At 37.2% G+C, this 113,258-nt stretch overlaps 3 protein-coding genes and 1 long non-coding RNA gene across 4 annotated transcripts; 2 read left to right on the top strand and 2 right to left on the bottom strand.

The window, feature by feature from the left end:
• Positions 1–19,399: 19,399 nt before the first annotated feature.
• ZFC3H1 (zinc finger C3H1-type containing) lies at positions 19,400–70,977 on the bottom strand. The gene is made up of 35 exons (XM_027593063.2): positions 70,262–70,977; positions 65,238–65,654; positions 57,649–57,713; positions 54,461–54,659; positions 53,992–54,215; positions 52,530–52,653; positions 50,540–50,637; positions 48,972–49,181; positions 48,618–48,782; positions 47,357–47,494; positions 46,638–46,759; positions 45,910–46,059; positions 42,680–42,854; positions 42,297–42,428; positions 41,383–41,925; positions 41,188–41,297; positions 39,844–39,975; positions 39,616–39,737; positions 38,528–38,629; positions 37,889–38,008; positions 36,886–37,069; positions 35,150–35,336; positions 33,526–33,714; positions 32,661–32,898; positions 30,343–30,448; positions 30,060–30,258; positions 29,209–29,303; positions 25,276–25,386; positions 24,887–24,991; positions 24,590–24,755; positions 23,415–23,515; positions 21,478–21,579; positions 20,812–20,851; positions 20,503–20,565; positions 19,400–20,373 (listed from the first exon to the last, which is right to left on the bottom strand). The coding sequence occupies exons 1-35, from the start codon at positions 70,857–70,859 to the stop codon at positions 20,236–20,238; spliced, it is 5,970 nt and encodes a 1,989-aa protein (XP_027448864.1). The 5' UTR covers positions 70,860–70,977; the 3' UTR covers positions 19,400–20,235.
• Positions 70,978–71,674: 697 nt separating this feature from the next.
• THAP2 (THAP domain containing 2) lies at positions 71,675–81,916 on the top strand. Its single transcript, XM_027593066.2, has 3 exons — positions 71,675–71,811; positions 77,583–77,778; positions 79,469–81,916. The coding sequence occupies exons 1-3, from the start codon at positions 71,741–71,743 to the stop codon at positions 79,856–79,858; spliced, it is 657 nt and encodes a 218-aa protein (XP_027448867.1). The 5' UTR covers positions 71,675–71,740; the 3' UTR covers positions 79,859–81,916.
• Positions 74,770–86,302, bottom strand: LOC113921809. Its single transcript, XR_003519821.2, has 4 exons — positions 86,141–86,302; positions 79,671–79,726; positions 76,134–76,244; positions 74,770–75,765 (listed from the first exon to the last, which is right to left on the bottom strand). It is a non-coding gene; the product is annotated as an uncharacterized LOC113921809 (long non-coding RNA).
• A 94-nt stretch (positions 86,303–86,396) lies between these two features.
• Positions 86,397–110,200, top strand: TMEM19 (transmembrane protein 19). Its single transcript, XM_027593065.2, has 6 exons — positions 86,397–87,101; positions 88,760–88,873; positions 103,262–103,399; positions 103,762–104,016; positions 105,209–105,418; positions 106,925–110,200. The coding sequence occupies exons 1-6, from the start codon at positions 86,972–86,974 to the stop codon at positions 107,086–107,088; spliced, it is 1,011 nt and encodes a 336-aa protein (XP_027448866.1). The 5' UTR covers positions 86,397–86,971; the 3' UTR covers positions 107,089–110,200.
• Positions 110,201–113,258: the final 3,058 nt, after the last annotated feature.

Raw genomic sequence — 113,258 nt, 5'->3', positions numbered from 1 at the left:
TTGTGCCAAACTCTCCCAGCTGCAGTAGTGATTCCTGCTGTCCCTATACAGGTCGCAAAACGAAACTGTCAAGTCTGGCTGGAGGCCCAGCATTATTGCTAAGATGACCCATGTTTACTGAGCACCCTCAGGGTAGCTGGCACTGAGTTCGCCACCCATCCATCAGCTAGAACCATATGCTTCAACCTAACTGAGTTAACAGGCATCCAATGGTGTCTACTGTGCGGCCCATACTTGGTTTGTCTTCAGCTGAAACAAAGGCGCCAACATGATCTCACTCCTCCGACCCCAAACAGCGGATACAAAAGTTGCTTCTAGAAAAATGGATCTCAGTCCTCCTCAACAGACTTGTTTTTGGGTACCTAAAGTTAGGAACAAGTCCTGGCAGCCCACCTCTTTCTGTCCCACTCAAGAAAACACAAATCAGTGATGTAACTTTTTTAAAAGGGGAAAAAAATCCACTCTAACGCATTTTTAAAAATCCACAAACTCTATCACTGTATTAGCAAAACCTGGTTATAATACACCTCCCACCAAACACTGCTCTATTAAGTGTCTGATAAATGCTCTCCACTGTATTACAGTAAATCGGATTGGCTGGAATTACATCCACAAATAAATAGACCTACAGGGAGAAGAAGAAAAGATATAATAAACTCGACAGACAGAACAACAGCAAAAACAAAAACCAAAAGATGGTAAACCGGTGGCTAGCCTGGAGTAAGTGGTTAACTTGACGTTTTCAAAATGGATTTATTCATTCAAAAACACTTGTGTGCCTAATATAGGCAGTGTTCTATATTTGGGGGTTTCTATGCAGAACACAGCCTGGAATTTGTACTTCAGAGGAGGAGAGATAGACAACAAGCAAATACAAACTAGGAAATACGTGATAGAAACATGAATGAAGGAAAGGAAGCTTGAAGAGCGTGGCAAGAGTGACCAGCATGTTACTTCAGAGGCAGAGCTTAAGAAAGGTCTCTCTGGAAAGGCAACTTTTAAACTAAGATATTATTCAAAGAGGAGCTACCTTTGCTTTAGCATTCAACCACTTACATCAGTAAAACTCATTGTTTTTAGTCTCCCCATTCCTATGTCACCCACAACCAATCATTTTAGATGACATTTTAATATAGAAATATATTAGGTGGCTGTTATTGCACGTAATTTGTTCTTACAACTGTTACTAGAGAAAATCATTCTTGTACAAAATAGGAAACATCTTTTCATTTCGTTTTGGCCAAAAGTGGAAAAACAAGGTAGAAAAAGGTAATAAAATTAGCAACATCATGCTTATTTAGAAGCTGAAAAGCGTCAACATCTGAAAAAATAACAGTGTTTTGCTCTTTTTCTTAATCTTATCACTACATTAGCTCAGAGGCCCATTAGCCAACATGAGACTAAGTCCCGGATAAATAGATGGGGCTCACTGCGATCACAGTAGCCCCATTCATGCTCTTCAGCATTTGGAAATTTTATTTTACAATTCAACTATGTAGATAAAAGAGACTATCCCCCTCCATGCCACTAAACACAGACTATCTTCTTTCTTAGGCCTCAGAGGCCCTAAAATAGTTAGGTTTGGGTAGTTTTCCTTGCAAGTGAAGTGGTCACACTTCTGTAACTGTACCCCCACTTCAATGACCTCCTTAGGAACATTTCTAAAGATGCTGGAATCAGATTCAACACTGACTCATTCATTTCAAACCCAAGTTTCAGCATGTCTGACCCTTGAAGCTTATTGGGTAGGATGATAACAAAGCTTTAGCTTGTCTGGATGAAGAAACTAGAAGAAAATGAATGTGATATGCTGGAGAAGCATTGTGCAACCTGGGTTTTCCAACTCTAGCCACAGTAAGACATGACTTCCCATTCTGGTTACTACATTTTAAATGGACCGTTAAAAACATGCTTTCTTACGTCCATGCTGATTAGGTAGGTCCCTGGCAGTCAGTACTGCCTCTTGTTCTCAAACAAACAAACAACAACAACAACAACAACAAAACACATGCTAATCCATGAGGATAGGGAATCTAATGATATGGGATAGGAAAACGATAGCTCATCAAATTAAAAACAGGGGTTCCTGGCTGGTTCAGTAGGTAGACCATGCATGCAACTCTTGATCTTGGGGTTGTAAATTCGAGCCCTACATTGTGTATACAGATCACTTAAAAATAAAATCTTTAAAAAGAAAAGATTGAGAATGTCTCCCTCAGAGAATAGAAAGCTGAAGAAGAACACTTGAAATATTTGAATAATTGAAATTTATTAAGTGCTTTCTTAAGTACCAGCTCACAGCAGGCCAAATGGTAAAATGATTAAACCCAGGGATTTGCCACCAGTCAAACCTGCATTCAAATCCTGGTTCTGTTACTACCTGTGTAGTAATTGGGCAAAATACTTAATTTTTCTTAGCCTCAACTTCGTCCTCGCTCAAATGGGCAAATACCACCAGCCTTATAGGACTGGGAGTATTATTAGCTCAGTGTGTATAAAGCTGGAATGGAGCAGATGTTTAATAAATGATTGCTGTCTTTTTCCCCTTTCCTAATAGCCCTATGACATAAGCAAAGCAGGACTTGCCACTTTGTAGATAAAGAAACTGAGAATCAGAGTGAGAAGTGACTCCCTAAGACCAAAAATGAGAAGCTATTATTAAAACTTGGGTTTTACTTAATAGCACTTGAAAGGCAATCACAGGATGAGCCAAATTACTCTTTTAGAGAACAAAAACCAACTGGTGGATAATTCAGGGAGACAGAGTTGGGCTTAACCTAAGCAAGATTCACTTCATTACATGTCTTGGATCCCAAAGAAAGTCTATTATATTGAATGAGAAGCTAGATCAAATAATGGTTAACTTCTTAATTCTCCGTGTTTTAGATGAATTCTTGGGAAGTGTGGTATTGTGATTTATAATAAGAAATATGTATTTAGTCTTGTTCCCCATTCCTGGCACAGAGTTCCTAAAACCCTTGGAATTTTCTAAGTGATGAAAACCACGAAGGTGTATTTTGTTATGTTAATGAATGACTTTGGGAAGATCCCTAGGTCACCTAAGGATGGAAGCTGGTTGCCAGGGGAGCCAATCCTGTGATTAGAGGGTTGGAACTTTCTGCCCCCCAACCCCCCAAGCCCTGACCCTGCCCTTGATCTCCTGGGTGGGGAGGGGACTGGAGATTGAGTTCAGTCACCAATGGCCAATGATTTAATCAATCATGCCTATGTAATGAAGCCTCCATAAAAATCCAAAAGGATGGGGTTCAGAGAGCTTCCAGGTTGGTGAACACGTGGAGATTTGGGGAGAGTGGCTCCCTTGGAGAAGGCATGGAAGAAGCACCTTTCCCCATACTTTGCTGTATGCGTCTCTTCTATCTGGCTGTTACCATGTTATATCCTTTTATAATAAATTGGCAATCTAGTAGGTAAAATGTTTCTCTATGTTCCATGCCCTGCTCTCGCAAATTAATTGAACTCTAGGAACGCGTCTTCATCCCATCGCAGGTCTTTGAAACATCCCATCTGTAGACAGTTTGTCAGAAGCACAGATAACAACCTGGGATTTGCAACTGGCATCTGAACCAAGGGGGCAGTGGGTGGGGGGAAGGTTGAATTGTGGTTGTGGGAAGGAAACCCACACATGGGACTTGGTGTCAGGACTATAGAGGAAATTTTAGAGATTTAGGAATTTGCTGGGGAAGGCCATGAGATCTTAAATCAACAACCTGAAAGCTAGAGTACATAGCCATATGTCATGAGTGCTGGATATTCAGACCGTTCATTTAGTGATGATGAAGAGTAAAGACTTGGGATTTAAACCCCCTTCTTAGAAACCTGCTGTGGAATCCTGGGCAAGTCTCTTAATTTCTCCAGCTCTTCACTGTCTCTCATTCTTCCTCAAACTACTGATGAAACAACATAAACTCTCTAAGGTTATAGTAGGTTTGAAGCCTGGTCTTTCTGCTGCTGGCTCTCCACAGGTAGTGAGAAGGGTAGGTTAAAAGCCAAGTAAGCTGAGAGTCATAGCACAAAGTCCCAGAATGTACCAGCACAAACATCATGGGTAGCCAAGTTGATGCATCACATACCAAATTCTCTCTTTAGTTGTTTCAAATCCTTATACTCCTCTTTTTGTCTTTCTTCTTCCTTCCCTGTATTTTTAACCCTAAGCTGTATATTAAAGTACTGAGGTGACATAGTGATTGTGGTTAATTAGGCTCTTTTGATCATAAGTAATGAGGGAGAGTAGAGAGTCGTTGAGAGGACACCCATGACAGTAAGAAAAACAGGAGTCTCAGGGCACATGAGTGGCTCAGTCAGTTGAGTGTCTGACTCTCGATTTCAGCTTGGGTCATAATCTCAGGATTGTGGAATCTGAGGCTTGCATTGGGCTCCACGCTCAGCAGGGAGTCTGCTTGAAGTCTAGAAGTCTTCAACCCAGCTCTAGGAATGGAAATTCTTGTTACTCCTTAAATTTATGGATCTCTCACCTTTAAAGTGACCCAGTCTTTGTGCTTCAACTACTTCTATTGCTACCAATTGACCATCTCTATTCTGTAACTTCTCTTTAACTCGCAGTTTTGGTTATTTATAACTTGGGATCATTCATGACTTTAGCCTAGTATCTCCCAAGAGGACCCCACCATCCCCCCCAGGTCTCACTTTAGAACTCACTTTGAGAGCGACTCTCACTTGCTATCCTTGCCTTGGCTCACTCTGTGTTTTCCACTCCAATTCTAGAAGGGAAGGAAGTTGATTGATCACTATTGTCCCTGTGCAGCAGAGCTTTGGAGGCTAGTCAATCTCAGAGATCACTACCCAGATGATGGACAGGCTGCCTCTGGGTCGTATAACCCTTTCTGATCCAATTAATCGTGGTAGGGATAAGGAGAAGTCAGGGTCACATGTTCAAAACCCTGACCATCAGTGCTTAAGGAACCAGCCAGAGTTACCTCCCTCTCAGGCAGTCATGGGCATGGATCTTTTAGAAGAGTCTGGGGGCTCTTGATTGGCCTGTTCTGTAGATGTGACTAATTTTGATTTTCCTTAGTAAGGGAGACAGATTGGAGGTACTTGTCCAGCTCATGCCTGCGTCGTGTTTGTAATTGCTTCCCAGCCACCACCCCTATCACATTCTCCTTGACTCAAAGACAGATCAATCAGATGCTCTTTCCAAAGGATTTGGAATTAGGACATTAAGACAGTCTAAGTCAGATGATGATGGGATGGGTGCTTGAACTGAAAGAGCAAACAGAATTTTGGGGGCACCTGCGTGGCTCAGTCAGTTAAGCATCTGCCTTCGGCTCAGGTCATGATCCCAGGGTCCTGGGATAGAGCACCGCACAGGGCTCCCTGCTCAGTGGGGAGTCTGCTTCTCCTTCTGCATGTTACTCTCCCTACTTGGGCTCTCTGTCAAATAAATAAAATCTTAAAAAAAAAACCAAAACAGAATTTTGGCTAGCATTGACACCCCAAGAAGCCAAAACGATGTGTAAGGTTAAAATTTTGGAAAGCAGAAAGGACTAGAGTGGCCCGCAGCCCCATGAAAGATTGACTTTCTAGAAAGTTCCATTCCCTGGGTGGCCTGGCTGTGCTTTTTGTCCTGTTATTAGATGTCCATGAAGTTGTAGTATCCTCTCAATTAACCTTCTTTTTCATTGAGCTAGTCTGAAGGGTTTTTTTTTATTGATACTGTCCCTCACAAACAAGCTCTCCCCAACTAAACCCCAGCCCCAGCCCCAGCCTTCACCATTTCTCTTCTTTTAACTCAGTACTTTCAGCTTCACCAGTAGGGCTGTGATCCACAAGCCTGTGTGTGGCTGTCCCCTCAGGAGAGGGTATCAGCTGCGTATCTGGGCAGTTTTGTTCCACCTTCGCGAAGCACAGCTTCTGGAAATACTGCCTGGGCCGCTGGGAACCGGATACAAGATCTCCAGAAGGCTCTGCGACGCCATGATCTCCGAAAAGCCCCGTCTTTTCTCAGCCTTCAAATGCCCCACACTTGCTTAACATCCGTGGAGCCTGCGTAAAAAACATGTACTCGTCTGTCGACGCAGACTCGATGAACCTCAGTAATCTGCCGAGGTCAAAACACTACGTAGCTAAAGCCTCAGCCCTCATACTGCATTCGAAGAGCTCCAAGGAGTGGCATCCTTTCTCTCGCCTGAGTTCTAAGGAAGTGAGAAATAAGAAAAAAATAAAGCAGATATGGATCAATCTGTCACTTTTTTTTTAATAATAAACTTAACATTGCAGAATGTGTCTTAAAAATCTCAGCAAGTGAGCTTTCTAGAATTAGCCGTATTCTTTTCCCAGACACGGGCAGCGCTGCGCGACCACCCTCTCCCCACAGGGAGATCAGGTTTTCTGTTGTTACTTCACGGAGCAGCAGAACTGATAGTTCCTGTGGACAGGCTAGTTCCGAATTTTAAAGAAGAGAGGAAGAAGATTACACAAGCCGGCCCGATGCCTCTCCTGGACTTTCCAGTAAGATTTCTCTCTCCTAGCCCCCTGAGAAAAGTAAGCTGGGAGGCCAGGATCATGACAGAAGAAAAAACTTCCCTACTGAGAAGTAATTATCAAGAAATACCTTTTTTAAAAATTTCTAATAGCTATTATTTGAGTATTAAATGTATTTTAAGGGTAAGTATGTCTGGAAAAGCCAGCTTGTAATAATAGTTAACTGTTTTTGGAGGCTTGATTATGCCAGGCAGTGTTAGGTACTTTTTTTTTTTTCACATTGGGAGATTTTTATTAACTTAAAATGACCTTGTTAATTGTGTCTGCCCAGTCCTTAGTGAATATGCCTTTATTTGATACAAACCTACCGGTTCTTATCAATACCACAACAGGATCAAGAAGACTTATAGTAATCAGTGTTTTATAATGATTAAAACAATGTTCAAATAACAAGTTACTTCACTGACATACTTAAAAGAATATTCTGGGGAGTGTTTGAAAGCTCTTTTTATAAATAGTAATTGATATATTTAGATAGGTATTTAGTGTTGAAGATAATAAAACATTGTTTTAATACATTGTTTTACTAATGAGGCTAGTTGTTAGATATATTCCTAACACTAAAGAATAAAGCTTTATTCTTTAGTGTTAGGTAAAGTGTTACATACTTTTACGTACCTCATTTAATTAGGAGATAAGCCTATGAGATGGGCCTTGTCATCCCCATTTTATAGATGAGGAAGCTGTAGTACAAAATTGTTGGTTTTGTTTTTTTTAATTTTATAAGTAATCAACACTCAATGTGGGGCTTGAACCTACAACCCTGAGATCCAGAGTCACATGCTTCTACCGGCTGAGCCAGCCAGGCGCCCCACAAAGTTTTAACCAAACAAAGGTTTGATCACTTGCCTAATAAATAGTAAAGGTGGGTCTCAGAGGTATTTCTTTGAATAGCTGCACTAGTAATTTTCAAAGTGTGGTCGCTAGGAACTTAGAAATTAGTATTCTCAGGCCTCACTCCAGACCTAGGGAACGAGAAACTCTGGAGTCCATCAATCTGTGTTTTAACTGGCTTTCCAGGTGATTCTGATGCAGGCGCACAGGCTCACGTGTGAGAACCACCACACTCTGCTGCCCACAGGAGCTAGGTCTTTAGCGGGAATTGAACTATCACTGCTAGGGCAATGGAGAACAGGAGACAAAAGGGAAAGAAACGTAGCTACCCCAAGTGTAGAGAAAGGGGGAGTATAGAGGCAGACAGGAGAAAATTTATTTCAAATTAAAGAAAAATGAGTGAAAATGTTGGCTAAAGCACTAAGAGAAATATTTATAAAACTCTATAAACATCTTCATCCTTTGTTTAACATTTGTCTACAAAGAATTTGTATAGTACACATGAACTTAAGTTAATTATTTAGTAAACATGCACTGAGTGGTCACGTAGAGGAGTAATATAACAAAGTGAGCATTCAGATTCTGAAGCCAGGTGGCCTGGGTACAAATCCCAGCTCTAATGCTTAAGAGTGGGCAAGTTTCTTCACTTCCCTTTTCAGACTACTCACTATATAATGGGGTTAATAAAATACCCACAGTATACTGCATCTGTCAATAAAGTTTATTTTCTAATTAACCGTAAAAATCGAGTAAAATGGGGCACAAAGCTATATTAATTATTGGAAAAGTTGTTTTCATTGGAGGGATTTGCAGTTCATGTTTATCTGATACCTGATTAAGTCCTCAAAGTTTAAATCTCCATTCCACAGTAGAAAAAGATCTTGCTTGACATTTTGGTCAAAACTTGCTAACCATTGAGAGGTTTATTGGAAGCCACAATAAGGAAATGGTCCACAAAGAAGAAGAAAAAAAATACTCTCATTTTTTTTTTTTTTTACTCAATGCTTTTGTCTTAACAAGAGCAGAATTGGCCCTCTGGGGTTTGGAGGGGACTTTGATCTAAAGTAGACCAAATGTCATTGTTTCTGATTAACATAACTTTTATTTTCCAATGGAAAAATGAGAATTCTTGATGTGTTGCTTTGTTTAATAATTAGAAAAAGATTGTGTAGCTGATTTTGCCTGCTACAATCTCTGGAATATCCCATTTTTCTTCTGAATACCTTTGTAATGAGAAATAAAGTTTAAATATTTGTCTCGTGTGGCTAGAGGCATGTATCCTCGCCAAAATTTACTGGAGATGGACAATAGCTCCTCTATACAATTTTTTTTTCAATTTTAATAGTTTGTGGACGATGGGATGTAAAGTAAGTTGGGTTGATCATAAGCTTGGTCCAATGTAGATTGCAGAAAGATGCACAGATCTGATTAACACACAGGTGGCATCACCTGAAGCAAAAGGATGCAGTCTCATTTTAAGGGAAATGATACCAAAGTGATAGAATTTTTTTTCTTATCTGCTGGCCTGCTGATAAGAGGAGTTGTAGAAGTTTCTCCATTTGGTTATACTCATCGTTCACTGCTTCTTTGGCTCTAGATCAAAAAGGCCAACCTTCGATGTGGGAAGGTCATTATGCATGATGAGTATGGCCTCTTTGGAGCAATCAGTTTGACTATTTTCAGATAAAACATCCCTCCCCAGTTTTTGATACAATTATGAATTAAAGAACTGCTGGGACCACTCTGCGTCCAGATTTTTTGGAATGTGAAGGCTGTCTCGACTGAATAGGTGTTCTTTGCTTCCATATTCCCATTTTCCCCATCCATTTGGGACTAAAATCCATTTGTGCTTGGATCAGTAGCTCTTGAAGTAGTTCAAACATGGGTGTGAGAGCTGTAAGTCATCTATCATCTGGGCTGCCTCCTCTCCATGAAGACTGAAGAGGATGTACAAGCCATACCTGGAGCTAGTGATGGGTTTCACTGCTCATCGGGAAGAACTTCCTCCACCACTGTAGTAGCCAGGCTCCAAGATGGCCCCTCAATGATCTTCACCTACTGATATTCACACCCTTGGGTAATCCCCTCCCGTACTGTACCAAGGTTGGTCTGTGGGACCAATAGCATATGGCAGAAGTGATGGCATGTCATCTCCAATGTTAGGTTATAAAAGACTGCATCTTCCATGTTTTGGTGCCGTCTCTCTGTGTCTCTGTCTCTGTGCATCTCTCTCTCTCCCCTGGCTCACTCACGCTGGGGAAGCCAGCTGCCATGCCATGAAGCCACTCATGCAGTCTGTGGAGACTTTCAAGTGGTGAGAAACCTAGGCTCACAAACAACTATGTGAACAAGCTTGGAAGTAGATCCTTCAGCTCTAGTTAGGCCTCAGATGACTGACTGAAGCCCTAGCCAACAGCTCGATTCAACTTCTTACGAGACCCTGAGCCAAACCACCTAACCACCCAGCTAAGCCCTGATGGATTCCTGACCCAGAGACACCATGATACAAAAGTTTGTTGTTATAAACTGCTTAGTTTGGGGGTAGTTTGTTCCACAGCAACACATCACGAGTACAATGTTCCTGTGAATAAACTAGGAATTATCTAACATTCACTTAAACTTCCAGAGCACTTAAAGATTTAAAATTTGAGGAGCCATAATTATTCCTTAGCACGTTTTAGAAAAGAGTAATGATGATGATCCGCATCCGTGGTTAGTACTGTTTTCTGAAACCTGGTAGGTACACACCTCATAATGAGACAGAGCCTGAAGGAAACTATGCAACTCGTGGCCACTATATTCCAGATATTTAAATAGATTCTCCAATGATTTTGGACTACATTTCTTATTCTTTTGTATTTCAAAAAATAAAAACCCATGAATTTCTCTCTACCCTAGAGCAGTGCTTCTCAAATGTTAATGTACATAAAATCACCCTGGGATCTTATTAAAATACAGATTCTAGTTCAGTATCTCTGGGGTGGGGCCTGAGATCCTGCATTTCTAACAAGTTCCCAGATGTTCCTGATGCTGAAGATCTAGAAGCACACTAAGGATTATTGTAATCTCTTTAGTACATTCCCCATGCTAGGGAATCCTCAACTGAAAAAAGCCATGCTTTCTTTTCATCCCTTTGCAAGTGGCATCCCCATCCATCAGCACCATTTTGTTTCCAAGCCTTCATTAGAACTTCATTTTGCCAAATAAATATAGGTCCAAACTAACTTGACAATAATAATATAGATAATAGTAATTTACTTGGTTATTCCCCTTTCTTTGTCCCAATTTTGTTCTTCACGTCTTCCTTACTCTCGGGAAGTTTTATCAAGTAATTAGGACCCCCCCCCCCGACACACACACAATCCTTCTCATTATGCTGAACCGCTGCCCTACCCCGCATTGCTGAAACTTCTTCCTCAAACTGCCTCTGTAACCTCATATCTGCCCTGGCTAGCAAATACTATTGAGTATTTCGTGTTCTAGGCACTGTTCTAAGCTCTTAACCTGTATGATCTTATTATGTATGATCTTATTATCCTTATGAGCCAAGTAAGATCAATACTAGTATTAATCTCATCTCACAAATGAAGAAATGTCAGCCTAGAGGAGTTAAGTGAACTTTCCCAAGGTCACATAGCCCGGTGTTGAATTCAGAGTACCGAGATTTTAAGCACTAAGCCATACTTTTCTCTCTGAAGAGTCTCTCTTCTCAGCCTTAGTCCCTACATATCTATGCAACTCTCTGGCTATCCATTCTTCCAGACCCCTCAACTTCAACATAAAGTTACTACTTAAGTTGCTTTATTCATGTGGCTGTGAACTTATTCTATTTTCTGTGTTCAGTGTCTTAGTGATGCTACTTATGTTCTTCAGGCACAGGTCCACAGGTGCTCAGCTGAATTCGGTTAACCTACTGTGTTGTCAGAGGACAAGAACTTCTACTGAATCTCAGAAGCTCATTTTAAAAAGGTGTGGGGAATGGGGGGAAGGAAGTTTGGTGGTTGATGAGAATGAATATTTTAAAATAACTGAAAAATCCAGGGGTATCTGGTTTCAGGCACAGTGAATCCTGAAGCCACCACGAATAGCTCTTTCCACCCTCAGCTCTGACTTCCTCTTGGGCCTCACTCCCAGTGGGCCTTCAAAGTGCTGTGGTGAGGTAGCTATCATAGCTCCGGGCTTACATTCTACTAGCTTGGTAAAAAAAGAAAGATCTTCTCAATAATTCCCTCAAAGGCTCCAAGACTGCTTCTCAGTGGACCAACTAAATTCACATTACACTTTCAGTTGCCAGTTAAGGGCATGCACTCAGGAGCTAACTTCCTGGGTTTGTCATTTACTGTGTTGGTGACTTACTTAGCTTCTCTTGACTCTATCATCTGCAAAATGGGGATTATAACAATATTTCATAGGGTTGTTGTGAGAATTTAAATAAGTTCATAAACCTCAAGCACTTAACAGAGTAAGGCCTCAGTTAAGCGTTAGTGCTTATTGAATGCCCATCCCTGAACCTACATTGACCAGCCAACTTGGGGAGATGCATTTTCTGCTTTTCTATACCAAACTATAGAGATTTATAGAGTAGGACTATAGAACTGGAAGGGATTTTAGTGGTTTGCCACTAGACAGTTTTTGCCATTAGAAAGTCACTAACCTCATCCTATAGTCTGTTTACTCTTTCATGGTGGTGTGGCAGAGATGCTCAGCTGTCCCCAAATATGTATCCCAGCCTCCCTTGAAGTGGCCAAGAGTCTATGTTCTAAACAATGAGACAGAAGCAGATGTGGTTACGTTCAGCTTCTGGGAAGTACTCTTAAGAGAGGAAGTTTGTTTTCCTTATTCTTCTTCCCTGCTAAATGTAATGTGAACAAAAGGGCTGGGACTGGAAAAGCCATCTTGATGAAGACCACCACCCAGAGTGCTGCTGCAGAGTTTAGAAAAAGGACCACCTTGACATAGAACTTGGGGTCCAGCTGGTCCCTTTGTGTGAATTAGAAGAAGGTCCTCCTTCCTCCAGGCTCACTCTGCCAGTGCCCTAGGATGCTTGGTAAGCTGATCATGGGCTTAACTCCAACGCTTAGTATTTCAGCCTTTTGGCCACGTGCAGGAAATGAACAGCAGAATTATATGCGGCAGCCCTCTTGAGAACGGAAGTCACACAGGACAGAGCAACAAGACGGAAGGTGCCTAAGACTCTATAGCCATGGAGTGCCATACCAGTCAGCCTGTCTCCTTACTTGGATTTTTACTTAAGAAACTTCTACCTTGTTTAAGCCACTGCTATTTTCATTTTTGTCAGTCCTGACATAAAAGACTCGTTTGCAACATAGTGAAAGCCTGGATTTTATTCTTGGCTACTTTGACTCATACTTTTTATTCCCCCCTTACTACATCACACTGCTTTTATTTAGTACCACATTAACCAATAGCCAGAAGTGAATGCTACCAATTACCCTCTGTTATACAGTCTCTGATTTTTTTCTCTTTCTACCACTGGGACCAGAGCTTCCACCAGGATTGGGTTCAGTACAGTAGAGAGTAAAATTATGGTTAAAGAAAAAAAACAATTCCCTTCTCTTTAAAGTATGTTCCTGGAGGGCTGTCTTCCAACTTGGGGATCATGCAGACTCTTGCCTGATTAGATCATTTTATCACTCCTGGCCTGCAAGTAAGCTGAAATTGGTCACTAGTGCCATGCCCTTCATAGGTAACTCCAATAAAAAGTGGAAGGTGGCTAGGATTATCGGCTAACTCTCTATACTTAAATTAGCAAAGAATAGTCTTTCTACGCCCATCAAGAAGTGAAAACAGGATCCTGAATTAAGTAGTCTATCTTCCATTACACCACCAAAAAAAGCCAACCTAGCATGCTGAGAAACCTCAGAACGGATAACAGACAGGATCTTTATATTGATCTCTTCTGACTTAACCTGAAGACTATCTGCTAATGGATAGTTTTACCTGTTATTTCGGGCAGTAACACCACTGAATTTAAATGGTAGTGCTTTCTATTGTGTTTCTTAGAGATAGCAGCTAACTCATGCTTGAATATTTGTATGGTCATTGCTCCAACGGACAGTAATGAAATTATTCCCCCCCAAAAGCAAATTTATTTTGTAGTATCTCTTTGCCTTCAAAATTTTGGATAATGATCCCAAACTCAAAATACTACTTATTTTTAAAAGATAAGCTCTACTATATGATCTCTCAACACTCCTGAGGTAAATGCACATATTTCCATATTTTGTATATGTGGAAACAGACAAGAAGCAATGAAATAAGCTGTCATGATTACACAGCTAGTTAATGGTGGAGCTAAATCACATCCAGATCTTTTAGATACATGCTTTTTTCATTATTCACATTGGTTCATACTCCTGAAACTATTTCTTTGTAGCTCCATTTCGACCAGCATGAAATGCCAAATCTATCCACAGGCAGTCTCATAATTTTGAGTGTATGATGTGCTAAGTTGAGTGTTTGTTTTGGCCTTGGCAACAGATGTCCTGATTACCTCCATTAACACAGACAGCTCACCAGTCCTCTATCACTCTTCCTAATTGGTTCAGCTCCCTTAGGCTACTGGCTATCATTCTCTTTCGTAATACTTACATCACTAGGTAGGAACATTTGCAAGATTTAATTTGCTTGACTGACTAAACAATATTGTAAACCCACCTTTGATTTTGGCTAAAGTTGATAATCTTGAAGTTTTTAAATTACCAAGTTAAGGGCAAGTGCAGTATTTTCTTTTAGAACAGATGTGCAATTTTCTTGTTCGATTTAGGCTTTTACTTAATTCATAGAAGATGGCCCTTTGAAGAGTCCCATTCATTTCTATTTTGGGTGGCCCCCCAAATTTATTAACATCTTCCATAAAATATTTCTTATTCTATGGTGTTTGTGATACAACTGACTCACACATTCTTAATATTCTATTTGCTGTCTTCTATGCAGTAAGTTGTACTTTTAAACTGAGGAAAAAATTCCGGCCCACCAGCACTCACAGCAAAGTCACATCACTTAAGATCAAATTTGCCTCAGATATCGCGGATCTTCTGCTTTCTTGATGAAAACCTGGAAGCACATATTCCTTCTAAGCTCATGTAAAATTTTTTGCTCCCCAGCTGAACTATTTCGTTCCTGGCATTACTGAGTTCCACATTGACGGAAACATTTGTCGGGCTAAAATGTGTCATTTGGAAAAATCAGTTTAAAATATTGAAAGCTTGGCTATCTCCAGGTAGTTATTAGCCGTAAGTCTTAAAGAGAGTCACGGAACAGAACTTTGTAGCCTTGACTGGGATTGAAACAGGGCTCTGCAGCATCTACAGATAATAGTAAATGTTCAGAGTGGCATTTCATTCATGCATTACCGAAGGAGTTAGGGGAAAAAAAAGAAAAAAGGAAACCAGTTGCAGCAGTTCTAATTCCAATCAGACTCTCCGCATCAAGCCTGTTTAGATTGGGCCTGATAAAACTGACTTCTATTCAGCATGTTCACGTGGATTTGGAAGCACAACACGCCCCAAGATGGACAGATGCGGCTGGTATGCAGTTTTACACGTCCTACCTGTTGTCATGTCTAAAAGCCAGTTGTGAATAAATTAGTACAAAGTCAAAGCAGCTTTTTAGGAAGTTTTAAAAAAATGCACAGGTTTTGGGGCACCTGGGTGGCTCAGTTAAGCATCTGCCTTTGGCTCAGGTCACGATCCCAGGGTCCTGGGATGGAGCCCCACATCGGGCTCCTTGCTCAGCAGGGAGTCGGCTTCTCCCTCTCCCTCTGCTGCTCCCCCTGCTAGTACTCTTCAAATAAATAAATAAAATCTTTAAAAAATGCACGTTTCTAAACGTGCAAACCCTTCTAGAATACTCAGGTATAAGTAGCATGTAATTTTCAAAAAATATTGGCCTTAACTTTTCCTATTTTATGACTTTGACGATAATTCACTTCCATCCAGGAAGACTTTCCCAAACTTTCCCAGCCCAAACTTGGTGCCCTTTTGAAATACTTCCTTGGGCAGGGGGGCACCTGGGTGGCTCAGTCGGTCTCAGGTCATGATCTCAGGGTCCTGGGACTGAGTCCCATGTCGGGCTCCCTGCTCAGGGGGAGCCTGCTTCTCCCTCTGCTCCGCCTCCTCCACCATGCTCTCATGTTAAAATCTTAAAAAAAAAAAAGTCCCCTTGGCATACTCTTCTGTTAGGTTCAGTGGCCTTTTTTCATCTTTGTATATCTAGCACAAAGCTCAAATTGATTTTAAGATTTTATTTATTTTGGGGGGGGCAGGAGGAGAATACAGAGGTAGAGTGAGAGGGAGAAGCAAACTCGCCGCTGAGCAAAGAGCCCGATGTGAGGCTCGATCCCAGGACACTGAGATCATGGCCTGAGCAGAAGGCAGACACTTAACCAACTGAGCCACCCAGGGGCCCCTCAAATTGATTCTGAAACGAAAAAAAATGTGATTCTGTTCTGTGGGGTCTCTGAAAACTTGTGTGGTCCCTCTTGTGAAGATCAAATGAAGAGAGGTCGAGACAAATTCTACATCCATTTTACTATCATGAAGGACAGACACAGCTTCCTATTATTTACCTCAAAGATGTCAGAGAAAAAAAAATGAAAAACTCTTTTCACATTTATTGCAGACACCTCAATCAAGTAGTACTTACAATGTATAGCATAACTATTAGAGAAGGCTATGTGAATGGGGGTGGGCCATGGTAATGAAGGCAGGCCAGCATGTCCTTACATGGCTGTCCACTGGCCCCCAAAATAATAAATGCACAACTGAAGAATACCTGCAGAAAGTGAGGGGGCTTTTTGGTGGTAAATGGAATACAGCCCTAAAAAAAAAAACCTCTTTTCCAGCTCAGCTCTACCACCTACGTTAAGTACCACAGCTCGGAAAGACAAAGATATAGACCCAACTGTGAAACTGTGAGGTGGACAAAAAAAGAAACAATGTCAAGAATGTTCCTTGGAAGTCTGCCTTTACTTGAACACTTCTTATTCCAAAATGCTCTGTATAATTACTGTTAATTTGTACTGAGGGGCAATGATACTTTTGCAGGCATAATACCCAAACCTAAAAGGTTACTAAAATTGTATTTCCCCATTCTTCCCTCACACTAATGTTAAGGCACAGATCTGAAAACAGACTAAGGAAATTATGACTTATCTGCGAACACATGACAGCTGTAAGCAAGAATATTGGCCCTGCTTTGTATTACAGCCACATGTTCCTACTTTTTCAACCTTGAAAAATAAATATTTGAACTACAATCTTCAATAAAGTCTCTCCACATTTGTTGTCAGTCTTAATCACCTTTTGCTTGTCTGCTTAGAGCCTTTAGCTCTTAGATGTTGCACCTGGAGATTCTTGCTTGCTTTATGATGTAGGTTTATATGCCCTTTAATTGAAAGCAAACCGCCTTAGATAATCCAGTGACAACAATGTTACAAGGTCCATTTTCCGTTAAAAGGCAAATAGAAATATTAGGCTGTTCTCTAAAATGAAGGAAAACACATAAAAATACACCGCAATCTGCCACACCACTTCCTTTATCAGAGATAAAACCCCAAAGCCTAAAAATGCCTCTTTTGTATTCCACCCCCTGGTGGGAGTAAAGGAGTACAAAGAACTGCAGTTCCCAATGACTGACCTTGCCTCGCTATGTGCCACTTCTCTGCCCAAAGACTTTAAGTCATACAGCATGTGAAATAGCGTATTTACCCTACCACAGTAACTTTATCAACTTTAACCCCAAGTTTTAATATTCTAATTATTTTATGCTGAAAGCACCTAATTAAAAAAACAGGTAAAAATGAATATGGAAGGGTGACCAAAACATATACCTCACCTGTAAGCAGTGCTTACTTTTTATTTTTTGAGGTTAAATTTGTAAAGTGACAGGAAGGGTGACTAAAAGGGTATCTTAAAAGCAATAAAATTTCTGGGGCACCTGAGTGGCTCAGTGGTTAAGCGTCTGCCTTTGGCTCAGGTCATGATCCCAGGGTCCTGGGATCGAGCCCTGCATTGGGCTCCCTGCTTGGCGGGAAGCCTTCTTCTCCCTCTCCCACTCCCCCTGCTTGTGTTCCCTCTCTCGCTGTGTCTCCATCAAAAAAATAAAATCTTAAAAAAAAATAAAAGCAATAAAATTTCTATAAAATAGCTTCTTGATTTTATTTAAAATACTTTATTTTTTTATTTTTAAGTAAACTCCACCCCCAATGTGGGGCTTGAACTCACAAACCTGCGATCAAGAGTCACATGCTCTACTGACAGCCAGTCAGGCGCCCCAAGTTTCTTGATTTTAAATAGCAGTATGACAACTGATCAAAAAGGAAACAGCTACATATGCTAGGTCCTCTGCCTGCATGACTAACTAAGCACAATATATGATGGTGACCCCTGGAGTTGTTATAGTGTATAGCCTGCACGGCTGGACCTTGGAGCTGATGCATCAAAACATTTTCCCCCCCCTCAGGGAGAGAGAGTTAGGGGGAGAGGGGCAAAGGGAGAGGGAGAGAAAATAGTAAGCAGGCTCTTAGCCCAGTGCAGAGCCTGACACTGGGGGAGTTTGATCTCATGACCTTGAGATCATGACCCGAGCCAAAATCAAGAGTCTTGGTCACTCAACTGACTGAGCCACCCAGGCACCCCAAAGTATACTTTTCTTTTTCTTTTTTAGAGAGAGAGAGACAGAGAGAGAGACCACAAGCAGGGGGTAGGAACAGAGGGAGAGGGAGAAGCAGACTCCCCATTAAGCAGGGAGCCCAACACAAGGCTCAATCCCAGGACCCTGGGATCATGACCTGAGCTGAAGGCAGACGCTTAACCGACTAAGCCACCCAGGTGCCCAAAGTATTCTTTTTTAAAAAAGATGTAAAAGTTACTGCCGATCAATTGTTAATACAACAAATGGTAAGTTTAAGAATATACAGAAGTTCAGGGCATCTGGGTGGCTCAGTCGTTAAGCGTCTGCCTTCGGCTCAGGTCATGATTCCAGGGTCCTGGGATGGAGCCCCGCCTCGGGCTCCCTGCTCCGTGGGAAGCCTGCTTCTCCCTCTCCCACTCCCCCTGCTTGTGCTCCCTCTCTGTGTCTGTCAAATAAATAAATAAAATCTTAAAAAAAGAAAGAATATACAGAAGTTCAAAACTTAGCACTGTCTCAAAAAACACTATTGAGACACTTAAGCTATTAACATCGAAACTGTTACACTATGAGGTAACAGACTGGAAAAATTTTTCTAAGCACCTAACAATGGTTTTCAAATAATAGAGCAAGAAAAGCTTTCAAGGTTAAATAGCTAAATGCATAAAAATGGAAGAATATGATCTTCTACCCAAATTTCTTTGGTTTTAGAGAAAAATCAATCAGCCTCTTTTTGATTTAATGAAAAACACTACACAAGTGGGTTTCATTCCTGACCTCACCCAACAGCACCTACTAGCCAAATATGCATCATCTGGTAGGCCCATAGTGGGGCCTCAAAACATGGTTTTGAGTAAGCATTATATAAGCTTTGTATACTAAGCTTTATACAAATGTACAGATGTACAAATTTGCCTACTATTTCATGGGGGCTACTGCTCTGTCTCCAACAGTTAGACTGAATTGTGCCTATAAAACCAGATTTGTGAAAGTGTGTGGTGTGTGTGTGTGTGTGTGTGTCATTAACCAATTTTCTACCAGGTGCAAACCACCGACTATAGACTGGAAAAAAAAAAATGCAAGGTCTTCTTTATATTTGGTCATACTGATATTCAACATAAGACAGCCTGTCACTAAGCAAATCATTCAAACTACAGTTGGGAGATACTTTCTAAACACTGGGTCTTGAGAATCAGGAATTTAATGGTAATGCAAACCTATGTGTTCACTGTCCTCAAAACAGAAGGGGAACCTATTTTGTGAATCAAAAAGTCACTAAACTGTTTTTATAGGAAAGCAGGTTAGGATATAGTTACGGGGAAAATCCGTATCTCCTACTTCAACCCTTTCCCACCACAGTGTGAAAAGTGAATAAAGACAGCAACATTTTTTAAAAAGTTAACTTATATTAAAAATATTTTGTTTATAAACAATTTTAATACTACAAAGTAGTATTTCAATACAAAGCAGTTCGAATATTAACTGTTCTTTAAACTGTTAAACTTTATTATAAATTAAAATTTCTTTACAAAAAAATTGCACATAATATTTGACCACTCTTAGGTTCTGATGCACTGGCATTTGCAATAGTTTCTTTAATCTTCAAGTTAAACAGTCTCGGCAAGGAGTCCAGAACGTAGAAAGGGCAATAAACAACCCTGTTAGAGCATTCAAGTGCAACTAGCAGACTTGTGGCCATGGCAGTTACACTTTCCTTAAGATGGACTGCTTAAGTTTTAAATCCTGAAATGAAGAATCTCAAAAGGTTTAAAGAAGAAGAACTAAAAGGGACTGCCTGCATTTTACTTGTAAACACAGCCCTGGAAATTAAATCCCAAACAAGAATCTCTCAGGCATCAGAGAGTGTCAAGTGAATCAGGAATAGCACAACGTAAAGAAAGGGGGAAAAGTAAAAAATAAAAACAAAAACAAAGCAAAATTAAAATAAATGTCAGTCACTTTGAGGAACTATACTTACGTACATGATGTTATGAGTATCTGGCAGGGCCCAGAAGTAGGCCAAACAGGAAGTTCATTTATCCAACCGAAGAGGGTCATGTTCATTGCTTCCGGTTTTGAGGATAGGATATTGTAGGGGACTTGATATGATCAGTAATGCTTGTCTGCCTTACGCAGACCTTAGCCAGGGATCAGCCTAATCTTGAAGGATCATTCAAATAATTTTGGCAATTATTATAAGGACTTAGAACTGACTGCACCCAGTGTTCAGTGATTCTTGCTTTCTGTTTTGTAACTGTTTAAATTTAAGAGCTCATTTAGGCTGACTCCAATCTCTTGGCACTTGGAAACTAGTTTTCTCAGGTTATCAGTTTTACCTCCTTCTGATGCTTCAAACAAGAGTTGCTGTAAAAGACAGGGAAGCACAGAAGTAAGACTTAGCTAGATTTTGAGCATCACCACATCAATGGATATGGCACATGCAGAAAATTTATAGGAAAACTTCAAGATGAAATAAAAGATAAAAAGCATTACATCTTTCCACAGTGATGCACAAAGAGGTAACTTCTGTAAGGCTCTCTGATATAAACGGTGGACCTATAAGATAGATATACACACAATTCCATCAGGAAACATGATGAAAAACACATTTATAATCCTAATTATTTCACTGGGACCTCATAATATACAAAATGGTTACACTGGGTTTTCAAGTTTCCAAACATTCAGAGCTCTTAGCACGTAAACATTTATGTTTTAATCCTTTTAAACTGAGAAGTCAACAAAAGGGGCTGAACAGCTTAAAAACAAAGTGACCCAACTGATAAATCAATCATAACTTACCTCTCTTTGTCCCTTTAGAACAATCTCAGCAGCAATGGCTCTAAGGAAAAAAAAAGGAATATAGAAAAGGGAGAAGAAAAATTTATATATCTTTGAACGAAATGAGATACTACCACTGGCAGAATACTGACTGTGGGAATCTGAGTACAAAACTTCCTGAAAGTAACAGGCTAAACTTCCAAGGAGGGTAACCTATAGTGAAAAGAAAAATTCAACAATTTTTATCAACTTTACAAGAATTAAACAGACCAGTGTTTTGAACACAAATAACGTTCGTGAAAAATACTCATAATTACTAGTAAAAACACCTGGCACTAATAATACCTTTAAAAGAAAGAAGACATAAGACTCTAAGAGGGGGAAAACCCCACATTAAAAAAAAATGGGCTTAAAATGTGTATAACAGATTTGTTTGATAACAGTACTATTATCTAAATGTGCTGCTTCAAAAAAAATTAAAACTCCATCCATTCTAGTTTTAGAAGCAATTGTTAATGAGCACGCCCTTACTCTCAGTAGAAAAGCTCAGCAAGTGCCAAAAATAAATCTAAATTAGAGCTCTGTCCAAGAAAAAAAAAAAGATGTCATTTCAGATTTACCTGTCTGGAGCAAACCTTACAAATAAAAGCAATAGCTATAAAAACATGTACATGATTGCTGCATTACATTTTCCAGGTGGCCAGGCATGTTGGAATATTATATGTAAACATCTTGGCTTGAAGTTTCAGAATCTGAACATTGCTTTCTTCCCATTCATGTTGAAGTAGCCTGCAAAGTACATTCAGGAAAATGAACAAAGCACTGCAAGTGTAGGGAACACCAAATGTGCTCTATGAGCAGAATGTTTGATGAGGTATAATTTTTGATCAGTTAAATTCCCTCAAGGCTATTCAGCAAGTGATTGTAAATGCCTCTTACAAAAACTGCCCTGGGACAGGAATAGGCAAACTAGTAAGATGCCCCCCAGTCAAGGCCCATGCCACATTCAACAGACTAAAATAGGTCTACGTATTCTTATTAAAGCACTCACTCCATGAGCTCCCTCTCCCAAATTTTAGAAAATAACTTGATATATTAATATAATTTCCTTGTATTTTTCTTTATTAAACAGAGTAGATGAAATATGAATGTTTCTTGGGTTAAAATGTAAGTACAGTCACTAATTATTAAGTTCTCTATTCTGGAAAAAAAAAAAAAGAATGACCACAAGGAAATAACTATCAAAACACAGAAGTGGAACTCTACCATCAAAACCAACAATCAAACTACCTGTATTCCTAAATGCCTAGCCTAACAGATACTAGTCAAAATATGACATTTTCTGTTTTTCATGTTTTACCAAAGGTGATGCTTTATTTTTTTTAAAAGATTTTATTTATTTGAGAGAGAGAGAGAGAGCACGTGAGAGCACGAGCCGGGGGAAGGGCAGAGGGAGAGGGAGAAGCAGACTCCCTGCTGAGCAGGGAGCCCCCGACATAGGGTTCAATCCCAGGACCCTAGGATCATGACCTGAGCCAAAGGTAGATGCTTAACTGACTGAGCCACTCAGGCTCCCCAAAGGTGATGCTTTATAATAGAAATTTCTGTATTAGCTTCTGCAGACTGGAATGCTTACTAAGAATTTTTATTATGAAACATGATTTTTATCATAACCTTAAGCCTTTAAGTTTTTTTCAATCTCATACCATTTTCCCACATACATGCTAAATGGAATGGAAATAATTTAAAACACAAGGAAGTATTTGATAAATATTTTAGGTACCTTATGATCCACAAAACAAACTTAGAAACCTAAGACACAACTGATGCAGTGGGAGTGACTGCACAAGCAGAAGCCAAAGCATTAGCATGGAGGGTACCATTTTGAATTAAAATGCACAATTCTTGAGGGTGAGAATAAGTTTACTCTGTCAGAGCAGAGAAACTACAAAGAAATGCTCAAAAGTCTCCCTCTAATTCAATGTATGAAATCCCTAGATAAGTGTTTCTCAAATGTATTTGAGGGCTCAAGCTCAGGAATCTATATTTTATTTAGTTAACTGATTTTTAAAGGAGGCTCCACGCCCAATGTAGGGCCTGAACTCTTGACCTCTGAGGATCAAGAGTCACAAGCTCTACCAACTGAGCCAACCAGATGCCCCCAGGAATCTGTTATTTTAAATGAGCATCCCAGGAGACTCTGATGCATGATAATACTTGAGAATGACTGACCTACATGAAAACAAATCATAGTAACCAAAATATAGTTAGCTGCTATCTCCATTAACACTTTACAAACCTTTTAAGTAATAGTCCTTTGCTATGTAAAACATGCTTACTGCTTATAATGCATGTGCTAAGGACAGATGGTGTGTGCTTAGGGAATGCAGATAACTTTACTTGAATCATAGGCCCCTTATAACCTGTAGTTTTCTGAAGTAACCAGATTTTTATACTGACTTTTACATGAATTAGCTGTATATTGCTTAACAACTCTGAAACTGAAGTAGTATGTATCAATGAGAAAATGCTAAAGAACAGACAACTCTTATCAAGTTTTTAAAGAATAATTTTATATGAAGAGCTATTGGGCTGAGACCAAAAATAATTTTATTTTTTCTTACCTCAGTGCAAGTCCAGAATTAGTTGGCATAATTGAGCAAAACCGTTCCAAGGTTTTGGAATGCTGAGTCTTTGGAACACAGCTCAAATAAAAGAAAATAACCTGTAAAGGTTGAGGGGGGGAAAATGAATGCAACAAAATGTGAAATCCAATTACCTATGTGTTTTAATGAGAAAACCAAAATGGTCTTTAAGACATGAATGTATAAATTATAATAATGTATGATGCTGTGAGTTACAGTTCCTACCATTAATTATATTAGTGATTTTCCAAATATGAATTAGGAAATATGATCTAGTGATGACAGCCATGGACTGAGAACACTGACAAGGAGCCAGGAGTCCGGGTTTACATTCCTGAGTCTACCTTTACTTGCTGTATAGCTGGGCAAGTCATAGGACTAATAATACCTGCCACATCTTGCTCATGGAATGCCCGTGTGTAAATGACTTAATGTCCATAAAGTGGTTTGAGATCCTGGGATAAAGAATGGCATAGAAGTACAAAGCATAGTAATTGGTTATCCTGATTAGCAACAAAACCATCCCACCAAAAAATAAAATAAAATACATATATGTTTTAGTCTACATGGAGCTTTAACAGGAGCTTTTAGCCTACATTGCACTAAACGAAAGGGGTCTCTGAAAATAAACTAAACCAAACCTGTGCTTCCTTTCCTGTAAGAAAATAACCTTATAAATATATCATTAGTCATATTCTACTATTAAAATTCTAAACAGCATGTAATTTCAGCTTTCTTATGCCCTATGTATAGCTAATATTCACTTGACAAAATAGTAACCAAAAAAAGTATCTACAATGTACATTATGGAATTTTTCATTGAGTAAAATTTCCAACTTATCATGCAAAGCATTACAGATATTATAATTACTTTTTTCGATCGTTCTTCTTTAATATGTCTTAAACCATAACATCACTTCAATTGTACTTCAATGCTAAATTTTCTTAAATATATCAATATGCACATTTTACTTTAACTTAAAAGGGCTCTGTTCCTAGATTTAAGTCATAGTAGGAAACATGGTGAGGAACAGTAAATGCTACAAAAGTGGACCTAAGAAAAGCTCTCTTGATATAAAACAAGAGTTTTGCTGTCATTTTTTAAGTCCCCTTCTTTTGCAAATATCTAAAGAAGAAAAGTTTTAAGTTCTTACCCTATTATGGAATTCATAGTTGGACCAGTAATCAGCACTGCTAAAAGGAATGGGGTATCGGGCAGGGACTGTAACCAAACATCTATTCACTAAATCAGTAAAAAATTTGAATTCTTGGACTTTGTTTCTGGATCCAGCAGCTCTATTATTGGCAAAGACAAGATAACTGCCAAAAGAAAAATATTATAATTTAGAATAATTAAGGCAGTGTTTTTCTCACTCAGAAAGGTGATCACCCCTTTCCCCACCATATCCCTTTATTCAAATCCCATTCTTATTAAGAGGAACTAAACTTACTCCATCCAAATCTTCTGCACTATATCAGATCTCATGGCCACCCCTAATGCTGCCTCATATGCCTCCACTGTCTCTTTAATACTTGATTGAAGAGGATGACAAAGGCTGTTTAAAAAATGAAGGAAAACATTGTATGTCTACAGCTCAATTCAATTAGGTAAAGGAATGACAAAGTATTATTTTAAACATTACGGATATTATTACAATGGAATCCTTCTTTTGAGGTTTCTTCTATAATAATGTATTCTTCTATAATAACCTTAGCATCCCTTCAATTTTGCTTCAATGACTTTAACATCAAATTAGTTTTAATACAGTATAATTCAGTAACAAGTAACAAATGCAAGTCTAATATGCAGTACTTCTTTCCACAGTACATAATGTCTCACCAGTAAATCAGCCACAAATAAGGAACTTGGTAGTTAAACATCTCATCATCAAAATTCCCTTTACATAAACGGGCTGGAATGTCAAGTGGTCCTGGTATATTTAAAAGATACCTGAAACAAAACAAAACCTCTGTTTGAAATTATGCCTATGCACACATGGATTACTAATACTTAAGAAAAACAAAAACAAAACAAAACAAAAACACCTCTGCTTCAACTTAAATGTCTTTGAAATACTTTGAGTCTTGAGACTGTGTTCACATGTATAACCATACTGCTTTGGTCACGTCTCTAGCATCACACAGTCTATTCTTTTATACCTACACAAGTAACTCCTCTTCAAAAATGAATTTATTCTATCTCCCAAATTAAACAAACCCCATAATCTAATTAAATCTAATTAAAAACAGAGAACAACAAATGGAATTACCATGTCTCTAAAAGACATTTTCCCACAAAATCTATACTTTCTTGTAAAAAAAAGTTCTTTAAGAGTTATAAAACTTGACATCTGAAAACAATCTCTTTCTCATATACATACATACACATACATAGAATTATAGGTTTCATTTTAGATATGATATCAAAATATATTCTGTAACATACTGGTCCATAAGGCACTTGTCAAAAGAGGTCCATGATCAAATAAGATTGGGAAATACTGAAAATTACAGCCCTCTCTTAAAAAGCCACAGTAGGATATTTAATAGGATATTAAAGACTCTATAAAACTCAACCAGTAAAGAAATCTATTTGACTAATTTAGGTTTCTCCCCAATATATCTGAATGTTTGTACAACATTTACCAACATCTGCAAGAGTAATGTTTTTATTTTTTTTAAGATTTTATTTATTTGACAGAGACACAGCAAGAGAGGGAACACAAGCAGGGGGAGAGGAAGAGGGAGAAGCAGGCTCCCCGCTGAGCAGGGAGCCCGATGTGGGGCTTGATCCCAGGACCCCAGGATCATGACCTGAGCTGAAGGCAAACTCTCAACGACTCAGCCACCCAGGCGCCCCAAGAGTAATGTTTTTGAAGGAAATACAGTGATCTCTTGGATTTAAAAATTATTTCAAGGAAGTAGGTTTTAATGGATTAGAGAAGTTGTATGGTGGCAGAGGACAAGAGGAACCATAAGCAAAGAAGAAGTGGGACATCTAGAAGTCAGGTTATTATCATCTTGTGAACTTGGCCATAACTAGCTATATTACCATGAGTTAATCACTTAACTTCTAGATACTAGATTTGTCAACTGAAAACTGACGTAAGAGATGACTTCAAATCTAATCTATGTAAGACTCCATCCCTAGGCTAACTTCAGTAAAATGAATAAAGTCCCCAAGTTAACTTTTGTGGCTATCTACTAATCTTCACATTGACTTGAAATGCATGAAAATTACCTTATCTAGTTCTTTCTTTCTTTCTTTATTTGAGAAAGAGAGAGAGAGAATGCGGGGGGGGGAGGCAGGCAGGGAGGAGGAGCAGAGGGAGAGGAAGAGAAGCAGACTCTTCGCTGAGAGTGGAGCCTGACACAGGGCTCAATCTCACGACCCTGAGATTTTGACCTAAGCCAAAATCAAGAGTCAGACGCTCTACCGACTGAGCCACCCACACGCCCTCCCTCTGTCTTTGCAGTAAGTGTCACATGGGAAATGACAGAACCCAACTCTAGGTAAATATTAAAATACATACTACATTCTAAGTATTTTGCTTTACAGTTTCTAACTCATGAAGTAAGAAAAAAATATTTTGAACCCAGTAAGAGCACTGACTTACCCCATTAATAAACTTTGGCTATATTTGTAAATTTAAAAAATTTATATCAATATCAATAAGAAGTATGACAATGCTAAAAAATACTCTCACCTATTGCCATTCTTCTAATAACTGATACAAAAAATATTTCCTAAATTAACAGAAAACGCACACTCTGTGTAAATAAGGTCTTCAGTATTGTCTAAATAAACTAAGCACAAGATACTCTTTTCTTGTCAACTCTTAGTGTACTGTGAATTATGACTTTTCCCATGAAAAATTTAATAAAGCAAGGTGACTTAGTAAACAATGAGAAGATTATCTGGAGGCAACCCATTTCCAAATTTTTATTGACAGTTATTTAGTCTGCTTCATTAAACTGACATCAAGAAGATCTTCAGATCTTTGATTAGTTACCACAGTAGAAACTGGCAGCATCTTCTTTTAAGCTAAACCAATTACCTCCATGCCCAAGGGAAGATCAGAACCAGCAAGTCTGTAAAAAGGTGAGCTTTGGATCTGTCCTGTGCCTAAGTTTGAGACATTAAAGCACTCTAATTTAAACAGGGACAAAGTCAGCATGGGGAAGCTGAACAATCTCTAAGTTTCTTATAAAATAGTTGAATTCTCCATTAATTTGTATTTTAAATTATTCTTTTATAATTAACTGTAAGGTACTAATCTAGATGTAACAGCAGAAAGAATTTCAGAAACAGTACTAAAATCACCATGTCAATAAACTGGCTATCAGAAAGGACAGACATAAAGACTCAAGTCTAGGAAAGAATAGTGACACCAACTTTTGCCAAATCTCAACTAAAACTGGAATGTTCACAAAATATTCTAGGGTAGATGGATCACCAAATTAACAAAACACTGAGCTACTTTTTTAAAATATGTTTTTATAGAACACTGCTACACTGTGGGGTAGGCAGAGGGAGCACCTAAATAAAGAAAAATATTTCTAAGCATTAGACTTGCCTATATAAAACCAAAATGTTATCTGTACTATTTTCTACAATAAAAATTTTTAGGAGATAGTCAGTTTAGGCCTTCCTCTTTAATTTTTTAGAAAATATTTTACTTATTTGAGAGAACGAGCAAGCGAGAGAGAGAGAGAGAGAGAGAAAACAAGCACAAGCTGGGGGAGGAGCAGAGGGAGAGGGAGAGGCAGGCAGTCCACTGAGCAGGGAACCTGATGTGGGGCTTGATCCTGAGAACCTCAACCAAAGGCAGACACTTAACTGACTGAGCCACCCAGGTGCCTCAGGGCCTTCCTTCTCTCAGTTCTTCCTAACATAAAATAGAGTATGTGATGATAAAGTATTTTCCTTTTGATGCTGTTTTACTTGGAATCAGCAGGCTATGCCTATTTTTGTAAATAAGGTTTTATTAGAATATAGCCATGCTCATTCATTTATACGTTGTCTCTGCCTACTTTCTTCCTAGAACAGCATAGGTGATGAGTAGTGGTAGACTATATGGCTTGCAAGCCTAAAAGATTTACTATCTGGCCCTTAAGTGAAAAAGTTTGCTGATGCCTACAGACAGATGGGGAGAAAGAAGGGAAGAAAAGCCTTCCCCCCAAATAATTCTTTACGATTTCCTGTGGCCTCTTAATTGTTGTTCTCTTGTTAGAGTAAGAACTCACAACCAAGCAAGCAAAGGCAATAAATAAACAGCTTTACATAAGTTACTGAGAAAATGATGCTTGAGAAAAGACTGCTCAAAAACTTCTCACTCTGTATTTCAGAGGCTAGAGTGGGATCTCTTTAGACTTAAAAAAAGTAAAAGGTGTATTACATCCATTTGAGATCACCAATCAAATAAATTAAAATTCATTTTTTCAAAACTCCCTTGAGATTGTCTCAGATAATTCACTGCTATGGTATTAAGTGCTAAAATTAACAATAACAATGAATTAAAAGCAGAATGAGTCACCATGATGTTAATATAAGCCTTCCTTTCTTAGTGTCTTTAATCCAAAGAATGCAAAGCATATTACATCTTTTCTGTTTTTATTCAGTTCTACTGCCCTCATAATAGTTCTGTAAGAGCGTTCAAGTATTTTTTTTTACATCAGTCTAAAATGTAATCAACCCACAAAAAAATCTGTAATCTTTCTACTAAACTATATTGTCCCTTTCTTTATAAAATCAAGAGTTCAACAAACTTACCGAAATAGATCCAAGTTACTATACTTCTCAAACCCAGGTTTAAAGAAGGATGCAATAAATTTCCGCAAAAATGGAAGAAGATTATCTCCTTGATTCTATTTCAAAAAGAAGAGAGGAAGGATACACATTACACTTACAATGTTTAATTAAATCTTTCAAGGGAGGAAAAAGCCCTTAATCACCCCCTATTGATAAGATTAAGTTTTTTGACTAGATGGGGGTAGAGATAACTCTATATTCTGATCGCCAATTAAATCCAACCAACCATTAAACAGCTTAACACCCAATATACCACATCCACCAACTGTCTAATAAGCTTTTTTTTTTGTTTTTTAAGATTTTACTTATTTGACAGAGAAAGACACAGCGAGAGAGGGAACACAAGCAGGGGAAGTGGGAGAGGGAGAAGCAGGCTGCCTACCAAGCAGGGAGCCTGATGTGGGATTTGATCCCAGGACCCTGGGACCATGACCTGAGCTGAAGGCAGATGCTTTATGACTGAGCCATCCAGGCGCCCCTGTCTAATAAGCTTCTACTGCATGTTTAGCACTGGTGCTAGGTGTGTTGGAGGCTCTAAATCTGATTAAGACATGGTCCTTGCCCTTATAAAGTTCTTAGTATAGTATATAAAGCAGCTAGAAACAAAACTACAAAGCAACATAAGTGCAATGATAGAACTACACACAGAGTATTTTTAGCAAAGAGAGAAGGAATACCTAACACAATTTGCAAAGGGAAAAATACTAGGAAAAGCTTCCTAAAGAGATTGATGCCTGAAACATCGTAAAGAATGAATAAGGAAACGTGAAACACAAAAAAATATTTAAGAATTATGAGGTTTTTTTTTTTACCTGTAAGATGAAGAATTTGCATGTATGATAAAAAACCTCTGCATTCTGAGGATTTTTTTCAAATGCAGTAAGCCACACTGCCCTGGCTTTGTCGTGCTGATTTGTTTGCAAATATAAAGCAACAAGGGCTTCCAACAATTGGCAGTTCATGGGACACGTTTCCAATAAACATTTACAAAGCTCCACTGCAGCCTCATACCTTAATAAGAAAAAAACATGTCTAAACACATGAAAAAAAATCAATTTTTAACACAAGGTTAACTGCTTGTCAATTAAGTTTTACCTCTCTAGAAGCTGGTGCAGAGCAATCATGTTTGTGTAAAGTGGAACACAGACCTCTACTCTTTCCTCAACAGTAAGGCTCTCATCTGTGCAAGCTTTCACCGCATCTATCCAAAAAGATCACAGTAACACAAATCAAACATGAAATGAATTATTTGACTGTTATTTAAACTCTGAGACACCAATGAAACATGCTGGCCTAGCCTTTTGCTTGACCATCATCGTACCATCTTTACTGAACTCCTTCCTGGCTTATTACCCAAAGGAGGTATTTTCAGGTATCTCCAAACTCCCTAAAACTCAATCTCTTACCTTCACATTCTTGGTAATAAAACCATTCTATATGAGCTCTCGCACATACCAACATTTTCACTTAGAAAGTGTCTCTGCATTTACCTAAATGCCTTAAAATTGATCTTGGGAAAAAAAAAAATCAGAGAATGAATTCTCTTTTCATCTTTCTTTGACCCAATTCAAGAGGCCCTGTTCTCTGTTCTATAGCCATTTAAATGTCTCCCCCTAAACTAGATCCTTTTACTCCTTCAAAACACTCTTTTCCCCTTGTAGAGTCCCCACTCTGCATCTCAGAGTGGGTCACTGTTGCACTTTGCACAGCTGTCGTCACCATTTCCTCCTTGCTCAGTGGTAGCAAGATTTCCCAGATTTACAGAGTTTAAAAGTGAATCTCATTCTGAAATTGCACTTCTGAAGTTCACTTATAAAAATCATCTAAATAAACCTAAAAGCCAATCTCTCCATTTGTTTTATTTGATTAGCATTTGATAATGTTCTTCTTATTTACATGTCCTCTTGGTCTCATTCATTGACTCTTCTCTCACTCCTTACTGCTATTCTCTTAAATCTCCATTTCCTCAGAGAAAATATCTCACTGCTTCAACTATGGGATAATTTATTGCAAAAGCACATTAAAAACTATAAAGCACTTTATAGTATCGTAACTCCTATGTTAATAACTTTCAAATCATTTCTCTGTCCATAATCGTCCACTTAAGTTCACTTATTTCCTTCTGCCAACAAGCACTTCCACTTGAATGACCAATTATCTACCATTCACAAATACTACTCCTACTACCAAAATCAGTCTTCCCAAATTTACCTGTTTTCTATCCGTACACTTTCTTTTTCCCAGTCTCAAAACCCTGAAATTATTTTGACTATTTCTTCTCTTCTTCCCTGACACTTAATCAGTCCCCCACATCTCAAATGTCTCCAATAAATATTCCCTCTTTCCCAGGTTACTTTTTTTTGTGATTCACTTTTGGCCATCAGATTCTGGTTGTTTTCATACCTTTGGGATCATTCCTCTTCAGCACATTTTTCCTTTCTTCAAGAACCACTGTCATCAAGTCTACCACACTTACAAAGTTCTTGAAAATCTGGTATCATTCTACTTATCAAGCTTAATTCCTACTATTCTACAGCATAAACTCTCGCTTTGATACGGACTCTCCCTTCTCCTAATCTCCCTTCAAATCCATAGCACCAACTCCTATGTTGCTTTTTGTTTACTTAGCTTCCCTAACAGGATTATCCTTCTTTTCCTTCCTTTCTTTGCTGGTTTATTCAATAAATATTTACTAAGCACTTAGTATGCTGCCAGACAGAGTAAGTCCTTGGGAAATATAGAGAAAAGACAAGGATCCCATCTTTGAGCAAGCCAACTATGTCACATCAGAGTCAAGATTCAAAGTCCAGCTCCAAGTCTTAATTCTTCTATGAAGAATTCCCTCATCATCCCAACCTACAATAATCTCTTTCCTTTGGGTTTATGACCTGTACAATGTAATTTTATAAATCACAGATCTTTGTCTCTTCTGTAAGCACAGAATTTAGACTATATATCAAATGTACAGATTTTATCTTCTGACTAAGCTATATACTTCCTACTAGGAGGAAATAGGCTTTATACCTTACTGTTTTCCAATTTCTTAAGAGATAAGTTATAATCTTTTAACTTTTACCTTGACAAACTGCTTTAAAAAAATTACCTGGTTCTCTACTTCAATCAACTCATTAAACCTACATAATCTCTATTATCTACATATTTAGCTGATATCTTTTGCCATAATCAGAAAAACTATGTAATGTAGTACAGTTCCTGGCTTTCATATATGCCAAATGTCTATCTTATGTGATTCAATCCCTAATCATCTTTTTTCAATCCTTAATCTTCTAAGCATTTGTATAATAAAGTGTGAAACAACTTGCAATATATACATACATATTTGTTCCAATTAATTATGAAGACTCAAAATAAGGGATAAGTGGATGTTCTAAATAACTTATAAACATACTTACCTTCAAAGACTGCTAACAACATGTCAGGATTAGTCTTTACATCTTGAACCGCTTGCCATGGCATTACAAATGATTCTGTGTTAACAATTCTTGAAGGATTGGCATTAGATGGATCATAAAATTTTGAAGGGAGAACATTGAATTCAATAAGATGTATGTAGGCCAGCCATGCCAAACATCGATCACTTGTTTTAAGGTACTCAGCTACTATTCCACTATTAGCTGATTTCAAAGCATTCTAGGTAAAATAAAAAAATAATCTTTGTTTTTAAAAAATAATGACTCCTATTCCTCACAAGATTCAAATGTAAAGGCAAAGAAGAACCCAAATGTCATATTTCTTTGGAGTGGTTCTTAAATACCTAAGTCAAAATATTGATAGTCAACAACTTTTTTAATGAAAAAAACTTGAGATGTCAGTATCACGTTAATTTTTACTCTGCTAAGGTTTATGATATAATTTATGAAAAAAGATTCAACTTATTTGTACATTTTAAGTGTCCTGACATTCAAAATCTAGTAAGATAAAAAGAAAACAGTAAAACAAACAAAAAAACCCACCAAACCCATAGAGGAGATTCTCAGTTTGGATTAGTTTTTTTCCCTTATTGTCTAAATATTGAAGTTTATTCTGGTGGGTACTTAACATACATTATTTTCATTTGAACCTCACAAACACTCTTAAAAACGCATTATCCCCACTAAGCAAATGAAAAAAGTCATAAACTGATTCAACTTACTAAGTGGCAAAACAAGGATTCAAATCTAAAGTCTGTGTTCTTATTAAACAATGCTAACCTATAATATTTTAGACCTTTAAAAAACTCTCTATAAAGTGTAATTAAATGCTATAATAGTTGTTTACCTGTAAAACTGCAAGTGCACTCTGGCATCTTCCAGTAAAGATGTGGAGCTGAACTCTAAACAAGAGAGCCTCTAAGAGCTGAAAGGACAGAATATCTGATGCTTCCCGCTTAGCTGCTCCCATCAGAAACTCCACCATTCTTTCACATACGTAATCCTTTTCTTCAAAGGTGCTTTCTAGGTGCAGAAACTGCCCAAAAAGGTTTCATATAATTATATTTCATAAAAATAAACTGTAAAGCTACGATTTTCCACATTTCATTATTTTATTAAATCTTCAATTTTTGCAAAAAGGATAATTATAAATATATGTATAAACCCATCTTCCTGGGGCACCTGGCTGGCTCAGTCAGTACAGCATGTGACTCTTGATCTTGGGGTCATGAGTTCAAACCCCACGTTGGGTGCAGAGCTCACTTAAAACAACAAAAACAAAAATAACCCATCTTCCAGTACTATATCCTATATTTCCCTTTCTACAAGTTGGAAAGTGGACTCAAATGAAAACTAAAATAATACAGGTATACTCTTAGAATAACCCTGAAGCAATTTCATCTCTCCTTTCCTTGAATCAACAGATAAATGGCAGTAAGATCACAGTAGATTTTCGAAAGTTTGGGTTTATGGTCACGTACAATTTGCATTGCTTAAGCGTATGACCATATACAATTTTTGAGAGTAGCATTCATATTAGATATATGTGGCAAAACAAAAGGGCCTAAGAAATTAAGAGGTCCTTTAAAGACCAAACTACTTTAAGGAAAAACATTAAACCCTATAAAGTCTTATGATGATCAATAGCATTAACTTTGGCACAAGGCTCCAGGTCAAAAATCAAACATCTTTCACTTCGGTACCTGAGTTGGGAGAATAAGAGAGTGGCAAGTTCATTCAACAAGGGATACCATGTTATACAAATCTATCTGTTCTGAATTTCAGTTAGCAAGTAAATGACAGATCTGACAGCAACAGATAAGCTAAATCTTATGGTTGTTGAGTTCAGCTAGCAAAAGTTCAGATATTAATGAATATTTATTTTACAAGTGGATTAATTATAATTTTAAGTTTAAGCATGGGTAGGAAACATCCCATTGTCTCAGAAAATAAAAAGAAACCATTCTTTCACCAAATCTTTGTATCTTGGCAAAGTTCAATATTAGTATGAATTATAGATTAAGATTATTTTCCTAAGTAACGAGGACAGATAATAAAAATAGCAAAATGCTTCTTGACATTCATGAAAATGTTACATAAACATAAGAAATTAAAAAAAAGTTTTTTTCATGTGCTTTGCAAAAAAAAAAAAATTCATTTAACTTTTGTCCAAACTAAAACTGCCTATGAGTAGGTAAGCGTAAAATGTTTTAGAATGTTCATATTTTTTCCTTACCAATAGTTAACAACAACAAGAAAATTTACTTTTTCACTAAATATTTTCTTCTCGTTTATTTTAAATTTAACCCTGACCCAGAAGTGGTTTTGAGGTTACGGGACAATGAAAAGTTATTTTATCTATGTGCAGATAAAGTATATAACTTAAGCTACATACCAATAATTAAGATGATCCAAAGAATTTTAAACATACACATACACACACACAGAACTATGTTATCTTTTCTACTCACAGTCCAAAAACTTTGATAATCAGGAGCATATTCAACAGCTGTTTCACACATTTCCTGCACTTCTTCCTTGGTTCCTCTTTTTGAGAACAATCTGAGGTAATGGCACCAAATTTCTGGATTGTCTTTGTTGTTTTCCAAAGCTCGAGCCAGAACATTTAAAGCAGAATCCAAGGACTCTGAACATAGCCTACATGTTTAAAACAAGAAACAAGAATTTTTTTTTTTAATGCTTCAAAATACTCTTAAATCAGGCTGATCTAATGAGTCCATTTTGAAGTTCCATTTTCTACTGGAACCTACTGAGAAGCTAGAATCACCCATGACAAAGAGAAGTAGATTAGGATTTTGAGTCACATCAGTCCAAAAAAGGTCCTGATTTCCCACAGACCTAACAATTCCTTTTTAAGTTGATATTTAGTGAGCATTTACCAGATAAAAACATAATGTTATAAAACCCCTAGATTATCAACTTCAAATGTACTTTATGTATGTCCATATTCAGCAATACTTTTTATGAGTTACACTCGTCTGGGAATGGGAAAAGTTAAACAATTCCTCCTCAAGGCCAGCTACTGCCAGCACAAAATATCAAAGCTTTCAATGTAACAGTTCTTTTCAACGGTCAAAAGCTTGCTATCTCTTGAAGAAGATAATTGTCTCTCATGATCCTATTCATAAAATAATACAGTTCTTTTGGCCTTCACTCAGTAAATGAGTCAGAAAAGAAAACACTGTTAACTTATCCCATTAACATGGAAATGACACATAAGACAAGTTAAATAAGCACTGTATTCAGGTATGTGTGATATATTAGCATTCTGTAATGCTGCCTTACGATAAAAAAGCCTTTATACCAAGTTTTAAGACAGACATTAAGATTTTTTTAAAAGATTAAATCATTTTAAATACAGTAATAAAAGGCTATTCCTAGTAATAAAAGATTATTCCTGCTAATACTATCAAAAAATAGGAGTTAGAAAATGCAATAGGTGAGAAAAATTACTATTTACCTTATTTGAAGACACATAATATAACACCACCCACAGAAAAAAGTCAGTTCATCAGAATTTAATGTTCTTACACAAGCTTTAAATCTCTAAATAAAAATTAACATAATATTTAATAAGTTGTTCTATTGTGATTTTATCATTATTTTAAGAGACTATCACTACTGGGGGTGCCTGGGTGGCACAGTCGGTTGAGTGGCTGACTCCTGGTTTCAGCTCAGGTTGTGATCTTGGGGTCATGAGATCAAGCCCTGTGTGGGGCTCTGTGCTCAGCTCAGAGTCTGCCTGGGATTCTCTGTCTCTCCCTCTGCTCCTCTCCCAAGTGCGCTCACACACATGCGCGCGCGCTCTCTCTCTCTCTCCAAGAATAAATCTTAAAAAAAAAAAAGATACTATCACTACCTGCCTTTTAAAAAGAAAAACCAATATTCAATCCTTATACTACTCAGAATTTACTGTTTTAACTAATCCTACTTTGAAATTAAGAGCCTACTAGAGTTAAAAACTGGGGCTAATTTATTACCCACACACTGAGCCACACACACAAGCCAAGAACTAATCTTAAAGTTTTTCTAATAGCTTTTAAACAATAAAGTGCTTTTGGCTTTGGTCAAAAACAAAGGCTTCATTGATACCATGATGGAAACATGATTACCATAGACGAAACAAACTTCAAACATAAAAACATAAATGTGCAACAGATGACTCAAAGATTAGAAGTGGACCTACCCCTCATTTTGATTCAAGTACTTGTACGCAAGCTTGAGCCAAAGTTGTACATGAGAAGGATTTTCAAGCACACTTGCTTCTAAATTAGCAATGTCATCAGTCTCATTTGTAAAGTATCTGACATCATCTGGAGTGACAACTGTATCTAAAGCTGGAACATTTATTCGGTTCTCTGGCTGGAAGGCTAGAAGAAAAAGTATCATTAGCTTTATACTTTCTCTTATCCACAGACCAAGAAAAAAAACAATTGGCCTCATCTTTAAAATATTCTAAAAATCTAAAGATTCAAAATATACACAGTTCATAGCTTTAAGGTAGAGTGTCACATAATTTACAAACCAGGACACTTCTAAAAGTGAAAGGAGCATTATTAAAAAACTACACCAGGATAACAGGTATAAACTAGGATTCTGCTGGGCAAACCAGAAGTATGGTCTCTCTACTTTAAAGGTAAGTAGTATCACTTAATAATTCACATTCACTAAATAGGTAAAAAAAAAAAAAAAAGAAAAAAGTTATTTATTCTCCTACATTTAGAGAAAAAGTACTACATTAATGTAAATAAACACATGGGAGCATGTATCTATTAGATATCTAATCCACAAATAGTAAACAAATTATTCAAACTTTAATAAATAATGCAAACTTACAATAACGTGTTCGACAATACAGCACTCATTCATATTTACTTTGTTCATTCATTTATTTATTCATTCTGTGAGCCTACTGCATGTCAGAAAGCAGACTCAAAAACAAAATAAACTACTACACCTGCCCTCAAGGACACAAGCCAGGCAATGGGCAATCCTCCACAATGAGGAACAGCATTAAATGCCAAAAGGCATCACTGTTCTAAAAAAAAAAAAAAAAAAAAATAGAAAAACACAAAACAAAAAAAAACCCCAAAAGCCCAAGCTAGTAGATACACTAAAAAATTAGTAAAGTGTAAGACAAAGATAGAACACCACAATTTAATGATTCAGGGTCTAAAATTACTTCTTACCATACTTAATTGGTCCCGTAGACTGTTCCTCATCACTACTGAAACTATTCTCTGAAATAGGTTTCCTCCAAAATTTTGGCTTCCACTTTCTTTTATCTTTGTAGGTTGTAAATGGAGGTGCTAAAGTAGACAGGAGAAGATTAGTATCTGATATAACTAGTTTTTTTAAATTTTTTATTGTTATGTTCATCACCATACATTACATCATTAGTTTTTGATGTAGTGTTCCATGATTCATTGTTTGTGCATAACACCCAGTGCTCCACGCAGAACGTGCCCTCTTTAATACCCATCACCAGGCTAACCCATTCCCCCTCCCCCCTCCCCTATAACTAGTTTTTATAGTTTTAAAGGCTACCCAAACAATACTCAAAAAGAGCTAAAATGATTCTGTTAGTCAGAAATGACATACATATATATTTTCTGCCCTAGAGAAAGAGATGTTTATTCTACCCTGTCAGCATGTTACATACATATATACATACATACATATATACATACATATATATCTTGGAGAACATAACGCCAGAAACTTTGCTATCATAAAGAAACTACAATGTCCTTTTGTGTGTGTGTGTGTGTGTGTGTGTGTGTGTGTGTGTGTGTGTTTGAGAGAGAGAGAGGGAAAGAGATACTCACTATGGCCTTTACTTTCGTTGATATTGCTAACAAGGAGAACAGCCATCTGGTCCATTGACATTCGATCTTTATTTACTCCAAAAAGTTTCTCAACATATTTTTCTGTAATTAGAAGAATGTTATCTTCATTTATAAAAAGCATAAAAAACATGGATTACAGATACAAGGCTAAAGAGTACAAAGCGAAGAGTAATTTAAAAATTAAAAGGAAGTGTATGTTACTAGTCATAAGCACATATGCCTCCTAGAAGGCAAGGCCTCCATTACCTTACCTACTATGGCAAATCTTACATCATGCACACAAATTGGGCTCAAAAAAATAAAAAAAAAAAAAATTTCCTGAAACTAAACAAGTTAAGTGAAAATTAAAGTCCCAAACTAAGAATGATCACATAGATTCAGTGACTTTACAACCACTCTGGGTTATGGTTAACACTAAATTTAATACACACCAATTCCTTTACTTCCAAAATACTTGCAGTTTAAGATTTATTATTTGGCAATAGATCTGGAGAAAACTTTAACAGTATTTACTCACAATGTCACAGAAATCTATGCTTTCCATAATATCAAAGTGTATAAAGTCCTTTTTATTTCTTTGTAGAATTTGAAACCACATTCATCTTAATTTCCAATCCTTCTCTATTTTTTAAAACAATAATAAATAAAAATAGGGGTCTGTTTAAAAATCATTAATAAAATTGCCATACAAATATGTTAAAATATTCTTCTAAATAAACTGAACTATTTAGATGAGCTTTGTCCAAAGAACTTCCCACAATGATGGAATGTCATATCTGCACTATCCTATTGGTAAGCACTTACCACTAATAAGCTATTGAGCTCAAAAGCAGCTACCAAGCACCTGAAATATGGCTAATGCAACTAAGAAGAAATTTTAATTAATTTATATTTGAATAGCAAGATATGGCTAGTGACTACTATATTAGAGCAAATGTGGATAAAATGCCATAAGGAATGTACTGAATTATTACAACTACTTAAATACATCAACAACTTAACATAAAAATTTTTAATTGCCTACATTCAAATTTTCACCTGGAGAACAATAAGAGGTCTTTAAATACCTGCTGCAGCAGCAATTTCTTCATCCGTGCTTGTCTCTGAACAACCAATCAGAGACAGATTATATGACAGAATGTCCTGGAATAGCTGTTTTCGGCTAAGTGTATAGTCTTGTGTATGCTGCCTAAAATAAAATGACAACACAGAAAAGATAATCATGTACATACCAAAGTTAAATAACCAAGACTGCCTTTTAGATTATAAAATATTCACAAATAAAAACTACTCACCACTGACAATCATCATCATTACATGTTCCTGTTAAATCAAAACGGCAGAAACACTGATCCGGTTCTATCATATTACTATATGATACCGAGCTTAAGGGAAGTTTTTCCTTGGTTCGATAGTATGGACTAAACCTAAAGAGAAGAAAGGTGGACAGGCACATTATGCACCATAAACATTCCCCAGAAAATTACGAAATTTTTCATTTTTCTTAATTAGAATTTCTATGCCTTGAGCTTACTATTTATCTAAAAACTTAATCAAAATGAACTCTAAAAAAATAATTATCAACTCTAAAGAAACAGTTATCAATGACAGGGACAACTTTTTTATATCTAGAACACAAAAGATCTAAAACAGAAAACAACAAAAAACCCTGTATTTTAAAAGTAGTGTTTTCTGGGTGCCTGGGTGGCTCAGTTGGTTAAGCATTTGACTCTTGATTTCAGCTTAGGTCATGATCTCACGGTTGTGGGATCGAGCCCTGCAGCAGGCTCCCTGCTCGGTAGGGAGTCTGCTTAAGATTCTCTCCCTCTCCCTTTGCCCTCCCCCTCCTCGTGCTCTCTTTCTCTCTTTAATAAAATCCTTGAAAGTAGTGTTTTCTTATCACACAATAAAATGTTATATAACATTGGTATTTCTTTTTAAGATTTTACTTATTCACTTGACAGAGAGAAAGAGCACAAGCAGGGGGAGCAACAGGAGAGGGAGAAGCATGCTTCCTGCCGAGCAGGGAGCCCGATGCGGGGCTCGATCCCAGGACGCTGAGATCACAACCTGAGCTGAAGGCAGACGCTCAACCGAGCCACCCAGGTGCCCCAACATTGGTATTTCTTGCACATGTTACCAGCCAACAAAAAAAACTAGGGGAAAAGCCTATACTACCTGATAGGTGCTTTACAATTTTATGATTAAATCCTACCCACTTAAGTCTCAGAACTTCCAGAAGTGACAACCTCCACAGTTAATCATCTGAGAATGTCTAAATCAATTTCATGAAAGCTGGCCAATGCATTACTTAAAAATTAAAACTTAAAAATTCTCATTTGACTCTAATTATGTTTCCTAAAATCCCTAACAGACCATAATCCAGAATTCTCCACAATTCCCCCAGTGACCAGAAATTAGGATTTGGTAAGAATAAACCCAGTATTAGCTAAACCTTACTTCCTGATATGGTTCAAATCTGACAAGACAATTTTATTTTCCCTAAAAGGACAAGTTCATTTCTTAGTCACCATGACACAATTATTTTTTTTCATTATCATGAAATATCCAAGGTTATACTGTCATTACGATCAAGGAGCAGTCCTGAAATTCAAGCTTATTGAATCTTTCTTTTATACCTGTAGGACTTAAAAACTAGAAGAGGACTATGGTAGGGTTTAAAAGGACACGGCTTCACTTCTGTTGTTTTACTCTGTGCTGTCACAAAATCCACATCCACAGAAATCTCCTGCAAAAGAAAACAATAATTACATAAAACAAATAAGGCTAGGGTGAATCCCAGATTTTATAAAGCATATGAAATGTTCAGTTACCTGACCATGCAAAGCCTTTTCTGTAATGCCTGTGGTGGTTTTCAAAATCAACTGTTTTAAGCTGTCAGCTTTTGAATATAATTTTTGTAATTCACCGATTTTTAACCCTAGGAAAAGTTCTGGTTTTTCCACCGTATTCTTAGTAGGTTTGTTGATACATTCTTTGTTAGGTGTATCAGTGTGCTTAAGGTTAGGTTTAGTAAAAGAATTAGACTCTAAAAATGATCTTCTTCGTTCTCTGTTTGAACCAGACAAAATCTCATCATCAACATCATTTTCCTCAGTGTCCAGACTTAATTTATCTTGGGTCAGATCATGAAGTGATGGTTGAGGTAAAGAAAATTCGGGTTCCTCTTCCACAACTGGAGCAATATTTAGTTGTTCCTTTGCTTTAAGGGCCCGGGCTTCTTTTAGTTTCTGAATTTTCAGGGCATATTCATATTCTAGCTTTTGTAATCGTCTTTTTTCCATAGCAATCAGTTCTGCTGAATGCTTCCTGGGACTTGATATTGGAGAATTGTCTAGTCTCATCATCTTGTTTGGCTGGGGGAAAAAATGATATACAAATTTTACATCACTATGATTTCAGAAATAATTTTTGGTAAGATAAATGTTATCTCTACAATACAATGCCAACATTATGAAACTAAATCACTGATGAGAATAAAATAGTTTTACAGAAGCCCCCAACAGTTATGCCAGTTAATCTATAATCTATAAAAAACAAAAGCCAAAGCCAAAACAATAACTATAAAATAAAGCTTCCAAAATTGTGGATGTCATTTAAAAACAAAGCTTTAATCTTTCTGAATATGCAGGAAAAAACTTGAGTTGTTTTACACATCTCTTGCTCTCAAAAGTATCATGAAAACTTTCTCCTTTCCAAAAATGAAATATTCCTACAAACAACTTACTCCAAGGCGATCCTGTTCCAGTTTACGTTTTCCTATTTCTTTACTAGCCACTGCCTTTGCCCGAGCAAGCTCTTCCCCATACTTTAGAGTCAAAGCTTTCTTAATGGTAACACGTTGTTGAACTTTGTGAATCTGAAAATACAGGATAATTCTGGAAATGTAAATGTAACCCTTAGGAGAGGAAATACTTTCTTAAACACAGCAGCTTTAGGGTATTCACCTGAAAATAAAAATATTCCAATATTATGTCACAATGGAAAACAGTACAAAGGTTATACATTTTGATGGCTTTGGTTTATGGTTTTGTTTTACAAAAATGTGGACCATAAAAATGTGCAGTAAACATGAGACTACAATATCTTAATGTAAAAAAAGAACATTACTTGTTCCTGAAGCTTTTTTAAAAACATTCTGTTGACACTGAGAATTTTCTCTGTTGCCTGAAGCTGTTCTGTAAGTTTTGTAATCTTTGTTTCAGCATTTCGAACAGATTCTTTCTTCTTAGCTTCTTGCTGTACGAGATTCTTTAAAACAGATTCATCTTTCATCAAGAGAATCCTAATTGAGAAATAACAAAAATTCTTATGTTTTTCTAAACTAGCAGACTAACACCATCAGAATAAAAAATTTACAAAGCAGTAGCTTGTTTTACAAAATATACTGACAGGGTGCCTGGGTGGACGGACTCTGCTCAGCAGGAAGTCTGCTTAAGACTTTCTCTTCCTCTCTCCCTCTGCCTCTACCCCACTGCATGCGTGCACTCTCTCAAATAAATAATCTTAAAAATACATATACTGATAACATACAGATAAGAATTTAAAAGGATGACTATTTTCATATTCACTAATCATACAGGTATTCAAATAGACATTATTACATTTTGCAAAAGCAACTATGGGTCTGACTGTTTTCTTAAAAAATCATTGAAGTCTGAGTAATGTGAATTACGGTTGAAAAACCACTACTAGATATGACTGACTCTGACCATAAGGACTCCTGAAAGATGAGGACTCAGGACGGAAAACTGCTATGTTTAACATCATTTATAATGCTCTTAATATACACACAAATAAACATCTGATAACATAATCAAGCACACTTACAAAACTCTAACTCATTTTATCTAAAGCAAGTCAAGCAAGGGGAAAAGGAAGTCTAAATTTTTAAACAATATACAGAAGTAAAGTTTGGAAATGAGAATAAAAACAGGACAAAAACATAAATTTATGGGCAGAGATTTTCATTTTCTCAACTACTGAATATTATGGTTAAAAAAAATGAAGGCTCTTTCCCAGAAGCTATCATATTTCAACAGTCACAACAACTGACATCTAGAAGGAATCATAAAGACAGAATATGTGACGGAATGAGGAAGAGAAAGACAAAGAATTTTTAAAACCTTTTCATTTTTTATTGAAGCTACTAAATAAATGGAACCTAAATGAATTTATTTTAATCTCTTTTAAAACATATACCATACCATTTCTTATTGATAATTCTGGAGATTCACGGTCACCATAGCATTTCATTTATAAAGCACATTTTTCAAATCTTTAATATCAGTAATGTCTTAACATTACTGTGTATCATATAGTTTGGATAGCAGCAGGTTTTCTTTCTTAGTGCATAAAATAATGGCATACTTTAGAAATAATAAAATGCTGAAGACATTTATAAAGACTATTTAAAAAAAATTTTTTTTTTAATTTTATTTATTTCAGAGAGAGAGAGAATGAGAGATAGAAAGCACGAGAGGGAAGCGGGTCAGAGGGAGGAGACTCCCCGCCAAGCAGGGAGCCCGATGTGGGACTCGATCCCGGGACTCCAGGATCATGACCTGAGCCGAAGGCAGTCACTTAACCAACTGAGCCACCCAGGCGCCCTATAAAGACTATTTTTAAAGGTATTTTATTTTGTTCAGAATACTTAATATCTCCAACGTCTTGTTCAGAAATGGAGAGAACATACTTCTGTTTACTTATAAAAAATTTACATAATCGCTAAGTCCTTGAGCTATCTATGGTGCCTTACCAAAACACTCCAAATTACATTGTTTTTCATAATTAAAAAAAATAAAGAGTACCAAGGTGGTTGTAAATTTCTACCTTTTTCCCTTCGTTAATTAACTATGGGTGGATGAACTTTTGAAGCCTGTTTTAAAAACCATTAAATTATTTATATATTGCTAATGATTTTTAACATTAAGAGTTAATTCATCATTGCAATCAATTTTCACAATCAAGCTTTGAGGTTTAAGAATTAGACAGTTAGTTATTAAAAACAGAATAAGGAAAGTCTTACCATCCTTGAACAGAACCTCCCCCTTACACATGTAAAATCACAGGGGGACTATCAGAACAAAACTCACAAGTGTTGATGTTAACCAAAGCTATTTTGTTCTTCATTAATGATTTCAAGGTGTGTGGAGTGGAAAAGATGTATAGCCATAATCAAATATAACCATTTCTATCAAATATATGCTAATGGTCCTCACCACAAGAAAAAAATCTATAACTATATAGGTGGACAGATGTTACTAAACTTACTGTGGCAGTCATTTCATAATATACATAAATACCATATCATTATGTTATACACCTGAAACTAATATATGTCAATTATACCTCAATAAAATAACTTCCCCAAATATGCTAATGAATTCTATGATGTTCATTTTGAAGTTATATATTTTCAAAATTTTAAAGCACCACTCAAAAACAACACAGTAATTTCACAGAACATGTAAGTTTAGAATTGTAACTTTAATATTCACACATTCATAAAGCACCATATTTGACTATGTGTCTTATTGAACAGACTGGGTAATGACTATTTCCAACAATCAGGCCCACCTTTTTTTTTTTTAAGATGTTATTTATTTATTTGATAGAGAGAGACACAGCGAGAAAGGGAACACAAGCAGGGGGAGTGGGAGAGGGAGAAGCAGGCTTCCCGCGGGGCAGGGAGCTCGATGTGGGGCTCGATCCCAGGACCCTGGGATCATGACCTGAGCCAAAGGCAGACACTTAACGACTGAGCCACCCAGGCACCCCAATCAAGCCCACCTTTAACAACAACAATATGCTTTCAATAAAGGTATTTCAAAAAGATGTCCAAGTTTTAAAGAAAATTCCAAAACAAGGAGTTTCATAAATGTTTTTAGCAATGAATAAGCCATGTATATATCTGAAGGGAAACAAATCTCCTCTGAAGTCTTGATATATTTATTTAAGATTTTTATTTATTTATTTGAGAGAGAGAGACACAGCAAGAGAGGGAACAAGCAGGGGGAGTGGGAGAGGGAGAAGCAGGCTTCCCACTGAGCAGGGAGCCTGATGTGGATGGAGCTTCGTCCCACATGACCTGAGCCAAAGGCAGACACCTAACGACTGAGCCACCTAGGCGCCCTTGATATTTTTATTTAAACATTAATACTATTACTTTATGTAAATGTGCAATTCAATAAAATGATAGCCTTCTATAGTTTTACCAAGTATGAAAGATCTGTAATCATACAGTATACCTGCTATTGACATACAACCACAAAAATATATCATTCTAATATAGGAACATTTAAACACGTATCAGTATTTAATCAGAAAAAAAGGCTCACCTATGTTTTTTAAGTTTTGCTTCTGCATCTGTAACCTGCTTAGTAACCATTGCTATTCTGCCAATCCCATCAATTTCCACATCAGAGTTTGCTGGGGATGATGAACTGGTCTTCAGCTGATCTGATTTAATCAAACGCTGTTTCTCTCGACTAAAATAATCAATAAAAGTAGATGAATTATACCAAAGAATAAACTAAAATTATTTATCTTTAAAGATCTATCCTATTTCATAAAATAAAAATATTAATTATACTAATAATGATGACCAATATGCATGACCAAGCTGGCATTCAAAGTTGATGGTCTGCACAGACTAAGTATAGAGTTGTCAAATCACTGTTTTACACCTGAAACTAGTGCAACATTGTGTGTCAACTACACTTTAATTTAAAAAAAGAATACTGCTGATTCTACGAAGTATTTTTTCAGCTTTAGAAGTATAGTTGACAAAATTATATGTTTAAAAGTGTAAAAAAGTTGACAGTGTAGTTCTCCTTTATAACAGCTTTCATCTTTTTCCAAGCTGTTTATATCTCAGTGCATCACTGTATTCAAGTCTATACATGATCATTTGGCTCCCCCTACTGTGAGTTATAAAAACATGAACTCTGCATCTTGGGTAAAATCAGCACCACTCATTTCCCAATGCCAATAAACTGTATAAAGACTAAGTTAAGTATTGAAATAGCACATACCTTTAAAGTTAGTTACAAAAAATGCCACTTACTTGGCTATCTCTTCCTTTAACAATCTATATTCAATCTTCTTTTCTTCAGGCAAAGCTTCAGGTGTTCGCATGGGATCATTTTCTTTTTCAGATTTTGGAGGTACTTTCGGTTTTGAAGCTTGCTAGAAAACAGTTGAAGTCAACCAGATCAACAGCTTCCAATAGTCCCACACCGAGATTTACACTTTACTTCGCAACCCAGTGCACATTTATGTATTTAGAAATAACTTCATAATTATTTTCTATTTCTTTTCTTAAAACAATGCAGCCTGTTAACCACAACTTAACTGTACGATCCACTAAGCTCTACAGTTTTAAAATAATCAAACTAAATCATATGTAACCAACATTATGTACAGTAAAAATAGCGGTAAAAGTTGTATTTAGGTTATGTAGTTTAATAAAAACTGTTTTCTAATAATGATAGAATTTTCAAAGCAATAAATTTCCTTAGTACAGAGGACAATTATCCACTCAATTTTTACTATTTTGAAAAAAGGACTAGTCAATTGGAAAAAAACAGATTTTTAATGGTTAAATCTAATTAAATTTATACATTCTTCATTATGTAAAGTAATAAATAACACAAATACTTAAAATATTTCCACAATTCAATATGTTAAAAATCTAGACCTCTAAGGTCTAATTTTCAGGAAGAAAAAAAAAGCTTTAATGACTATCAATAAATCTTTCTTTTCATTTTTCATTATTGCACTTACCTCAGCAGTTCGTCTTGCTTCTTTAATCATGGACTCCAATCCACCGAAAACACTATTTGTTGACTTGGAAGCCTCTCCATCAGACTCACTGTCATCTGAATCATTCAGTGTTACAACCACTGACTTATGCTTTGGGAGCTGAAAAGATAATATATGTTACTTTTGATGACAAAAGCAACTATTCTTTTCTTGGCTCTACCTCAATTAGACTTGTGTGGCCTTGGATAAGTCATTTTAACCTCTTGAATTTCAATTCCTAAAAATAATGGACTCCAAGTAGATAGTCTATGCTTTCTTATGGTTATGCTGCATAACTAACTTTGTCCCACTTCACCAATACTGGTTATTTGCCCACCACATAAAATATTCTACGTTTTCAGTCTTTGTAGACACTACTATGATCACCTTTCTCATTGTTTTATTTTCTCCAACTTTCTTTTTTTTCTTTATTTTAGAGAGGAGGGGAGGGCAGAGGGAGAGGGAGAAAGACTCTTAAGCAGGCGCTCTATCCCACAACCCCGAGACTACAACCTGACCCGACACCAGGAGTCGGATGCCTAATCGACTGAGCCACCCAGGCACCCCATTTTCTCCAACCTTCTGTAAGAACCATAATGTCACCTAAATTAGCTATCTTACAACCAAACAAAAAATTAATAATTCTACATAGTTATTGACAAAACATTTTGGCTTTTGTGGTTAATATACAGAGGGTAAGTGGCCAAAATGGGTTCACCTAACAGAGGCAAGATTTCAACTTGGCTTTCCTCCAGTTACTTTACTTCAAAGCCATTGGAAAACAAGGTAAAAAGAAATTGTCATTGCAATCTCTTTAATGGACATCAGTAAACATCATAAATAAATTCTGCCATTACAGTATAGTCAATAACTGGAAAAATATGAGCAAAACATAAATAATGATGGGAGAAATAAAAAATATACATACAATTTGCTAAAAGTAACTCTAGAACAAGGAAAATCTGAATGGACCAATTTATATAGAAAAAAACTGAAAAAAAAAATGGCAAAGGAAATAATGAAAATATTGCTTCTCCAAAAACATTATCACTGAACTCTACTAGTTTTCAAGTGTAGAAACTGCTCCCATTTTGCTATAATAAAAAGTAATAAATTTTTACTTATATATGAATATATGTATATATATAAATAAACCAGGAGTTAGGGAATAAGACAGCAAAATTTCATAAAAATTTCTCACAAACTGTTTAACAGTAGGATTAAATATATTGCTTATTTTTACCGAGATCACAGTTCGTGGAAGACGAGGTCCTCTGTGAAACTTTGGGTTCTGTATCCTAGGCTGAGATACTGTATTAATACTGACTATCGACAGATTGCTTCTTGGCACAGGCTGTGAATTGTTCAGAACTGGAGGTGAAGGTGGGTCACTATTACTGGACGTTTCCTAAATAAGGAAAAGAGAAATATGAAACATTTTTAAATAAAAAGAAATTTCTGTCATCTTGAAAAATCTGGGGTAAATTAACTTCAGACTTAATCACAACTTTACTGAAAAGCCCAATGAGTCCCAGAGAAAAGCAAAGCTAAAACTAGGGTCAAGAGCACCACCTAGAGGTTCAGGCACCTAAATTACCTCTGGCTTAAAAGCTCTTTTATTTGCAAGGGATTTAAGTAGCTCTTCTCGAAGCAGCATTTCTTCCTCCTCTTCCTCATCTGCAAAAGGTGGTTTTGGAGGCTGTTCTGGATCTTCAGGTGGGAGAGGCGGTAAAGGTGGTAGAGGAGGTAGAGGTTCAAGAGAAACACACAAGCCTTCCACATAAGGCTGGCTCAAAGGTGGTAAAGACTAGTTATTTTTAAAAGAGAAGAAATAATTACAGCACAAATTTTACAAATTTCAAATTATCTCTGGAGCAACATTAAATTTAAAAAGGTAAACTTTAGGTTATTACTTTAGTTGTAAGCATAAGTGAACTAAGTGTCCTGTACATCTTAAAACTAAACCAAATATTCAACCATGAAAAAAATATAATTTTTGCAATTAAAAAAATCAACAATATTTGAAACATCTAATTTGTGAACTTTAAGGTAATTATATAAACTTCTCCATTCCCTTTCTTATTTTCATTCAGTATTCCAAAAGACAGAAATCAAAGTTTACGGGGTCCCTCCTCTAGATGACTACCTGAAAACAAGTGAAGATATTGAAAACCAAGAACATATGATAGATATTTAAAAACAAAAATTAGGCACTAAAGGGATTCTGGAAATAGTCCAGAGTATCTCAAGAACTATCAAGAAGAATCTCTTAAATGCTTGTGTGATGGCTTCTTAGAGATTATTTATAAAGAAAACTAAATTTATATAAATCTCTGAGTTTGGATATATTTTTGTTTCGAAGAACTGCCAGAATTTCCCTTGGCATTTAGTTCATCCATTCTCCATTTCCCAAAAGGAAACATTTCAAGGAAGAAGAAGAAAAAAAAAGTTTCCTCTCACTCTGTGCCCTAATATTTCCCTCACCTTACTTAAGCTTCCAAGGAGGACATCAGATGTCCACCTAGGAAGTGTGAAATGGCTGAGATCCAACGTGGTCTGTAGGTTCTTTCACAATCTAGAAATAACTTCAGAACTTTTACTTTATGATTCCCCCACTTCCTTTTTCTTTTTCTTTTTTTTTTTTTAAATGAGGGCCTGGCAGTTCTTTTAAAAGGAAGCTGGAAAAAAAGAAACTAAATTCTACATACAACGTTCTCTAGCTGAAATTTCAAATTAAAAATAACTGTATTCATCAAAAGAGGAGAAAGGAAAGAATTCATTTCTGGAAGTATCGTAATACACTTAAATCCCAACTGCCAAAGAAGATAATGCAAAACAGTAGATAATCTTATTCTGCTTTGGAATAAATTCTTGGAGTAGCTACTAGCTGAGAAGGAAAAAGGAAACATGCTAAGTATTGAAAGAAAGTACACATGAGATTAAAAATTAGCTATGAAAAAAATCTCCCAAATGGACACCCTACCAGTACATAATTAACCATTTGTTCTACAGGTTTCATAGCTATCGATTTTGGTAAACAATTCTAATTTAAGCTCTCTTCAAACATTAACTACTTTTAGTTACATGCTAGTTTTTCAAAACAAATTAGAAAAGACACAAAACAACAGAGTAATTTTCTTAAAAATCACATCAAATCTCACTTACAGAAACCTGAGGTGGCGGAGGCAAAGAAATAGATGGTGCTGGAGAAAAATACCCCAGTGAACATTCAGAGAAGAATGGTGGTTGCACCGGTGAAGGGGCTGTAAAAAATTTTTTTGTTAAGAGTTTACAAATGAATATACTTTGAAAGGAATAAATTAAGATTATGATATGGTTGAAGAAATACAAATACATCTAAGCAGAGTACAAATATAGTTAACCTCCATAAGACCTCCCCACCTATTCAATATTGTCCTTATTCATCGTAAAGTCAGCCTTCCAACTTCAGTTGACAATTAGTGCCTTAAAACTCTTTGTTCACTCTTCACTCATCTAACAGGAAACAGAGCAGGAAAGACAAGAAACACACTTTTTTTTTTTTTTACAAACATATTTTTTAAGGAATAATAAAACAAAAAATTCCCCTGAATCTGCTAACGTGTCCTAACCAAAAGACAAACAAAAAACAAACCAGTAATGTAGTAATTCCATTCCTCCCTTTATGTGGAATGAAAAAATGAACTACTTAAGTTGTATAGAAAGCGAACAGTAGGAATGAAAAGAACTACCTACTGCCGTATTTAATCAATTAAATGTACACTTTGTCACATTTAATAATTCTGAAATAGTTACAATCAATGCATCGGAATTAAATTGTTAGCATTTTTTTCTTTCCTGGTAGCAGATAAAAATAATTGTGCATTTTACCTTCAGTGGTTTCTTACGAGTCAGTGAAGTATGGCAGATTCAAAGACTACTCTTGCTACCCAGTAACTATATAACCTCAGGGAAAAACTAATGCTTCTTCTTTATCCCAGCTGTCTCACAAGTCAATATGGCTCTTACCCACATGATTTATACGGTTGACTTGTGCCCAAGTGATACCATTTGAAAATACATTGCCTTTAGAACATTTTACTTCTTAAAAATAAATACCTGTAGTAAATATAGCAAAAAGATACAATTTGACAAAGCTGAATAAAGAGTACATTCTCCATTAATTTTTTACAAAATTCTTCTGAAAGCATAGTTCATAAAATTATTTTTTAGAAATAAAAAGTATTAATACTGTCAGTAGTTGGAAATGGCAATGAGTTATCTTGAAGAACCTGGAAGTAAGAAAACTTAATACTGACCAAAGAGAGTTAAATTTTGAAATCAAAACATAATATGAAATTATCAAACATAAGCCTAAAAACAGTAATTAAAAAATAAGCACTTTTGGTAAACATTACCCAAATCATATAGATTTTTCTTTGTTTCTGTCTAGACACACTAAAGTTAAGATTCTCATTTTTATCTGTTCTGACAATATGACCATAGGGAGAAAAACATTGATGATACGATCTTTCAAGTAAGTGTTCCAGTTCCTAGAATGCTAAATGCATTCAATTATCTGCCTCAGTTATAATTAAAACTTATGTTTTAATTAGTGAGAAAATAGGTTTCCCACAAAATCACCCCTGAATATCAACTAAAGCAAGGCTCTAGCCCTCAAGAAGAGTCACATCCTAGAGTATGCAATCTAACTGAAGTACTGCCCTGACCAGTTGAGCCTCTACTGAATGCCACTAGTAGTACCACTTACCATCTCCAAATTCCTACAGAGTAACATCACCGGAAGGAGAAAGAAAGCCCAAAAACAAGAAAGATTTTTTTTTAACTAAAGCATAAGATATCAAAAGTTTATTTTTTAATTTAAAAGCAGTGTTCTCACCTTCCCCACAATCATTTTTTAGATCAGTTAATAGCAGAGTTTAAACACTGCCTTTTTATTTAAATGTTATCTAGAAAGAAAGACCTGAAAGAAAGGTTAATATTATATATTTGAGGTTTGCTGTCAAAGTACTCCATTAAATGTCTATGGTTACACAATTTACCAGCAAACATCACTTTCATTACACATTTCTTTCAAGCTTTTGGGTCGCTTTACGATCATTTTCCATTTACGAAAATTTGTGAATATGTGAATGTTTCAAGTTTTGGCTCATACCTGGAGAATTGGTTTCACTATCTGTATCCATAGCAACTTCTTCATAGTTATCATATTGATAAATGCCTCCTCCACTATCAGTAGGTTGCTTATCTAAGGATCGTCTTAGGTCAGGATCTGAAGACTAATAACACAAGATATTTTTCAGTTTCAAAGCATTTTCTGTCTTAGTCTATCTTAGACTAGAAATTACGAAACAATTGATAGTTATCCTCTAAGGAGTATCAAAAATCATATTCCTCTGTAAAGTAAGATGACACCAAATTCAAGTTTTATGTCATCAAGATTATATTTTAGGGGCACCTGGGTGCCTCAGCTGGCTGAGTATCTGACTCTTGGTTTCAGCTCAAGTCATGATTTCCTGGTTGTGGGATCGAGCCCCGCGTTGGGCTCTGTGCTCAGTGCAGAGTCTGCTTCATATTCTCTCTCCCTCTCCCTTTCCCTTACTCACTCTCTCTCTCAAATGAATAAAAATCTTTAAAAAAAAGACAATATTTTAGAGCATTTTGAAAAAATCCAGTAACATCTTAGTTATGAATATACTGATGACAGCTGAAAACTAGAAATTCTTAGGTGATATGTTTGTGTGTAGTTTTTTTGTATTTCTTACAATGCTTCACTCACGGACAGTTCACAGCTAATAAAACCTATCCAGATTGATGAGTAATGTGCAAATTCAATACTTTTCTCTTAAAAAAGATTCTAACAAAGTACTTTTTAGAAGTTCAAAGTATATTTATAAATTCCTTGCTTAAGCAAACCTAGTTCCTGACTCCCTACAATTAATGAGCTCTTACTCTTTAACATCCCTCTCTTCTTCGATAGTTTATTCACAAGTATAATTTCAAATCTCAAAATTCTGAAATTTGTCACTGATAATATATCACTAGATCAATATTAAATCTCCAGTTTACTGCCTGACACCACCCATAAAAAACAATTGACAATCATTATCAAGACTTCACTTAGTAAAGGTTCACAAATGCTAAATAACTAACCAAAAGAGCCACAAGCACTAAGGCTATAATGATTTAATTTTCTTTAAAATAGTCCAGGCCAATTAGTCATGACACACTTTTAATTCTACAACACTAAACAAATGTTAAAAAAAAAAAAACTAATGAAATTCTGCCCTTATACTTAGGGTATGGCCATTTTTACAGTAAGTCCTCACTATAATTTAGTAATTCTACTTTTTTCTAAATAGATAAAGATGAAAAAGCCATAAGCAGACTTTGCTAACCATAACTTTTATCTTTCATTTTTTCTATTTCTAATATCTACAATAGAAAACTCATTTTCAATTATAACCAACCTTCCCTTCTCCCCCAAAACGTTACAACAAGTTCTATCAAACACAAGCACTCTGTACTTTTTCTTAGCGGACTATATTTATGAAATAAGACAATAAGGACACTTAAATTTGAATAATGTTTTGATTTTATATTTTTACACTCTTTACCTTACTTCTTGATCTCCTCTTTCCACCAACCAGTTTCATGAATCGATTGTACTGCTCTTCCTGATTTGAGAGATCTCGAATTTTTCTAATTTCTTCTTCTCTTTTCCTTCTCTCTTCTTCTTCAGCTTGTTTCCGCTGATCCTCTTCTTTCTGTCTTTCCTGTTCTTTTTGTTGTTGTAGTTTCTTCCATGCTTTTGTTTGCTGCTTCCTTAATGCCTGCTTAGCTTTAAATAAAAATACAGAAACATCAGTAACTATTAGCTAGAATTTTCTAGATAAAAGAAAACAAGAGCTTTACAATTTATTTTCATTATCATTAAATCAAACATACAGCTGCTCTTCCAAGTTTTGTTTATATAGGGCTGTCCCCCATTCAGGGCCCTATAATTCCCAAACTCAAACCTTTCTGAATTAAAATCTTAAAACTATATTGATATAGGAGATAAAAAAATTTAACAGAAATGATCACCTGTAGTGCTAACTTTTTTGGCTGAATGTGTTTTTGTACTGGTTTTAGCTTTTTGCTGTACAGTTTTTGTCTTAGTCAACTTTTCTTTGCTTTCTTTCATCACCTGCTGTTCTTTTTGTTGCCATTTTTTACTAGCTGACTGAAGAGCCAAAAGACGAAGCTGTAGTTCAGACAGTTCCTCTTCATCTTCACCAAGTTTCTTTAAAAAAAGAAATAGTTGTAACTTTTTAGTTCTGTTATTTGACCTTAAACATTTCACCAAGTCAAACCCTTCCAGGGATCAGAATTGAGAGTTAGTTCTAATGCAAATATTTAAATGGCAATATAAGTAAAATAAGGAAACTAAACTACTTACCACAGCCCTACACCCTAATCCAACCCCTATGATATAGACAGAAGATCAACCTGTGGAGGGTGTGTGTGCATATGTAAATTGAAGGGTTAGAGGGGATGAGTGTAACTGATGGAACAGGATGATCCAAAAGGGAAGCTAAGGGTCAGAGATCAGCATTTAACTGAGCTTCCCGAACAAGAAAGTAAAAATCTGATGACAGCAAATGCAAGAAAAATTCGACCCAGGAGATCAAAAATGAAGAATGAAGCGGTTCCATAAACATGTGATTTACTAGTTTTACAAGTAACACAGAGAACAGGTACACTGAATGTCAAGACTGAAATTTGCAAACTTTAAAAAAAAATACACATTTTATAATTCTTTAGATTTACTTATATTTAAATGAACATTACATGACCTAAAACTACAGATACTTATCTGAATATTTAAAATATTTTGAACACCCAAGATTTTTCTTCAGGGAAGCTAAGACAGGAAAATAGGTTAAGAGTGAATGTTTGAGGGGCGCCTGGGTGGCTCAGTCGGTTAAGCATCTGCCTTCAGCTCAGGTCATGATCTCAGGGTCGTGGGATTGAGCCCCCACCCCCACATCGGGCTCCCTGCTGAGCAGGGAGTCTGCTTCTCCCTCTCCTTCTGCCATTCCCCCTGCTTGTGCTCTCTCTCTCTCTCTCTCTCTGAAATAAATAAATAAAATCTTAAAAAAAAAAAAAGAGTGCATGTTAGAAAGCTTTTTTCCAATTGAAATATCCTCTTAATTTTTTCACTCTACCTTTTTAAGATAATTTTAAAAATCTATTCTCTACTTTTTAGCTAAAATATAATTGAAAATGTCAGGCAAACTAAGCACAGATTCTTAATTGGAATACATGGATATGGTGGGGAGAGACGTATTGGGAGTCCTCTGGCCTCCCCATCCTTTGAAATTAAATGCAAAACTGTTTTTCTTTTATGTGTATTTATAGTATAAAGAAGGAGGGAATCAAAAGAGACTAAGACTCAAAAAAGGTTAAGGCCCACTTACCTATTAACTTTTGCTTATATGTGAATTATAATCACATTTTGTCTAATATTCAATTAAATTACTTAACTCCTAAGCATAACGAAAACAGTGGGTCCTTCCTACTGGTTTCACTTTACTATGAACTATTATAAATGCCTAACTGAATTGCCACCATGTATCTCACTACTTCAGTTTATCCAAACCAGGACAGATACCCTTTCCACTGTTGGGAAATATATGTAACAAATCAGCTGAAAAAATTATCTTTTTTTAACTCTAAGTCACTTAAACATATCAAATTCTACTACTTGGTCCTGCAGTTCTAGAGCTGTGCTACCCAATATGGTGGCAATGAGCCCCATGTGGCTATTTAAATTTAAATTAACTAAAACTGAATAAGAAATTTAGTTCCTCAGCCACACTAATCACATTTCAAGTGCTTAAAAGCCACATGTGGTTAATAGCTACCATATTGGAAAGTGCAAATAAAGAACATTTCCATTATCATAGAAAATTCTATTGGTCAGTCTTGATCTAGAGTGTTTAAAATAAAGCTATCATCACTGTTCCATTGAGACTTAAAAGTCTTTGATTACTTTTTGCAACCACTCCTTTTGAAATAAAAAAAGAAGTTACTGATTCTGTCATACAACTATATGCTACTTAAAGTAGCTACCTGATCAGCAAGAGTACTGAACCCCATTTAACTCCTTGCTCTGACACTTAAGTCCTACATAACTTTAGGCAAGTCACTTAATCTACCCATATGAATCTTATCTCATCTGTAAACCAAATAATGTCAACCTAATTTATGAAGTTATTGTAAGGACGTTAAAAAATATATACACATGCATGTGTGCGTGTACACATATTTATCTGCTATATTATCAATCTTAAATTCAGAATCATCTCTTTCCTAAAGCTTCTGGGCTCTTTGCATCATTTTAATTTACTCGTAAAAATTAACTGAAATCTTAAAAGAAGAAACTGAAGGTATTTCAGGTCCCTAATTCAACAAAGAAAAGGCTAGGGCTACTAAGAGCTATTACATGTCAAACACAGTGCTTGGTGCTTCTGTACTTTATCCTGCTGAACCTCACCACAATCCAGAGAACAGATGACATCAAACTCATTTTGTAGGAAAGTAAATAGAGGCAAGTAAAGGCAAAGAGCTTACACATGATCATTCAGTTAATAAGAGGAGAAACTAGAATTGAATAGCAGGTCAAGGTCTAACTCCAAAGATTTCCCACAGAGGATAATCCCCCACGAGCAGGAAAACAAAATCTCTGGGTCAAAATTAAAGGTTTCAAAAAACCAACAAACAAAAAAATCATCTATGGATATATATAAAAAACACTTCAGTTAAATTCAATTTAACTGAACCCAGCACAAAGATACTGAAGGACATCGCTCCAGATTTTATTATTAATTTCACCTGTTTCGTTTTTTCTTTTTTAAAGATTTTATTTATTTATTTATTTGACAGGGGGAGAGAGAGAGAGAGAGAGCACAAGTGGGCAGAGCGGCAGGCAGAGGGAGAGGGAAAAGCAGGCTCCCTGCTGAACAGAGCCCGATGCGGGGCTCGATCCCAGGACCCTGGGATCATGACCTGAGCCAAAGGCAGATGCTTAACCGACTGAGCCACCCAGGCGCCCCTCTCTCCAGATTTTCTTATCTTTAAAGCTTATGTCCAAATGGAGGTAATGATGAAAGAAATGATGTAAAGGAAATGAGTGGAAAGCAAGACAGAATCTCCTTTCCAAGGAACAGAGCAAAGCAGTATAGAATCAGTCTTACAGAGACACCCAGTTCCAAAAAGCAGGATCTTACCTTTTCAGATAGAATGTCTGAGGCACTAATTCTTCTTGTTAAATTTTGTTCTTTATCTTCTAATCCTTTAAAATAAAACAGCATATTTTGAATACTCTGAAAAACAGCTACCATCAATTTAAAATAAAATGTGTATGATATTCATTAATTATTTTAAGGGGTCTCTCATTTTCACAATCTCTGACCAAGAAGGAAAGAATGCTATTTGAATGAAAATCTGACCAAACCTTTCATATCAGCCTCATTCCGAAAATTATCAGGCAATATGATTCAAAATATTAAATAAAACCGTACCCTGATAAAATGACTTATGAACTAAAAGTAATTAGTTCAATAACAGAATTTACATTAAGCTGGCAGTACCTTATGAGCACAAAGCGACCTTAAAAACAAGTACAAACCATAAATTTCAAACTATAAATCTAACTTTACACAAAGTTTATAAAAGCAGGTAATTGTTTAACTCACCAAACAGGTAGTTAGGCACTGTGCTACCACTGTTATGGGTCTCTACAATACAATTATTTCAATTCTGACCCAATACTTCCAAGATGAAAATTGGTTTTGTGCAGTCGTGCAGTACTTTTAAAATTATTATCCAGAATTCTAAACTGAGCTAAAGACAATCATCAGGACATAGGTGGTAGTTAAAACCATATAATTAAGAACACCCTTGGAGAATGGAACACAGAGGACAACAGTTAAGAAATTACAAAGGAAAACTATTAAGAAGAAAATCAGGTTATAAGAAATTCCAGATGTGTATGGCATTACTGAAACCCCAAAATTTCACATTTATCAAGAAAAACATTTCTGAGTACAGTAGATATGTCTACTCCCTATAGAATATTCTCAACATCATGGCCTGAATGGTCCTTTGAGAATATAAAATAAATTATACTAGTCCTTTGCTCGAGACCCTGTAGTAGCTCACATTTCATTGAGAATAAAAAACAAAATTCTTATGAGGCTCTACCATGATCTATTCTCTCCCACTATTCAGCACCCCCACTCTCTTTTCTTTAGTGGCAAAGGCCTCCCTGTTATTACCCAAATATGCCAGGTACCCTTCTTGCCTTAACAGTAGTTATTCTAGTTCATTGATTCTCAAACTTTACCAGGTATTAGAATCAACAAGAAGCTTTGTTAAATATAGATTGTTGGGCCCCATCTCCAGAGTTTACAATTCAGCAGATCTAAGACAGGGTCTGGGCATTTGCATTTCTTTCTTTTTTTTTTTTAAAGACTTTATTTATTCATTTGACAGAGAGAGACACAGCAAGAGAGGGAACACAAGCAGCAGGAGTGGGAGGGAGAAGCAGGCTCCCCGTGGAGCAGGGAGCCCGATGCAGAGCTGGATCCCAGGATCCTATGATCAAGACCTGAGCCGAAGGCAGAGAGACGCTTAACAACTGAGCCACCCAGGCGCCCCCTTTTTATTTTTAAATTTTTTAAAAGATTTTTATTTAGGGCGCCTGGGTGACTCAGACGGTTAAGCGTCTGCCTTTGACTCAGGTCATGATCCCAGGGTCCTGGGATAGAGCCCCACATGGGGCTCTTGGCTCAGCGGGGAGTCTGCTTCTCCCTCTCCCTCTGCCTCTCCCCCTGATCATGCTCTCTCTCTCTATCTCTGTGTCTCAAATGAATAAATAAAATATTAAAAAAAATTAAAAATAAATAAATAAAAGATATTTATTTGAGAGAGCGAGAGAGCACAAGTGGGGTGATGCGCAGAGGGAGAAACAGACTTCCCACCGAGCAGGGAGAGGGATGCAAGGCTTGATCCCCGGACTCTGGGATCATGATGTGAGCCCAAGGCAGCTGCTTAAGGGACTGAGCCACCTAGGCACCCCAGCATTTGCATAGAAGTTCCCAGGTAATGCCGGTCCAAGGACCAAAGTTAGAAAATCACTGCTCTAGTTATTTATTATCCGCCTAGAAAGCTCTTCCCTCAGATATCCATTTGGCTATCCCCTCATGGTCTTCAAAGCCCTTGTTTAAATCTCACCTTCAAACTCAGGCCTCTCCTGATCACTCATTAATACTGCAATCTATACCTGCCATCCCCCTACTTACCCTGCTATACTTTTTCCATAACTGTTACTTACGAATCATATTTATTCTTCCCCCTTTCTAAAATGCAAGCCCATGAAGGCATAAATGACTATTTTGTTCATGGAGAGATTTCCAGGGGCCTGGAATAAAGTGCTCAAATTTTGAATGAATGGAAGAATGAAATAAAAAAATGAAGGAAAATTAAAATTAATTTTGTAATTACATCAAAGTAACTGCCCCAACTAGTTTCAGTAAAGAGTAGAAAAGCAGACTGCATTGGATTGAGAGGTAAAGTGAAGGAGGCTAGCCTTTCAAGGAGTCTGGTTGAAAAGATGGAAGATAAAGGAGAATACATAATGGGGAAAAGAGTGATTACATTTTGGGGAGGAAAATGCAAATATGTTTATACTAAGAATCCCTTAAGAGAAAGTGGTTAAAGATGAATCAAAATAAAAACAGATGGAGCAAGGTCCCAGAGAAGGTAGAAGTTAGAGCCAGGAATACAGGTTAAAACAAAGTGGCCATAAACAAAAATGAAATGAAGTGAAAATCAATATGGATATAATTTTACAGTCAGAAAGTGAGAAGTTGAAAGGTGAGTGAGATCACCTGAAATAGGAAGCACACCCATAGGCTGTTCTGAACAATAGGAACAAAGTTGAGTAAAAAGCCTGAAAAAAATAATAAAGGTTTAGAAGAGCTGTTGAGAGAAATGGAAAACCAGTTGATCACTAACAACTTAAAAGCTTGATGGCAGAGCTGAGAGTCTTGCTGAAGACTGGGGAAGGTGGGACAGTGGGGGGTAGAGAGGATGCATATGAAGAAACTAATCAATATAATTTATTCAGATAAATTTTAGCTTTTCTGGTTTTCCTCCAATTCCTCTTCCACACTGCTGTCAGTTACTTTTCTAAAACAGACATCTGATAACATCATTTTCCTATTTAAAAACATCTGACGGCCCACCTGACGTTTAAGAAAAATCTAAATTCCTTAGTCAAGACATTCAAGGCTCTCTGCAATCTGATTTCAATCTATTCTTTTATAAATTTATATCCAACTGCTCCAAGAAACATACCATATATCCCACACTGCACTCATTTTATTTTTTTTATTGTTATGTTAATCACCATACATTTGTTGTTGATGTAGTGTTCCATGATTCATTGTTTGCGTATAACACCCAGTGCTCCATGCAGAACGTGCCCTCTTTAATACCCATCACCAGGCTAACCCATCCTCCCACCCCCCTCTCCTCTAGAACCCTGTTTGTTTTTCAGACGGCACCCATTTTAGATCAATCTCATTATCCTTTAAAAGTTCTCTGTGCTTTTTATCTGTTCATTTGGTTCCTTCTTACTTCCCAAGTTGAAAGACTCATTTTTTGAGACACCTATCAAACATTTCCATCACTATGAAAACTTTCTAAACCCAAGTAGACATATTTGATCCTTCCCCTGTATCACTGCAGGCTTTCATACATAACTCTTACTATACTCTGTAATAGTTATTTGTGTGTTTTTTCTATCCCACTGAGTTATACATTTTGAAACTGCCTGCCTGGAACCATGGTGTTAAACTGAAGAAGAAAAAAACATGTCCCTGAGAATATGTAACCAAAATCAGTCACCACTCAGGTTTGCAACCCAATTTACACATGGGTGGCTTTGAAAACTTCGAATATAAAGTGGTCCCAGAGCAAAAGTCTACTCAGGTGCCTGGGCACTGGCAAAAGCAAACCCTGGAAGTCCACCTTTGTCCCAGGCCTCAAAAAATTCCTACCAAAAAAACGGAAACAAAAATGACCACCTTAAGAAACAAAAAAGAAAGATGAGAAAAAGAAAAAAAAAAATCACTAAGCATTCAAGAAAAGAAGGTACCAAAAATGGGAACCAGAAATGAGACCCATAAAAAACTTAGATACTGCAAATTAGCAGACAAAGGAAAGAAACAAACTAAAGCAAACCTATAGTTAACATACTTAAAGATAAATTTGAAAAAATAAGCAGAAAAATCTAAAAAGAATGACCAAAGTAATTTGAAAAAAAAAAAAAAGAAATACTAAAATAAAAACTGTAGCTGAAATTTAAAATTCAATAGCTGAGCTTAAGGCAAATCAGACACAGCTAAAGAGAGAATCCATGAACTGAGAGATGCATCAGAAGAAATTTTCCAGAACACAGCACAAATCTACAGAGATGGAAACTTCAAAAGAAATTGAGAAATGGAAGATAAAGATGATTTGATATACATACAGATATACAGAATTCCAGAAAAGAAAGAAAATGGGAAAATATTTAAGAGAGAATGACAATTTTTCAGAATCAATGAGAACAAGAAGCACAACAAATCCCAAGATGAATAAAAAGAAATCACAATCAACACATCATAAACTACAGAATATCAGAGACAAAAATAGGATTTTTAAAGCAAGCAGAGAAAGAAGATAAATTACCTTCAAATTAGAAACTATTAAGACTGATAGCTGACTTTTCAAAATCAATAATGGAAGCCAGAAAAATATCTTCAATATGTTGAGAATATAATTAGCCAATCTAGAATTCCAAACCTAGAAAATCATCTTTAAAAAAGGGCAAACAGAAATAAGTTTTCTATCCAGCAGACACATCCAAATTCTAAAAAATGTATTTTAAGCATAAATGATTCTAGACATAGAAGAGTGAGCCAAGAAAGTGTTAAATATATGAGCAAAGCTAGGCAAATTACTGGCCTTTGTATATGGAGAGGGTAAAGACCTTCATTAATTTTAAACGTTGATAAGAATTCATGTTACAATTCTGAAAGGAACCAATATGAGACAAGAAACTTAATATCTAACTTCCAAACCAGTAAAAGGGGGAAAAAAATTGTATGGGGGGGGTCACAAAAGAAGCAAGAAAGAAAAAGAGAACAAAAATCCAAATATCAATAATAATGAAAATGCAAATGGACTATATATTCTAGTAAAGGACAAAGATTGTCAGACTAAGTTACAAAAGAAATCTAGTTCTATACTATGTATAATGGATATTTGAAACATGAGAATATGGAAAGACTGAAAGAATGGAAAATGATATACAAGGCATATATACTTATCAAAAGAAAGATGGTGTGACTATTGGCATAAATCTTTCAGGGAGAAACATTACTAAAGATAAAGAAAGCCACGACATACTAACGAGAATAATGGGTCAATTCCTCAGCCTCAAGTATTTAAAACAGAAACTGAAAACCATAAATCCACCATCACAGTGGCTGATGTTAACAAACAAACCTTTCAGTAATTAATCAAACAGATCAAAAAATGAAGAAAGATGTGAACATAAAAAGCTTGCTCTAACAATCCATATATTCCTTTCAAACACACATAGAATAGTTATAAAAAATTAATCGCATACAATAAAGCACATCTCTACAAATAAATACAACGATATCTACATTCTCATTTTTTCTCTAATATCTCATTCTCTGACAATATGGTTGACTTAGAAATCAGTAACAAAAATATAAAGAACCATGTTTGAAAGGTAAGCACTTCCAAATAAAAAGCCTACACGTCAAAGAAAAACAAAAATTAGAAAATATTTAGAAATGAGTGGGAAAAAATTATATTATCACAAACAGCTAAAGTAGAAATTTCATAACCAAATTGATCTTAATAGAAGAGAGGATGAAAACTAACAAGTTTTTTAAGATTTTATTTATTTATTTGACAGAGAGAGAGACAGTGAGAGAGGGAACACAAGCAGGGAGAGTAGGAGAGGGAGAAGCAGGCCTCCCGCTGAATGGGGAGCCAGATGCGGGCTCGATCCCAAGACCCTGGGATCATGACCTGAATGGAAGGCAGATGCATAACGACTGAGCCACCCAGGCACCCCAAAACTAACAAGTTTTAAAAGCTATGGGCTTATTTCTAGGGAAATTTAAAAACAGGGGGATATTAACTGATAAATGCTACAAGTAATAGAAAAGTGAGTTTTTTTTATTTTATTTATTTGAGAGAGAGAGAAAAAGATGGGGGACAGTGGAGAGGGCAGAGGGAGAGGGAGAAACATGCCCCACTGAGCAGGGAGCCTGATGTGGGGCTCAATCCCAGGACCGAGATCATGACTTGAGCCAAAAGCAGATGCTTAACCAACTGAGCCATCCAGGCACCCCAAAAAGTGACATTCTTAAGAATAATTTTTTATAAACTTCACAATTTACAGGAAATGGACACATTACTAGAAAAATATAGTTTACCTAAACTGCCTTAACCAGAAACAGAAAGCATGAACAGTCAACAGTGTAAAACCTTCCCAGAAAAAATTCCATCCAGGCCCAAACACTTCTATCGACAAGACCTACCAAATACCCCAAGTACAATTCTAATCTTAATTTATTCCCGAGAATAAAGAAGAAATCACTCCCCAACTCATTTTGAGCATATCATAACCTTATACTAGAACTTAGCAAGGAAAAAGGGGTAAAAATTAGAGGCTATAAATCTAGATGAAAATTGTAAATAAAACATTAGCAAACCTTTATTTATGAAGCCTTTATAATTGCCCCAAACTGGGAGAATCCAAATATCTCTGAAATGGAAATGGATAAACCAACCGTACCATAACTATACAATGGCACATTCAGCAATAAGAATGAACTAGTGATATATACAACCACATGGATGAATCTCAAATACTATGCTAACTAAAAGAAAGAAGCTAGAATCAAAAGGCAATAAGCTGCATAATTCCATTTATATGACATTTTGGAAAAGGCAAAAACTATAGGGAAAGGAAACAATCAGTAGTTACCTGGTGGGCTGAGGGTTGGGGGAAGAAGGAATTGATTGCAAAGGGGCATGGGAGAATCTGTGAGAGATGACAAAACTCTTATCTAATTGTGGTGTCTGGCAATGGTTACCCAACTGCCTGTATCTGTCAAAACGTAAAGAACTATACACTAAAAAGGGTAAGTTTTACTGCATATAAATCATAAAAAGAGAAAAAGAAAAATTTAACAAATCCATGATGTACAAAAATGGCATATCATGAACTACCTGGATTTATCCCAAATATACAAGGGTGGTTTAACACTACAAAATTAATATAATCTATTACACTAATAAATTAAAAGAGGAAAAATAAGATGTTTTTCTCAATAATGAAGAAAAAAGATGTGATAAACTTCAACATCCGTTAATGCTGAAAATCTCAAACAAGGAATAGGGTGGAAAAACTTTTTACCCAATAAAGGATACCTTCAAAAAGCCTAACATCATGTTAAAAGTAAATATCCAAAGCATTCCTTTAAGTTAGGAAACAAAGGTCCACTGATACACTTATGTTAAAAATTGTATTAGAAGGCCAAAAAAGAAAGAGAATGAAACTAAACCTATCAATGCTGAATAATATGACTATGTAGAAAAATGCAAAAAGAATTCACAGATAAAGTATTAAAATCATTTCAATGAAGCACACTACCAAAATAACTAGTTACCCCCATACAAAGAGAAGAATCTTAGTACTAATTGAAATTTTTAATTTCATTACCTTGACTAGGTTCAGTAGTGTCAGGTTTCAGGGAAAGCTGTTTTGTTCCATCCTTAACTTTTTTCAACCGGTTCTTATCCCCTGGTAAAGTCAATTTTTGCCTGAGTGGTTTTAATTCAAATGCCTGAAACGTTTTGACCTGTGCTTTCTCCTCAGGAGCTACTTCTTTACTTGGGTCCTTAGTAATACTGACATTATCAGTGCTTGTTTGGTCCTCAAAGTTCAATGTTTTAGGATCTTCCTGCACATTCTCTTCTTTGCTACTCAAAGCTAGTTTTTCATCCTTATTGATGCATTCTAGTTCCAACTGAATCTGCTTATACTTCAAAAGTAAGTCTTCAAAAGTTTCTTCCCCACAGTTTTCACTTTTTGATGAATAATTTTGTTTTCTTGATGGAGATCTTCCAAAACTTTTGGCTGAACAGCATATTAAGGAAACCAGTTTCCAAAATTTTTCCAGTAAATTTAACAAAAACACATTAAGTTAAAGATGAATTGTCTCCCTTTTTAACTTGTTTTTCAAAAAAGATGAGTTAGTATTTTTTATTACTAAATTACATTTAACATATGCGCTAATGCCCAATTCCACAATCTGCCCATATTTCAAATTTAATAAGTAACCATGTAAAACAGTCCACTTAGAAAATCACTGGTGTCAGTTATTACCCATAGTACCTACAGGTATTCCACCTACTTAGGTTATGGCAGCATTCCTTCTGTCGTTATCAGAAAAGCCCATAATAAGGTGTATGTTAAAGATTCCTTTCTAAAGGAAGAGAGGAGAAACATAATGGTTTGTCACAGATATGGATAATTTACACTTCAGAAAGTCAGGAGGAAACATTTCTTCTTTTTAATTAGTTTCTTCTCATGTCTCAAATTAAAAAAAGGAGATAAAAAAGAACATTGACAACTAATAGTTAAAACTAGTTTATAAAGAGGAAGCATTTTCTTAAAAACCTAATACATAACAATCTTAAAGCTCAAGTATATTAATATCCAACATATGCACAACTAAAATGAGGGAATTACATTTAAAAAATAAAAACCTTCCATGGTATTCAAAATGTATCTTATAAACTAATTTGTCTCTGAAGATAAGGATAACTCTACCAAAAATTTTTTTTCTTCTCTAACACAGTGACACATAGAATATAACTTTTTCCTTGGAAATGGCTACAAAATTCCAAACTATAATTTTTACTCAAAATAATTCACAGAGGTAAAAATTGTTACACCTCACTTCTCCAGCCTAGAAATTAACAAGATTTAAAGACGAGTAAGTACCTTATGTGGTTTTAATACAATATGTCATTTATGGATTATTTAAATTGGCGAGGATGTAACATTAGATCTCTAAAGATGGTTCCTCTAACAACTTAATATACAGTCAACCTCCAGATATCTTAAAATTTCCCTAATGACCAATACAAGAATGGGAATCACCACCAAATTTTTTTTTTCACCACCAGTAATTTTAGAAACTAAACCAGCATTACAACTGAAAATCTTAACAGTTCTGCAACAAAACTGTTTTAGTAAATCTTTGGTTCTGTGATCCAAGCTCTTCAGAGCCAAGTTTCTTCAAACGATATTAGTTTCTCATAACCTGTCTTACTCTTCAACCAAACAGAATCTGGCTTATGCTGGCTGAGTTTGTTTATTTATCCACGTTTTCAAATTTTTACCTGGTTTGGACACTGCACACCACTTCTCTCTTGGCTCCTCTAACTCCACTCTCCTGATTTCCCTTTTTTCCTCCTTTAAGTCTTCATGACTCCTTTCCAACTCCTGCAATAATGGTGTTCTCTAGTGAGCTCTATTTAGCCTCTTCCACTTTTCCTTTTGAGCCATTCTAATGCACTCCCATATGTCTATGTAATACAAGAGAGAAGTTTAGCCTCATGATATTTGGGGTTTTATCTTCCACAAGCCATTCCCTGTTCTGCTGCTGGACTAATCTATCTAGAAGACAAATCTGATCAGATCTGTCCCCTTGTTTAAATCTCATTAAGAATAGAGTCCAAAATACTTACAATGGCACATAATGCCTTCATGATTTGACCGGTACCTCCTTTCCAATCTCACATTTCTCCTGTCATCACAATTTATGCATAGCTTTGTATTTAGGTTTTTCTGTTCTTCAAATTGACCCCAATCCAAAATTCAAATGAACCTCCTTTTTGAAGCCAGAACATTACTTGCTCCCCCCATTATATACTCTTTGTACATAAATTCTGTAATGATCCTCATCTATACCTCATTTTTCAATGGAGCCATCCAAAGGCACAACCACAGTGATTAAAAATAAATAAATAAAACTGAAGACCTTGGAAAGATCTGTAGAGGGAAAAGATTCAAAACACTAACAAAAAAGACAGAAAAATGAGGAAAAGCAATTGAGTTACAACTGTTAACTAATCTCTGTCAAGGCTAAATGAAATCTCCTATTTCTGTCTAATACAGGACAACTAGGATGAAACCAACACTTGAAAGACTTAATTTTACACTAGTTAAGATGCAATCCCAAACTGAAATCTGGTTTAAAAAAAGAACTGCTTTTCAACTGCAGGTGAAAATGAAATGACTTTCTACTGATGAGAGACACTGGCCTAATTATGTTAGCTCTCATCAGATTTGAAAGTTTAAAACAGTAGTCAACCAAAGGAAACATACGCTAAGAGGGACTGACAAAGTGTCTATCACTAAGAAAAATTTAAAATGAATGAGAATGAAAATACGTGCCACACTGGAATCTGGTTCATTTTATTTCTTTAAAGCTGCACCTAGCATACCTTAATCATTACAGAAAAATAAGTCAAAAAAAAAAAAACACTTGTACTCATGCTACTTCACTTCTAGATTATGGAAATGAGCCACATTATATCCCTTATTCTTTCTTTCCTTTTTTTTGGGAAACTCTACCCCAACATGAGGCTCAAACTCACAACCCCAAGATCAAGAGTCACATGCCCTACTGACTGAGCCAGCCAGGTGTCTCATAACCCTTATTCTTTCTTAGGGTAATTATTTATAAAATATAAGTCATTATTATTAGTGCACAGTGGGTATGTGAATAAGCCTGAATACAGTCTTGGTATTAAATCTGAATTAATAAAAATTTGTATTATAAATTGTTTGCTCACATTATATAAGAGTAGCGGAAAACTATGTTTTCCTTCACAAATTCTTAAAAAGAATACCACCTCTAGGATGGATTAATGATACTTCATGAGGAAAACAATGAGCAGAGAGGATCAAAACAAGTTCCTTTTCTTAAGTGCAGCATCTGTGAAAAAAAGAAAAACAGCAAGACACCTCATTTCTGCTAAGTTACTACAGAAATCAAACTGGATATATTCCTGTACTTTCTTCACATCATATGCCTGTTTATTAATAGAAACATATAAGCTTAACAATTAATAAAGGTATATATGGCAAAGGCCAAATTGGTATTGAATGAATGGACAGAAAGAAGGCAAAGGCAGGAGCTGGGCAAGTCCCCTCATCACCACCTTCTCTAATACAGATTAAATGAAAAAATTCTGTGCTCCCACAGTACTTTTTACATACCTCAATATGAACTTTTTACATTAAACTCTATTTATTCACATATGTCTCTCCAAAACAAATTCTAAGTTTCCTCTTTTATATTCTTAAAAAACATACATGTGCTGAAGCAGCCTGTTTTTAGATTTAGAATCAACAATTCCTTCGTTAAAAAAAATATCTAGGGCAGAGTTTTGTTTTGTTTTTTTCTTGAAAGAACATCCTTTGTCTTTTTAAAAGTTAAATCCCTACATGATTTTCTTTGAAACAATCCTAGGTGCTCCTAACCCAACTTCTGGTTGCAGAAATAAGTTTTTTCAGGGCATCAGCACCGGAAGCTGCTACTTTGTACCTAAACTTAACATTTTTTGCCCCTTTATTTTCAGACATCTGGGAAAGACCAGTGGATCCTAAGTATTCTATAAAAATAATGTTGACTGTCTTACAAACAAATGTCATTTCATGTAAGTTTCATATATAATAGGTTAAAAAAATCATTATACCATAGAAATTACAACCAGTAATAATTGTAATTAGTAAACGGTTTTTATGCAGTTACCATGAAATAAAACCTAGGTCTACAAACCCATCATAAACTAGCAAACCTTCAGATGACTGATTCCCCCTTATAAATCTTAAGTAAACCTAAGAATGTTACAGATAATGGAATTAGAAGGAACAAAAATCAAGTATTTTGCTATTTTCCTTTTCAACCTCCCCATCATCTCCACCCTCCCATACACCCCACGGCTTTCAATATATTAAAATTAAAATACTGTTTATCGTTCTTACATTTGTCAGCACTGAGTTCCGAAATGTCCAAAAACTGAACATAACAAATAGAGAAGGAGGTAAAGTTTTGCAGAAAGTTGTATGAATTCAAAACCTCTAAATTAATAGACTTGGTAAAGATACGGGTCTTCCCCCACACTTTAAAAGGCAGCATGTGTAAAAATAAATCAGGAAAGGTAAAAGCAGAATCACAAATAAGAACTATAGCATTATGCAGAATGGAACTTCACAATTTTCAATGTCAAAGTTCAATACTATATAAGCAACGGTATTCCCCAAATCGTTTATGACTCTTTTTTCTGCTTCTAACAATCTAAATCAACCTCGCATAAAAACAAAGTTCTTGTACCAGCGAAAGTAAATGCTAATGAAACCTGGGTTTCTTATGTACTACTACAAATCTGATGTACTATTCCAAATCTGATTTCACGAACTTGGCCCCAATCCATAATACGTTAATGGTAAAAAGCAATATACCCAATAAAGCAACCTTAAGAAACAGGTCTATATAGTGTGACACATTGAGACTACCAAAGAACAACTTACTTTAAGTATACTGACACAGTGACAAATAAGCGGTTCTGATAGTTCAGAAAAGTTACTCATCTCAAAGACCTAATAATGACGCTAAAAGGAACTTTAGTAAGTGACACACCCAGGGCGGACCGCCACGTTAAGGATACAACTCTTCCGAGGTGGAGAGGGCTCTCGCCAGCTCTGACTGCTGCTGAACCCGGATCCTGCTCCTCCTCCCAGAGGAGGTCTGCCCCCCGGCTTGCCTCCTCGCTCACCCCCTCCTCGCCCCCGACTCCAGCGACTTCCACCCCGGTAAGGCCTGCCTCGAAAGCGGAAACGGTCCAAGGCGATGTGGCTCCGTTCCCAAAAGGACGGCCGGGGGCTGCTTTCGGACAGTGAGCTCGAAGGCATCCGTACGGAGGGCGGGTGAGACCGGAACGGCTCTTTGGGTCGGTAGCTGCTGTGTCCCCTGAGGTGGCCCCGCTCCGACGCGTGCCGCGAGCGTGAGAAATTCCTCAACTGCTGCTGAGAAGAGGACGACGACGACGAGGAGCCACCGCCTCCGCCAGATCCACCGCCCCGGGCCGGGTGAGGAGGCCTTCGCCGCGGATACGGCAACAGCCCTCCGCCACTGCTGCTGCTGCTGCTCCGGCTCCGTATCTGGCTGTTGTTATCGTCGTCGCTGATTTCCCCATCTTCTAGCTCCCCTTCTTCCTTGGGCGAGAGGCCACTGGAGGCCGGGGCCGGAATATCTGCGGTCGCCATCCCGGGAGCAGCACCTTCCACACAACCTTAGCCCTCCGTCCGGGGATCCGCCCGACAATTGCCTTCCTCCTCGATTCCCTTCTTTTCTAACGGACCCGGTCGGTGCGGCCTTACCCTACTCGGACACCTAGCGGGCTTTGCTCCCCAACTTCCCGCACCCCAGCTCTTTCTCGCCGGACCGTCGCAACCCAGTTCCCTTCCCTAGCGCCCCCTTGCTCCTCCGCGATCGGGGCTCTTCCGCCTCGCGAGAAAGGGGCTCTGGAAGTGGCTCTGCTCGTGACGTCACTTCCTGCGGCACGCAGGAAACAAGGCGTCCAGTTCACGCGATAATAATTAGGACAACGAGATTCCTGGTGGGAGTTGTAGTCTTTCTTTCCACTGTCTTCGGGTTTGTCTTTCCAGCCTCTATCTCACACCAACCCCGGACTCCGGATTGGGATATCTGGGTGCCTGGCGGGGTGGGCGGGCCCATTCTTAATCTTGGCCGCAGGAGTTTCATAGTGATAGGGGGAGGGGGGGAGACACCTTTTTAATTGCTCCGAGGACTGCTGCCAAAGAGACGCAGTAGTCCCATTCCCTTTTGGGGGCCGGGAGGAGGCGGTTTATGTCCGCCATGTTGGTGAAGGTAAACGTAGGCGACTGGAGCTCCAGGACTGTCGGCTTTGCTGGCTCAAGTCCGCCATATTAATAAAGAGACAGGGAAGGTTGACGCCACCACCCCCACCCCCCAATACACAAACCCGTTTTTCCCACTCCGCTTCCACGACTCTTCTCGGTGGGCCCGTCCCCTGCCTCGATTGCCTAGCCTTTGCCCGGAGGAAGCGTAGCAACCAGCGCCTCAGAACAGGCTTAAGACAGCACCGAATGAGGGGGAAAGGGAAATGCCGACCAATTGCGCCGCGGCGGGCTGTGCTACTACCTACAACAAGCACATTAACATCAGCTTCCACAGGTAACATGGGCAGGGAGTGGGGGTGACGTAAACAGGAGCTCCTAGGTTGAGTGTCGCGTGTGTGGAAGGAACAAGAGGTTTCTGCTAATTCTAATGACTTCACTACCTAGCTAGTAGCAGGGAAGCATCAGTTCTGCCCTTTGTGTGTGTTTCTCAAATCTGTCCAGTTTTTTTCTTCGGGGAAGATTAACTCACTTTGTAAAAGAAATCCAAGTTCTGTATGGTGGTTCCCTCCTTAGAGAAAAAGTAAAAGAATATTTTAATTTTTTTTAATGTTAGACCGGCTCTTGACATGAATGATCCCTTAAAAGGAAGCGAAACCTTCCTGTTCAAGTCAGCAATCCCTTAAAAACCTGCTGTGCTCCCATCAAATTTAGGAAATTCTCACTAGATAAATTGACATGGGAAGCATTTAGATTTCTAATAGTCACATACAGTTACTGCGGAGGAGTTGAGTCATCATTGATATCCGTGGAATTTAGAGATGTTAATGAAAGTGCAAAAGATAAGCTTTCTATTCTTACCGGAATAGAGTAATGAAAAGAACTTAGGTTTTGTTTTCCCTCCGTTTGCTGGAAGAGCTATCAAAAGTCTTTAGTTCTGTCAAATCAGAACTCTTGAAAACATTGTGAACACTGTATGAAATATAGTTAAGTACTCGGTAAATGTTTACCTTTTGTGCAAGTGCCTGCCATGTGCCTGAAGAAAAGCATTGAAAAAAAAAGTTATGTGCAAATAGTTCTGATTTTATATGTCTCACAACTTAGTACGAACTTAGAATGTGGAAAATTATATCCTTGACCCTTTCCTTACTAATTAATGACTAAATGACCCCTTATTAAAAACTGCTACTTAAAAAAAAAAAATCCTTGTGATGTTCGTTTTTCAGATATTTCATGGAAACGTAGTGCTTCGTTCATTGATCCATCAAATTATTTGCCTGACATTGTGCTAGCGGTCCAGGACTTTTTTTTTTTTTTTTAAGATTTATTTATTTGAGAGAGAGAGCGCTCTAGCACGCGTGAACGGGGGAGGGGCAGGGAGAAGAAGACTGAGCTGACTCCCCCGCCACGTCGGGAGCGCCACTCTGTGTTGGATCTCACTTCCCTGAGATCATGACCTGAGTCAAAATCTAGAGTCCGAGGCTTAACCTGCTGAGCCACGCAGGGGCCCTCCCACCTCCACCCCTGGAAAATTCCTATATTCCTTGAATTTAGTAGGTAGTGAGAAAGACATAGGTAATTATGGTTAAGTATCACAGAAGAGACACTCGGGATACCTAACTTAGCCTTGTAAAGTCAAAGAACATTTCTCAAAGGATGTAAAATTTCAGATGATACCAAAGGATGATATCGATTTAGTCCTGTTTGCTACTTTACAGATTTTCTCTTTTATCCAATGAGTATTTGAGAAGACATGAAGGTTTTTAAAAGAACGGCATGATTAGATTTGCATATTAAAAAGCCCTGTCCCGCATCGGGCTCCCTGCTCAACAGGGAGTCTGCTTCTCCCTCTGATCCTCCCCCCTCTCATGCTCTATCTCATTCTCACTCTCAAATAAATAAAATCTTTAAAAAAAAAAGCCCTCTGGCTGCCGTGTGGAGAATTATGGCGTTACTTAAAGTTTTGGTCAAGCATCAAGAGATGAATTTGATGAGAAACGAGCTTATTACATAATATTAATTTACCTACTATTTCTTTCACAGGGAAATTCTCCTGCAGTGTCAACTGAGCTTAACAATGTACTTCATTGCTGGCACAATCAGCACTAGATTAGAAGAGGTGAGAGTTAGTAGGGAAAAAACAGAAACTTGGAGTAAAACAAGGGAGAGTCCACCAGTAACCTAGACTAAAGTGATACTAACAGAGATGGAAAGAAGTGAACAGATTTAAGAAATGTTTGAGTAGAAACTACTGTATGGTAATTTGATGTGGAAGATGAGGGAGAGGGAGGAGTCAAAGGCACCGATAATCTTGAATGTTTAAGAGATACACAGTGATACAGTAACATGCATACTTGACCACCATTTGCCTCCTATCAAATTAACCTTTTCATGGAAATTTAGATCTTAACATTATAATAAATTACATTCCTATTTCATAAATACGTTTGACTAACTTCTTATCTAGGATGTGGATAGACTTTATCCCCGTGTACAACTTATGTTCCCTAAACTCAACTATCTCCATTTTTCTTATCTCTTAGCTGACTCCAGTCTAAATCCCCCAATAATCTTCTGAAACTGCTCTTGCTACGCTGAGTTATCACTCTTGTATTTCTTTTTCATGGCATGTCTTCACTTCCTCCTTGAAACACTCTCTACTTTTGAATTATTTGACACTAATTTTGTGCTTTTCATCTTTGACCAGTTGATCTTGACAGCCTCTTCCTTTCTCTACCCTCTGGCTTAGGTCTTCCCACTCTTACCAAAATGATTTCAGCTGTTCCTGTGGTCTCAGTTAACTTGTTGGTGTCTCAGTATTTCCCTTGTCTCTCTTCGGTTGCTCAGGTTCAACATATCAAAATTTTATATTAATCAACTTGCTCTTACCACCCCTCCCCTTTCCCTTTCTCAGTAAATAAAAACACCATCCATCCCAAAAGTGGGAGGTCATCCTCCCTTGACTTCTCCCCTATTCCCTCTTGATTGGATTATTACAACAGCCTCTTAAATGGTTCACTGCTTCCATTCATGCACTCCTAACCTCTCTTCTATAATCAGTGGTGTGTTGCTAAAGGTTTAATAACAGGATCTCCAGGGAAAGGGGAAAGCACCGATTTGTAGCATTTGCCCAATTTCCATGATATAAATACTCTACCATGGCTGGTTTCAAGTTACCGATATGACATCACTAATCATAGAGTCGGGAAGAAATGTGCAGTACCACACACAGAACAGACATAATTTTAAGAATATAGATAATAGTAAAGTAATTAAGAAATGATGGGTTTCAGTATTTATTACCTTTGTTCTTCATTTAAATTCAAATGTACATAATTTTTAATAATGGCTGTGTTTAACAGCTAGTTAAAACATTTTATGTTGGGCGCCTGGATGGCTCAGTCGTTAAGCGTCTGCCTTCGGCTCAGGTCATGATCCCAAGGACAGTCTCGTAATATAAAAGGCATTCAGCTATTAATAAAGACTCAAGCAAAATAGCATTATTTAAAACACTGATTTTCCAAAACATCTAATGTTTCTGAAACCTTGGTTCTATTACTGGTAGACAAGATATATCCATCAGTTTACCGCCATGTTAATTTTTTAATATTTACAGGAGGACTTATTATTACTTAAATTCAGCTTATGGGCTACATCTCCCACCCTTTGAATATGCTGAGAAAAATCCAAACTCATGAAAAACATAAGGTTAATGCTGTATAAAAGAACTGTCTAAAATCAAATATAAAATGGTTTTTATTCTATTTCAATACAGATAATTAAACAATAATGCCGAACTAATCCCATTAATTTGTTCATTCATTGATTCACTGAGAAAGTTCATTGAGCTAATACTTCACAGGATGAAGCAGTGAAAAACAAAGCTCCTAACGAGGAAAAACAAGATCTAGGGGTAGGAATAGAAAAGTAAACAATTAGAATACAATGATATTATATATAATATACAAACATCTAGCCCAGTCCATGGAATTTCCTTAGGTATATGGGATTCCTAAATTGAATCTTAAAGAAGGAAAATTGGCTCAAGTTAAGGTTCAATTAGGCATTGGTTTCATGATTAGGGAGCTAGTTTTAAAAAGAGCTAGGACGCCTGGCTGGCTCAATTAGTAGAGCATGCGACTCTTGATCTCGGGGTCTTGAGTTCAAGCCCCACGTTGGGCGTGGAGCCTAGTTTAAAAAACATAGTTTTCGATGGACGTTGAGGACATCTCGATGTGTTGTGGCGAGCGCTGGGTGTTTTGTAAGACTGATAAATCACAGACCTGTACCCCTGAAACAAATAATATATTACATGTTAATTAAAAAAATAAAAAATAGGGGCGCCTGGGTGGCTCAGTCGTTAAGCATCTGCCTTCGGCTCAGGTCATGATCCCAGGGTCCTGGGATCTAGCCTCATATCAGGCTCCCTGCTCCACGGGAAGCCTACTTCTCCCTCTCCCACTCCCCCTGCTTGTGTTTGTTCCCTCCCTTACTGTGTCTCTCTCTGTCAAATTAATTAATTAAAAAAATTTTTTTAAATCTAAAAAAGTTTCTGCAGTTTTCTACAAAGCTAAAAAAAATAAAAGGTTGAAAAACAATAGCTGACAGTCTTCATATATCTGAAGATTCTTAGAGCAATGATAATACAATGATACTTACTTGTCTGCACCTTTATTGAGGCCCAAACAAGAAATGTGCTTGTAAACCAAAGCTTGACTTTTAGCTGAGACCATAGGAAACATCCAAACCATTAAATACTGGAACAGAGATCTTTGAAATGAGAATACATTATTATTAACAGGTAAGGGCTAAGCAGAGTAGACAAATCCTGCATCAGAGGTTTCTAATCAAATAGAAAAAACTTACATATATGAAAACCTGAATTGTAGAGTGACATACAAATGTTAATATTTTCAGATTAGGGTATGTTTAGGTGGTGTGATAGGGACAGGAGATGGGAGGGTGCCTACCAGTTAATCTGGTTTTTCATTTTTTTGTGCCCCTCACTGCTGGTAATTTGAGCAAACCTACTATATCTGATCTAGCCAAAGCTGTTGTTACCTAGTAAAGCTTCACTTGGGGGTTTCTGAGCCATATGATCTTTTAACATGATTTTAATGGTTCTTTTTAAACATGAGTTAGTTCATAATTAATACTTAAAGGATAAGGTAATCAAACTAAAGAAGAGCTCAACTCAAACTTAATACATGTGAATGTTGATTTCTTATGTTTTCAAGTCAGCATACTTACCCCTAGAATTTTGGGGCAGTCCCTTATATTTTTCTCTTCCTTAACAGGTATACACTGGTACATATTTTGTATTTAAAATAAATATGAAAGGAAAAGCATTCCTGCTGGGCTTGTCAGCAGCATTTTACTTTTTGTAATAATTATGCTATCTACTACACTACGTAGCTTGAGTTCATTTTTAAAAATATGTGCAGTTTACATGGAATTAATACAGTGAATTGTTAATTTATATATTGTTTCATATCAATTAAGCAAATATTTGTTGAGCCCCTACTGTTTGCAAGGCACTGTTGTAAAATAGATGATATAATGATCCCTCACCTTAAGAAACTTAAAATCTTTTATTTCACTGGAAATTTATTAAAGTGGAAAAACTACAAAAGAATGTGTTAATTGTCACAGTGAAGGAACACAGAGGAAGGAATACCAGAATCTGTCTAGGTTTTCCCTGATAAAATTTAATCTGCAGATTTTTGATTTGTCTTGACCATGTACATACATCAGCAGATCATAGCATTGTGAATTACTCGGACTTATAATGGTTCTACGTAACCTTGATCTAGATCAGTATAGTCTTGTTTATTTTTACTGCCCATGTTAAGAACTACGTTGGGAAGAAAGGTCTCTTCAAAACCCTGAAAATTAAAAGCACTTAAGTCAGTTTTTCATTAATGTTTTTGCAACTTATAAAAAATAGCATCAATTGGTTTTTGTTCCAGTGTCTGGATATTAAAATTTTGTATGTAGATGGAAGACACTTTAAATCATCATCTTTTAAAATTTCTTTTAACCATTAAGGTGCAACCAGAAGTGTGATTGCTGGAATATGAGTTGCCTTTTTTTTCTTTTTTTTTAAAGGTTTCCTTTGGATCCTAAAAGAAGAAAAGAATGGGTTCGCCTGCTTAGGCGCAAAAATTTTGTGCCAGGAAAACACACTTTTCTTTGTTCAAAGCACTTTGAAGCCTCCTGTTTTGACTTAACAGGACAAACTCGACGACTTAAAATGGATGCTGTTCCAACCATTTTTGATTTTTGTACCCATTTAAAGTCTATGGTAGGTAACATTACTTTTCTTTTACCCATTTTTACCATTTTTGGTACCTATTCTTTTTTGTTTACAAATTAGAACAATTCAGAATATATCAAAATTCATATATAATGATGTGCCTCAAGAAAGTCACAAAACTTCCTTTTGTGCAGTAAAGGTATAGACTACAATTAGAGCTCAGGTCTCCTGACTCCAGTATTCTTTCCCCAATCCAAACTGATTTTATATATTGGAATTTTACATTACTTCCAGTTATTATCAATAATTGAACCAATGGTAAAACTGAGAAATCATGAGTAATGAAACCTCTAGCATCATTCTGCTTTTGATTTTAAGATAACATTCAAAATGTGTGTGAAGAGCTTTAAGAATACCAGAGTTACACCAAAGAATATAAGTTCAGAGGAGGGCATCACAGAAAACTTCATAGAGCTCAGGCATTTAGGCTGGAGTTTGGAACTTAGGAGCGGGTTCTTAACCTTGCACAGGACAATTACGATAACAGGAGGAGAACAAAAGCCAATGGGTTGAGGGTTAAGTAGAAAATAATCAAATGTTAGCAAGTGATATGTAAAAGAACGGAGAGAATTAAGGTACATGATGAATGTATTAAAACAATATTTTATCTAGTTGGGAAAAATCTGATCAGAGAGGAAAATTTATTTGTCCACAAATGAATTCCTGTGCTTTTAATAAATGTTGACTCAATAAAAGAAACAAACTTATGAAGTTATGACATAATCTGGGAACTGGAAGTGATTTAATATTATGGGAGTATAAATTAAGATGGTGAATGGCAAAATGGTGTGAGATCCTAAATTGTTAAGTTTGCTATGTAAAAATTTTTTGTCTTTGGATAATGAGGCAAAGAGGAAGTTAGCCAGTTACAGAAACATCAAATCTGTTAGAAAAATTATTCTGAATATGAATTAGGCTCAGAATGAGGTGGACATGATTAAAGAATTTTTTAGTATATTCAAGCCAGATATGATAACAGGCCTGATGTGGGCAGTAGCATTAAGAATGATGGAAAGGAAAGGATTCATGACAGAGATATTTAGGAGGTAGAATTAATTGGACTTGATGACTAATTGAATAAAAGAGATAAAGGGGGAAAAAAAGTCCTCAGGGTCTTCAGATTTAGGTATAATGTTCCTGGCCAGATTTTAAATCCTTGAATGGAAGATGTAACTGTGAACATTTAATAAGTAAATCTATTCAGGAGCTTGATACTTGGGAATAATTTTTTATTAAGTAGAACCCCAGGTTTGAAATATTATCAAATTGAAAGAATAGTGTTTACCTAAAAAAGAGATTAAATCAGTATCTGAGATAAGCCAAATGTCTAAAAATACATTATATTGGCCTTAGTGAGAAAATTGCAAAAGATTTTTATACTAAAATCATACTCAATAACTTGAAAGAGACCTTGGAAGTCCATTGTCTATTTTCAAACAATGTTTGTATCCCTCTGAAGAGAAAAGACAAATCGAAATAAGGTGGCTGGAGCTAATTCAACAAGTTGAGAAACTTGAATCCACGATTACATGAGATGGGCAGCTGATGTTTCCTTTCAAACTTTTAAAATCAGTTTTTAAAAGAGCAGCTTAATTACTTTTATACAAAACTGGGCAAAATTTACTTATTTGTGATATTCCATAATTTATGTTCAACCCTCTAATTTTATTTGGCTTAGAAACTCAAGTCAAGGAATCTTTTGAAGAAAAACAACAATTGTACCCCAACAGGACCATCTAATTTAAAATCAAACATTAGTAGTCAGCAAGTACTACTTGAACATAGTTATGCTTTTAGGAATCCTATGGAGGCAAAAAAGAGGATAATTAAACTGGAAAAAGAAATAGCAAGCTTAAGAAAGAAAATGAAAACTTGCTTACAAAAAGAACGCAGAGCAACACGAAGATGGATCAAAGCCACTTGCTTGGTGAAGAATCTGGAAGCAAATAACATATTACCTAAAGGCACATCAGAACACATTTTACCAACTGCCTTAAGCAGTCTTCCTTTGGAAGATTTCAAGATTCTTGAACCTGATCAACAAGATAAAACATTACCAATTCTATAAAACATTCCTTTAAGATTAGCCCACACAGAACTTGATGCCCATCCTTCATTCTATTCAAAGGTAAAGATATTTAAGGAAATTATGCCAAAATTGGGTATTTAATAAAGTTCTACATGAAGTAACATTATTACTGTATAACTTATGAAGACTAGATTATAAATGGAAACTTTCTATGAAACTTTTATTTGAAAAAGAATGGAAGTGCCTTACATGAGAATTACGTACTTAAAAATTTTGTTAGAAAGTTGTATGTTTGCAAGGTGTTTTGCATTTTTGTCTTTTAAAACTACTTTTAAAGAACTGTCTATGACAATATGTTTAAGTTCTATTAGAAGGAAATTTGTTTTTCATGTACCAATGTTGGGACATTACATTCTAAATAGGATGCTAAGTAAGAATTAGCCAACATTAAATATGACTTTAAAACTGCTGGGGTTTGTGTTAATTGAATTATTATTGGCACTGTGATTTGGAAATTATTATAGGAAAAAAATCTGAGGTGTACAGGGCAAGTTGTGTTATTTAAACTTTCTGTATCTGCTCACCAAATGTGACAAAAGTCAAGGCATCCTTCATGAAAATATTAGCTTTTAAGATAGATTATAAAATATTTTGAAAATAATATTTTGAATGTGAAGTACTCTTGAATCATCCAAACAAGGTAAGGTCTCAAGTTTCTCAGACTAGAAAAACTGGTAGCCAGTTATATGTTGTGAAATAACGTAGACATTGTGACCTAGCTTTTACCTTAAACAAAAAGATAAATTTATACTAATTTTTTTCATAATAAAAATATTACATTTTCAATTCCAAAATTGATGTGTTAATTAGGCAATGTGATACAAAGTTCCATGTTAGGAATACCTCCTCTACCCCCCCATGTATGTTGATACCAAAACTTGTAAGCTCTTTTTTCTCCCATAAGCCCACATTAGGATTTAATCACAGAAAAGTACCTACCATATTATATCTTCACAACTTATAACTTAAAATGGAATCAATTTATTGTACATACCAGCTTGCTTTTATCTCCTTTTTTAGCAACTGCATAAGGGATGTGAAATGTATTTTCTATAAAAATACATGTGTCTGATAAAGCTATGAAAATGCTATTTATTTTACAAAATAGAATATGAGAACTATGATAGTTGCCACTTGAAATAAATATCACCAGATAAATTTTTAATTTTAGTAAGAATCCTTTCCTTCAAACAACTTTGGGCAAATCACATTAAATTTATTAATGTGTAATCAAGTTATTCAATCTTAGTTCAAGCTTCTGACACTACCATATGAAAGTAGCATGCATGTAGCTAACCATAATTGTTATACATTTTTCCTGTAGGTAATGGCTATTTTATTTTATAAAGTAATTTCGGGGGGGGGTTGGGTTGGGTTTTGTTTTGTTTCGGTTTGGTTTTGATGACATTTGCTTGGCTCGTAGCAATAGTCTTTTTACAGTATTAGCACCCTTTCTTTCAGTAAGGAATGGCTCCCAACAACTAGATTTACAAAGGCAAAGGTAAGAAAAGTCTATGTTCGTTATCATGAGGCACTTAAAAATCTATGAAAATCCTTTTGTGAATATTATAAACCTTGTTAGTCATTTTATCTTAAATATTGGACACAGCTCCTTGAAATTGTCATTCCATGTTTTTTTTCTAATATGGTTTCAAATATCTCTTCACTTACTGACCATAGCTTTATACCTCAAAATAAGCTGGGCAAATAATCATCTAAACATAAACTGTATTCCAAGTATAAACTCTCATGTGGTTCATCACCCCTCCCCAATATAAAACAAAATACTAATTAATGCAGGCTAGTTCCCATCTACAATTTTATTTTGATATCAATATAACATTTTAAAAATCACAAAAATAAAACATAAACTACAAGCTTTTGGCAAAGTTAACTAGACTTCATTCATTATTATTTAAGACTACTGAATAAACTACCACTCAGTAATTTTATTTTATTTTTTTATTTTTTTTTTAAAGATTTTATTTATTTACTTGAGAGAGCGAGAATGAGAGACGGAGAGAGAGCACATGAGAAGGGGGAGGGTCAGAGGGAGAAGCAGACTCCCTGCTGAGCAGGGAGCCTGATGTGGGACTCGATCCCAGGACTCCAGGATCATGACCTGAGCCGAAGGCAGTCGCTTAACCAACTGAGCCACCCAGGCACCCATACCACTCAGTAATTTTAAAGTACGTTTGTTTTTGGTGTTTTCTCCATGTCATTTTCATGTTACCGTCCTGATAACATGCTCCAAATTCTCCCTGTATCAGGTTGTTGGATTAACATACATACATCTGTCTACCTTAAAACTAGTCTCATTCATAGAGAAAAACCTAAATCTTTTTAAGTTCTGTTTTCAGTTGCTGATAAACTTATCACTTTGACCATCTACCATAAAAATAACCAGAATTAGAATTGGGCGCCTGGGTGGCTCAGTTGGTTAAGCGACTGCCTTCAGCTCAGGTCATGATCCTGGAGTCCCAGGATGGAGGCCCACATCGGGCTCCCTGCTCAGCAGGGAGTCTGCTGCTCCCTCTGACCCTCCCATGCTCTCTCTCTCTCAAATAAATAAATAAATCTTTAAAAAAAATAATCAAAATTAGAATAGCTCTTTTTCTTCTGCTGGACCCAACACATATCCTCTGTTCATTCTATGTCTATTATTCATTCTATGCCTGCTAGGCACTAACCTCTATGAAGAACCAGCCAAAGGCTAATGACGATAAAAAGATGACATGATTATCTGCCCTTAAGTTCCTCAAAAGTCTTCTGAGAGAAAAAAATATATTTGTAATACAATATGATAAATGCTATAAAAGAAATCTATGTGACGTGCTTTGGTAAATGCTGTTGAATTGGAATTTAATAAGCATAAAAACTTTAGACCTTTTTCCAAAAAACTTTTCCCTTGAAAAAAACAGATTTCTTCTTATGACTTACCAAAAGAGACAGAAGGACATCAGAATTAACTTGAATTATATACAGTGTTCTTTTAATGAGTTGTAAGACATTTTTCCCCTTGAAAATGAACACTGAACAAATTAGTTGTTAATGGTATCATTTTAACAGGAAAACATAACTAAACTACTGTATCAAAGCCAAGTACTCAAGTTTATTTGACATTTGATATTATTATAAAATAACAAATTCTTCTAACAGATTTTTACAAATAATTTAGCTCAGAATCTTAAGATTAACAAAGCACTATGGCATCCATTTGATCTCTTGTTCTTTACAAATATTCTGTGTGGTAGGTGGCATTATCTCCAATTTACAGATGAAGAGATCCTTGCTGTTATTTATTTATTTAAATGTTTGATATGTGCCAAGTGGCACAAAGGACAGAAATGCCAGCAATCTAGGAAGTTCAATCCTAGATTGAACAGTGGTCTTCAGCCTTCAAATCCTCTGCTCTGCTATCCACATTGTCATCCGTTATGCAACATATGAATCATGTTATTAAAGTAGGACAAGTCATGTGTCTCAAAAAACTAAAATAAAAAATTTTATATATGTGTATAGTTAAGATAATCTATGAAGTCACTGTAGATCTTTTCTAGGTAGACTTTATATAATACTGGTATTTTATCTCATTTCTCAATGGTAGAATACGGGTAAATTTTAATTTTGGTATAACAGGGAAAATAGTTCATCTTTATGCCAGAATACGGGATTCTGTAGGTATTTAGACAGTAGGAAACTTTCTAAAATTAATGATTTTATAATGTATATTAAACAATTAAATATTGTATTCTGAGTATGTTATTAAAAACTTTTTTACAAGGAAATTACTGTCATGACTATTATTTTACAAAATGTACATGAATATCTCTGTGGAAGTCTTTCCCCTACCTGGACCCCCTAAAATATTTCTGTAGAAGTCCTTGACCCTAAATTGAAGCAAACTGTAAACAAAGATATGTAAAGCCTAGAAGAGGAATTATCATTTTTATTTGCATTGCTCAAGTTATATCTAAGCATACGTTATAGTTTATTTGCACTGGGGTTTTTTTGCTGTTTTTTAGGATTTTATTTATTTATTTATTTGAGAGCACAAGAGCATGAGCTGGGGTGGGGGGATGAAGAGCAGAGGGAGAAGGCCAAGCACTGAGCACAGAGCCCGGCGCGCTGAGCACAGAGGACCCAGAGGTCATGACCTGAACTGAAATCAGGAGTTGGATGACTAACTGAGCCACCCAGGTGCCACTGCACTGTTTTATACTGGTTATGCGATCTAAACCAAATACATAAAGGGCTATTCAGATTCTCTATCCTGACAATAATTAGAGGCTCACACAAAGATTTATTTGTAAATATGATTACCAAAGTATGATTTTAATAACAAAAAAGGAAATAAGCAGAAACAAGCAGAGGGAGCAGTAGAGGGAGAGGGAGAAGCAGGTTCTGGGCTGAGCTGGGAGCCTAACGCAGGGCTCCACCCTAAAATCCTGGGATCATGACCCCAGCTGAAAGCAGACACTTAACGACTGAGGCACCTGGGGCCCAGGTGCCCCAAAAGATGTGATTTTTTTTAAATTCATTTTTTATTTGATACTTTAATCCAAAAAATACTATATTAATATTCACTAAAAGACACTGAGCAAACTAGGATGAACCAGACAAGGTCCCTGCCCTCAAAACTACTGGAAGTAAATATTCCATTTGTTTATTCCTGCTCCCTACTCTCTTCCTAATGTCCTTTAGAATGAGTTGAATCTAATATAAGAAATTAGTCTTCAGATTGCTGCTTATTAGGCTTTTAAAATTTGTGCTCCAAAAGCTGAAAAATAAAAACTTTAGTTTAATATCTAGAAAGAGATGTATGATGCCTGGGTGGCTCTGTCGGTTAAGCAACTGCCTTCACCTCTGGTCATGATCTCAGGGTCCTGGGCTCCCTGGACTCCCTGCTCAGTGGAGAGTCTGCTTCTCTCTCCTGCCGCTACCCCCAATTCGTGCTTGCTCACACGCTCTCTCTCTCAAATGGATAAAATCCTTTAAAAAAAAAAAAAAAGGAAAGCAGATACATTCCTATCTCTTAGGTGAACTTTCAGCTTGTTTAGATAAATTATTTCAAACCTTATCTCTAACTCTTCTCCACTCTCTTGGACTTCTATTTTCATGCTCTCCTTAACCAACTACAAAGTGCCCTTCCCTTAGCTTGGTTAATTAACAAACTTTGTCATCTTTCATGTCTTAGCTCTGACAATCCCTCTTTCTATGACACTTCCCTTAACATACTGAAGTGACATTAACTCTACCCAATGATCTGGTGTGACTGATGCCAGTCAGCTTGCTGAGGTAATCCCATTATTTGCCTGTACTGAACAGAGTGAGACAAAAATAAAGTGAGCACATAATTTGTGCAGGAAGACCATATATACAAGTAGTCAAATAAGATGGACGCTAGTATTTAATCCTACTTCACAGTTAATTAGATGTACCAAAGAAAAGGATGTTAAGTTGTCTTGGCATGTTACTTAAATTTAGAATTGTGTGTTTTTAAAAAGGACTCAGTAGTTAAAAAAAAAAAACACTACTTTTCAAAGAAAAAGTACTCTGGGTTAAAACATTTGGGTACTATATCTGAAACTCTTGCCTCCTTACGTTGTCAGCAGCCAACTTTCCGAAAAAGTTCAGATATGCTGTAATTATCACTTAATTTTAACCCAGGCACACAAGTTAATTTCAAATAAAACATGGCATAAGCCACAAGATTCAGACTTAATGTTAACAAGACGTTCTTCTAAATGAATTGACTGAATGCACACACTTAAAATGAGAGGTGTAGGAACAGATTTCCACAATGTAAGTGGTGTCATGACAGTAAATTTGAGCTCAATAGCAGAACTATGCCCGGCGTTATGTTTACCTCTCTAGCAACCAGCAGTGTCCCGCAGATTATAGGTACTAAACAGTGTCATTTTAAATAATTTTCTGTCATAAAATTGCTCCTACAACACAATATATCCCCCTTACCCTTAAAAAAAAAAAATCCATAATATTAGGGGCCCCTGGGAGGCTCACTGGGTTAAGCCTCTGACTTGATTTCCGCTCAGGTCATGATCTCAGGATCCTAGGAGTAAGCTGAACCAATGGCTCCGGGTTCAGCGGGAGTCGGTTTGAGATTCTCTCTGTCCCTCCCCTCACCTGTGCTCTCTCTCTAAAATAAATAAATTAAGTGTTTTTAAAAAATCCATATTGTATATGGCATGAACTCTTTATAGATGAAAAAGCATTCGATTATGCTTGAAATGGACTTACTGGGTTTAAGTTCATTCGCACTCCTGTCTTCTATTCCTACCCTGGTGGTGGTTTCATCCTCCCGTGTTTGAGTATGTTCTCAAACGCAAGGAACTAAGGCTCCAGATCCGGATTCCGACGAGAATTACAATCCCTAAAGGCCCTGGCTGCTTCTGCCAAGCCGCCTGTCCTTGGAACCGCCCTTTAAAAAGTTCACGTGAGCGAAGCCACGCCCTCAGATGGCCGCCGCGTTTGCGCACAGGAAGCGAAGACGCGACTCGGTGCGCGGCTGAGCTCCAAGGGGCTTTGGCCCTGGCGAGCTGGACCTGAACTGTGGGGCGGCGCCAGCGGCTGTCGCGATGTGACCGCGCCCCACCGCGCAGGGCTCACCCTCGGAACTCACCCTGGTTCTGGCTGCGCACCCTCTTTGCGGCCGAGAGTCACTTCCCCACCTCTCCCACCACTCCCACCCCCCCAACCCCGGCGTCAGCGCGTGGGCGGGCGGTGGAGGCGGAGCCCGCGGTCCCAGGACTGGCGTTTGGCTGGTTCTGCTTTCTTTTCGTTTTCCTGTCTGTGGAGCTCAGGTGTGAAGTGACCGCCGGCGTAGGACCCGGCGCTCAGAGAGAATGAGCTTTGCTTTTCCAGTGAGGTCTTAACCTCGCTCACGGGAGTTTGAGGTCTCCATCAGCCGCAGTTTCCGGAACTAGTTGGGGTTTATGTTATTTTTGCGGTCGGTGTAAGATGTTGGCATTTATATTGGCCCCTGCGCGAGTTTTTTGCTGGCAACTTAAATGACTTATTTTTCCTTAGACACACTGTCTTCCCCCTCAGGGGCTCATATCGTTATTTTCCATGACCGATCTTGACGACAATATTTGCAAAAAATATATAAAGATGATAACTAATATAGTTATATTGAGCCTGATCATTTGCATTTCTTTAGCTTTCTGGATTATGTCTATGACTGCAAGCACCTATTATGGTAAGTATGAGTGTTCTGAGTTGTTTTTCTATAATCTAATTGGTGGAATTGAAAATTGTATCATTAATGAAATCCCAAAACTTGTATCTTCTGAGTGGTTGTAAATTGTTGTGTTTACCTAACTTCCACAGCCTGAATTTAATTTACCAACATTAAAATATAAGCACTACTTTGAACATTTAAGAAACACCGCCTCTGATAATACTGATTAAGCATATTTCAAAATACATTTTTATGTTGTATGTAGTTATTACATCTATCTTCATGAGAAATTAAGTGAAATGAAATACAATTTTGTAAAGCAATTGCAGTGATGCTTTTAGTAAGAATATTTGTAACTAGTTTATCAGTTTTTTGTATCCTGTAAAAACAGCAGTAAAAATAAAAGGTGGTGTAATGTTTACATATGGAGATTTGGAGGATTTGTCTGCTCTTTGGTCACTTCAAAAGAACAGACTTCTTTTAAAATCTGAAGCCCCACCGCACATATATAAGATACTCTGGACTCAAACCTTTACAGTTTTGAAGACTCCTTAGAACATAAGTATGACTTTATAGAAATTTCCTTGGTACTCCTATAAAAATGGAGTACTGTTCAGCTGAAAAGAAAAAGTGAAAAGTCAAGTGAGAAAGGATTGCCATTTCAGACCTTAGCCTTTTGCAGAGACATGGGAATAATCTGAATGGGTGGTCTTCAGGTTCATTCATAATGATTCACAGTAGGGGGATGAGGGTTTGAGGAGAAGTATGAGAGAAGATTCTCTTTTGTGCTAGTAATAAATTACTATGACTTGAACTCAATGGAATAAACCAGGATTTGTAAACCAAAGTGCCCCTCTGGAACCAGGCCCCTGATCTTTGCACCTTAAACACTTGAGAAGTTGTCATTTTCAGAAATAGAATTTTTGTTGAACATTTGGCCCGCTTTATCTTCCATTTTCCCATTTTTGATAGAAGCATGGGCTCTAGCAATAGTTCACATTTTTCTTCACTATGCTCACTTAGTCTTGGTGTCTAGGAGTCAGGAATGGTGGGAGCTTTAAATGAGAAAGCTGACTTGTCTAAAGGGGGTGGCCTCTCTCCACTGTGGTCAATTCTGCCATGTGGGCCTGAGCATCCAGTTTTTAAAACAGAAGCCAGTGTTCTGGATTTTTATATGAAACCTCCTAATCTTTAAATATTGACTCCCAATGGTTTGAAAACATTATGCTAGCCAAACAAAAAGAAACATCTGTGAGGTGGATGCAACCTTTGGAAAAATCAGTTGCTAATTGCTGAAATGGAGGTGTGTAGCCTGTAAGAATGTTACTTTAAAAAATAAATCTCTCTGAAAGGCAGAAAGAAGAATAATTGGATCCTGCTAAGAAAATAGTTTGTTCTATACAATTCTTGAGATTTAATATGTGCCTCCTTTCCAAAACAATGGGGAACTAGAGAGTCATTTCAAATCTCCAAATATGTATGAAATATCAAAACTTGGACAGGACTTACTTGGTCATTCTCCAAAAGGACTGTCTCTCTGGAAATACATAAGTCTCAACATAGTTAATTTACTTTGGTGACTTCATCTCAGTTTCTCTACTTATGACAATATTTTTATCCAGAATGCAGTTATCAAAGCTTATAGCTAAGACTAACCTGTGAATTTAATTTTTTAGGTAATTTACAGCCTATTTCTCCTTGGCGTTGGCTGTTTTCTGTTGTTGTTCCTGTTTTGATCGTCTCTAATGGCTTTAAAAAGAAAAGTCTAGACCACAGTGGGGCTTTAGGAGGTATGTCTTTCTTTTAAAAGTTTACATAATAAGTGCTTGCTTATATAATTTAAACTCATATGTTTTCTAAATTCTGAACACATGAAACTATAAATCCCATTATGTTTTTTAGATAATAATAGTTATATAATGCTTAGCATTCCTATTCTGTCAAAATTTCAGATACTGACATACGCAGTGCAATGTACAAATTTAACTTTGTAATTGATATCAAGTAGATTAATAGGATAGATTTTTGAGTTCCTTGATGATTCTGCTCTCTTAGTTGTATTATCTGCTAGCACAAACATTGGAGCACTCCTGCTAGGTGTACAGTGGAGGAGCTGTTGGAAAGAATCACTCTTGGAAATTGCTATTAGTAGCCTCAAGCAAAGCAGTCCAAACTAAGTATCCTAGATTTATTTTTCAGAACTGGGTTAGGGATATGCCAAATTTTTGTTCTTTTAGGACATATTTATTTAGCACTTACTATATGCCACTCTTCTAGAAACTAGGGGTATGGCTGTGAACAAGAACAAGGGTTCAAGTTCTTACGGAATTTTCATTCTTTAGAACAGTTAGATTACAAAATACATAAAACTTTTTATATAATGATAAAATTTATGAGAAAAATTAAGATAGTAAAGTGTGTATGTGGGGGATGTGTGCATTCTTTTGTAGATAGGGTCAAGCATAACCCTTTTCTCTAAGGATGTAGTTTTGAACCAAGACGTGAAGAAGCCAGCAATGACAAGGTCTGAGAGAAGCAAGTTCCAAGCTGACAGAATAACATGTGTAAAGACCCTGACATACACCCTGGCTTATTTGGGTGTGAGAATAAGGCTCATTTGACTGGAAAATAGTAAAAAAAAAAAAAAAAAAAAGGAACATAGAAAATTAAAGAAATAGGCAAGGACCAGGTAATAAGGAGGCATAATTATGGGATACAGTAAAGATTTTTTTTTTTTAAGATTTTTTTATTTTAGCAGAGGGAGCATGTGCGTCTGAGCAAGAGCTCATGCGAGGGAGGGGCAGAAGGAGAGAGAGAATCCCAGGCAGATTCCCCACTGAGCGCAGAGCTTGATGCAGGGCTCGATCCCAGGACTCTGGGATCATGACCTGAGCTGAAACCAATGCTCATCCGACTGAACCACCCAGCCTCCCCACAGTAAAGATTTTATTTCAAACTAGGTGGAATCTCCCTTGCCTCAAATCAAAGGGGTGATATGATCTGGTGTGACATTGGGATTTACATATACTGCCAGTGTTATAAGCCCCAAGACATGAGGATTCCCTCCAAATAATACATGTAGGATGAGATCACTACAGAATGATGATTATTTAAAACTGGCAGATCTTTTTTTTTTTTTAAGATTTTATTTATTTAGAAAGAGCATGCGTGTGGAGAAGGAGGGTCAGAGGGAGAGAGAGAACTTTTTTTTTTTAAAGATTTATTTATTTATTTATTTGACAGAGACACAGAGAGGGAACACAAGCAGGGGGAGTGGGAGAGGGAGAAGCAGGCTTCCTGCTGAGCAGGGAGCCCAATGTGGGGCTCGATCCTACGACCCTGGGATCATGACCTGAGCCGAAGGCAGATGTTTAACGACTGAGCCACCCAGACACCCCGGAGAGAGAGAATCTTAAGCAGACTCTATGCTGAGTGCATGGAGCCCAACACAGGGATCCATCTCACGACCCTGAAATCTTGACTTGAGCCTAAATCAAGGGTTGGTCACTTAACTGACTGAGCCACCCAGGTGCCCCTCCTAGAACTGGCAGGTGTTGAAGCCATCTACCCAACCTTCAAAATACTGCTGGTCATCAGCCCTAATTTAGCACTGTAAACACACTCTGCTGCCACTGTATTCACTTGCCGAGCAGGGAGCCCGATGCGGAGCCCGATCCCAGGACCCTGGGATTGTGACCTGAGCTGAAGGCAGATGCTTAACAACTGAGCCACCCAGGCACCCCTGAAATGAGATTTTTAATATCCAACCTAAAGAAAGATATACAATGAAGTTATAACACCTTAAACTTCATGGCATCTTCACTTGGAATGTACGCTCCAAGGCCTTGAGAAGAGCCCTAGCAGTGTGCTCTCGGGGTCCTATGGATTTGTAAATTTTACAAAGCTAAAAGATATTTTTGTATTTTTTTTTTAATTTATAAGCTTCAGGCCCTACAAAACCTTGATCTACCTCTGATTTCATTCTTACAGGTTGCAGTAAGAATTAAATCAGATAATCACTATGAAGTTCTTAGTTCAGGAGTACCTGGGTGGCTCAGTGGGTTGAACGTCTGATTCCTGATTTCAGCTTAGGTCATAATCTCGAGGTAGTGGGATCGAGCCCTGAGTCAGGCTTCTCACAGAGTCTGCTTGTCCCTCTCCCTCTCCTCCTCCCCCCGACTCGGGTGTGCGCTTGCTCGCTCTCTCCCACATACATACATACATAAATAAATAAATATCTTAAAAAAATTCTTAGCTCATGCATAGACATAGCCAACATTTATCGGGTGCCCATTATTATGCCTAGTTCTTAAGAATCATGCTAATTCTCTTTCTTCATATTTGAGAAACATTGTTCAAGGACTTTTTTCCTTCTTTGGGGTAGCTGAGAATTGCAGTTAACTGACATATTGACATTTTTATATTTTATCGTACCATATAATGGACATTACGAATGGTTATGATTTATCTATTTAGCAAATGCTTATGTTGTGCATACCATGTACCAGGCACTGCTGTCGGCTCTTTGGAAGTATTAACTCATTTATAGCAAGTAATTTGAGCTGCCTCTGTTTGAATATAATCACACAGAGTTATGCTTTGTTAAAAATGTCTTTTCTCAGGTAGTCTTGCCTTGGTTTTTATTGTTCTTGACCTATCAAAAGAAGAGTCAAGTCCTTCTTGAAATCCTGTCTTCCTCTGGTTTCCCTGTTGTATATTGCCCTGCTTCTCTTCCTTTTCTGATCTCTTTTTATGTTTCTTTAAAGAATTTATTTATTTATTTGAAAGACAGAGAGTGAGCAAGAGAGAGTGCATGCGTGGGCACAAGCTGGGGGGCAGAGGGAGAGGAGGAAGCAGACTCCCCGCTGAGCAGGGAACTCAATGTGGGGCTCAATCCCAGGACTCCAAGATCATGACCTGAGCCGAAGGCAGCCACTTAACTGACTGAGCCACCCAGGCATCCCTCTACTTAGGTTTCTTTCCTGCTACCATTTCCTTTTCTGCCTTCTAGCCCTTGGGCCTCTACTCCTCTCCTACCTAGCTTGATTTAGAATTAGAAGGTGTATATTTGAATTCTAGGACTGCCACTTGGCTGTCTCTGTGAACTTTACCACATTACCTAACTCCTTGAAGCCTCAATTTCTTCATCTCTTATGAAATAGTTCCTTAGGGCTTTTTGGTGAGGCTCATACAAAATAATGTATGGGACAGTACATTTTTTAAAGCTACAAAGCATTATATAAACATTCACCGTTAGTGATTTATTATCTGCTTTTAACCATATTATAAATTTCCTGAAGACAGGGAGTGCATCATATGCTCCTGTGTCCCATGCTTTGAATATGTGCTTAGGAAATATATGTACACTGATTTTAAAACCTCTGTTTTTCTTTTTCTAATCATTTCATTCCATGAATATTGGTATCTTTTGTTTAGAGGTTTTTTTTCCTTAAGGACAAAAAACTAATGCTAGTTCAAATTATACAGTACTTGGGAATACTGTCCTGGAGTATGACTACAAATCACTTAAACTCTCAGCGTTGTACTTTTCCTATCTGTAAAACGAGAAGGAGTGATCTTATCTACAACATTGACTTACCATGAAGAGTCATCTGTGTGAGAAGCTTAGCACAGTACCTGGCACACATAATAAGTATTTGATAAGTGTTAGTTGTTACTGTTCTCCTTCCACTATTACTGTTCACAGTCCTAGGAATTTTAATGTGGTTTGCCATATCATGCCTTCAGTGTGCTTGGGATTGAGAAGAGTTTCAGAACTTCCTCAGGATCTGGGTGTTAAAAGAGTCCGCCATGACACAGGAACACATACCTCAGTGTTGATAGAAGAGGGGAGGGTTTGAGGCAGTGCTTAAGATGGACACTGAAGTGAAGGCATCTGCTCTGTTTGATTTTTTTGAGAGAGATTATTTGGGAGAGATTGAGAGAGAGATTATTTCTAGAATGAGGAGGATCACATGAGGGGATATATGGGAAAGTGACTATAAACTGTAAAGCACTGTGTAGAGGATTTGCTCCAAGGAGGTCTTATATAGTCCAGTTGTTCATTGTGTTTCTTTGAACTTAGTATGGACAATCTGTCATCGGATTTTTGACTTGACAAGTTATTTATTTTTTTTAAAGATTTTATTTACTTGTCAGAGGGAGAGAGCACAAGCAGAGGGAGAAGTAGGCTCCCTGCTGAGCAAGGAGCCCCATGTGGGACTTGATCCCAGAACCCTGGGATTACACCCTGAGCTGAAGGCAGATGCTTAACTGAGCCACCAGGCATCCCTTGACTTGACAAGTTTAAATTTAATTTCACAAATAAATAAATAAATTTAATTTCACTTACCAAGACTATTCAGCTTAGTTGCTTACTATTTTTTTTTTCCATCATGCATTTAACAAATGTATAGTTAGGGTCTCCTATATGCCACGCACTGTTCTGGGCACTTAGAATTTATCCCATTGTCAGAGAGCTTACAGTTTTAGTCATGGGATACAGATGATAAAAGAGATGGGTTTGAGGCATTTCATTCCCAGAACTCTGTGCTGTAAGTGTAGTGGAAATGCATGCAAATGGAGAATTTTCTAGAAAGGCCAGTGGTTGTGCTTCATGTAGTCTCACAAGAGTGGCCTTGCCTCTTTGGGTTACCATAGTTAGGTCTGGTGTTCAGTCTTTCTGAAATAGAAGCTTTGTTTTGTCAGGTACCCAGAGTTGATGAGACCTAAGAAAACCAGTTTATGTTGCTCACTGTCGTCACATGGGACTGGTACAGGAGTCAGAATGCCACTTTATTAATCTGATAAAATACAGACTAGTTGGGGTACCTAGCTGACTCAGTAGAGCATGTGACTGTTGATCTCAGGGTTATGAGTTCAAGTCCCCCACATTGGGCTCAGGGCCTACTTTATTTATTTATTTATTTATTTATTTATTTTTAAATATTTTATTTATTTATTTGAGAGAGAGAGATCGAGCACAAGCAGGGGGAGCGGCAGGCAGGAGGGGGAGAAGCAGGCTTTCTGCTGAGCAAGGAGCCCAGTGCAGGGCTCAATCCCAGGACCCTGGGATCATGACCTGGGCCGAAGGCAGACACTTAATGGACTGAGCCACTCAGGCGTCGGGGCCTACTTAAAAAAGGATAATAATAATAAAGTGTGTCTTTTAAAAATATCTATACAACTAGTCAGTTGCAGACTGAAATACAAACATCACTGTTCAGACATGCTCTGTTGTAGTCAGGCCATTTGAGAAGTTAGAGTATAACTAGAAAATTTCTTTGGTGAGTACTAAGTCTGAGAAACAGTCGATATGATACCAGCAGGCCAGGTCTAGGACCCAGAGGGGGTCCCACAGGATTGGCCAACAGAGTCCCTGGCTGTGTGCAGGATAGAAATCAAACATAAGCCAGCAGGAAGGGAAAGCAGTGTTTATTGAAGATATAGAGAGAGTGCAGATAGAGATAGTGTCTGGGAGACTCAGAAAGGAAAGGAGAGAGAGTCCCAGCTTTGTTTGGGGTCTGGGGTTTTATTGAGGATTGTGGTTCGGTGTGTGTGCCCTCTTAGGCATTCAGGAATCGGTAAGAACAAAGACAAGGGCCCAGATGTTATTCCTTGGCATCCAGATGTTTAGTGCCAGTGGTCTGGAATATGCATGTGATAGCTTCCTCGGTTCATTCTCACCTGGTTCTTCCTTAGAAGTTGCCTAGTCTAAAGGAATCATTAACTCCTTGTCCCTTACAAAGAGGACATACAGTATTTGCATTATGTGGCATTAATAAAGTGGGGGCTCAGGTCCTAGCAAGAACAGAAGGAAAAAGAGCAAAAAGCAGAATTTTATGGAGTCCTTCAGTTTCCCTATCAGATATTGCAGGTACTTAGGTCAAAGGGTCCCATCCCTTGTACAGGATTCAACAAGTCTGCCAACTTCTGGTTCTTTGGCCTTCATGTTCTGTATTTTGGGTTAATTGATTCCCACAGTCTTTCTGTAGGTAGATTACCTGTGATAGAATTGATTAGATTTCAGTTTATTAAATTATAAAATTTTAGTCCTGCCTTTCCCTTTTCTGCCTCTCAGGGTTATTATACCCAGGTCACCTTAGTTGAAATTTTTGGTATAAGTCTACTCTTGCTGTCAGAGATGTTTGTAGACAGTGTTGTTTTACTTCCCCAAAAGACTCTGTTAAGTGCAGAATTTACATATTTAAAATTCAGTAGGCAGTAATAATTCTTGAATCTTGAAGTGCTTTGAGAGCACCCTTTTGTTATGCGTATCAACTCTTATCAGTCACAATTAGATTCCAGAGGTGGTTTGGGGGAGATGTAATAGACAGGAACTGGAGACAGCAGTTACTGATTAAGAGTTCAGACATAGCTAGGAGTTGCAAAAAATACCAAGATATGTTTAGACTACACAAAAGAAATCATTCTTTCAAAGTACAGTGCCTTCAATTTATTTCCTCATTCTGAACCTGTCATCAACATGAACATTGATCACTTCATGTGGTATTTTAAGGTCATTGAAGTAAAAAGGATGTTGATGATTTGTAGCATTTCAGTGTAGGGTGTTTTAGGGCCACCTTACTCTGAGTTTGTTTAAAGACAGTGGAATAGGGGCGCCTGGGTGGCTCAGTCGTTAAGTGTCTGCCTTAGGCTCAGGTCATGATCCCAGGGTCCTGGGATCGAGCCCCGCATTGGGCTCCCTGCTCTGCGGGAGCCCTGCTTCTCCCTCTCCCACTCCCCCTGCTTGTGTTCCCTCTCTCACTGTGTCTCTCTATAAATAAAATCTTAAAAAAAAAAAAAGTGGAACAAATTTTTTTTTTAAGATTTATTTATTTATTTGAGAGAACGAGAATATGAGAGAGAGAGAGAGTATATGAGAGGGGGGAGGGTCAGAGGGAGAAGCAGACTCCCCGCTGAGCAGGGAGCCCAATGTGGGACTCGATCCCGGGACTCCAGGATCATGACCTGAGCCGAAGGCAGTCGCTTAACCGACTGAGCCACCCAGGCGTCCCAACAGTGGAACAAATTTTTAATAGTGACTATAGAAAAGGGATGGGAGTATGGGGGCGCACAGAGATGTTTTAATTTTTACTTTGTATACTTCCATATTTTTTGGCTTTCCCCTCCAGTAGTCATGTACTACTTTTGTAATACTTTAACACCAATTGAAAAAAAACTTAAAGGTTGGATAACAAAAATAATATTCACCATTAATTTTGTTACAATAATAATTAATTACAAAAGTAATGTTACTGAGGTTTTACAACACTGTAGCTGCTATTATTACCAGTGATATTAGTGAATGTTTATGAAAAGCCTTCTACATCTCGGTAATATAATAAGCATACTGTAAAAAATTATCTCATTTAGGGGCACCTGGGTGGCTTAGTCGTTAGGCATCTGCCTTCGGCTCAGGTCATGATCCCAGGGTCCTGGGATCGAGCCCCGCATCCAGCTCCCTGTTTGGCGGGAGGCCTGCTTCTCCCTCTCCTTCTGCCTGTCGCTCCCCCTGCTTGTGCTCTCTCTCTGTCAAATAAATAAATAAAATCTTAAAAAAAAATTATCTCATTTAACGTTTCACAGCAAGCCAATGAGGAAGGAATTGTTATTCTTATTTCACCAATAAGAAATTGAGGCTTATGCTTAGGTAACATTTAGTCAAAGTGAGGTAAAGAGAGGAGCCAAGGTTTGAACTCCAGACTGTTCAGTTCCAGAGCTGAAGCACTTTATTAGTACTTTACACAGCATTACCCTATTTCTTGCACTTTCAATTAAAATGTGCTAAACTTGAGTAAAATGCCAATATTTGAGTATCTCTGGATAGATAAGTCAGTAAATGTGTCAGTAGTTGTGGTACCTGAATGTTGAACTAACCACCAGAAAGAGTTTCTTCCTTTCTTTCTTTTTTTTTTTTTTTAAGATTTTATTCATTTGTCAGAGAGAGCACAAGCAGGGAGAGCTGCAGGCAGAGGGAGAAGCAGACCCCCGCTGAGCAGGGAGCCTGATGTGGGACTCAGTCCCAGGACCCTGGGATCATGACCTGAGCCCAAGGCAGATGCTTAACCGACTGCGCCACCCAGGCATCCCAACAGAAAGAGGTTTTACAGAAATAGAAACCTGGTTCCCTGTTCCATTGTTTAAGAAAATACTATTTAATACTAACATCTGTTTAATATATGTTCTATTAATAATTTTGTCTAACGTGTTAACAAAAATCTTTATATAACAAAACTGGATATATTTATCTTAAGAGTTACGGAAAACGGAAATTGGTTTTGTTTTGTTTGTTTTAATTTTAACCAGGCTTCACTTTCAACACATGGCTTGAACTCACCTAAGATTAAGAGTTGCATGCTCTACCGACTGAGCCAGCCGGGTGCCCTGAGAAGGGAAATTGTTAATGATAAAGTTAGTCAGGGATGGAAATACCTGTACTTAGAAATACAGGCAGGCAGCCTGGATAGGGCCACACAAGATAACAGTGCCTTAATGTGGTTATCACATTCTGGGAAACCAGTCCCCAGCCCTGCAGGGACAGAGATGGATTCTCTTCAGAACCCCTACCCCAAACAGGAAGTTTAGACTTAAAGCAGCCAAACTCCTAAGAGACTAATTAACAAAGAATGTAAATTTCTTGAGTGCCACTGACCCGAGCCCTCAATACCAGAGTTAGCACATTCTCTCCCCAAAAGGACTATAAAATTATTATTTAAAACATGCTTATAAAGGGGTACCTGGGTGGCTCAGTCGGTTAAGTGTCTGCCTTCAGCTCAAGTCATGATTCTGGAATCCTGGGGTCAGGCCCCATGTCAGGCTCCCTGCTCTGGAGAGCCTGCTTCTCCCTCCCTCTGCCCTTCCCCCTGCTTGTGTTCACTCTCCCTCTCTCTGTGTGTGTGTCAAATAAATAAAATCTTTTTTTAAAAAAAATGCTTATGGGGTGCCTGGCTGGCCGAGTAGGTAGAGCATGTGACTCTTGCTCTTGGGGTTGTGAGTTCAAGCCCCATGTTGGACGTAGAACTTAACTTAAAAAAAAAAATGTGCTTATAAGTTGGAAAGAACACATAGAGAATGCTACCTTTTATATAAAGAAGAAAGGAAGATAAGAAAACATTCATTATGTATATTTTATAAAGAGAAACACAGGAATGATAAACTAAGAAACAATATTTACAAAGAATGGAGGGAGAGCAAAATATGAAGAGAGGGGCAAAGGGACCTGGGAGAAAGTGACCCTTCTCTGAGTACCTTTTTGTATAAGTTTGACTTTTGAAAGCATGCTAGTGTTCTACATATTTAAGAAATAAAATGGTAAGGATGGGAAAAGGGAAAATCTAAAATTGAAAGCAAATTAAAACAAATGAACCCAGTTGTATTTTAAATCAATACTATAAGCACACTGCAGGGAAAAAAGAAAACTTGTGAACATAGCATTTAATTATATTCCTTCAGTCTTGGGTTAAGGGAAGGGGAGAATGGCAAACAAATCTAAACTATTTTAGTGTGGTTCTAAAAGTTTTAGATGTGATAGGGGATTGAAAAAAATGAGTGAAATTATCATTGTTGTTTGAAGCCAGGTTCTTAACATGGAAAGAGCCATACAAATGTGAATGGGGAAAAGCAAGAGAAAACCTATAGAGATGGATTGTAATTGCAGTTATTGGTGTGATCTTGTGATTTCTAGAATACGTGTGTGTATATTTACATGTATATATGCACATGCATATGCATGTGTGTATATTTGTATGCTCATATATATGTGTGTGTGTATGTATTCCCTTGCCCTGTCCACAAAAAGCAAATATACCCCAATAGCAATGAGCATACTGAGAGCCTAGATCTTGACCTTCAGTTTCCTTCCCCACTAAAATGAACCAAAGCTCCTCAGAGAAATAAATGACTGGTTCCAGGACTGGGGAAAACTAGGTTTGGGAAGAGCTTAGAGCGTCTTGTTACACCAGAAAGAAAGGAAGTGTGAAAAGGAAGAAAAAATATGGGATTATGTCACATGAGAAGTGAGCTTATCTGTTTTGTTTGGTATTAGTATAGCCACCTCTGCTCTCTTTTAGTTACGGTTTGCATGGAATATCTTTTTCAGTCCTTTTACTTTAATTTAAGCCCGTTTGTGTCTTTAGGTTTAAAGTGAGTTCTTTATAGACGGCATTGGACTATGTGTTTTTATTTTCACAATCTCTGTCTTTTGATTGGAGGGTTTCATCCTCTTACATTTACTTTTTTTTTTTTTAAAGATTTTATTTATTCATTCGAGACACGGAGATAGAGAGAGAGAGAGCATGAGCAGGGGGAGAGGCAGAGGGAGAGGGAGAAGCAGGCTCCCCGCTGAGCCAGGAGCCAGACGTGGGGCTCGATCCCAGGACCCTGGGATCACGACCTGAGCTGAAGGCAGTTGCTTAACCATCTGAGCCACCCAGGTGCCCCTACTTTGTTTTTTAAGATTTTTTTTTTAAAGTAATCTCTGCACCCAACATGGGCCTTGAATTTACAACCCTGAGATGAAGAGTCACGTGCTCTACCAACTGAGCCAGCCAGGCACCCCTATTCCCTTAGAATTAAAGTAATTACTAAGGAGAAACAACTTATTTTTATCATTTTGCTATTTGTTTCTGTTTCTCATAGTTCTTTTGTTCATTTATTGTATTACTGTCTTCTTTTGTGTTTAATTTTTTGTAGTGAAATGTTTGAATTCTTTTTTCATTTCCTTTTGTGTATATTTTATAACTATTTTCTTTTTGGTTACCATGACAATTATATTTAACATCCTAAAGTTATAACATTCTAATTTGAATTTTTGCCAGCATAACATCAATAACAAACTCTCCTAATTTTTCCTATACTTTTTTTTTTTAAAGATTTTATTTTTTTATTTGAGAGAGAGAGAGACAGCATGAGTGGGAGGGGCAGGGGGAGAGGGAGAGAGAGAATCTCAAGCAGACTCCATGCTGAGTGTGGAGCCCAACATGGGGCTCAATCCCAGGACCCTGAGATCATGACCTGAGAGCTGAAACCAAGAGTTGGATGCTTAACTGACTGCGCCACCCAGGTGCCCCTCTCCTTTACTTTTGAAAAATAGTTTGGCTGGATATAAGCTTCTTGTTTGACAGGTTTTTTTCTTTTCTTTTCACACCTTGAGTATGTCAGCCCGATGCCTTCTGGCCTCCAAAGTTTCTGATAAGAAATCTGTTGATAATCTTATTGAGGATCCCTCATATGTGATGACTTGCTTACCTCTTTCTGTTTTCAAGATTGTCTTTGTCTTTGAACAGTTTGATTGTAATGTGTCTCAATGTGGCTGTCTTTGAATTCATTCTACTTGGAGTTTGCTAAGCTTCTTTCTTGCATGTTTATATGTATGTCTTTCATCAAACTTGGAAAGTTTAAAAAAAATAAAACTTGGGAAGGTTTCAGCCATTATTTCTTCAAATAATTTCTCTGCCCCCTTTTCCCTGTCTTTTCTCCTGGGATTTCCCACATGGGTATGTTGTTCTCCTTGATGGTGTCCTATATGTCCCTCAGGCTCTGTTCACTTTTCTTCATTCTTTTTTCTTTGTTTTTCAGACTGGATAATTTCCATTGCCTGTCTTCAAATTCATTGATTCTTTCTTTTGCTTGCTCAAATGTGCCTTTGAGTTTCTACTGACTTGTTTTCAACTCCAGTATTTCCTTTCAGTTTCTCTTTAGATTTCTGTCTCTTTATTAATATTTCCATATTGTTCCATATTGTTCTCTTGACTTTCTTCATGTCTTCTTTTAGTTCTCTGAGCATCTTTAAAACAGTTGTTTTGAAGTCTTTGCTTAGTAGGTCCACCATCTGGCCCTTCCAGTGACAGCCTCCATTGATTTTTTTTTTCCTTTGAATGGGCCATACTTGTCTGTTTCTTCGTATGCTTTGTGGTATTTTTGTTGAAAACTGGACATTTAAATCTAATAATTCGTTAACTCTGGAAATCAGAATTTCCTCTGTCCCCAGGTTTTGCTCTTTTTTGTTTTGTTTTGTCTTGTTTTTGATTGTTGCAGCTGTCTCTTGCCAGGCATCAGCTTGAGGTGTAAACCTAAGATCATCCCAGTCTTTTCTGAGCCCATACCTTTCCCTGGTATATGACTTTCTAATTTTCCCCGTAAATGCAATTTCTTTTGAATGTCCTAGTCTTTGATGTCTGGCTCTCCAAAGGAGGAAAAACAGAAGAATGAACGGGGGTTGGCGTTGCTCCTTTAAATCCTTTGGAAGTCCCTTTAGCCAGACAAGAAAGGGCTTGCAACAGTGGGGAGTGGCGTGTAACAATGGCTTCCAGCCTCTATGTCTATACCTCCATAATCAGAAGCCACAGTCGTTGATCAGAATACAAATCCTGATATGTGGAAGACAAGTCCTTATTGCCCAACCCAGCTCTCACAAGCTGTGTGCAGGCTGCACCTGTAGTTCCTGCCCTGCCTGCCCTGGGGCTGGGAGTGATAGATGGATAGCTGCTGCATTGTTAAGAACTGAAATTGACCAAAATTAACTGTAGTTTCCCTTCCAAGCCTTCCCTTGAAAGTTACAAGCCTTCAGTAGACTCCAGAGTTCCAAAATAGTTTTGTCAGATTCTGCCAGTGCAATTGTTGTCTAGGTGGGAAGACAGATTTCCTGGTGCTTCCTACTCTTTCATCTTCCCCAAATCCTGTTTCATTTTTGTAGTATTAACTGACCACTGTGGTAATAGAAACAAGGGTACTCGGCTACCTCAACCACCAATTTTACTCCTAAGAACATTTTCAAAATTTGTAACAAAGGCCTTTAAGGATTATCTAAGTCATTTGGGTGAGGGGTAGGGAGGCGCAGAGGGAGAGGGAAAGAATCCCAAGCAGGCTCCATGCCCAGAGCCTGACATCCGGGGCTCGATCTAACAACCCTGAGATCATGACCTGAGCCCAAATCAAGAGTCTGACACTTAACCAACTGAGCCACTCAGGTGCCCCTATCTGAGTAATTTAAGAAGCTAATTCCAGCAGGTGTGCATTTTTCTCAATGGAATTACCTAGAGGGAAGCACATGGGTGGCTCAGTCGGTTGAGCATCCAACTCTTGATTTTGGTTCAGGTCATGATCTCAGAGTTGTGAGATCAAGCCCTGTGTCAGGCTCCTCACTCAGCTGGGAGTCTGCTTCTCTCCTTCACCCTCTCCCTCTGCCCCTCCCCCAGCTTGCACGTGTGGTCATGCATGTGTGCACCCTTGTTTATTCTCCTGATTAGACTGTAGGAATTATAAGCCTTCCTTGAAATTGGTCACTCATGGAAAAATGAAGGATGTTCTCTTTCTTCTTTGCCCAAATAAAAGAAACAAAAAAAAGTCTAAAATTCTGAAATCACATTTATAGAAAGTATTCCAATTTTAATTCCACATAAAATCCAGGATTATGTTCCTAGATTTACATAGTAAAACATAGCTAAGAAACACTGTCTCCATTTTCTCACATAGTTTATAAGGCTTAGCAAAAGAGCATGTGAAAGTTTAAAAGCTAGCCTGCAGGTAGAAAAAAAAGATCCAGGCTATGAGAGGAAAATATAAAAATTAGGAGCTAGAAAGATCCTACAATCTTAACCTCCCTGGGAAGATCCACAGTTAATTTGAAAAGTAAGCTATCTATCCAAATGTTATATATAACATATGTAATACACAGTTTAATAATAAATAACTACTATTTATTGTGTTCTACAATTTGATTATAAAAGGTATGTCTATAATAACATTCATATATTCATAGTTTGAAAGGAGGTCAAAATATGGTAAAAAATGTATCTCAGTTTAATCAAACCAACACTTAGTTTACTATTTGGTAATACCTGAATTGGTAAAAATGAAAATGTTTTAGGCGCCTGGGTGGCTCAGTTGGTTCAGCGACTGCCTTCGGCTCAGGTCATGATCCTGGAGTCCCGGGATCAAGTCCCGCATCGGGCTCCCTGCTCGGCAGGGAGTCTGCTTCTCCCTCTGACCATCTTCCCTCTCATGCTCTCCGTCTCTCATTCTCTCTCCCTCAAATAAATAAAATCTTTAAAAAAAAAAAAAGAAATGTACATTTCAGGTTATAATGTAAAAAATAACTGAAAAAAATTCCATTCTTTTTTTTACAACGTTAACGTATGGACTGAGTATAATTCTGTGTATATATGTGTTTCTTTCAGGGCTTGTGGTTGGATTTATCCTAACCATTGCAAATTTCAGCTTTTTTACCTCTTTGCTGATGTTTTTCCTTTCTTCTTCAAAACTCACTAAATGGAAGGGAGAAATAAAGAAGCGTCTAGATTCAGAATACAAAGAAGGTAAAATGAATTATGTTTGACATCACTTATTTCATCCTAAGATATTATAAGCTTATAATCAGAACATGTTTAGACTGTTGAAACAGATAAATTTTTTATGAGAAGAACTTTTAAGTAGTGGCCTAATTTAGTTTATCATTACTTCACCACAATAGTAACAACAGAATTTTAGAAGCACTAAAATCTATCATTAATTATTCTAAAACAATATAGAATGTAGGTAAAGGTACCATCTGACTTTTAGTCATTTTTAAAATTGTAGTCATTTTTCTTTCCTTAAACTTTAAGTTCCTGTAACTGCACGATTTTCCTTCTGAGGAGAAAGCATTTCTTGTCCCTTGTATCTACTTGTTCGTTTGTAGGCGGGCAGAGGAATTGGGTTCAGGTGTTCTGTAATGGAGCTGTGCCTACAGAGCTGGCCCTGTTGTACATGATAGAAAATGGCCCCGGCGAAATCCCAGTAGATTTTTCCAAGCAGTACACTGCTTCCTGGATGTGTTTGTCTCTCCTGGCTGCACTGGCCTGCTCTGCTGGAGACACGTGGGCTTCAGAAGTTGGCCCCGTTCTGAGTAAAAGCCCGCCAAGGCTAATAACAACCTGGGAAAAAGTTCCAGTTGGTGAGTCTTTATTTAAGTTTCTTTAAAAAAAAAAAAACGAAATGAACCAAAAAAATATGACTTATTGTGTTTCTTACTTAAGAGACTTTTAAGAATTTTAGTTAGTCTCCTTAACGGGAAAGTTGTTGTCGGCTATTAAATTGATGATAAGAAATAATATTTGCAGGAAATGTTAGCAAGTCCTAGATAAACAGTACAGAAACACAGAGATATATCAGGAGGAGAGGAAAATGAAGAGAATAATAGAGTGTTTCTTGAGGACCTACTATGTGGTTAGTGCTTTAACATAGATCTCAGTTCCCTGTTACCATTATCAACAACTACTAAATACATTTTTGTCTTTGTCATCCCCTACCCTTCCCTTCTTATTCCCTTCTCCTCCTTGTCTTCCCCCGCCACTTTCTCCTCCTTTTTTCTTCCTCATGTCCTTTTCATTTTTTCTCTTCATCGTTATTGTCATTATCCTTAAAACCCTTAATATTCATGTGAATTGGTTCTTTTATTATTTCCACCTTACTAACAAGGAAATTAAGAGAAGTTAAGTAACTTAGAAATGGCAGAACTAAGATTGAAACCAGGCAGTTTGGTTCCATTGAACCATTCCCCTGCATTGCTTAGCATGTCATGAGTTAATGAGGAGAAAAGACTCCTTTTTTTTGTTTTTTTTTTAAATTTTTTATTGTTATGTTAATCACCATATATTACATCATTTGTTTTGGTGTAGTGTTCCATGATTCATTGTTTGTTCATAACACCCAGTGCTCCATGCAGAATGTGCCCTCTTTAATACCCATCACCAGGCTAACCCATCCCCCTACCCCCCTCCCCTCTAGAACCCTCAGTTTGTTTTTCAGAGTCCATCATCTCTCCTGGTTCGTCTCCCCCTCTGACTTACTCCCCTTCATTCTTCCTCTCCTATCTTCTTCTTTTTCTTTTTTCTTAAAATATGTTGCGTTATTTGTTTCAGAAGTACAGATCTGTGATTCAACAGTCTTGCACAATTCACAGCGCTCAGAAAAGACTCCTTTTTAACTAGACTATGGTCTTTGGATTGTATGAAAGAGAACCTTTTCTTTGAATTAGTCTTGATAAGATGGGTACCAAATTTTTTTTTTTTTTTTTTTTTGCTTTCCTTGATTTTATGTGTTTGTTGATTGTTAACCAGATTATTTTATCTGTGTTTTTTCTTCAGGGACCAATGGGGGGGTCACAATGGTGGGCCTTGCCTCCAGTCTACTTGGTGGTACCTCTGTGGGCATCACGTACTTCCTCACACAGTTGGTTTTTGTTAATGATTTAGACATTTCTGCTCCCCAGTGGCCAATTATTGCATTTGGGGGTCTGGCTGGATTACTGGGATCAGTTGTAGACTCATATTTAGGAGCTACAATGCAATTTACTGGTAAGAACATCACTTTATTATTGCAACTTATTGGTGTATTAAATGGGAAAGAAATGTGGGGGAGAAAAACATGGCAATGAAAACAATCCCAAAGACAGAGGAAATCAAGAGGCCAGGAATGACGGACAGTCTTTTCTACAATTTTGATTTAAAAAAAATTTTTTTTGTTAAATTAATTGAAAGAGAACTAGTCCCACAGAGCGAATGAGTAGAAGCTGTGTGGGGAGGAAACATAGTGATAGTGCAGGAAACAGATGCTTTTGCTTTGGGGACTTCACCTAATCCCAGGGCAAGCAGAACATTTGGGATCAGATCATTTTAATGCTGCACCTTCCATCTGTTTTCAAAGTCCATTTGAGAGAGAATTATTGGACTACTCTGTACAAATATGACCTATTTTTTACTGTGACATAATGCTTTCTGTCCCCACTGAATTTTTAGCCCCACTCAAGATATATGGGAGTTGGTTTTCCCCAGAATTTTCTATGCTTTGCTTCTGAGGCTCTCTCGTCATTTCAGTCTACTGAGATATTCTGTTAGGTCTGTATTTCCTCCACATTCTGACCATGTTTTCTCCTTTGATTCATACAGTTAAGAGGCTGGGATTTGGGGGAGTTTCCTTGTGTACAGTCCTTCCAGTTCTCTTCATGTGCCAAGATACTGTTCTTGCCCTTCTGCTTTGCTCCCCACCTATCACAATGTCACAATGTTTGTTCTCTCAGATTCATTTCTCTTACCTAAATACTAAGGAGGAAGCAGTCTGATTTTAGTTCAAGCTAAAGGTCACTAACTCTACACACACACACACACACACACACACTCTGTCTCTTCACTAACTCTACACACACACACACACACACACACACACACACACACACACACACACTCTGTCTCTTCACTAACTCTACACACACACACACACACACACACACACACACACACACACACTCTGTCTCTTCCCCTCCCGTGTTTTTGGGGTTTTTTGTTTGTTTAGGAACGTAGGTTTTATTCTACACACTGGGCTCTAACTGGGGAAGTTTCTGACCACGTTGAGTGGGTTGAAAAAATTAATGTAGGCTGTGGGAAAGATTAATTCCTTCGGTAAATTCTTTGTGTGCCTTCTTTGTGGTGGCACCATGCTGGGTCCTGGGTTTCCATCGCAGAGGCTGAAGACATGATCCCTATTCTCAGAGACCTCACAGGTTGGTCTTGGAGGCCTAATCTTCTAGTTTCATGCTCTCTCTGCTGTTAATGTTCTTCCTTCATCCTGTGAAGGAACTCCAGCAGTGTTGAGAGAACAGTATTGAGGTGTACTAAAACTCCCATTTCAAAAAAATCCTTAGTAATCAAGGGTTCCATATCTCTCACCATATAATTATCTACTGAAGGCAATTTATAAGTGGTTGAGACTCTTTCAAAGATTGTATTCTTTGGAGGAGAAAAGCTAATTTGTTTTAGATCAAGTCATTTGGATCTTCCACCTCACTTGCTTCTTTTCCACTCCAGGTTTAGATGAAAGAACTGGCATGGTGGTCAGCAGCCCGGCGAATGAGGTGAAGCACATAGCAGGAGAACCGATTCTTGATAACAACGCAGTGAATCTGTTTTCTTCTGCCCTCATTGCTCTCTTACTTCCAACTGCTGCTTGGGGCTTTTGGCCCAGGGAGTGAACTTTTTTCATTTACAAAGGTTGAAACTGCAGTAAATTTAGCTAATTTTGCAATTCCAAATTTCATCCTAAGAAGAATCATTGTAATTGGCAAAGAGGAAATACCAGCTCTTTCCCTATTCATTGTAATGAAATTCCACATTGTTCCTCTCACTAAATCCCTTGTAACAGCTAACGTCTTTGTAGTGAAAGGGAAGTGTACATAGAATTTATTCGTATTTTTCTTCTGCTGAATAGAGCTTCGTGAGCAATGAAGCCATACTATCCCTAAATATTGCTGTATGTTGGACTAAAAGTGTAATACCACTTGTGCCAGTTACTGAAATTTTAGTTTTGGGTGGTTTAAACTGATGTGTGTGGAAGCCTGAATAAGTGTAGTCCTCACTTCTTCCATTACTTGCCATTTCCACTTGTGAAAAGTATGGCGTATGGTTCTTAGTGAGCTACTCCACATGTGTTCTTCCTTCCTCAGGGTTAGTAATGAAAAAAAAGTAAATGTCTTTTTCATATGACCATTAGACTTCATGAAAAAAATATTTTTAAGTAAAAACAAGAGATTTCTATCGAAAAAATGTGCACCTTATATTTCAGTTGATTTTTGAGCAGAAATTATCTTGAATTTAATATTTTTTAATGTATTTTCTAGCTTTCTTTGAAATTTGTGTAGGAATCTGTTTTACTTTGGCACCCTGAACAGTTAGTCACTGGAAAACTATTGTAATTATTTCTTTGTTTGCTACCTAGAATTCATTGGAAGATGCTGATTTCCTATTCTGTGCTTAAGTTATGCTCTCCTGTAAAATATAGACTCAACTAAAATGAATTCTACTTTTCTGTTTGTTCTTCAGTGTGATTTATTGTATGCTAAAGGAGTTTGATATGGTATGGATTATTTTGCTGAAAGTATTTAAAAATACTTCTCATGTGATTTCCATATATTCCCTCCCCTTCTTTTGAATTTAAATTTAAATTGAAGAGAGATTCCATGAATAAGCCACCATTATTAGAGTGGATAAAGCTTAGACTTCTTTACTGGTGACTCTACTACAGTGATAATTGAGAACTGAGTTGATTCTGGAAAAAAGAAAAACAAAAAAACAGTTGACACCCTTAATCCTTAATCCAAGCAACAGAGGGAGTCTCTATCATTGGTTTTCGCCTTTGGTTATACATTGGAATCACCTGAGCATCTTTTAAAAGAAATACTTGTGTCTGGGCTTCACTTTCAAGGATTCCAATTTACCTGTTCTGGGGTAGAGCCTGGGTATTAGGACTTTTTAAGAGCTCTTGCTGCACGTGAGAATTATATAGGGCATTTTTTGGTTTTTCAAGATTTTTTTTTTTTAAGTAATCTCTACAGCGAATATGGGGCCCAAATTTACAACCCCAAGATCAAGAGTTGCATGCTCTACCAACTGAGCCAGCCAGGGGTAGGCCATTTTTAAAAACACGTGCCAAGGCCCCTCTCTAGACCAAGTAAATCAGAATATCTGAAGGTGAGGCTCATGCATAGGGTATTTATAGAAAGCTCTCTAGGAGATTCTAATTTTAAACAGAACTAAGTCAGAATGTCCTAAAGCACAATACATAAAAGAAGCTTCAAAAGAGTAGGACTTCATTTTTATGCAGACAACTATTAGTAGCAGTGCTGTATGCTGTCTTTATGCAATAATAGTTTCTAGTAATTATACCGTGTCTTATAGTTACATCACTTACTATATCATTCCTGTGTCAGTTTTTGATGCAGCCTGTTTATTCCTATAGCTGTTCCAACATGCCTTTTCTCTTTTCCTGGTGACCCATCCTCATGACATACCATGGGATAAAAATATTTATTGCAACCATCTTTGGGTTTGATAGTATCTCCGTATCATTAACAGGTTAGGGAAATACTGCTTGACAAGCCTTTATTTGAAAACCTAGGGCTAGTTGTGTTTTAAAATCAAAATTTTCAGATTTTAGAAAACTAAATAGAGTACATATATTTTACTCAAACTCTCAAAAGAGTCTTAAGATAGCAACCATTCTTAAATACACTAATATTTCTATGGTGAATGTATGAATAGCACCACTAAGTGTGGTAACTGAAGACTATAAAGAGCCTCAGGTCAGGTCAGTTTTGTCAGCAAATTTAGGAAGAAACTTTTTGTTTTCAGAGCATTTTTTGGATATGAGAATTATAGGTAAGGAATTGTGGCTCTTTTTGCTTTAATCTTAGCTGTACTTTATTATAACATCCTTTGTAATTGGATATTTAACTAGTTCCATCTGTTCTTCCTCTTTACTGAGTGAACAATTTATTTTAAAAACACTTTCATAGAATTCCATCTAACAGTATAATAAAACAGTATGTACTGCCTACCTAGGCAGCCTAAAGGTGTACATACCATTTCTTAAAACAGTTATGCAATAGAGGAGAGGAAGGTGTATGTGGCTCAAGGCTTTTGAAGCTTTTGAAAGAGATCTGAAGACTTAAAGGAGTGGCATTTGAGGACTCATCAATTGGAGGTACCAGGAGAACAATGAATTGATACAATTGGTCATTCCATTCTTAGTTTTTCTCATTACTTGGGTTATGTATGCCTCAACCAAGGTGCATATATCTCTTTCTTGTTTCTAACTCCTATGTATGTAGGATGCTGCCTTCAGAAATGCCAACCCCATCCCAATTAGATAAAGACCTATTATAGAGAAAAATCATGCAAGGTGAGATATCATAAACTTTGCCTATGCCTGTAGTGTTAACAGTTGCTCCCTGTTATACACAGTTGGTATTTTGGAGCCCAATCATCTGATGTCCCTGGTGTTTCATCTGCTGTTCTGATGTCACCAAATGAGAAAAAAAGTGTTGTAGCCATCAAATTTCAGGTGAACTGTACATGCTTTAAAGATGAAAACACAATTATGAGTTAAATGATTTAATCTCCTAATGGAGTATCTGTTGCTGTAATTCCAAATGGTCCTGAATATTTTAAAAATATATAGATGTTCAATATATGTTTGTTAAATTAAGTTGTTTGTAATTAGTGTTTCCTTTAAGAGTCACTGAAAGTTGATAATCAGAACATTTTTCTGGAGGAAAATCAAAAATAAAACTAGTCTGGCTACCTGAATTTCTGAGGACTGTGATGATTCCAACATTTCTCAATCATGTGATGTGCTATTAATGGTTTGGGAACTAATGAGTCAGGAAATGATAGTAAGGGCAAGGCTCCTAAAATTGTTTTCTTTGCTAAGACTAGACATGTTAACTCTCATTCATCACCCCTTTCAAAATGTATTTTATGCATGTGGCAACTCTTTTTATGTTTGGGTTTTTTTTTTTCTTTTTGTTTTTGCATTTCTTTTTTATTTTTTTAAGGCATCTCTACTCCCGGTGTTGGGCTTGAACTCACTCACGACCCCAAGATCAAGAATTGCATGCTCCACTGATTGAGCCAGCCATGTGCCCTAGATTTATTTTCTTTTTTAATTAATATTTGATTATGTAACACACTGAATCTAATCTTTTAATTTTTTTAAAGATTTTTTAAATTTTTATTTGAGAGAAAGATTGAGAGAGCGTGAGCGCACACAAGTGGGGGGAGGGGCAGAGGGAGAGGGAGAAGCCGACTCCCTGCTGAGTGGGGAGCCAGACACGGGCTCAATCCCAGGACCCGGGGATCATGACCTGAGCCAAAATCAGACACTTAACCAAGTGAGCCACCCAGGTGCCCCATGCTGAATCTATTCTTCTTAAAATATTAGAATATTAGAGATAAAGCTAAAATATCCTTTTGCCTCCACAACTCAATAAACCAAACCTTCCACCTTCCCCAAAGTAACTACTGTTAGAAATTTGAGATATTTTCTACACAATAATTGTTTTGAGTATATTTTTAAATTTTTTTTTTTAAGATTTTATTTATTTGCCAGAGAGAGAGCACGCGCACAAGCAGGGGGAGTGGCCAGCAGAGGGAGAAACAGACTCCCTGATGAGCAGGGAGCCCGACGTGGGCCTTGATTCCAGGACCCTGGGATCATGACCTGAGCTGAAGGCAGATGCTCAACCGACTGAGCCACCCGGGCATGTCTGTTTTGGGTGTATTTTAACATATTGATTCTTTTTAATTAATGAAATTTTGTTATAATTAATACCATTTTGCTGCTTTAAGTTGGATGCCTACATTCAAGAAAAATCTATTAAGGAATAAAGGTTGGAATATACCAAAATATTAATATGTTCTTCCTAAAATTTCTACAATCCAAATGTGTTTCTTCTACCAGTCAAGAAAATACTCAAAATAATCTCTGGAAATTACCCTTCTTCCCCATCTACCCCTCCCCATCTTTGTTTTATTGATTTATTTTTAAAGATTTTATTTATTTATTCATGAAAGACAGAGAGGCAGAAGGAGAAGCAGGCTTCCAAGGAGGAGGGAGCCCGATGTGGGACTCGATCCCAGAACTCTGGCGCCCCCCATCATTGTCTTAAATGGTATTCCTTATTAACTATCTTATTAGCAATCAAAAGAATAAAATGGGGGCACCTGGGTGGCTCAGTAGGTTAAGTGTTTGCCTTCAGCTCAGGTCATGATCCCAGGGTTCTGGGATTGAGTCCTCATCAGGCTCCCTGCTCAATGGGGAGCCTGCTTCTCCCTCTCCATTTGTCCCTCCCCCTGCTTGTGTGTGCTCGCTCGCGCGCTCTCTCTCTCTCAAGTAAATAAAATCTTTTAAAAAATAACTTTTTTTTAGATTCCCAATCGTGAAGCCTGAGGCAACAGTGTAATCTAGTCGTTAAAGGCTTTAACTTTAGGGGCCCGTGGGTGGCTCAGTAGGTTAAGGGTCTGCCTTCAGCTCAGGTCATGATCCCAGGGTCCTGGGATCGAGCTCTACATCTGGCTCTCTGCTCAGAAGGGAGCCTGCTTCTCCTTCTCCCTCTGCCTGTCACTCCTGCTTTTGTATGCTGTCTTGCTCTCAAATAAATAAAATCTTAAAAAATAAAATGGGAGTATAATATGAAAAATAAGTGGATACTCAAAGCAATACTTTAATACCTTCACTTTTGGATTGTTGCAAAAATTAATATAAGTATCACATATCTCTGTACCTGTGTGGTATATTTTGAGTGTGATTTTTTTTTTTGCAAAGTTTTCAAATTCTGATCTTAGCTGTTTGCATTTGGAATTATACATGGCAAACACCTTTGACAAAATTCTCAACACGTTGTCGTGGAGTTCTAGAACAAAGAAGCTTAAGGAACAGTCTCAGCTCATTGCTTAGACTTGAAGCTAAAAAATATGTATACCATCTCATGAGTGAGTGTATTGTTTTCTAACAAGAATGCCTCCCTACCTTTGCATACATTGTCCTTTCTGCCTGGAATTCCTTCCCCTCTCTTCCCTCATTGATACTTCAAACACTGGCTTAGTGGGACTTCCTCCAAGAATCTCAGGCTGAATTAGGTATCCCCATACACATTCTACACTTTAACTACAGCAGTTACCACACAACATTTATTGATTCAGCATATTAATACTTAACCTTTTTCTTCAAACTACTGGTCTCCCCATTGCTAAGAACTGTGTACGTGTTCTTAGAAATGCACATGTAGAAAGGGCTCTAAACATTTCTTTGGGACTAAATATAGTTTTTAAGTGCATTTGTGGGGCTAGAATAATAGGGATTCTATTATTTTCTCTTAATCTCATTAGGCTACAATCAATGTTTTAAATAGCGATACCATATAGGATTAGGGGCACCTGGGTGGCTCAGGCGGTTAAGCATCTGACTCTTGATTTCGGCTCAGGTCATGATCTCAGGGTCCTGGGATTGAACCCTGTGTCAGGGTCCCCACTCAGTGGGGAGTCTGCTTGTCTTCCTCTCCCTTTGCCCCTCCCCCTGCTTGCATGCTCTCTCTCTCTCTCTCAAATAAATATATCTTTAAAAAAATAAAAATGAAAATAAAAAAATAACTAAATAGTGGTACCATATAGGATTACCAGAGAATAAACTCATTGGAACTGGATGTGGTAGATAAAGGTCCCCATATTTCTGTTGTGATCATCTGTGTAATGTTGCATGTAATAACTCAATTATACTTCTAATAAAATTTGATCCTAAAGTTGATCTTTATAATGGACTAATATATTATTGAACAAAATTAATTCCTCAATTTTTTCCATAAAGTGG

The sequence above is a fragment of the Zalophus californianus genome, chromosome 9, assembly GCF_009762305.2.
Source record: "Zalophus californianus isolate mZalCal1 chromosome 9, mZalCal1.pri.v2, whole genome shotgun sequence".
In the NCBI taxonomy this organism is placed as follows: domain Eukaryota; kingdom Metazoa; phylum Chordata; class Mammalia; order Carnivora; family Otariidae; genus Zalophus; species Zalophus californianus.
The sequence above is the reverse complement of the archived record's forward strand: the minus strand, read 5'-3'. Positions and strand labels throughout refer to the sequence as shown.

Excerpts from the sequence above, each read along its gene's own strand:
- ZFC3H1 (XM_027593063.2), bottom strand. The coding sequence starts at position 70,859 with ATGGCGACCGCAGATATTCCGGCCCCGGCCTCCAGTGGCCTCTCGCCC. Across the intron at positions 57,714-65,237 it reads CACTACTGAACCTAGTCAAG|GATTAGAAGATAAAGAACAA; the intron begins GTAATGAAATTA and ends TTTATTTTAAAG. Across the intron at positions 54,660-57,648 it reads CAGACATTCTATCTGAAAAG|AAACTTGGTGAAGATGAAGA; the intron begins GTAAGATCCTGC and ends CTTTTTTTAAAG.
- THAP2 (XM_027593066.2), top strand. The coding sequence starts at position 71,741 with ATGCCGACCAATTGCGCCGCGGCGGGCTGTGCTACTACCTACAACAAG. Across the intron at positions 71,812-77,582 it reads ATTAACATCAGCTTCCACAG|GTTTCCTTTGGATCCTAAAA; the intron begins GTAACATGGGCA and ends TTTTTTTTAAAG. Across the intron at positions 77,779-79,468 it reads GTACCCATTTAAAGTCTATG|AAACTCAAGTCAAGGAATCT; the intron begins GTAGGTAACATT and ends TATTTGGCTTAG.
- TMEM19 (XM_027593065.2), top strand. The coding sequence starts at position 86,972 with ATGACCGATCTTGACGACAATATTTGCAAAAAATATATAAAGATGATA. Across the intron at positions 87,102-88,759 it reads GACTGCAAGCACCTATTATG|GTAATTTACAGCCTATTTCT; the intron begins GTAAGTATGAGT and ends TTAATTTTTTAG. Across the intron at positions 88,874-103,261 it reads CCACAGTGGGGCTTTAGGAG|GGCTTGTGGTTGGATTTATC; the intron begins GTATGTCTTTCT and ends TGTTTCTTTCAG.